Source organism: Oncorhynchus masou, chromosome 20, assembly GCF_036934945.1.
Source record: "Oncorhynchus masou masou isolate Uvic2021 chromosome 20, UVic_Omas_1.1, whole genome shotgun sequence".
NCBI lineage: Eukaryota > Metazoa > Chordata > Actinopteri > Salmoniformes > Salmonidae > Oncorhynchus > Oncorhynchus masou.
The window spans coordinates 7,774,365-7,918,543 of NC_088231.1; the positions used below are offsets into that span (position 1 = coordinate 7,774,365).

At 44.5% G+C, this 144,179-nt stretch overlaps 5 protein-coding genes across 6 annotated transcripts; 3 read left to right on the forward strand and 2 right to left on the reverse strand.

Annotated features, from left to right (window-relative positions):
• Nucleotides 1–7,717: 7,717 nt before the first annotated feature.
• Nucleotides 7,718–10,995, forward strand: LOC135506804 (E3 ubiquitin-protein ligase TRIM39-like). The gene is made up of 2 exons (XM_064926183.1): nt 7,718–7,913; nt 8,315–10,995. The coding sequence occupies exons 1-2, from the start codon at nt 7,910–7,912 to the stop codon at nt 9,946–9,948; spliced, it is 1,638 nt and encodes a 545-aa protein (XP_064782255.1). The 5' UTR covers nt 7,718–7,909; the 3' UTR covers nt 9,949–10,995.
• A 10,650-nt stretch (nt 10,996–21,645) lies between these two features.
• Nucleotides 21,646–46,261, reverse strand: LOC135506805 (choline transporter-like protein 1). Its single transcript, XM_064926184.1, has 16 exons — nt 45,969–46,261; nt 45,466–45,555; nt 44,386–44,528; nt 42,836–42,972; nt 42,628–42,721; nt 42,351–42,520; nt 41,542–41,631; nt 40,918–41,066; nt 34,698–34,884; nt 32,238–32,406; nt 31,840–31,996; nt 24,171–24,254; nt 23,879–24,016; nt 23,442–23,678; nt 22,560–22,640; nt 21,646–22,429 (listed from the first exon to the last, which is right to left on the reverse strand). The coding sequence occupies exons 1-16, from the start codon at nt 45,990–45,992 to the stop codon at nt 22,403–22,405; spliced, it is 1,977 nt and encodes a 658-aa protein (XP_064782256.1). The 5' UTR covers nt 45,993–46,261; the 3' UTR covers nt 21,646–22,402.
• LOC135507268 (E3 ubiquitin/ISG15 ligase TRIM25-like) lies at nt 24,340–25,633 on the forward strand. The gene is made up of 2 exons (XM_064926869.1): nt 24,340–24,365; nt 25,096–25,633. The coding sequence occupies exons 1-2, from the start codon at nt 24,340–24,342 to the stop codon at nt 25,631–25,633; spliced, it is 564 nt and encodes a 187-aa protein (XP_064782941.1).
• A 10,060-nt stretch (nt 46,262–56,321) lies between the features above and the next one.
• On the forward strand, nt 56,322–105,005 carry LOC135506806 (palmitoyltransferase ZDHHC5-A-like). Of its 2 annotated transcripts, XM_064926185.1 has the most exons (12): nt 56,322–56,686; nt 68,495–71,241; nt 77,462–77,583; nt 88,543–88,700; nt 89,645–89,817; nt 90,110–90,212; nt 93,150–93,241; nt 93,901–94,027; nt 94,256–94,376; nt 94,651–94,763; nt 100,752–101,734; nt 102,603–105,005. In XM_064926185.1, exons 2-12 carry the CDS (start codon nt 71,087–71,089, stop codon nt 102,829–102,831), a joined length of 2,376 nt encoding a protein of 791 aa, XP_064782257.1. In that variant the 5' UTR covers nt 56,322–56,686; nt 68,495–71,086; the 3' UTR covers nt 102,832–105,005. The 2 variants fall into 2 exon arrangements, with proteins under 2 accessions (XP_064782257.1, XP_064782258.1); XM_064926186.1 differs by lacking the exon at nt 68,495–71,241.
• Nucleotides 105,006–105,640: 635 nt separating this feature from the next.
• On the reverse strand, nt 105,641–115,799 carry LOC135506807 (thioredoxin-related transmembrane protein 2-B-like). The gene is made up of 8 exons (XM_064926187.1): nt 115,485–115,799; nt 114,894–114,954; nt 113,143–113,256; nt 112,881–112,957; nt 112,514–112,620; nt 112,244–112,309; nt 111,953–112,082; nt 105,641–107,867 (listed from the first exon to the last, which is right to left on the reverse strand). Exons 1-8 carry the CDS (start codon nt 115,671–115,673, stop codon nt 107,688–107,690), a joined length of 924 nt encoding a protein of 307 aa, XP_064782259.1. The 5' UTR covers nt 115,674–115,799; the 3' UTR covers nt 105,641–107,687.
• Between the last annotated feature and the right edge of the window lie 28,380 nt (nt 115,800–144,179).

Here is a 144,179-nt window from a genome sequence, read left to right on the forward strand (position 1 = left end):
CTCGGAGTCTTCTCTGCCAGTTGAGGACTTGTGAAGTGTCTGTTTCTCAAACGAGACACTCTAAAGTACTTGTCCTCTTGCTCAGTTGTGCACCGGGGCCTCCAACTCCTCTTTCCATTCAGGTTAGAGCCAGTTTGCTCTGTTCTGTGAAGGGGAAGTACACACTGTTACACGAGAGCTTCAGTTTCTTGGCAATTTCTCACATGGAATAGCCTTCATTTCTCAGAACAAGAACAGACTGACGAGTTTCAGAAGAAAGGTCTTTGTTTCTGGCCATTTTGAGCCTGTAATCGAAACCACAAATGCTGATGCTCCAGATACTCAACTAGTCTCAAGAAGGCCAGTTTTATTGCTTCTTTAATCAGGACAACAGTTTTCAGCTGCGCTAACATAATTGCAAAAATGTTTTCTAATGATCAATTTACCTTTTAAAATGATAAACTTGGATTAGCTAACACAATGTGTCATTGGAACACAAGAGTGATGGTTGCTGATAATGGGCCCTCTGTACGCCTATGTGGATATTCCATTAACAAAATCTGCTGTTTCCATCTACAATAGTCATTTACAACATTAACAATGTCTACACACTGTAGTTCTGATCAAGTTGATGTTATTTTAATGGACAAAAATGTGCTTTTCTTTCAAAAACAAGGACATTTCTATGTGACCTCAAACCTTTGAACGGTAGTGTATATAAGGCTGCGTCACGATTTTCCACCCTTCCTCAAAGTGAGCACAACATTAACCTAACAATGGTAGAAACTCCCTCTAGAAAATGATTACACCAATCCATTGCTTTTAAGTCCATGACAGGTGGAGAATCGCACCTATAGCCTCCCATGAAGCCTCGCCTCCCTTCCCCTCACCATGAGGGACTTGTCCATGTAGAACTCTCGGCCGGGGCTGCTGTCGTTGTGCTTGGTGTCCATGGCGAAGCAGAGGAAGAGCATGTCAACCACAATCTCAAAGATAGACAGGAAGCAGTGGGTCACCAGCCAGGGGAACAGGCAGACGATGAGCAGGGGCAGCACCCACACCATGTTGTCCCGCTGGTAGTTGAGCGCCAACACACCGGCGAACACCGTGCAGCAGACGGTCAGTACCTGGATACACACATACGAAGGAAAAGACGGAGAGAAAGGGGGGTGGGAAAGGGAAAGAGAGGAGAGACAAAGAGAGAGAAAAAGAGTGAGACAGTGATAGATTGAATAGTAATATTATGCTTGTAAAATACACACAAATGACGAACTGACAATAAACAAATACAAAATGGCGCAGTGTGGTGGAAATTACCAACAGGGACTGAAATTCAAACTTAAATGAATCATTCTTTATTATCAGCAAGGTGTGGAGGTTCCAACAAACTCTCATGTCAGGTCCGTTTTGGAGAAGCTGATAGCATCACCTATACGCCAAGGCGGAGAAGTGCCTTTTCTTCCAGCAGGCGGACTCGTTCCTGGGATATCGGATATCCACCGCGGGAGTGGAGATGGAAGAGCAGATAGTCAGTGCAGTACGGTCGTGGCCTGTTCCATCCAACACAAAGGCGGTGCAGTGCTTCCTAGGTTTTCTGTTTCAGGCACTTCATTAGGGGTTTTCAGCACAGTGGTCGACCCTCTCACCTCCCTCCTGAAGAGAGGTCCTCGACAGCTTTGCTGGACTGAGGAGGCCGTTGGAGTCTTCCGTGCGCTCAAGGAACGTTTTACGAATGCACCTGTTCTGGCTCATCCTGACCCGCCTCTGCCTTTCATCGTAGAAGTGGATGCCTCCGAGGTTGGAGTAGGGGCTGTTCTCTCCCAACGCACTGGATCGCCACCTAAACTCCAACCATGCGCCTTCTACTCATGGAAGCTGTCTCCCACGGGGCAGAATTACGACGTGGTAGATTGTGAGTTGCTGGCCGTCAAGAAGGCGCTGAAAACATGGCGGCACTGGCTGGATTCATTCCTGGTTTGGACAGACCACCAGAACCTAGAGTATATACGAGCAGTGAAGAGGCTGAACCCGCTTCAGGCCATGTGGACCCTATTCTTCACCAGGTTTGACTTTACCCTTTCCTACTGGCCGGGACCTACGTTGTCTCAGGTTCATGACCCAGAGGTTTGGAGGGAGAAAGTGACACCCATTATCCCCCTGTCCCTCATTGTGGCTCCTGTCGTGTTCTTATGTGGACATGGACATCCATCGAGCTCTGCGACAGGAGCCCTCAACTGCCCACTGTACTGAGGGGCGTGCCCTCTGATGTGCGAGACCAGAATCTGTGTTGGGGCACCCGGGTATAGCCGTACTATCGTCTGTCTCTCCACCAAGTACTGGTGGCCCACCATGGCCCAGGATGTCTGAATTTATGTCTCTTCCTGTTCCACCTGCACACAGAGCAAGACATCTAGACACCTCCCTTATGGCAAACTTATGGCAAAGGCTCACTTCTTCTCTCACGTCTTCCGGCACTATGGGATCCCGGAGTACATGTCTGACTGTGGTTCTCAGTTCACTTCCCGTGTCTGGAAGGCCTTCATGGAACAACTGGGGGTCACGGTCAGCCTCACCTCCGGAAACCATCCTCAATCAAATGGGCAGGTGAAAAGGGTAAATCAGGAACTGGGTAGGTACCTTCGTAGTTACTGTCAGGACCGGCCAGGGTGTGGGCTGCGTTTCTGCCTTGGGCAGAATATGCACAAAATTCCCTCCGTCCCTCTTCCTCTAACCTCACACCCTTTCAGTGTGTTCTAGGCTATCAGTCGGCCTTCGCACTGGAGTCAAATCGAGGACGATTGCTTCCGGCGCTGAGGAGTTATGGAACACAGCGCACACCCTTCTCCAGCTCGTCGTCCTCCAGCAGAAGGTCTTTCACCCTGGTGACAGGATCGAGCTGTCTATGAAGGACCTGCCCCTCTGCCTGCCCTGCCGGAAGCTGAGCCCACATTTTGTTAGGCCGTTCAAAGTCCTGAGGAGAGTCAATGAGGTGACGTACAGATTACATCTCCACGTCAATTACCGTATCTCACCCTCATTTCATGTATCTCTCCTTAGGTCGGTGGCATCTGGTCCCTTGGCTAGTGCTGTACACAACAATAAACCTCCCCTCCCATGGGGTTCGAGGAGGCCCCGGCGTACTCCGTCTGCAGGCTGTTTGCATCGTGGGGAGTCTCTCCAGTACCTGGTTTACTGGGAAGGGTACAGTCCCGAAGAGCAGCGATGGGTTCCGGCGCGGGACGTCCTGGACCGTTCTCTCATTCGGGACTTCCACAGGCGTCGTCCCGCCGACACGCACTGTGTCTCCGGGGTGTGTGTGTGTGTGTGGGGGGGTACTGTCACACCAGCCCTCGTTTAGGCTCCCCCTCCTTTTTTAGCTCAGGCGTTCTGCGTTGCCGGCATTCGAGCTGCTGCCAGACCTGCTGCTGGCAAATGCCCTTCACTCATCAACCCCGGACTTGTCTCGGCATCATTACACACACCTGGTTCCAATACCCACTCTATCACTATATACAGTCGTGGCCAAAAGTTTTGAGAATGACACAAATTTTAATTTCCATAAAGTTTGCTGCTTCAGTCAGTGTCTTTAGATATTTTTGTCAGATGTTACTATGGAATACTGAAGTATAATTACAAGCATTTCATGAGTGTCAAAGGCTTTTTTTGACAATTACATGACGTTGATGCAAAGAGTCAATATTTGCAGTGTTGACCCTTTTTCAAGACCTCTGCAATCTGCCCTGGCATGCTGTCAATTAACTTCTGGGCCACATCTTGACTGATGGCAGCCCATTCTTGCATAATCAATGCTTAGAGTTTGGAGATACCTGGCCATGGACCCAAAATATCGATGTTTTTTTCCCCGAGCCACTTAGTTATCACTTTTGCCTTATGGCAAGGTGCTCCATCATGCTGGCAAAGGCATTGTTCATCATCAAACTGTTCATGGATGGTTGGGAGAAGTTGCTCTCGGAGGATGTGTTGGTACCATTCTTTATTCATGGCTGTGTTCTCAGGCAAAATTGTGAGTGAGCCCACTCCCTTGGCTGAGAAGCAACCCCACACATGAATGGTCTCAGGATGCTTTACTGTTTTTTTTGTTTTGTTTTTATTTTTACCCCTTTTTCTCCCCAATTTCGTGGTATCCAATTGTTGTAGTAGCTACTATCTTGTCTCATCGCTACAACTCCCGTACGGGCTCGTGAGAGACGAAGGTTGAAAGTCATGCGTCCTCCGATACACAACCCAACCAGCCGCAGTGCTTCTTAACGCAGCGCACATCCAACCCGGAAGCCAGCCGCACCAATGTGCCCGTGTACCTGGCAACCTTGGTTAGCGCGCACTGCGCCCGTCCCGCCACAGGAGTCGCTTGTGCGCGATGAGACAAGGACATCCCTACCGACCAAGCCCTCCCTAACCCGGACGACGCTAGGCCAATTGTGCGTCGCCCCACGGACCTCCCGGTTACGACAGAGCCTGGGCGCGAACCCAGAGTCTCTGATGGCACAGCTGGCGCTGCAGTACAGCGCCCTTAACCACTGCGCCACCCGGGAGGCCCAGGATGCTTTACTGTTGGCATGACACAGGACTGATGGTAGCGCTCACCATGTCTTCTCCGGACAAGCTTTTTTCTGAATGCCCGAAATAATCGGAAAGGGGATTCATCAAAGAAAATGACTTTACCTCAGTCCTCAGCAGTCCAATCCCTGTACCTTTTGCAGAATATCAGTCTGTCCCTGATGTTTGTCCTGGAGTGGCTTCTTTGCTACCCTTCTTGACACCAGGCCATCCTCCAAAAGTCTTCGCCTCAATGTGCGTGCAGATGCACTCACATCTGCCTGCTGCCATTCCTGAGCAAGCTCTGTATTGGTGGTGCCCCGATCCAGAAGCTGAATCAACATTAGGAGACGGTCCTAGCGCTTGGTGGGCTTTCTTGGGCGCCCTGAAGCATTCTTCACAACAATTGAACCTCTCTCCTTGAAGTTCTTGATGATCCCATAAATGGTTGATTTAGGTGCAATCTTACTGGCAGCAATATCCTTGCCTCTGAAGCCCTTTTGTGTGAAGCAATGATGACGGCACGTGTTTCCTTGCAGGTAACCATTGTTGACAGAGGAAGATCAATTATTCCAAGCAACACCCTCCTTTTGAAGCTTCCAATCTGTTATTCAAACTCAATCAGCATGACAGAGTGATCTCCAACCTTGTCCTCGTCAACACTCACACCTTCGTTAAAACCTCTCTGGGATATGTGGGACGCTAGCGTCCCTTCTGGCCAAGTGCCAGGGAAAATGCAGAGGGCCAAATTCAAATAAATTACTTTAAAAATCTAACTTTCATTAAATCACACATGGAAGATAGCAAATTAAAGCTACACTTGTTGTGAATCCAGCCAACATGGCAAACTTCAGACGGGCCTGGACATGCACTGGCTTGAGCAGGGGGACCTTGCATGCGCTGCAGGATTTTAATCCATGACTGCATAGTGTGTTACTAATGGTTTTCTTTGAGACTGTGGTCCCAGTTTTCTTCAGGTCATTGACCAGGTCATGCCGTGTAGTTCTGGGCTGATCCCTCACCTTCCTCATGATCATTGATGCCCCACGAGGTGAGATCTTGCATGGAGCCTCAAACCGAGGGTGATTGACCGTCATCTTGAACTTCTTCCATTTTCTAATAATTGCACCAACAGTTGTTGCCTTCTCACCAAGCTGCTTGCCTATTGTCCTGTCGCCAATCCCAGCCTTGTGCGTGCAGGTCTTCAATTTTATCCCTGATGTCCTAACACAGTTCTCTGGTCTTGGCCATTGTGGAGAGGTTGGAGTCTGTTTGATTGAGTGTGTGGACAAGTGTCTTTTGTACAGGTAACGAGTTCAAAACAGGTGCAGTTAATACAGGTAATGAGTGGAGAACAGGAGGGCTTCTGAAAGAAAAACTAACAGGTCTGTGAGAGCCGGAATTCTTACTGGTTGATAGGTGATCAAATACTTATGTCATGCAATAAAATGCAAATTAATTACTTAAAGATCATACAATGCGATTTTCTGGATTTTTGTTTTAGATTCCGTCTCTCACAGTTGAAGTGTACCTATGATAAAAATGACAGACCACTACATGCTTTGTAAGTAGGAAAACCTCCACTCCCCAAAGTTGATTTATTGTGGAATGTTTGGCTAGTCTTATCTCCTCCACTCCCCTGCAGAGCTCCTTCTCCACAGTCACACATTACTCATCCTCCACTCCCCTGCAGAGATCCTTCTCCACAGTCACACATTACTCATCCTCCACTCCCCTGCAGAGCTCCTTCTCCACAGTCACACATTACTCATCCTCCACTCACCTGTAGATCTCCTTCTCCACAGTCACACATTACTCATCCTCCACTCCCCTGCAGAGCTCCTTCTCCACAGTCACACATTACTCATCCTCCACTCCCCTGCAGAGCTTCTTCTCCACAGTCACACATTACTCATCCTCCACTCCCCTGCAGAGCTCCTTCTCCACAGTCACACATTACTCATCCTCCACTCCCCTGCAGAGCTCCTTCTCCACAGTCACACATTATCAGAGAGGCCACTTTATAAGAAAGAGAGAGAGAACTAAAAAAACAACTGTGGAATACTAAACCTCTACAACGAATAGATACTGATAATCTGTAGTCTAGGACCCTATAAATGTAAGGAGGGAGGGATCGTATAACCCTCCCCTTCTATTAATACAACATAAGAATAATCAATTATTCTAATACATCAAACATTTTGGTACAACCCTTTTCATGACCCCTCGGTGAACCCGACACATGTTGACTGATGATGGTAATGTGGTAGGGGGAATTTGTAGTATGTAGTTTAGACATCCCTTTTTCTTTGAATACAGAATGACCAACTCAATAAGCAGTAATGACCCAACGGTGCCACGATTTAGGGATTTACATCCTGTACAGGTCCAGAACGATGTACCTATTTGATTGTATTTTAACCCAAGCTCAAGATCACAGTCTGGGCATCGTAAAGGACCATAACTGTATTACCATTATTGCTCTTTGTTTTTGTTGTCAATTGTCTGTCAGTGTTGTTTTATCTGTTGTTGTTTATGGATGATGTGTGGGTTGTCTGCCACCAAGTGGTGTGTTTTGTCATGTCCTGCATTTATGTTTTATAAACTCCAATAAAATATATGAAAGAGACAAACTCAATAAACAGTAATGATCCAATATTGCCACAATTTAGGGATTGTCAGTTAACATAAAACAACTTCAATATTTGTAGGACCTGCATTTCATTAAAAACCACAAGCAGCAGATGCAGGCTTTCAGCGTACAGCGAACACAGGCATTTTCCTACAAACAGTAATGGAGTTCTGCATTTTCTTCTTTCACCCATTGTCTGGCTTGACTTGATAAACTGGTAGTTGGTATATGTCAAAGTGAGTATGTTTAAAGACACAATCTGGGACATTTCTTGCTTCATAGTTAATTGTGAAATCTGCCAAGACAGCAATTACTTTTTCATCCCAATGTGGAATTAGAATTATGTTGTTGTTGATGTCAGAAAACCTTCCATACACCTGAAATAGGTCCTTGTTTCACATTTCTGATTCACACTCATTCTGTCTAGATCAGTAAAACAATTACAATCCTCTTGTTTAACTCTTCAACCTTGTTTGAATTGAGAAGGTTAAACATTGTGTCAGCAATGTGAAGGGTTAATTCTGTTCCAGAGCACAGAGCAGCACTGGGTGGGGAGGAGCATGTTGATGTCACTTTGCTGAAGTGAGACTGAAGTTGCTTGACGTGCTGTATGTTGCACACATGAGTAAACTCTAAAACACTTCAGACATCTCTCTTAAACCGCTACACAGTCTTCTGTGGTTAATCACAGTACATACTAGAGAAAAATCTGAGGACGCGCCCACACTATTTTACACAGACATGGGTGAGTAGAGATTCACAAGGATCGGTGAATAAATATGACTGTGTACATTTATTTGATGGTAATCTCCTGCTTGTATCTACAGTACCCATGTTTAACTATGTTTCGTAAATTGACTAATTTGCTCTGTATGTAGTACGGTTAAACAACTTTTATCAAGATTGCTTAATTTCCCTTAATGCCGTGTTGACAACGGCACTGAAACTATCGAGAGCTGACTCATTCCAGGAAATGGAATAGGCTCATTTGAAAAAACATATATATTGTATTAATGACTGATTGATTATAATCTAGAGCTGGAGTCTATTATTATTTTGATCGGAAGGTTTTCTGCAATTTGCTAAATAAAAATGTTGAACTTTAACTATGCTTTACAGTTTCGACTTTGCTCTCTCTCTCTCTAGATATAGCTTCCTCCAGCATTCTACTTTCTGAAGACCATTTCCTGTGCTCTATCTGTCTTGATGTGTTCACTGAGCCAGTCACCACTTCATGTGGACACAGCTTCTGCATCACATGTCTCACAAAGTACTGGGATAAAATGGACCTGTGTCAATGTCCACTGTGTCAGGAGAAATTCTACAGACAACCTGAGCTTCGTGTCAACACAACGTTTAGAGAGGTTGTAGAGAATTTTAAAAAGATGAGAGACAGAGGTAAAGATGAATCTCCTCCTAAACTCGGAAAAGTAACTTGTGACATCTGCACTGGGACAAAGCTCAGTGCCATGAAGTCCTGCCTGCTCTGTCTAACCTCTTACTGCAAGATTCACCTGGAGCCTCATCAGATCGCCCCAGCCTTAAAGAGACACAAACTGGTCGATCCTGTGGAGAACCTGGAAGACAGGATCTGTAGGAAGCATGACAGACTCCTGGAGCTTTTCTGTAGGACTGATCAGACTTGTGTGTGTCAGTTCTGCACTGAGGCAGACCACAAGACTCATGACACTGTCCCTATAGAGGAAGAGTGTGGAGAGAGGAAGGTTCAGCTGGTGAAAACTGAGGCAGAAGTGCAGCAGATTATCCAGGAGCGACTGAAGAAGGTTAAAGACATCAAACTCTCAGTCGATCTCAGCAAGAGAGATGCAGAGAGGGAGATAGCAGACAGCATACAGGTCTTCACTGCTCTGGTTCGCTCCATTGAGAAAAGCCAGGCTGAGCTGGTTGAGGTGATTGAGGAGAAGCAGAAAGCAGTAGAGAGGCAGGCTGAAGGGCTCATTAAAGATCTGGAGCAGGAAATCACTGAGCTAAAGAGGAGAAGCATTGATCTGAAGCAGCTCTCACAGACTGAGGACCACCTCCAACTTCTCCAGAACTTCCCATCACTAGTGTACAAACCTCCACCCACCAAGAACTGGTCTGAGATCAGTGTTCACAGTGATCTGTGTGTGGGGACTGTGAGGAGAGCTGTGTCTCAGCTGGAAGAGACACTGAATAAAGAGATGGAGAAGCTTCCTGAAGTCAAACTGAAGAGGATTCAGCAGTATGCAGTGGATGTGACTCTGGACCCTGATACAGCACATCACAAACTCATCCTGTCTGAAGACGGGAAACAAGTAAGACGTGGAGACATACCACAGAATCTTCCTGACAATCCAAAAAGGTTTGACCGTTTTGCCATTGTCCTTGCAAAGGATGGCTTCTCCTCAGGGAGATTTTACTATGAGGTGACGGTTAACGGTAAGACTCGGTGGATTTTAGGAGTGGCCAGAGAGTCCATAGACAGGAATGGGTCTGTATCACCGAGCCCTGAATATGGACTCTGGACTGTGGTCTTAATGGATGGGAATCAATACACAGCCTGTGCCTCCCCCCAAGTCATCCTCTCCCTGAAAGAGAAGCCCCAGAAGGTGGGGGTGTTTGTGGACTATGAGGAGGGTCAGGTCTCCTTTTATGATGTGGAGGCCAGGTCTCATATCTACTCTTTCACTGGCTGCACCTTTAAAGATAAACTCTTTCCCTTCTTCTTCCCCAGTAATCATGATGATGGAAAAAACTCAGCTCCTCTCATCATCTCTCCTGTCAATCACACAGGCTGATAAAACAATGGAGAGAGAGAGTCATTTTTCAGTTATTGCCCTAAATTGTCATTTGTGTTGAAAAAATGTTTGAGCTTGTAATGTACCATAATGCATCTTTGAACATTTATACAAAGGTATACTTAATGAATACAACCAAGCTTTGGTGTCACCCTGTCTCAAAAACAGATGGTTTTCACTGCTTGGAACTATTGGAAATGAAGCTTTTCCTCCTTACTGTGCATGTAGTTTAATGTGAGAAAGTACTTGCGTTTGAGCTGGTTTTTGGTTTGTGACAGTGAATGTAATAGAGGACGTACTTTTCCTTTGAGCTGGTTGTGGATGTAGGTGAGGATGAGGCCAGGGATCTCCACCAGGGGGATGATGAAGGAGTCTTTGGCCACGTTGCCCAGGTTTTAGTGGGACAGTTGCATCATAGAGGATGGGGGTCAGGGCCAGCTGAGATGTATTCCTGATGTCCACCACAGGGGACAGGTAAAGAGGAGTTTGAAATAGTATAAGTGGTACACTACATACCTGGGTTCAAATAGTATTTGTTTTCTTTCACATACTTTTGCCGTTTGATTGAGCCGGTATGGAGTGCCAGATGGGCAGGGTCTGTACTTTAGGGACTATTCCATTGGTTCAACCGCATCAGGCGAGATCAATGAAGTCCACTGCATAAACATGTTACACAACATATTCTGGGTTGAACTCTGCTTTCATTTATGAATACATACACACTTCTAGGCAATTCCTTTTTCTACAAACTCAAGCTTCATTTTGGGATTGTCAGTTATGATCATCCATTGCCTTTGACATAAGACAAACCAAGGACTTGCAGGACCTGCATTTAATATGTTCAACGACTATAAATATTTAATCAGAGTAAATGCCTCTTTCATATTTGATCCACTGTAGTAATGAGTAAAACGATCATGTTAAACCAATTGCACATGGATTCAAGAAAGCTTCTGCAATGCCTTTGGTTTCCATCTTCTGGTTTGGTTTTTCAAGTAAAAGTCCCTCCTCCATGAGTCTACAACAATAAACAAATGTTAATCTTTACTATTGTCTTCAGCACCATCATTTTGGGTGTATGACTCTAGATTATGGAGGTAAATGAATGTATTCTCTGTTGGAAAAGCTTTGTTAACTCACCATGAGCTTCATCTCAGCACAGACTCCATCTGCATCGGACCGATCCCGTCACTCCATATTCTTACTGTTCTCGACACGCTCCGAAAGAGAGAGAGAAAGAAAGAAAAGATAACGTGAAAAGCGTGTTGGGTGATGAGATAACAAGGTGAGCTCTGTTTAAAATGTGCAAAAACCGTTATTCGCCATATATAAATTGATTGGTATTCTGCAAAACATCTGTCTCAACGTCAACAGTGAAGATGCGACTCCGGGATGCTGGCCTTCTAGGCAGAGTTGCAAAGAAAAAGCCATATCTCAGACTGGCCAATAGAAAATATAAAAAATTAACACTGGATAGAGGAACTCTGCCAAGAAGGCCAGCATCTCGGAGTCTTCTCTGCCAGTTGAGGACTTGTGAAGTGTCTGTTTCTCAAACGAGACACTCTAAAGTACTTGTCCTCTTGCTCAGTTGTGCACCGGGGCCTCCAACTCCTCTTTCCATTCAGGTTAGAGCCAGTTTGCTCTGTTCTGTGAAGGGGGAAGTACACACTGTTACACGAGATCTTCAGTTTCTTGGCAACTTCTCACATGGAATAGCCTTCATTTCTCAGAACAAGAACAAACTGACGAGTTTCAGAAGAAAAGTCTTTGTTTCTGGCCATTTTGAACCTGTAATCGAACCCACAAATGTAGATGCTCCAGATACTCAACTAGTCTCAAGAAGGCCAGTTTTATTGCTTCTTTAATCAGGACAACAGTTTTCAGCTGTGCTAACATAATTGCAAAAGGGTTTTTCTAATGATCAATTTGCCTTTTAAAATGATAAACTTGGATTAGCTAACACAACGTGTGTCATGGCTTTCTTCCGTCGAAGGAGAGGAGGACCAAAATGCAGCGTGGTTAGAGTTCAACATGTTTAATCAAGAACATACATGACAACACTAAAAAATACAAAAGAACAAAAGTGAAAACCGAAACAGTCCTATCTGGTGCAATGACTCAAAGACAGAAGACAATCACCCACAAAATACACAAAGAACATGGCTGCCTAAATATGGTTCCCAATCAGAGACAACGATAAAAACCTGCCTCTAATTGAGAACCAATCGAGGCAACCATAGACTTACATAAACACCTAGACTAGATAACACCCCATAAACATACAAAACCCCTAGACCTAACCAAAATAATAAAGAAAACAAAGATAACAAAGGCCAGGGCGTGACAACGTGCCATTGGAACACAAGAGTGATGGTTGCTGATAATGGGCCTCTGTACGCCTATGTAGATATTCCATTTAAAAAATCAGCCTTTTCCATCTACAATAGTCATTTACAACATTAACAATGTCTACACTGTATTTCTGATCAAGATGATGTTATTTTAATGGACAAAAATGTGCTTTTCTTTCAAAAACAAGAACATTTCAAAGTGACCTCAAACTTTTGAACGGTAGTGTGTCACGATTTTCCACCCTTCCTCAAAGTGAGCACAACATTAACTTAACAATGGTGGAAACTCCCTCTAGAAAATGATTACACCAATCCATTGCTTTTAAGTCCATGACAGGTGGAGAATCGGGACGCACCTATAGCCTCCCATGAAGCCTCGCCCCCCTTCTCCTCACCATGAGGGACTTGTCCATGTAGAACTCTCGGCCGGGGATGCTGTCGTTGTGCTTTGTGTCCACGGCGAAGCAGAGGAAGAGCATGTCAACCACAATCTCAAAGATAGACAGGAAGCAGTGGGTCACCAGCCAGGAGAACAGGTAGACGATGAGCAGGGGCAGCACCCACACCATGTTGTCCCACTGGTAGTTGAGCGCCAACACACCGGCGAACACCGTGCAGAAGACGGTCAGTACCTGGATACACACATACAAAGGAAAAGACGGAGAGAAAGGGGGTTGGGAAAGGGAAAAAAGAGGAAAGAGACAGAGAGAAAAAGAGTGAGACATTGATAGATTGAATAGTAATATTATGCTTGTAAAATACACACAAATGACGAACTGACAATAAACAATTGTTCTGGCTCATCCTGACCCGCCTCTGCCATTCATCGTAGAAGTGGATGCCTCCGAGGTTGGAGTAGGGGCTGTTCTCTCCCAACGCACTGGATCGCCACCTAAACACCAACCATGCGCCTTCTACTCACGGAAGCTCTCTCCCACGGAGCAGAATTACGTTGTGGTAGATTGTGAGTTGTTGGCCGTCAAGAAGGCGCCGAAAACATGGCGGCACTGGCTGGATTCATTCCTGGTTTGGACAGACCACCGGAACCTAGAGTATATACGAGCAGCGAAGAGGCTGAACTCGCATCAGGCCAGGTGGGCCCTATTCTTCACCAAGTTTGACTTTACCCTTTCCTACTGGCTGGGACCTACGAACGTCATGGCCGATGCGTTGTCTCAGGTGCATGACTCAGAGGTTTGGAGGGAGAAAGTGACACCCATTATTCCCCTGTCCCTCATTGTGGCTCCTGTCGTGTTCTTATGTGGACATGGACATCCATCGAGCCCTGCGACAGGAGCCCTCAACTGCCCACTGTACTGAGGGGCGTGCCCTCTGATGTGATGGGCATGCCCTCTGATGTGCGAAACCGTCTCTTCGCCTGGGCACACACAGCATTTGTGTTGGGGCACCCGGGTGTAGCCGTACTATCGTCTGTCTCTCCACCAAGTACTGGTGGCCCACCATGGCCCAGGATGTCCGGGTTTATGTCTCTTCCTGTTCCACCTGTGCACAGAGCAAGACATCTAGACACCTCCCTCATGGCAAACTTATGGCAAAGGCTCTCTTCTCTCACATCTTCCGGCACTATGGGATCCCGGGGTACATGTCTGACTGTGGTTATCAGTTCACTTCCTGTGTCTGGAAGACCTTCATGGAACGACTGGGGGTCACGGTCAGCCTCACCTCCGGAAACCATCCCCAATCAAATGGGCAGGTGAAAAGGCTAAATCAGGAAATGGGTAGGTGCCTTCGTAGTTACTATCTAGAAGAAAAAGAAACGCACACATTCGGTGGGGCAAAAAGGTATTTAGTCAGCCACCAATTGTGCAAGTTCTCCCACTTAAAAAAGATGAGAGAGGCCTGTAAATTTCATCATAGGTACAAAATGAGATTTTTCTTCTCCAGAAAATCACATTGCAAGATTTTTTATGAATTTATTTGCAAATTATGGTGGAAAATAAGTATTTGGTCACCTACCAACAAGCAAGATTTCTGGCTCTCACAGACCTGTAACTTCTTCTTTAAGAGGCTCCTCTGTCCTCCACTCGATACCTGTATTAATGGCACCTGTTTGAACTTGTTATCAGTATAAAAGACACCTGTCCACAACTTCAAACAGTCACATTCCAAACTCCACAATGGCCAAGACCAAAGAGCAATTATTAGGAAATGGAAGACATACAAGATCACTGATAATCTCCCTCGATCTGGGGCTCCACGCAAGATCTCACCCCGTGGGGTCAAAATGATCACAAGAACGGTGAGCAGAAATCCGAGAACCACACGGGGGGACCTAGTGAATGACCTGCAGAGAGCTGGGACCAAAGTAACAAAGCCTACCATCAGTAACACACTACGCCGCCAGGTACTCAAATCCTGCAGTGCCAGACGTGTCCCTCTGCTTAAGCCAGTACATGTCTAGGCCCGTCTGAAGTTTGCTAGAGAGCATTTGGATGGTCCAAAAGAAGATTGGGAGAATGTCATATGGTCAGATGAAACCAAAATATAACTTTTTGGTAAAAACTCAACTCGTCGTGTTTGGAGGACAAAGAATGCTGAGTTGCATCCAAAGAACACTATACCTACTGTGAAGCATGGGGGTGGAAACATCATGCTTTGTGGCTGTTTTTTGCAAAGGGACCAGGACGACTGATCCGTGTAAAGGAAAGAATGAATGGGGCCATGTATCGTGAGATTTTGAGTGAACACCTCCTTCCCATCAGCAAGGGCATTGATGAAACGTGGCTGGGAATTTCAGCATGACAATGATCCCAAACACACCGCCCGGGCAACGAAGGTGTGGCTTCGTAAGAAGCATTTCAAGGTCCTGGAGTGGCCTATCCCATAGAAAATCTTTGGAGGGAGTTGAAAGTCCACGTTGCCCAGCAACAGCCCCAAAACATCACTGCTCTAGAGGAGATCTGCATGGAGGAATGGGCCAAAATACCAGCAACAGTGTGTGAAAACCTTGTGAAGACTTACAGAAAACGTTTGACCTCTTGTCATTGCCAACAAAGGGTATATGACAAAGTATTGAGATAAACTTTTGTTATTGACCAAATACTTATTTTCAACCATAATTTGCAAATAAAATCAGTAAAAATCCTACAATGTGATTTTCTGGATTTTTTTTCTCATTTTGTGTCATAGTTGAAGTGTACCTATGATGATAATTACAGGCCTCATCTTTTTAAGTGGGAGAACTTGCACAATTAGTGGCTGACTAAATACTTTTTTGCCCCACTGTATGTCAAAGTGCTGTACAGAAACACAGCCTAAAACCCCAAACAGCAAGCAATGCAGGTGTAGAAGCACGGTGGCTAGGAAAAACTCCATAGAAAGGCCAAAACCTAGGAAGAAACCTAGAGAGGCACCAGGCTATGAGGGGTGGCCAGTCCTCTTCTGGCTGTGCCAGGTGGAGAATATAACAGAACATGGCCAAGGTGTTCAAATGTTCATAAATGACCAGCATTGTCAAATAATAGTAATCACGGTGAACAGGTCAGGGTTCCATAGCCGCAGGCAGAACAGTTGAAACTGGAGCAGCAGCACGGCCAGGTGGACTGGGGACAACAAGGAGTCATCATGCCAGGTAGTCCTGAGGCATGGTCCGAGGGCTCAGGTCCTCCGAGAGAGAGAAAGATAGAAAGAAAGAGAGAATTAGAGAGAGCATACTTAAATTCACACAGGACACCTGATAAGACAGAAGAAATACTCCAGATATAACAGACTGACCCTAGCCACCCGACACATAAACTACTGCAGCATAAATACTGGAGGCTGAGAAGGAGGGGTCAGGAGACACAGTGTCCCCATCCGATGATACCCCCAGACAGGGCCAAAGTGGCAGGATATAACCCCACCCACTTTGCCAAAGCACAGCCCCCACACCACTAGAGGGATATCTTCAACCACCAAGACAAGGCCGAGTATAGCCCACAAAGATCTCCTCCACGGCACAACCCAAGGGGGGGCGCCAACCCAGACAGGAAGACCACGTCAGTGACTCAACCCACTCAAGTGACGCACCCCTCACAGGGACGGCATGGAAGAGCACCAGTAAGCCAGTGACTCAACCCCTGTAATAGGGTTAGAGGCAGAGAATCCCAGTGGAGAGAGGGGAACCGGCTAGGCAGAGACAGCAATGGCGGTTCGTTGTTTCAGTGCCTTCCGTTCACCTTCACACTCCTGGGCCAGTCTACACTCAATAATAGGACCTACTGAAGAGATGAGTCTTCAATAAAGACTTAAAGGTTGAGACCGAGTCTGCGTCTCTCACATGGGTAGGCAGACCATTCCATAAAAATGGAGCTCTATAGGAGAAAGCCCTGCCTCCAGCTGTTTGCATAGAAATTCTAGGGACAATTAGGAGGCCTGCGTCTTGTGACCGTAGCGTACGTGTAGGTATGTACGGCAGGACCAAATCAGAAAGATGGATAGGAGCTAGCCCATGTAATGCTTTGTAGGTTAGCAGTAAAACATTGACGTCAACCCTCACCATAACAGGAAGTCAGTGTAGGGAGGCTAGCACCTGAGTAAAATTATAACAATTTTGGCTTCTCTTCAGGATTCTAGCAGCTGTATTTAGCACTAACTGAAGTTTATTCAGTGCTTTATCCGGGTAGCCGGAAAGTAGAGCATTGCAGTTGTCTAACCTAGAAGTAACAAAAGCAAGGATACATTTTTCTGCATCAATTTTGGACAGAACATTTCTGAATATTTTGCAATGTTACGTAGAAGGAAAAAAAGCTGTCCTTGAAACAATCTTGATATGTTCGTCAAAAGAGTGATCAGGGTCCAGAGTAACGCCGAGGTCCTTCACAGTTTTATTTGAGACAACTGTACAGCCATCAAGATTAATTGTCAGATTCAACAGATCTCTTTGTTTCTTGGGACCTAAACAAGCATCTCTGTTTTGTCCGAGTTTAAAAGTAAAAAGTTTGCAGCTATCCACTTCCTTATGTCTGAAACACATGCTTCTAGCAAGGGCAATTTTGGGGCTTCACCATGTTTCATTGAAATGTACAGCTGTGTGTCATCCGCATAGCAGTGAAAGTTAACATTATGTTTTCGAATGACATCCCCAAGAGGTAAAATATATAGTGAAAACAATAGTGGTCCTAAAATGGAACATGGAGGATCACCAAAATGTGCAGTTGATTTGTCAGAGGACAAACCATTCACAGAGAAAAACTGATATCTTTCCGACAGATAAGATCTAAACCAGGCCAGAACTTGTCCGTGTAGACCAATTTGGGTTTCCAATCTCTCCAAAAGAATGTGGTGATTGATGGTATCAAAAGCAGCACTAAGATCTTGGAGCACGAGGACAGATGCAGAGCCTCGGTCTGATGCCATTAAAAGTTAATTTACCACCTTCACAAGTGCAGTCTCAGTGCTATGATGGGGTCTAAAACCAGACTGAAGCATTTTGTATACATTGTTTGTCTTCAGGAAGGCAGTGAGTAGCTGCGCAACAGCTTTTTCAATTTGTTTTGAGAGGAATGGGAGATTCGATATAGGCAGATAGTGTTTTATATTTTCTGGGTCAAGGTTTGGCAATTTCAAGAGAGGCTTTATTACTGCCACTTTTAGTAAGTTTGGTACATATCCGGTGGATAGAGAGACATTTATTATGTTCAACATAGGAGGGCCAAGCACAGGAAGCAGCTCTTTCAGTAGTTTAGTTGGAATAGGGACCAGTATGCAGCTTGAAGGTTTAGAGGCCATGATTATTTTCATCATTGTGTCAAGAGATATAGTACTAAAACACTTGAATGTCGCCCTTGATCCTAGGTCCTGGCAGAGTTGTGCAGACTCAGGACCACTGAGCTTTGGAGGAATGCACCGATTTAAAGAGGAGTCTGTAATTTGCTTTCTATTGATCACCAAAATGTACAGTTGATTTGTCAGAGGACAAACCATTCACAGAGAAAAACTGATATCTTTCCCGACAGATAAGATCTAAACCAGGCCAGAACTTGTCCGTGTAGACCAATTTGGGTTTCCAATCTCTCCAAAAGAATGTGGTGATCGATGGTATCAAAAGCAGCACTAAGATCTTGGAGCACGAGGACAGATGCAGAGCCTCGTGCCTTTTGCACACATTGTATATAGACTCCCCTTTTTTTCTACTGTGTTATTGACTTGTTAATTGTTTACTCCATGTGTAACTCTGTGTTGTCTGTACACACTGCTATGCCTTATCTTGGCCAGGTTGCAGTTGCAAATGAGAACTTGTTCTCAACTTGCCTACCTGGTTAAATAAAGGTGAAAAAAATATATATATTTTCCTCAAAGAAGTTCATGAATTTATTACTGCTGAAGTGAAAGCCATCCTCTCTTGGGGAATGCTGCTTATTAGTTAGCTTTGCGACAGTATCAAATATACATTTTGGATTGTTCTTATTTTCCTCAATTAGGTTACGAAAAAAGGATGATCGAGCAGCAGTGAGGGCTTTTCGATACCGCACGGTACTGTCTTTCCAAGCTAGTCGGAAGACTTCCAGTTTGGTGTGGCGCCATTTTCGTTCCAATTTTCTGGAAGCTTGCTTCAGAGCTCGGGTTTTTTCTGTATACCAGGGAGCTAGTTTCTTATGACAAATGTTTTTAGGGGTGCAACTGCATCTAGGGTATTGCCCAAGGTTAAATTGAGTTCCTCAGTTAGGTGGTTAACAAATGTTTGTCCTCTGACGTCCTTGGGTAGGCGGAGGGAGTCTGGAAGGGCATCTGGGAATCTTTGGGTTGTCTGAGAATTTATAGCATGACTTTTGATGCTCCTTGGTTGGGGTCTGAGCAGATTATTTGTTGCGATTGCAAACGTAATAAAATGGTGGTCCGATAGTCCTGCATTATGAGGAAAAACATTAAGATCCACAACATTTATTCCATGGGACAAAACTAGGTCCAGAGTATGACTGTGGCAGTGAGTAGATCCGGAGACATGTTGGACAAAACCCACTGAGTCGACGATGGCTCCGAATGCCTTTTGGAGTGTGTCTGTGGACTTTTCCATGTGAATATTAAAGTCACCAAAAATTAGAATATTATCTGCTATGACTACATGGCCCGATAGGAATTCAGGGAACTCAGTGAGGAACGCTGTATATGGCCTAGCAGGCCTATAAACAGTAGCTATAAAATGTGATTGAGTAGGCTGCATAGATTTCATGATTAGCAGCTCAAAAGACGAAAAAAGAAATGTATATATCTTTGCAGGATGCGCGGGGGATATGGTCACTAGTGTAACCAGGAGGTGAGGCTCATTTAACACAGTAAATTCATCAGGCTTAAGCCATGTTTCAGTCAGGCCAATCACATCAAGATTATGATCAGTAATTAGTTCATTGACTAGAACTGCCTTGGAGGTGAGAGATCTAACATTAAGTAGCCCTATTTTGAGATGGAGGTCTTTATTCTAGTGAGATTGCTTAGACGAACAACGCCATGTTTAGTTTGCCCAACCTACGTCGAGGCACAGACCTGGTCTCAATGGGGATAGCTGAGCTGGCTTCACTGACTTCACAAAATAGATAGCATCATGAGGGAGGAAAATGATGCGGATATATTGAAGCAACATCTCTAAAGCTTAGTCGCAAACGGGTCTTCCAAATGGACAATGACCCCAAGCATACATTCAAAGTTGTGGCAAAACAGCCGAAGGACAACAAAGTCAAGGTATTGGAGTGGCCATCACAAAGCCCTGACCTCAATCCTATAGAACATTTGTGGGCAGAACTGAAAAAGCGTGTGCGATCAAGGAAGCCTACAAACCTGATTCAGTTACACCAGTTCTGTCAGGTGAAAAATTGACCCAACTTATTGTGGGAAGCTTGTGGAAGGCGACCCAAAACATTTGATCCAAGTCAAACAATTCAAAGGCAATGCTACCATACACTCAATTAGTGTATGTAAACTTCTGGCCCACTGGGAATGTGATGAAATAATTAAACGCTGAAATAAATCGTTCTACAATTATTCTGACATTTTACATTCTTAAAATAAAAGTGGTGATCCTAACTGACCTAATACAGGGAATTTATACTAGGATTAAATGTCAGGAATTGTGAAAAAACTACATTTAAATATATTTGGCTAAGGTGTATGTAAACCTACTTTTCCTTTGATCTGGTCGTGGATGTAATTGTGGAAAAGGACTTAAGCTGATTGTTGCTACTGCTTAGGTGAATATGGTAAAGGACATACTTTTTCTTTTAGCTGGCTGTTGATCCAAGACTGTGTGTGAAATAGGGAGTAATGTGCCTATTAGCAGGTTTTTCGATTTAGGATAGTGACTGAATATGATAAAATACATACTTTTATTTTGAGCTGCTTGTACAGTGCCTTCAGAAAATACTCACACCCCTTGACTAATTCCACATTTTATTGTTACACCCCGAATTCAAAATATATATTTTTCACCAATCTACACACAATACCCGATAAAGTAATATATATAATAAAGTTATATATACATACACACACACACACAGTGGGGAGAACAAGTATTTGATACATTGCCGATTTTGCAGGTTTTCCTACTTACAAAGCATGTAGAGGTCTAATTTTTATCATAGGTACACTTCAACTTTGAGAGACGGAATCTAAAACAAAAATCCAGAACATCACATGAACGGAGGAGCTCTGCATGTGTGGTTCCCACCATGAAGCATGGAGGTGTGATGGTACTTTGCTGGTGACACTCAGTGATTTATTTAGAACTCAAGGCATACTGAACCAGCATGGCTACAGCATTCTGCAGTGATACACCATCCCATCTGGTTTGCACTTAGTGGGACCATCATTTGTTTTTAAACACGACAATGACCCAACCTACCTCCAGGCTGTGTAAGGGCTATTTGACCAAGAACGAGAATTATGGAATGCTGCATCAGATGACTAGCCTCCACAAATTGGACCGCAGAGTGAAGGAAAAGCAGCCACCAACTGCTCATCATACGTGGGAACCCGATCAAGACTGTTGGAAAAGCATTCCAGGTGAAGCCGGTTGAGAGAATCCCAAAGAGTGTGCAAAGGTGTCATCAAGGCAAAGGGAGGCCATTTTGAAGAATATATCCTCTATTTTAATTTGTTTAACACATAATTACATAGGTGCTATTTCATTGTTTTTGATGTATTCACTATTATTCTACAATGTAGAAAATAGTACAAATAAAGAAACTCTTGAATGAGTAGGTGTGTTCAAACTTTTGACTGGCACTGTGTGTGTACATGTATGGGTATTTTGTTTGAATGTTTCTCCCTGTGTGGATATCTTAATGACATTCAGACACAAACCCACGTCCCTATTCGAACTGATCATCGCTTGCTCTCACAATCACAGATGGACATTTTTGTTGTTGTTTTATTTCTCTGCATAAAAACATTATCCAAAACATCCTGGGTTAAAACTCTGTTCGCATTCATGAATAGAGATACAGTTATAGGGAATCACTTTTTCTGGATACAGTATTACAAACTCAAATCAGGAGTAATGACTCAATATTGCCACAACATTGGGACTTTCAGTTATGGTATAAATTGGAAGATGGCATTTGATTTCTCCAAAATGCAAACTTTTTGAAAATGTCTTCTATTCCATAAAGGAAATCTTTCAACAAGGTCAAAATACATTGAGGGGGTAGAGTTCTCCCACAGAGAAAAGTGCCTGTTGATCATCTGTTATGCAAGTTAGTCGTCACAATTGTATTAGATGTACCAACGCAGCATTAGAAGAGACCATGATCCTCATTACCACAACCTAAAAAGACATTGATACACAAAAACACTTGTGGTGTACAATATTAGTAGTGTTAAAAAACCCCAGTGATGACATGATGCATTTGAATCTCTCACACAACTTCCACACACAAGAAGCTAAACTACAGAACACCAACTCTACAGCATGTACAATAGCACAAAACTACATTAACAATATCCTTGATGGATGTGTAACAAAAAGATATTGTGCTTAAAAAAAAAGCTTTCATGTTAAAATGTGCCATAAATTAACAAACAGGTTATCAGAAATATTGTAGTCGTGGGACTAGAGTAATATCATGGAAACGTTAGGAATGCCTTTTGGTTTCCGTCTTCTGGTTTGGTCAAGCAAAAGTCCCTCCTCCATGAGTCTACAACAATAAACAAATGGAGTGTTAATCTTTACTATTGTCTTCATCAGCACCATCATTTTGGGTGTATGACTCTAGATTATGGAGGTAAATGAATGTATTCTCTGTTGGAAAAGTTTGGTTAACTCACCATAGGCTTCATCTCACGACCGTCTCCATCTGCCTCGGGCCGATCCCGTCCCGCCATATTCTTACTGTTCTCTACAAACTCCTAAAGAGGGAGAAGAGAGAGAGAGAGTGACTGTTGGGTGTCGAGATAACAAGGCGAGTCTGGTGTAATACGTGCATAATCACTATTCACCATGTAGCAAAAGTAGCACAGGGTAAAAACAAAGGCCATGTTCCATTAGCCACATTAGCATACCAGTTAGAATGTACGGTGTGATACATTGGAATGTTAGTGTGGATAATGGAACAGAGACAGATACGTACCGATTCTCCACCTTCTACCAAAGGCACAGTATGAATTTAACAATGGTGGAAACTCCCTCTAGCCAACAATTACAGCAGAGAGGAAAAGGCGACGTGAGATGCATAACTGGGCCCAACATTTGTCTTCTCCAGCAGATGGTGTTTTTCGTTTCAAGCTAAGAGTTTTACGAGGTCAAGGAGGGTAGAATTCAAGAAAATGAACAACTTATTTACTACGTGAGGATTATTTGATCAAATAGAAGTTTTGTAACGCTTAGGTTGTTACGATTGTACTGATTTAAGTGGGACACGTGACATCATGACAACTTCAAGAAAAAAAAACATTTTATATCGGAGTTGTGCCTGTTGTTCACGCGCGTATCTGCTACCTCATTGGCTAGTATGGCCCCACCTGATCTTGCTATGTCCCGGCTGCTTTTTGAACACATTTATTTTCATTGTTAGAGCGGCCACTTGAGTATCTGATCAATATAATGGATTATCTGTGATCCATTCCAGTCCATTCCTTATAAATCCATGACAGGTGGAAAATCATGACGCAGCCATAATCTCCCACCCACCCAGCCTCCCTTCTCCTCACCATGAGGGCCTTGTCCATGTAGAACTCTCGGCCGGGGCTGCCGTCATTGTGCTTGGTGTCCACGGCGAAGCAGAGGAAGAGCACGTCCACCACAATCTCAAAGACGGACAGGAAGCAGTGGGCCACCAGCCAGGAGAACAGGCAGACAATGAGCAGGGGCAGCACCCACACCGTGTAGTCCCGCTGGTAGTTGAGCGACAATACGCCGACGAACGCAGTGCAGGAGACGATCAGTACCTGGACACACACACACACACACACGCACACACCACACACACACGGATGAAGAGAAAGATGGAGAAAAAGGAGTGAGGGAAAGAGAGAAAGAGACAAAGCCAGAGAAAGAGACAGATTGAATCATATTAGTATGCTTGTAAAATACACACAAAATGAACTGACAAACAATCCTAAAATTGGCGTCGCTGTGCGGCCGTTACCTTTCCCAGGAAGAGGACAAAGTCCCCCACGGTGTTGATGGTGGCCACTCTGAGGGCATTCTCTACCAGGATGACGAAGGCGTCACGCGCCGACGTACAGAAACTGGTGCTGTTGATCGCTGTCGCCGTGTACGCGTTCTAAAGCAGACAAACACGAGACAGAAGTATCATAGCAAATGTGTGAATGCTGTCCTCTTGGAACGAGTCTCCCTTGTCAAATAGATTGCCGTCAATGATGTGACCTAATCAACATCTCAGATGACAATCAATCAGATTCTGATCGAACACTTACTTGATTCAGGTACATTAGACACTTCTTCAGGCACCACAAGCAGCAGATGCAGGATTTCAACATACAGCGAGCACAGGCATTTTCCTACAAACAGAAAATACACTGAGCTTTAGTTCTCCACCCATTGTCTGGCTTGACAAACTGGTGGTTGGTATAAGTGAAAGCGAGAATGTTTAAAAACGGCACATCAGCCACGTGAAGAGTTCATTCTGTTCCAGAGCAGCACTGGGTGGGATATACCTTAGTGCGCACGAGGAAACGCCCTCAAACTCTTCAGAAAAGTCTCCTGAAAGACCAACTCTCCGGTGGTTTTCTGATACTTCAGCACAGGAAAAGAAAATCTGAGAACACGCCCACAGTCTTTTACACAGACGAGTAGAGATTGGTGGGATGGGTGAAGAAATGTTACTGGTGTACAGTTTATGGCAATATATTTAGTATATTTACTCATTTCTACTGTATTTTGTAGGGTTAAACAATGTGAATAAAGATTGGTTAGTATTCCTTAATGCCCTGTTGACAATGGCACTAAAACTACTGAGATCCAAGTCATTACAGAAAATGCACTGTTAATATATATATTTTAATAAAAAAAAATAAAAAAATGTACCTTTATTTAACTAGGCAAGTCAGCAAAGAACAAATTCTCATTTACAATGACGGCCTACAAGGCCAAACCCGGACGACGCTGGGCCAATCACGGCCGGTTGTGATACAGCTTGGAATCGAATCAGGGTGTCTGTAGTGACGCCTCTTGCACTGAGATGCAGTGCCTTAGACCGCTGCACCACATGGGAGCCTTAATATTTAATGAATTATTGATTATAATCTGGAGCCTATTAGTATTTTGATCGGAAGCATTTCAGAGTGTGTTTGCAGTAAAAAACAAAACTATTCTTTACAGTTTTGACTTTGCGCTCTCTAGATATGGCTTCCTCAAGCAGTCTGAAGAGCAGTTCCTGTGCTCTGAGCCAAACACCACTTCATGTGGAAACAACTTTTGCATGGTTTGTATCACAAAGTACTGGGATAGCAAGGACCTGTGTCTATGTCCACTGAGTCAGGAGAACTTCTACAGACGACCTAAGCTTTGTGTCAACACAACCTACAAAGAGGTTGTAGAGAATTTTAAAAGGACGAGAGACAAAGGTAAAGATGAGTCCCCTTCCAAACCCGGAAAAGTGCCTTGTGACGTCTGCACTGGGACGAAGCGCAAGGCCTTAAAGTCCTGCCTGGTGTGTTTGGCTTCTTACTGTAAGACTCACCTGGAGCCTCATCAGATTGCCTCACCCTTAAAGAGACACAAACTGATCAACCCTGTGGAAAACCTGGTAGACAGGATCTGTCAGAAGCACGACAGACTCCTGGAGCTTTTCTGTAGGACTGACCAGACATGTGTGTGTCAGTTCTGCACTGAGGCAGACCACAAGACTCATGACACTGTCCCTATAGAGGAAGAGTGACACAGAGAGAGGGACTGCAGAGTGTGTGCAGTTCTTCAGTACCCTGGTGCGCTCCATTGAGAAAAACCAGGCTGAGCTTGTTGAGGTGATTGAGGAGAAGCAGAAAGCAGTAGAGAGGCAGGCTGAAGGGTTCATTAAAAGAGCTGGAGCAGGAAATCCCTGAGCTCAGTGTTTACAGCGATCTGTGTGTGGGGACTGTGAGCTGGAGAAGACACCGAATAAAGAGATGAAGAAGCTGCCTGAGGTCAAACTGAAGAGGATTCAGCAGTATGCAGTGGATGTGACTCTGGACCCTGATACAGCACATCCAATACTCATCCTGTCTGAAGATGGGAAACAAGTAAGACGTGGAAACACACCACAGAAACTTCCAGACAATCCAAAAAAGGTTTGATTGTTATGCCATGACCCTTGAAAAGGACGGTTAGGGGGAAGACTGACTGGGATGTAGGAGTGGCCAGAGTCCTTTGACAGGAAGGGGAAATTCACACTGAGCCCTGAGAATGGACTCTGGACTGTGTTCCACAGTCCTCCTCTCCCTGAGAAAGACACCCCAGAAGGTGGGGGTGTTTGTGGACTATGAGGAGGGTCTCCTTTTATGATGTGGAGGCCAGGTCTCATATCTACTCTTCCACTCTCTGCACCTTTAAAGAGAAACTATTTCCATTCCTTGAATCCTGTAATAATACTGATGGTGAAAACTCAGCCCCTCATCATCTCATGTCAATCACCCAGACTGATTAAACGATGAGGTAACTGCTTTTTTTGCAACAGACCATTTACAAATCATCAAATGAGCGTATTTTGTCAGATTGATTAGAATATCCACATTGTCCTCTGAAATGTTCTGTATACCCTAACATCAATAATACATGCTTGTATTTACTGAAAATCAAGACTCAACTGGAATTAAATTCAATAAGAAATATGAAAAGTTGTTGCTTTGATTATTCATATCTACATAGTGCACCTTCAGAAAAGATTCACACCTTTGACTTACTCCACATTTTGTTGTTACAGCCTGAATTCAAATGGATTAAATATATAATTTATTTCACCCATCTGTACACAATTCCCCATAATGACAAATTCTAACTTGTGCTCTGATATCTGCTTCACCGATTTCTGCTCTCGTAAAAGCCTTGGTTTTCTGCACGTTAACACTATAAGCTTATTACCCAAAATGGATCAATTGAAAGTGTGGGTCCAGGTGTGTTGGTAATTACTGAGACGTGGTTAAGGAAGAGTGTTGTGAATACTGATGTTAACCTTTCTGGTTGTAACCTTTTTCGGCAAGACAGATCGTCCAAAGGTGGGGGAGTGGCAATCTTTACCAAGGATCACCTTCAGTGCTCAGTTGTCTCCACCAAGTCTGTCCCCAAACAATTTGATTTGCTGGTTTTAAGCATGAAACTTTCAAATAGCTCTTTGTTGACTGTTGCTGGGTGCCATCATCCTCCATCAGCACCGGCCTGTACCCTAAGCTCTCTCCTGGCCCCATACACTAAGTCTGAATTTGTCCTGCTCGGTGACAAACTGGGACATGCTTAAACCACCTGACCAGGTCCTAAAGCAACGGGACCCTTTAAATCTTTCTCAGATTAAATCACCAGTACCACAAGGTGGGCCTCGAAACACCCAGAAAAGGCTACTCTCCTCAATGTTATCCTCACAAATAATCCTGATAGGTCATTACAGAAAACACCAGACTGATACCTTAGTGATAACTGTTTTACAGCCTGTGTTCGTAATGTCTGCTCAGTGAAACCACCTGTCCTGATTTGTCATAGACACTCGCTAAAAAAAACAAATGATCAAGCCTTCCTTCATGAACTGGCCTCTGTAAAATGGTATAGAATCAGCTCTGTCGCGCTTTTCAATGGTATTGAAAACAAACACGCCCCCATAAAGAAAATGAGAATTAAAAAACAGGTTCAGCCCCTGGTTCGACCGTGATCTTGCAGAGTTACTCCACCTTGCATTTGGCAAAAGGCTAGGCACACGCATATTCAGGCTGACTGGCTCTCGATCAGGCAAAGGAGAAATAAGTGCACTCAGGCTATCCGGAAGGCCAACGTTAGTTACTTTAAGGAGCAGGTCTCTCTCTGTGGGTCTAACCCCAAGAAGTTCTGGAAAACGGTTAAAGACCTGGAGAATAAACCCTCCTCCTCACAGCTGCCCATGTCCCTTAATGTTGATGTGGTTGTTACTGGCAAGAAGCACATGGCTGAGCTCTTTAAATCACCACTTCATTAAGTCAGGATTCCTATTTGACTCAGCCATGCCTCCCTGCCCATCCAACATTTCCTCATCTCTTACTCCTTCTAATGAGACAAGCCCCGATGTTTCTCCCTATTTTCCCCCTGCCCCGCTACAATGTTTCTCCCTGCAGGCAGTCACTGAGTCCGAGGTGCTAAAGGAGCTCCTTAAACTTGACCCCAAAAAAACATCTGGGTCAGATGGTTTAGACCCTTTCTTCTTTAAGGCTGCTGCCCCTATCACCGCCAAGCCGATCTCCATTCTGGGGAGGTTCCCATTGCTTGGAAGAAAGCCACAGTCCGTCCTTTATTTAAAAGAGGGAGATCAAGCTGATCCTAACTGTTATAGGCCCATTTCTATTTTGCCCTGTTTATCAAAAGTGTTGGAAAAACTTGTAAATAATCAACTGACTTTCTTGATGTCTATAGTATTCTCTCGGTATGCAATCTGGTTTTCGCTCAGGTTTTGGATGTGTCACTGCAACCTTAAAAGGTCCTCCATGATGTCACCATTGCCCTTGATTCTAAGCAATATTGTGCTGCTATTTTTATTGACTTGGTCAAAGCTTTTGATACGGTAGACCCTTCCATTCTTGTGGGCCGGCTAAGGAATATTGGTGTCTCTGAGGCGTCTTTGGCCTGGTTTGCTAATTACCGCTCTCAAAGAGTGCAGTGTATAAAGTCAGAAAATCTGCTGTCTCAGACACTACCTGTCACCAAGGGAGTACCCCAAGGCTCAATCCTAGGCCCCACGCTCTTCTCAATTTACATCAACAACATAGCTCATGCAGGAAACTCTCTCATCTGTGTATATGCAGATGATAGTCTTCTACTCAGCTGGCCACTCCCGGGATTTTGTGTTAAATTCTCTATAACAAAGCTTTCTTAATATCCAACAAGCTTTCTCTACCCTTAACCTTGTTCTGAACAACTCCAAAACAAAAGCTCAAGTGGTTTGGTAAGAAGAATGCCCCTCTTCCCACAGGTGTGATTACTACCTCTGAACGTTTAGAGCTTGAGGTAGTCAGCTCATTCAAGTACTTGGGAGTATGGCTAGACTGTACACTGTCCTTCTCTCAGCACATAAAGCTGCAGGCTAAAGTTAAATCTAGACTTGGTTTACTCTAGAATAATGGCTCCTCTTTCACCCCAGCTGCCAAACTAACCCTGATTTAGAGGACCATCCTACCCATGCTTGATTACTGAGACATTTTTATAGATCAGCAGGTAAGGGTCTCAGATTTGCCACCAATGCCCCTAATAGGACACATCACTGCACTCTATACTCCTCTTTAAACTGGTCACCTCTGTATATCTGTCGCAAGACCCACTGGTTGGTGCTTATTTATAAAACCCTCTTAGTCCCCCCCTTCTGAGATATCTACTGCAGCCCTCATCCTCTACATACAACATCCGTTCTACCAGTCACATTCTGTTAAAGGTCCCCAATGCACACACATCCCTGGGTCGCTCCTCTTTTCAGTTCGCTGCAGCTAGCGACTGGAACAAGCTGCAACAAACACTCAAACAGATGAATGATAAAAGGACATACAGCGCCTTCAGAAAGTACTCACACCCCTCTACTTCGTCCACATTGTGTTACAAAATGGGATTAAAATAGATTTGTCATTCTTTTTGATAAACAATATACACAAAATACTCTAATGTCAAAGTGGAAGAAAAATGAACAACTAATACAATAAATGAGATTAAGACATGGTCAGTCAAAGTAAGACTGACGTTTCTATTTGCTTAGTCTTTTACCAAATAAGGCCATCTTCTGTATACCACCCCTACCTTGTCACAACACAACTGCTTGGCTCAAACACATTAAGAAGGAAAAAAATTCCACAAATTAACTTTTCACAAGGCACACCTGTTAAAACTTCATTGGGATAGGGGGCAGCATTTTCACTTTTGGATGAAAAGCGTCCCCAGAGTAAACTGCCTGCTACTCAGACCCAGATGCTAATATATGCATATTATTAGTAGTTTTGGAAAGACAAACACTCTGAAGTTTCTAAAACTGTTTAAATGATGTCTGTGAGTATAACAGAACTCATATGGCAGGCAAAAACCTGAGAAAAAATCCAACCAGGAAGTGGGAAATCTGAGGTTGGTCATTTTTCAACTCAGCCCCTATTGAAGCTAGTGGGATATTGGTCAAGTTGCACATCCTAAGGCTTCTACTATGAAGGGGGGCTGAAAGAGGGGAATGAGTCAGGTGTCTACCAGAGAGCCACGCGCTTGTGACGCTCGTTCACGAGAGAAGTACCTCTCGTTCCATTGCTTTTCTACATACAAAGAAATTCTCCGTTTGGAATATTATTAAAGATTTATGATAAAAACACCCTAAAGATTGATTCTATACGTCGTTTGACATGTTTCTATGGACTGTAACGGAACTTTTTGACATTTTGTCTCCTCGTCCTAGTGAACGTGCTTCGTGAGTTTTGATTTGTTTACCAAACACTCTAGCAAAAAAACCTATTTGGACACAAATGGTGGACATTATCGAACAAAACAAACATTTATTGTGGAACAGGGATTCCTGGGAGTGCATTCTGATAAAGATCAAAGGTAAGTGAATATTTATAATGCTATTTCTGACTAATGTTGACTAACCACCATGGCGGATATTTCTTTGGCTGGTTTGGGCTCTGAGCTCCGTACTCAGGTTATTGCATGGTTTGTTTTTCCGTAAAGTTTTTTTGAAACCCCAAAAATGATTAATTACCAGCAGCGTCTAGACCTTACCTTGAAATGCTTACTTACAAGTCCTTAACCAACTGTGCAGTCCAAGAACAGTATACAGGGGGTAACGTTATCGAGGCAATGTGCGGGGATACAGGTTAGTTGAGGTAATTTGTTCATGTGGGTAGGGGTGAAGTGACTATGCATAGATAAACAACGAGTAGCAGCAGTGTACAAAACAAATGTACTGTGGTTGTCAATGTAAATAGTCTGGTGGCCATTTGATTAATTGTTCAGCAGTCTTATTGCTTGGGGGTAGAAGCTGTTAAGGAGCCTTTTGGTCCTAGATTTGGCGCTCCGGTACCACTTGTCGAGCGGGATCAGAGAAAGTCTGGAGTCTGACAATTTTATGGCCTTTCCTCTGACAGGTATATTACTGGTCATGGTTCTAGAACTCACCATTGTGTTTTGTATCAAAAAGTGGGTTGGGCCTCGTATGTAAGGAGAGAGCAGCATTTTCCTATGTTTATCTACAAAGCACTCATGCAGAAACTTCCTATGTATTGATAATCATGCTTGTATGACACTTTTGAACGTGGGTCAAAAAGTCATTTCCAAATGTCCGAACCCGGTCCCAGGCTTGGATAACCCTGGAGGCCCATCGGTCTCCACAGAGATGGGTAAAGCTGATTTTAGTTTTTTTGTGCCCTTTATGTGGAACAACTTCCAGAGCTCTCTGAAATGAGATGTTCCGGTCCCCTTTGGTTAGTTCAGAGTAATAAAGGTCTCCCGACTGTAGTTGACAAATGTTTCTCTTCATATGTTTTGTAATGTTGTATATGTTTGACGTATTTATGCAGGAATCATCTGTAAAAGAGACCCTAGTCTCAGTACGAAAAAAAAAAAAATATATATATTAAGGTTATAAGGTAGAGAACAATGTAATGATTCATTCTATGTGATTTATAATGACATAGTGCAAAGAAAACTACGTTTTGACATTCATTTAGTTGAACCCTTTTGAACTGCCCCGTTTTTCTCAACACTCTAGAGCAGTACGCGGACACCCTCCATACTCTGCCTTTTGAACTGATTGTGGACGTAGGTGACTGGGCTGAACGAGATAAAGGACATACTTTTCCTTTGAACTGATTGTGGACGTAGGTGACTGGGCTGAACGAGATAAAGGACATACTTTTCCTTTGAACTGATTGTGGACGTAGGTGACTGGGCTGAACGAGATAAAGGACATACTTTTCCTTTCAGCTGATTGTGGATGTAGGTGAGGATGAGGCGAGGGATCTCCACCAAGGTGATGATGAAGGAGCCTTTGGCCACAGTGCCCAGGTGGTAGCGGGTCAGACACAGCATAGATGACACGATGGGGGTCATGGGCAGCTCAGATTTATTCCTGATGTCCACCGTGGGACAGAGGAAAAGAAGAGTTGGAAATAGTCAAATTATACTTTGCACTTTTGGGACAATTCCATTGGTTCAAATGCACCAGGCAAGCTCAATTAAGTGCAGCTAATGTATGACAGATTTAAAAATATATATTTTGGACTCAGGTCTGATACGGGATATTTCCAAGTGAACACATCACAAGCATGCCGTTACATCTACTACATTTCATCACAACACTCTCTCCTGACCTTGTGAAGTAGTAGGTGACCACAGCTCCAGCCACGGTCATCTGCTGGCAGGCCAGGATGAACTGACTGATCCAGATGAGGCCCACAGCGTGGTACCACACCATGTACTGGAGTGGGCCTGATATACGATACTCCACCAGCCCTGCCTCTTCACTCTGCACTGGGCTACCTGTAAGGGGCACACAGCTAAGGTCAGGGGTCAACCTTCTCGTTCTTTACAGGGTTCCCTACAGCCAGGTTTAGGGGTAGGCTGATCTCCTCTGATGTGCCAGGCATTCACAGATCATGATTTTGTTCCTGGAAAGCTCCTGGTAGATTTTTTGGGGGAAAAATATTTTAACTCATAAATTGGAATCAAATTTAAGACAGCAAGATGACACCATTTTGCAACAACAAACACTGCAGCACTGATGACTTTGATGGACCCTATTTTTTTTAAAAATGTGATCTAGTTTGTCGAACTCTAATCTGAATAACATCCAGGAGCAGATAAAAAGGGCAGGCAGAGGGAAATAGTAGGCAGACAAATTTGACAAAAACATGACGCTTTGTTGTAATTGAGGCTTCTCTGGTGGTGGTCTTGTTGATGAGGGAGATTGTGAATGTAGTGGGTATATTTCATAGACTTGGTCTGTGTGCCCGAGCTGCCACCCACAGCACCAGACTGACCCAAGAATCTAAATAAGAGTGGGCGTTGAGTCACGCCACTTCTAGCCATGCGCCTTCAGTTCCAAAATGTCCCATGAGTGTGCTAATCACATAGAATTAGGATGGACATAAACCTTATGTTGGTCAACCATGGTTTGCCAGCACTGTGATAAGATAGTGTGTAAAAAAAAATGCATGTGAGGAATTTATCTGCACTGTATGTGTTAGCTAGCCAGACAGTAGGTAGAGGAATGTTTCCAGAAATGTTTCTAATTAACTGACAATATGCCAACATTCCATTCAAACAATGATGTCAATCCACAGTCCTACACTGGCTCAAATCAGTTGATGATGGGCCTTAGACAAGTTGTAAACGCAACAAGTACTGATATTGAGCATGGTTACAGGCACACAATAAGATGATTATGGTGGACAGATTAATACAGTGAACACAAATATAAGCGCAACAATTAAAATGATTTTACCGAGTTACAGTTCAAATAAGGAAATCAGGCAATTTAAGTAAATTCATTAGGCCCCAATGTATGGCTTTCACATGACTGGGCAGGCTGGCGTGGTTACACGTGGTCTGCGGTTGTGAAGCCGGTTGGAAGTACTGCCAAATTCTCTAAAACGACATTGGTGGCGGGTTATGGTAGAGAAATTAAACATTAAATTCTCTGACAACAGCTCTGGTGGACAGCTCCATCAAAACTTGAGACATCTGTGGAATTGTATATAGTGACAAAACTGCACATTTTAGAGTGGCCTTTTATTGTCCCCCAGCACAAGGTGCACCTGTGTAATAATCATGCTGTTTAATCAGCATCTTGATATACCACACCTGTCATGTGGATGGATTATCTTGGCAAAGTTGAAATGCTCACTAACAGGGATGTAAACAAATTTGTGCACAACATTTTTGAGAAATAAGCATTTTGTGCGTATGGAGAATCAAGATCGTCATGTAAACATGGGGCGGCAGGGTAGCCTAGTGGTTAGGGCATTGGACTAGAAACCGGAAGGCTGCAAGTTCAAATCCCTGAGCTGACAAGGTACAAATCTGTTGTTCTGCCCCTGAACAGGCAGTTAACCAACTGTTCCTAGGCCGTCATTGAAAATAAGAATTTGTTAACTGAGATGCCTAGTTAAATAAAAGGTAAAAAAATAAAAAATTTAAACACCTTACTCTGCCTACTGCCGTAATCTGTTTAATATTCAATTATTTAGTGTGCATGTAAATGCACTCATAATAGCACATTTATGGTCTGTTTACATATATTTGAGAGGCTATTTGAACAGATTGTGTATAAAACACTAAGAAATTGTATTTATATGACAATATTGTTGGTTGACGATAATTACACAATATCTGATGCATCACATACCTTACTTTCCTAAGTAAGTAAAAGTCAGGAAATGCATCAAGTGCCTCTACTGCCATTAAACTGGTTTTGGATTTCTCCCTGACCAAGTTGGCTGCCATTTTCACCCCATTATGGAACTTTGAGGGTTCATGACATAGCCCATTAAGTAATTGAATAGGATCTACATGGTTAATCACCACATCACTAGCAGGATGAAGTGAACCAAACACTCCATACGTACAGTATCCAAACTTTCAATAGTGACGCAAGTCCACTACCTTAATCTTTCACAGGGCATAAAATAATTGAAACTAATCTGAAAAAAGAAATCTGGTATCCTCACCAAAACGGTCTATTTAGACGTAAATATCTTGTTGAAAGGCGAAAATAAAGACATCAACAAAATGTTCCTTCACAACGTGACAAAGTTGTATTCCATTCTGACCTGCGGTTCCGAGGAAGAGGAGCACACCGAGCCAGGACACCCAGAAGAGCATGAGGCTGAGGAAGGTCCAGAAGGGCTGCAGGGCCAGCAGAGGCAGGTGGGTGAACACCTTGCCCGCTACGTGGAACAGGGTGATGGTTAGTGCCACGCGCTTCCTCATGAAGAACAGCAGCAGCAGCAGGATCACCTGAAAATCGGATACAGGATATGAAGTATTCGGAAAGTATTCAGACCCCTTCACTTTTTCCACGTTTTGTTATGTTTACAGCCCTACTCTAAAACGGATTAAATAAATAAAACATCCTCAATCTACACACAATCCCCCATGGTGACAAAGCAAAAACCGGTTTTTAGAAATGTTTAAAAATAAATAAAAACAGAAATACCTTATTTACAGAATTATTCAGACCCTTTGCTATGAGCTTCAATATTTAGCTCCGGTGCATCCTGTTTCCATTGGTCAGCCTTGAGATGTTTCTTCAACTCGATTGTAGACGATTTGGAAAGGCACACACACACACCTGTCTACATAAGGTCCCACACTTGCAAAAACCAAGCCATGAGGTCAAAGACATTGTCTGTAGAGCTCAGAGATAGGATTATGTTGAGGCACAGAACTAGGGAAGGGTACCAAAACATTTCTGCAACATTGAAAGTCCCCAAGAACACAGTCGCTTCCATCATTCTTAAATGGAAGAAGTTTGGAACCACCAAGACTCTTCCTAGAGCTGGCCAACCAACCATCTCTGCAGCACTCCAGCAATCAGGCCTTAGTAGTGGCCAGACGGAAGAAACTCCTCAGTAAAAAGGTACATGACAACCCGTTTGGAGTTTGCCAAAAGGCACCTAAAGAGTCTCAGACCATGAGAAACAAGATGTTCTGGTCTGATGAAACCAAGACTGAACTCTTTGGACTGAATGCCAAGCATTCTGGCAGAAACCTGGCATCATCCCTCTGAAGAATCATGGTTGTGGCAGCATCATGCTGTGGGGATGTTTTTCAGCGGCAGGGACTGGGAGACTAGTCAGAATCAAAGGAAAGATAAACGAAGCAAAGGACAGAGAGCTCCTTGATGAAAACCTGCTCCAGAGCAGACAACGACCCTAAGCACACAGTCAAGAAAACCCAGGAGTGGCGTCGGGACAATTTCCCTGAGTTTCCCAGCCAGAGCCCAGACTTGAACCCAATCAAACATCTCTGGAGAGACCTGAAAATAGCTGTGCAACGATGCTCCCCATCCAACCTGACAGAGTTTGAGAAGATCTGCAGAGAAGAATGGGAGTAACTCCCCAAATACAGGTGTGCCAGGCTTGTAGCCTCGTACCTAAAAAGACTCAAGGCAGTAATCCCTGCCAAAGGTGCTTCAACAAAGTACTGAGTAAAGGGTCTGAATACTTATGTAAATGCAGTGCATCATTTGATCCGGATTTGGCACATCTCCGTTTTGGACTATTTTGTTCTCTCGACTTTTTGCAATGTAAAGACCATAACAAAAAGCAATCTAAGTTAAATATTTGTTAATTCTCCTGCCCCCACATAAACTAAATGCGAAAAAGTTAATTTTCAGCCCGGGCCTAATATTCTAAGAGTTGATTCAGGTTGGGCAGATCCGGGTTTATGGTTTGCGCAACACTGTAACCTGTTTGAGACCAACGCGTGGCCGTGTGAGAAGCGCACCAGTATCCCTCACATAACTACAATGAAATTAACATTTTATGATCCCTCTCACTCTCGCTGTTCTGATAGACACGAGCCTGCAACTCATCTCTCCATTGTTGCACTTCATCATTTCAGCACCCATGATAAATTGAAATAAATTAGCCAAAAGTTATAGAATTACTGCAGTCTGTTAGAAATAAAGGAAATCATTCAGAATAGCCTACTACACCATGAAAAGGCCTCGAATTTAGCCACAGAGGATCAATAACTTATTTTTTTTTTTTTAATTGTCTAGCTGTGGATTGAAGCCCAATAACAAGGAATAGCCTACTGTCGGGAACACGCAGCAAATCTGTCAGTGAAAAAACAGCATGCCAGACAAAACAGGCCTATCGCAGTATTTCAAATACAATCGAGGGAAAACGCAGGTTGGAAAGCAAATGGCTCCTGCTGAAAAGAGAAGACTATCCTGAAGGCTACCAAAGTATTGGGTAACTTCCAAATATTGTTTTAGAAAAGAGAGAGAGGCTTTTGTCACAAGCGCATATCTGCCATCACGAGTGAGGGAGCTGTGCATCATGGGGCAAGTCAGTGAAACTGGAAAGCATTTTTAGGACTATAATTTCTTCCTCACCTTATAGCCTACAATGTCTCCACACTGCTAGGCCTAGGCTAATGATGGATTCAATACAATATTCTACCAAAGTCTCCAGTCATGTAAAATGAAGTAGAATTGCATGAAATGAGTTTATGAAAAGGCAGATTTTTAGTAGCCTAGGGTTTGGGAAAAATGTTCCCAATGTATGCACCTTCTGCAAGTACCGCTACTCTACTGCTCTATGCCTTTACGCAAATGCGATAAGCATGCAATGCTTTATTGAAAAGCAAAATAGTACCTCAGAGCTCCCCAGGTCACCCCCCTTGTGCTCACTTTTTGTTCCGGCACCTTCCGATTTACAAATTAAGACCTGTGTACATTTACATTTACATTTACATTTAAGTCATTTAGCAGACGCTCTTATCCAGAGCGACTTACAAGTTAATTTTTACCTTTATTTAACCAGGCAAGTCAGTTAAGAACACATTCTTATTTTCAATGACGGCCTGGGAACAGTGGGTTAACTGCCTGTTCAGGGGCAGAACGACAGATTTGTACCTTGTCGGCTCGGGGGATTGAACTCACAACCTTCCGGTTACTAGTCCAACGCTCTAACCACTAGGCTACCCTGTGTAAATGTGATATTTGTGATATTTCATTTTTTATATATATTTTTTATGTGCAAAAATGTCTAAAAACCTGTTTTTGCTTTGTTATTGTGGGTAGATTGATGAGGGACCATTTAAAAAAAAATCCATTTTAGAATAAAGGCTGTAACGTATCAAAATGTGGAAAAAGTCAAGCAGTCTGAATACCTTCAGAATGCACGGTATGCTGGTTATCAGCTATAGGATAGGGTTGTGAATACATTTCAAATGAAGATAGGAGTATGTAGGAATGCAGTGTTTTCCACTAGTGCCGACCGTCTGCTAAACATCAGATTACAGACTCTTTTTCAGCCGGCTACTTGTTTGCAGTCAAATTCCTTTACATGGAGGATGGGGAGAGGGTGATGCTTCTTTATAGTCTGCGAGTTCATTTCGGGGCTCTAGAGTGTGACCATTTTACTCGCATGTGCACCTATAAATAGATGAGGGAACTGAAAAAGTAAAGCATGAGCACATTCGTGCTGTAGCTACACTCAAGATTATTGTCATTTTGTTTCATAGCTGGCAACTAATCACACAAAGAATCATAGATCTTATTCCTATGTAAAGAACTACATTCAGCGCCTTGCAAAATTAATCATCCCCCTTGGCATTTCCTATTTTGTTGCATTACAACCTGTAACTTAAATGGATTTGTATTTGAATTTCATGTAATAAACAAACGAAATAGTCCCAATTGGTGAAGTAAAAAACACACAAAAAACAACAACACTTGTTTCAAATAATAAAAAATAAAAATATGGAAAAGTGGTATGCATATTTAAGCTAAGTGTCACATGATCTCAGTGTGTGTACATACATACATACATACATACATAAGTTCTGAAAGAATCTCCAACACCACTAAGCAAGGGGCACCATGAAGACCAAGGAATTCTCCAAACAGGTCAGGGATAAAGTTGTGGAGAAGTATAGATCAGGGTTATAAAAAAATATCAGAAACTTTGAACATCCCACAGAGCACTATTAAATCCATTATAAAATAAATGGAAAGAATAAGGCCCCACAACAAACCTGCCAAGAGAGGGCCGCCCACCAAAACTCACAGACCAGACAAGGAGGGCATTAATCAGAGGGAACAAAGACACCAAAGACAACCCTGAATGAGCTGCAAAGCTCCACAGCGGAGATTGGAGTATCTGTCCACAGGACCACTTTAAGCCATACACTCCACAGAGCTGGGCTTTAAGGAAGAATGACCAGAGAAAGGCCATTGCTTAAAGAAAAAAATAAGCAAACACATTTGGTGTTCACCAAAAGGCATGTGGGAGACTCCCCAAACATATGGAAGAAAGTACTCTGGACAGATGAGACTAAAATTGGCCATCAAGGAAAACGCTGTCTGGCGCAAACGCAACACTTCTCATCACCCCGAGAACACCATCCCTGTGGGGAAGTTTTTCCATCGGCAGGGACTGGGAAACTGGTCAGAAGTTCTTGAGGGAAACCTGTTGTTTCAGTCTTCCAGAGATTTGACACTGGGACGGAGGTTCACCTTCCAGAAGGACAATGACCCTAAGCATACTGCTAAAGCAACACTCAAGTGGTTTATGGGGAAACATTTAAATGTCTTGGAATGGCCTAGTCAAAGACCAAAAATCCAATTGAGAATCTGTGCTATGACTTAAAGATTGCTGTACACCAGCGGAACCCATCCAACTTGAAGGAACTGGAGCAGTTTTGCCTTGAAGAATGGCAAAAATCCCAGTGGCTAGATGTGCCAAACTTATAGAGACATACCCCAAGAGACTAGCAGCTGTAATTGCTGCAAAAGGTGACTCTACAAAGTATTGACTTTGGGAGGGGGGGGGTGAACAGTTATGCTCCATCAAGTTCTGTTTGGTCTTATTTGTTTCACAATAACAAATATTTTGCATCTTCAAAGTGGTAGGCATGTTGTGTAAATCAAATGATACAAACCGCCCCAAAAAAATCAATTTAAATTCCAAGTTGTAAGGCAACAAAATAAGAAAAATGCCAAGGGGGTGAATACTTTCACATGCCACTGTAGAATCCTATATATCCCACCTCGCCCACAGTAACAGTGCCTGGACCAACATCAACAATGCCTGGAGTGCTGTGCACACTGAGTGAAGTTCTGAAATATGCATTTTTAGAAGTGCACAGACACAGATGTTGGTTGAATTTACCCAAAAAAATGTACTAGTGTGACTTTGTCCTCGTGTTTTTGGGCTATTTACATTGTTTTGTTCACATACACTAGGTTGTTCAACTGCTACTAGAAAAAGGATGTTGGAGAATCTTAGCTCTCAGACAAACAGAAATGTGAATCCCAACATTACCACGGTAAAAGCCCGCCCCTTAAAGTGCCAGTTGAAAATGTGTCTCAGATGTGAGTCATATATTAGAGGGTACATTGAGCATGGAACACCCCAAAAACCTTCTATTCATAAACTTTAGAGTCATTTTTTATCATAAAACACTTCTTCAAATAATTTAATTGTGGGCTCCTTGTAAAACATGTCAGCGTAGAGGTGTGAATTTGCACACCCCAGGTAATGTAGCCTAAGTGTTAACGAGGAGTCAAAATCAACTTAGCCTTAGTGTTCATATACTGTGTAACAGCCACCTTTCATTTATTTTTCAAGATAACGTGGGCATTGGGCTATTTGAATTTTTCTGTGTGAATAAAATACATCATTTGACAAACAAACATTGTGGCATTTCATAGCTGGCAGTAAAACTGTCAATAAGACCTCAATCTCAAGAGGAAACAGGTTAAATGTTAAAAAAATATATATATAATGGTATTTTACTTAGAAAATAGTACTGATCATATAGGCTTAGGCCTAGACAATATCCAAATATCCTGTATGGGTACATTTTCTATTTGTCTGGCTACTTCAGGTACTTGTGGAAAACACTGATTCGGAATGGTGGGGCGGCAGGTAGCCGCGCGGTTAAGAGCATTGGGCCAGTAACCGAATGGTCGTTGGTTCAATATCCCGAGCCGACTATGTGAAGAATCTGTAAGAGTGTCTGCCAAATGTCTAAAAATTTAAATGTGGGTCAGGTCATTTCTGTCTGTATTACAGAAGAAACTATGGCTTTTATAGTTGAAGAATCAAGACACATTTTTGCAAAAGCGTTGGTCATGTTTCCCAGTTTTCCAGACTTGAAGCTTGCCTGTCTGTCAACATCAGGCTTTTTCTTGTTACTGAAAGAGCAAATACTTGATAACACAGTAGATTTATAAACCCTCCATGCACTCTCACAACACACCGTACCCGTATAAAACAGGAATCACACATGGCAACAAGCACACACACGTACCGTGAAGGCAGTGGCAAAGATGGCGTAGACCAGCAGAGCTTGGACGTTGTCTGTGGCCACCTGCTGTTGGGGTGTTGGGGAGGTACCAGTCTGGTCGGTCAGATTCGTCCTGTGGTCCACGTAGAGCCACCACAGAACCCCGGTCCCACCTGAAAACACACAGTTCATTTGGCTCCCTGATTTTCATACTGCTACTACTTCTTATTGAGCTCCCTACAATGATTATCCGGAGAGCAGTTGAAAATACACATTATTTGGGGCGCAATTGAAAAAACACATTATCCGGAGAGCAGTTGAAAAAACACATTATCCGGAGAGCAGTTGAAAAAACACATTATCCGGAGAGCAGTTGAAACACATTATCCGGAGATGGTAATTCCTCACTGCAGAGACAATGGATTGTGAGGAGAGAGGCTCATTCTGGTCCATGCTCAGTTTTTGCAAGCAATCTAATTTCGTGATGTAAAATTTATTTGAACTCACATGTCACAATTTGACCTAATGGTTGGTGACCTTTTAGGCTTTACAATAGAAATGTGCTATAATACATGTTTCTTCATACATTTGTAAGCACTACAGAATGAGGGAAGAGACGTTTGAGAGCCAAATGAATGGGAAGCTTACCTATAGAGCCCAGAACCACGAGGGCGGTGAGGATCCAGACCAGCACGACAGAGATGTAGCGAATCACCACCATCAGGATTATGGAGAGGACTACAGACAGAGGAGGATATAAATAAAAGAAATGAAACGATGCCATTGTCATGACAAAAAATGCCTTATTATTGTATAACGGCTAAATTTATTGAAACACAAGGCATAATCGTGTGATGTTTCATGTACATTTAAGGGGGGAGGCAGGGTGGCACGACTACTACTTTTGGATGCCAGCGCTCTACAGTGCAATCTTCTTACTCATATATGCACTTAAATATTTTCCTGTGACCTGGTATTTTCATTTAGGAGCACCAGTGCGCCGAGAATGAAAATCACCCAGGTGATAATTGTTGCAATAATTAGGCTACTTCAAAGCACTGCAGCCCAAGTGCAGATTCATGACTGTCATGCTTGCACTATTACTACAAAGAAAACAGCTTGTTACCTCAAATATTCTCCATTGTGCTCCTACATTTCTACGTGTGCTCCTAAATCTTTCTCCTAAATTGCCGTGTGCTCCTAAATCTTTCTACTTTTTAAAACAAAGGTCAGCGTAGAGCCCTGGATGCCGGCAGCTCTCCTGGAGACATTTCCTGTTATCATTTCCTGACCCTGTCCCAGGAAACACAACTTTCTAGGTGGAGAGCAGAGGCCTCTTTGGCACAATTAAATCAGGCAGTATACAGAGAGAAGTCATTTAGGATATACACTATAATGCTTCACGAGGCTACACAGACAGCTAGAACATAAAATGCCACTTTAAGGATGTACAGTACCTAGAGCCAGCACGCACAGGCCCATGATGATCTCCTTGCTGGCCATCACCCCGGCGATGACCCTGTGCAGCATGCTGTTGTCACTGACGAAGGTGACGAAGGCCTCAGCGAACTGGGCATAGCAGGAGATGTCCACAGGAGTGCAGCGGTGGAACACCGGGAGAGAATTACTGCACAAGGGCAGAGGATGAGGAAATGATATCGTCAGCATAGTCTCGCTAGTGCCATTATATTTACTCGCTGTCGACTTGACACTGGTTAAAAAAAAGGACTGTACCTTGGTGGCACGGGGAGTTTGGGGCACTTTTTGGATCTCTCTCCGTGGCTTGGATACTTGGAGACTGGGATGTCGTACGAGCAGAGCTCCGACCCTATGTAAAGAGGAGAAATGGGAAATAAACATTGTGTAATTCATTCATCCACACAGTGGAAATGACCAATGAATACATGCATAAAGTACAGATTAGAGCAGGAGGAACGCTCACCATTTTGCAGTGCAAACTTTTTGACGTCAGTGTACGTCTTGAGCTCTATGTCTGGACACCTGGACACACAGAGAGCCATGGACTTGATCTTCCTGTTCAGAATGTCAATGTTGCAAGGGTCTAGGAAGAAGACATACCTGGATAAGGACAAAGAACAGGACTTCAATAAGGATGGAGGGAAGTAGAGAAACATCCTGAAAAGAGAGCGAGATGGAGTGCATTTGTCAATGGCACATGCTCCTTGAAGGAAGCCAAGGGCCCAAGTCAAGTCAGACAGAACTAAACATCTACACATTTGAGAAACATCCTTGAATGTTCTCTTCCATCTTGCAATACAATAAATTGCACAGTTTCCTAAGTATATTTTCATAGTAGACTTTGTGATGTATGTTGCGGTAAAATGTGATGTGGGACACAGCTTATCAAACAGTCAAATCTCTGTAGCCAAAACGCCCCTGCTGCCCCTCACTCAAAACGTCAATGGGCATACCAGCCCAGCTTATGAAACAAAGCCCATTGTCTCATTGAAACTGCTCCTAGAGACTGCTAGAATGGAAACTTACTGGACTAGCAGCTCAAAAAAAAGGTTAATCATGTTTGAATAATTTATTCGAATATATTCCAAAAAAAGAACACGGGCGTGAATTAATGCAAAACACTGCTGCACTCAGGCTGCATGTGAAATGGCACCCTATAGCCCAGTGCACTATTATTGACACCAGCTCTGGTCAAAAAGAGTGCACTATATAGAGAATAGGGTGCCATTTTAGACCCACATCAGTCTTTTCTGACCACAGGTAACAAGAAGTGAGTATAGTAAAATTTTGAGTAAAGTGTCTTACAGTCACACCCTGTGCTAGCAAGCTAATTAAGCAATAAGGCACGAGGGGGTGTGGTATATGGCCAATATACCACGGCTAAGGGCTGTTCTATCACACGACAACACAGAGTGCCTGGATACAACCCGTAGCAATGGTATATTGGCCATATACCACAAACCCCCGAGGTGCTTTATTGCTATTATAAACTGATTACCAATGTAATTAGAGCAGTAAAAATTTAATGTTTTGTCATACCCGTGGTAAATCAGCATTCAGGGCTCAAACCCCCCAGTTTATAATCCTCTGTAACCCACTGATCTCACTGGTTAACCCATCAACAAAACAAATGAGCATCCAGGCTTTAACAGGCCTAGCATCAGATGAGCAAGAAAGTATAAGTGGCAAACTGGATTACCAAATTATGAAATCCGTGTTTGTGCACCGGTAATGTTAAATGGCGCCTGTTAAACTACCACAAAAAAAGGCTTGTCGATTGTGGGGAGGAAGGGGGAGAGAGTTAGCCTGGTTAAATCACACTGAACAATGGCGAAGGCCACATTCTGTCTGGTTTAACCAGGCTAGGAGAGAGGAGTCATAACCTGCTGAGCCTACATTGTCATGAGAGTGGACAGCTCAACCAAAACATTGTTATTACTTTGCAATTACATGATAGGCTAATAACTGGTAAGCATCCAACTCGAGATGTTCCACATTTCCAACGCAACTTACTTGTTGTCGGTCTGATCCCGGCCACTGAGCTCGACCCCCTCGATCTTGCTATTCTTCTGACCGCAGGTGTTACCGTAGCTGTCGTAGCCAGAGATGAGCCTGGATGCAGCTCCCGTGGAAATGGAGAAACCAGCGATACAGACCTAAAGGGGAAGCAGCTTCCATTAATAACGATATCATCACCATCATGACAATGCACAAAAAAAATATTGGGGTAGCACTGAACTATGCTGGTAAATACAATCAGTATGTAGTGCCTTCTGCTTTAAAAAACAGAAGGTTGTCTCCCACAATGCTTTGGTTCCGAATTCAAGTTGCAGTTGGTGAGGACAGAGAGGAAGAGGCGAAGCGAGGGGGACCCAAAGTCTGTAACTTGTGTCAAATGTCATTAACAAAACATTTTCTGGCTTATTTGCTACATGTGGCTTATTTGCTCGAATATACGTTTTGTAATAATTAGGTTGTTATGAATGTACTTCTATAATGAGGCCACGTTACATCCCAGCAACTATTAAGAGTATTGTCTGGTCGTCTCTAATTAACACAGACACAAAGTCATAAACCCTGCCCATTTCTACAATTTATCTTCTTCAAAATGTGATTTTAAACCTCACCCACACTGCTAACCTTATGCCCAACCCTAATCCTTAAATTAAGACCAAAATACAAATGTTTGTTTTCATGAATTTTTACGATACACTTTGTGGCTGTGGTAACTTGTGCCCATTCATACGCGTATCTGCCCCCCCCATTGGCTAGAATGTTCCCACCTGATCTTGCCTCCTCTTGACTGCTTTCCATTTTTGAAGACATGTATTTTCATTAGAGCCGTCACTGGAGTATCTGATCAATATAATGGATAATCTGTGGTGAGGAGCAACTGAAAAAATGTCCAGTCGACTGCCGTCGAAAGATCATGACCTTTGATGACATGGTTGTTGTAAAAGCCATGCAGTCTACATGCAGTCCCAAATCGGACACTTTTATAATAACGTGACCAGGGTTAGTTAACGTCTTGACAAAAGCGATCCGCTCAAACGCGCCCATGGTCATCTACAAAGAAATCACAGTCAAACTCACCATTCCGATACAGAACAATGCGAATATGATGAGCCATGGAATATCCGTGCAGCTTCGATCCTCCAATGGTTTCCACTCGCGCTGCTTTTGCTAACAAATAAAAATGACAAACAATCAAAAATGGTCAACTGTGAACACCTGGTGCATGCGCGAAACTGTTTTAACCTGGCGTGCTTTCTAAAAAAACAAAACAACAACCTCAAATCAGTTTCACACACAGCAACTACTGTACTGTAATTGAGTAAATAATTTACTTTCACCCAAATTAACACCCAAGCGTCTTTTTACACACGGAAGTAGCCCGTTGTTTAAAACGTAAGCAACTATGGCTAACTACATATAGTACAGACAACGCCTCGAAAGATCTGCAGTCGACAACAACGTGTACACGTTCGTAGCTAAATGGATATCCCAAACAGATAATGTTAGCAACTTATCTGGCAAATCCAAAAATGTCTAGCTAGTTAGTTAGTTTTGGCTTAAATATCCCGAACCCCGATTACCTCTGAACTGCCACAGCATCCCATTGTTAACAGGCGATTTATGGAGTGACTGGAACTCCCAAAACACAACAATCGTTTAAGTTTCAAGTGCCCGCCTCACTTCCTTGCCTGTATTTTACACTGCGCTTCTAAACAGATTAGTTGTTTAGCAAACTCTTCCCCTCAACTGCATCCATGGCCTCTATTGGTAATATGGAATACTTCGCAAGGATGTATATGCATATCCTACTTTTTTATTGCAGGTAAAAAAAAAAAGCAGGAAGAGTTCAACTTTCCTTGTGACCGAGGCGGAAGTGTCGCTGCAATCACACGTTTTTTATAATATTATTTTGTGGCACTGGATACTCTTTCACTGTAGGCTATACGTTGGACGCAATGGTACCCCCACTGAAAACCCATAGTCATTAAAACCGTGAAAACCCCAAACAGCTTATTGCAGACTTTCACCTTATGGAAATAAATGTTTCTATTGAAATTCATGTTGTTTTGACATGAATACAAGTTGCAGAATTTGCTAACGGCTTTAAATAAAACATGATTTTTTTTTTTATGTTAGGGTGTTGGTGGACACAGACTTTTGTTATCCAAGAAACAAATGTGCTTTTGTTTATTTTGGCAAATAACATCTTTCAGCTACTACAGGGCATACCAAAAGCACCATAAACTTCCACCAGAACCTCAGTGACAATGGCACTGACCATCCAGAGCCATTTGTAATGAGCATATCAAAGTCAACTGACAATTCAATGTGAAAGGGAATTCTATTCCCACTGCCCTGAGTGATGACAGCATCTCATGATTTCATTCTGAAGCATAACAAAAATAATCGCTGATGATTCACACAGAAACATCGCCTGGTTGCTGTCTCCGTTCTGCTATTAGATAGAATGTTCATATTTGAAGATTTCCGAAAGGCCAGTCTCTTTGGCAAATGGCAGGAATGTCAAGGAGTGGAATGTTAGCTAAAAAGACTGGTATCCAGACTAAAACAAACATGGTGACATTTTTTTTTTAAATTTACAACTGCGACCTGGCCAAGATAAAGCAACGCAGTGCAACACAAACAACAACACATGGAATAAACAAACGTACAGTCAATGACACAATAGAAAAAAAATGATATACAGCGTGTGCAAATGAGGTAAGATAAGGGAGGTAAGGCAATAAATAGGCCGTAGTGGCGAAGTAATTCCAATTTAGCAATTAAACACTGGAGTGATAGATGTGCATCAGATTAATGTGCAAGTATAGATACTGGGGTGCAAAGGAGCAAAAAATAAATAACAATATGAGGTAGTTGGATAGGCTATTTACCGATGGGCTATGTACAGGTGCAATGATCTGTGAGCTGCTCTGAAAGCTGATGCTTGAAGTTAGTGAGGGAGATATGAGTCTCCAGCTTTAGTGATTTTTGCAATGGTGGGTAGTATATGGGGCTTTGGTGACAAAACCGATGGCACTGTGATAGACTGCATCCAATTTGCTGAGTAGAGTGTTGGAGACTATTTTGTAAATGACATCACCGAAGTCAAGAATCGGTAGGACAGTCCGTTTTATGAGGGTAAGTTAAGCAGTATGAGTGAAGAACGCTTTGCTTTGTCACCAAATAGAATACAAACTAACACTCAATCTACTTGCTCAATTTATCAACCTCTTATTCACAGATCTAGAACAGCATATCATATTTTGCAATGACCTGTAGGCTAGTGGCAAGGCCTGCAAAATGTTTCGATTGTTTAGAAAAAAACAAAACACAACCACGTTTTTTCACATCTATAACGTCTCTCATTTATGAAATGGATGGTTGTGTAAAAATATTATACTGCAAGTTGTTAAATTGATAGACACTGTGAGACAGCCCCTAAACTCAAAAAGTGCAGAAAATGCATTCCTGGGGGGGAATGGGCCACATAAACTGATGTAATCTAATATTGCAACAAAAATTTGGAATACAAGTAGTCAGTTGTCTGCCCTACACACACAAACAAATATCATTAGGATATCTTAATGCATCTTGGAGACAGGGATAATATGGGCGTGACTAAATACCATGAATATCTATGATAAATGTAAGTACTTTCCTGGCCATAATAATGCTTTTGATGTATATAATTTGAGTAATACCTCCCCCGAGTGGTTAATTTGGAGAGCACCCTGACACCAGATAAGAGTTGGCTACATTTATGAGATTGTGGGTGTTTCCCACCCAGATCAAGCCCACTCAGTAGTTTGTGTCCGGGAAACCAGAAGAAAGTAAGACTTACTCTTGACGTAAAGTCGCAGTTTAGCTGATGTTTTAAGTTTTAGTGAACTTTAAAACGCATTTTGCAACTGTCATCTGAATACAAAAAAATGTAATAAAAAAAGTACTTTTTATCCTACATGATAGTGTTGTGTAGTTGTTTCTTTCTGTTGTGTAGTTGTTCCTGCTTGGAGAGCTCTTCCCGTTGTATGGTTATATACAGTAGTGTTGTGTAGCTGTACCTGTTGGTTCTATGGCTTTCTCTGTTTTTGTTGTGGCAGCTGTTTAGCTCCTGTTAACACCCCCCCCCCCCCAACTCCCTCCAAAGATTTTCTATGGGGTTGAGATCTGGAGACTGGCTAGGCCACTCCAGGACCTTGAAATGCTTCTTACAAAGCCACTCCTTCGTTGCCCGGGCGGTGTGTTTGGGATCATTGTCATGCTGAAATTCCCAGCCACGTTTCATCTTCAATGCCCTTGCTGATGGAAGGAGGTTTTCACTCAAAATCTCACGATACATGGCCCCATTCATTGTTTCCTTTACACGGATCAGTCGTCCTGGTCCCTTTCCATAAAAACAGCCCCAAAGCATGATGTTTCCACCCCCATGCTTCACAGTAGGTATGGTGTTCTTTGGATGCAACTCAGCATTCTTTGTCCTCCAAACACGACGAGTTGAGTTTTTACCAAAAAGTTCTATTTTGGTTTCATCTGACCATATGACATTCTCCCGATCTTCTTCTGGATCATCCAAATGCTCTCTAGCAAACTTCAGACGGGACTGGACATGTACTGGCTTAAGCAGGGGGACACGTCTGGCATTGCGAGATTTGAGTCCCTGGCGGCGTAGTGTTACTGATGGTAGACTTTTGTTACTTTGGTCCCAGCTCTCTGCAGGTCATTCACTAGGTCCCCCCGTGTGGTTCTGGGATTTTTGCTCACCGTTCTTGTGATCATTTTGACCCCACGGGGTGAGATCTAGCTTGGAGCCCCATAGTGAGGGAGATTATCAGTGGTCTTGTATGTCTTTCAATTCCTAATAATTGCTCCCACAGTTGATTTCTTCAAACCAAGCTGCTTACCTATTGTAGATTCAGTCTTCCAAGCCTGGTGCAGTTCTACAATTTTGTTTCTGGTGTCCTTTGACAGCTCTTTGGACTTGGCCATAGTGGAGTTTGGAGTGTGACTGTTTGAGGTTGTGGACAGTTGTCTTTTATACTGATAACAAGTTCAAACAGGTGCCATTAATACAGGTAACGAGTGGAGGACAGAGGAGCCTCTTAAAGAATAAGTTACAGGTCTGTGAGAGACAGAAATCTTGCTTGTTTGTAGGTGACCAAAATAATTTGCAAATAAATTCATTTAAAATCCTACAATGTGATTTTCTGGATTTTCTTTCCTAATTTTGTCTGTCATAGTTGAAGTGTACCTATGATGAAAATTACAGGTCTCTCTCATCTTTTTAAGTGGGAGAACTTGCACAATTGGTGGCTGACTAAATACTTTTTTGCCCCACTGTATGCAAGAACACATACACAGTTTTGACCTTCACAAAACCTCACCATTCCATTGTACAATGAGTCCGTCCTCCTATAGCTCCAGTCACCACCATCCTCCTATGACGTACACACACGCACATACAGTATATACATACACATACGACTTTAATCAAGACATGATCAATCCAAAAAGTAATATACATTTGAGTGAATTTAGGATTCTTATTGGTATGTTTATTCTCATAAACTGTACACTGTAAAGTTATTCTGAGAGAGAAAAATTGACAGGTTGTATAGCAAAGTATAGCGCTTTTCCAGATGCTCAAATCACTTAGTAAAATGGCAAAAGTAGTGCACTGTATAGGGAATAGGGTGCCTTTTGGGAGCCTACTCTGACTACAGTGACTTTTATACAGGTAGGCCTAAAGAGGTAGGCCTAAACACTATAATGCATCCCAAATGGCCCTATTCCCATAGGGCTCTGGCCAAAAGTAGTACACTATATAGGGAATATGGTACCATTTGGGATGCGATTGACTGAGTGTACAAAACATTATGAACACCTGCTCTTTCCATGACATACACTGACCAGGTGAAGCCAGGTGAAAGCTCTGATCCTGTCACTTGTTAAATCCACTTAAATCAGTGTTGATGAATGGGAGGAGACAAGTTATATAATGATTTTTAATGGAGACAGTTGAGACATGGATTGTGTATGCGTTCCATTCAGAGGGTGAATAGGCAAGACAAAAGATTTAAGTGCCTTTGAACAGTGTATGGTAGGTAGTAGGTGCCTGGCGCACTGGATTGAGTGTATCAAGAACTGCAATGCTGCTGGGTTTTTCATTCTCAACAGTTTCCTGTGTGTATCAATGGTCCACTCCCCAAAGGACATCCAGCTAACTTGACAGAACTGTGGGAAGCATTGGAGTCAACATGGGCCAGCATACCTGTGGAATACTTTCCACACCTTGGGGGGGGGGGGGTGTATATCCAGTCACTGTACTTGAAAACTCACGGTCTTTTATATGAAATACTAATTCAATAGCCTAATGTATTCAAGCGGGTCGAGGCCCAGGGTGGGACATTTACACTCGGAAGCAGCATTGGCTCTGTGAAACATCGGAAGCAATTCATATTCAATGGAGGGAAAGTGAGAGAAGTGGAATGGGCCGCTGCGAGCATGGGTAAGGGAGCAGAACAGGGCGGGGCTAAAGTTGGGGAAAGCTGAACTTTATTTGAATCCTCTGTGATTTTGCGACACGAGTGACAAATCGAAGCTCACCATAGCAGAAGACAGAGGACATAAAACATGTCATTGAAAAATACTGTCGGCTGCAACTGTGTTAAAACCCGGTTTCAAAAAGTGTACAGTAAGTGTATATTTTGCATTTGTGAAATGATTTTGATGTGATGTGAAAGTAGAGGGCTTTATGTTTGGCTTTTTTTTGACTTCCGGAGCCAATTCACCTCAAAAACAGAACATGCAAGGTCCTTGGACTATAAAGATTAACGTTAGGTTCCCTGAGTCCATTATTGGGCTAACGTACTCCCGGTATGAGCCGTAATAAAATGTACCTCTGCCCCATGATGGTTGTTATGTCAGCCACGGTTCTTAGTGAATAATCAGAAAAGCTGTCTATGAACTGTTTATAATCATCTCTAAGGATAATGACAACATCAAATCAAATCATGAGCACAGGCTACTTTATGAAGGCTATCCGTAATTCCCTTTTGTGTCCCCACACAGTCAGATATCTTTCGAAAAAGCTGAGATGACATTAACTTGATGAGTTCCCTGAAACTGCACAGTGCTACAATTACATAGCAATGTTGTGACATTGCAGTAGAAAGCCTTCTGTAGCGGTCGTAGCCACGATTCTGTTTTGAACCACAAGATTGCAGCAAACATCTCTGAAACGGGAATCCAACGCTCGAGCAGGCACCTGCACTGACACCGTGATCCAAACCACGGGTCTGTGTTTCTTCAAAAGGGGAATAGATAACAGATATTGTAGCATTTTCACATGCATGTCTTCTTCATGCATATTGTTTATCTTCTAATATAAAGTTATGTATTGGAGCCATTGGTTAACACACCTACTATTTTCTTTTCTTTGTATGCCCTACTCGTGTGTGTCTGTGTGTGAGTGTATTAAGTAGTTTACTTACACACACGTGTGGAAGCATTGCTTAGGCATGTTCATCCATTTTGTTATCCGTTTTCTCCCCTCTTTTGTATTTACTCTCAGTGCCAACTACCAAAGGGTTTACGACACACTCTCTCTCTCTCCTCTCTCTCTCTCACACACTCTCACTCCCTCTCCTTTTCTCTCACTAATGCACACCATTAGAAATCACTTGTCAGCCACCTATCCTAGTGTTTCTCCTATATTCAATTAGCAGTATTTTTTTTTTACATATATAATTTTGGTGATCGTAAAACGTATTCTGTGTCAACTTAAATGACTAATGTCAGATATAAATGACGTAGAAAAGATAAAGGAGCTATATACAGTGGATGTTGGAAGTTTACATACACCGTAGCCAAATACATTTCAACTCGGTTCTTCACAATTCCTGACATCTAATCCTAGTAAATATTCCCTGTTTTAGGTCAGTTAGGTTCACAACTTTATTTTAAGAATGTGAAATGTCAGAATAATAGTAGAGAGATTGATTTATGTCAGCTTTTGTTTCTTTCATCACATTCCCAATGGGTCAGAAGTTTACATTACATTTACACTCAATTAGTATTTGGTAGCATTGCCTTTAAATTGCTTAACTTGGGTCAAACGTTTTGGGTAGACTTCCACAAGCTTCCCACAATAAGTTGGGTGAATGTTGGCCCATTCCTCCTGACAGAGCTGGTGTAATCGAGTCTGTTATGTAGGCCTCCTTGCTCGCACACACATTTTCAGTTCTGCCCACAAATTTTCGATAGGATTGAGGTCAGAGCTTTGTGATGGTCACTTCCAATACCTTGACTTTGTTGTCCTCAAGCCATTTTGCCACAACTTTGGAAGTGTGCTTGGGGACATTGTCCATTTGGAAGATCCATTTGTGACCAAGCTTTAACTTCCTTACTGATGTCTTGAGATGTTGCTTCAATATATCCACATCATTTTCCTCCCTCATAATGCCATCTATTTTGTGAAGTGCACCAGTCCCTCCTGCAGCAAAGCACCCCCACAACATGATGCTGCCACCCCCGTGCTTTACGGTTGGGATTGGTGTTCTTCAGCTTGCAAGCCTCCCTCTTTTTCCTTCAAACATAACGATGGTCATTATGGTCAAACAGTTCTATTTTTGTTTCATCAGACTAGAGGACATTTCTCCAAAAAGTACGATCTTTGTCCCCATGTGCAGTTGCAAACCGTAGTCTGGCTTTTTTATGGCGGCTTTTGAGCAGTGGCTTCTTCCTTGCTGAGCGGCCTTTCAGGATATGTTGATATAGGATTTGTTTTACTGTGGATATAGATACTTTTGTACCCGTTTCCTCCAGCATCTTCACAAGGTCCTTTGCTGTTGTTCTGGGATTGATTTGCACTTTTCGCACCAAAGTACGTTAATATCTAGGAGACAGAATGCGTCTCCTTCCTGAGCAGTGTGACGGCTGCGTGGCCGCATGGTGTTTATACTTGCCTACTATTGTTTGTACAGATGAACATGGTACCTTCAGGTGCTTGGAAATTGCTCCCAGGGATGAACCAGACTTGTGGAGGTCTGCAATTTTTTTCTGAGGTCTTGGCTTATTTCTTTTGATTTTCCCAGTTTATCTAGCAAAGAGGCGCTGAGTTTGAAGGTAGGCCTTGAAATACATCCACAGGTACACCTCCAATTGAAGCTTCTAAAGCCATGACATCATTTTCTGGAATTTTCCAAGTTGTTTAAAGGCACAGTCAACTTAGTGTATGTAAACTTCCAACCTACATGGAATTGTGGTACAGTCTGTAAACAAATGTTGGAAAAAATATCTGTGTCATGCACAAAGTAGATGTCCTAACCGACTTTCCAAAACTATAGTTTGTAACAAGAAATTTGTGGAGTTGTTGAAAAACCAATTTTAATGACTCCAACCTAAGTGTATGTAAACTTCTGACTTCAACGGTATGTTTTAATAAGATAATATTTGATAACTGACATCCACCAAAATAAAAACTAGACAGTCAGGGAGAATCTAAAATTCCAAAAATGTCATGGCATGGGGTCCCCGTTGATTTTGCTAAAGTTTGAGTCACTCAGATGGCTTATGTGATGTTCTTATGCTATTGCAAAATGTGTAGAATTGCAGGAAATCAGCTTTAAAACTGCAAATGTTTTCTCTCAGTCCCATTAACAAAATGTATAGAATTGCAGGAAACTAGGTTTGAAAGTAACTGTAAAGTGAAAATCCCACTTTTAAAAGTTAATATTCTGTTAACTCATACAAAAATGTTGTTGACTAGTCCTATACTTGTTTTGTGGCCAAAGCATGCATTTGAGAAAAATTACTTCAAAAACCTCACATCAAACTTTTTTTAAAAGTTTGCTATTTCTTCAGAGTATGATGTAATACCCCTTGACATTTAAACCAGTTGCTAGTGACAGCGCTGACATCATCCACATATTCCTATGGAAAACTCCCGATGGCGCGTGAAGGTGGAAGTATTTTAATTTGAAGCGTGCCATATTGCTGAATGGGGCTGAACGGCACCAAAGCATCACTAAGGATCATGGTGAAAGTGTCCGTAACTAGCAAAGTATCATAGCTGATGTAGTCGTTTTCGTCCTGCTTGAGACAGTCAACCCAATGCCGCTAGATGACATCCGTGTGAATACCAAGTGCAAAGAGCGTGCATGAGGGTGCGAGCCTCCTCGAAGCCTGCCCATCCGTGATTGGTCTGTGCCAGCACGTGGCCCTGTAGTCGTCAGAATGATCACTATTTAATAAATTATCTCGGTTTGTAGCAAACTTATAAATAACTCATCATGGTGATCGAATAAACACATATTAGAGCCCAAAACAGCTGTCTAAAAAAATGTTTGGGCCGTTCTGACGATCATAATTACATAGGCTTTCTAGGGCAAACCAGGGCTTTTGGCACCTCAGGTTGTACGCATTTGCTGACCACCGAAGCTCGTGACTTCAAACTCCAGACCAGACACTGGGGGCCTGGTAATCAGCGGTATAGAGGAGGATGAGCTAGCCAATCAGCATTCTACTTGCATTAATATTTTTTTATGACCGGTATAGTCCACACCATTCTGTTGTTGGGATATGCCCACACCATTCCAACACAGAAAAGCTGCTTTTTAACTTAGTTTTCATTCCAAAAAAATTGGAATTATTTCACTCTTATTGTAAGAAATTATAGGTCATATTTCATAGAAATCTGAAAACACTGGGAAGTTACTTTAAAAAAGCAATATTTTGTCTCTAAGGCAAAGAGGAGGGACCCCCCCCCCCACACACACACTAACCATGCCACCGCTGCATACAAAATCCTACGGGAAACACTGTATGCCATTGTGTGTGATTTCATTAGTGCAATTCAGATTTGTTTTATTATGTCTGGTGGTGCTGCAGCAGATGTTGGTCAACTTAGTGTATGTATGTATGTATGTGAGCTTTGTGGGAATATGTGTGTGTGGAGAGGAGGGGTAGGGTGGGCTTATCCAAAACTCCTGCTGTTGCTTTAATCCCCCTGGCGTGTGTGTGTTTACGGGCCCACACACACGCTGAGACAGTACACACACGCAAAACACACAGTATTTAGTATGTCAGTGTGTCAGAGGGTTTTAACCCCCCCCCCCTCCCTTTTCAGTCCAGGCCTACCTGTCAATCATGGAGTAGGAATAGCCAGGCTAAAACCACTTACCCAATACATACCTGATTGTATTCGAGTGTTGGGAGTCAAAGTACGGTTATTTATTTTGGAAGAGTATCTTGTATGGACATTGACTGACCATCATGATCAACAAAGTAAAAGCACATAACATGATGTATTGGTCTTGATCTCTACTGATGAGTGGGCAAGTTCATTTTGCATGGCCCGGTGTCCCCTGTGTGGAGATTTAATTTAAGGATCAATGAAATGGTCTAATCAATCAATCATTTTAGGAGGTGTGGTATTTGGCCAATATGCCACTAGTGCCTGGATACAGCCCTTAGACGTGGTACATTGGCAATATACCGCAAACACCTGAGGTGCCTTACTGCTGTTACAAACTAGTTACCAACGTAATTAGAGCAGTAAAAATACATGTTTTGTCATACCATGGTATAGGGTCCGTTATAAACTGGGTGGTTCGAGCTCTGCATGCTGATTGGCACACAGCCATGGTATATCAGACCGTTTACCACGGGTGTGACAAAACATTTATTTTTACTGCTCTATTTACATTGGTAACTAGTTTAAAATAGCAATAAGGCACCTCGGGGGTTTGTGGTATGGCTAATAAACCACGGCTAAGGGCTGCGTCGTGCGTAAGAACAGCCCTAGCTGTATGTCGTATATTGGCCACATACCACATAATGTACACGAGAAACTCCACTTCTTGGTTGACAGATAAACTTTCCAATAGCAAGGAAGGAGGCGGGACTTCAATATCTTCTCGGAGAGACGTTCGTGGACATCTGCGCTTGGTTGGTCCTGAAAATATGTATCGGCTTCGGGCATCTCAGTACAATCTACCTGCTGCAATCGTTCGTGTCTTCGATTAAAAAAGCCTAGTCGTTATGTAAACACATGTACCGAAGCCATCGACCAGTGATAACGAACAGCTTTAGATACTTATCTTTTAGGCGTATACTGTACCGTAATGGAGAAGGAAAATGTAGCTATCTAGCCAAATTGCTAACACAGAGGACCCAACACCAAACCTTCGTATGGAGATTAAAACGGTTATCATCAATCTAATCTATCAACGGGGGACATTCAACCGTTTTGGGATTTATTCACTCAAGGAGACGGTGTGAATCCACACAACTACAGGTAAATGGTTAGCCAGGTTTGTCAAAATGCTGTTGTGAAAATGAAACCTAGAAGCTAACTTAATGTTACTGTAGCTTTGCAGGCTAAAGGTGGTATCCAAACGTTAGCTGGCTAGGTAGCTCAAACGCTCAGGTGTTGCCACCAAGCTAGCACAGTTTCCAAGCTAGCTAGCTAGAAGTTAGCCACCAGAAATGGCTAACTGGCTTGCAAAATATCTACTCCATTCCGTACCACTGAAGCGAGCTACATTTTTACAGGGGGGCTTTAGCTAGTCATAGACTAGTAACGTTAGTCAATTCATAGTTCGCTAATGTTCCCATAACCGACTCTCACCTAGCCAGTGCTGACAGTAACGTTAATGTCTGTATTATTTTCGGGGCAAAGTTGTTGAATCGGAGTCAACGTCCATACAGCCAACCATGCCTCGCTCGATATGAGTCGAACTCATATTTATTACGCTAACCTGTAACGAGTGTGGTTTAGTGTGTCATCTCGATTCGAGCAAGGCCGGGCCGTCAGAACACATCGGGCTGTGCCGCTGCGTCGACCCCAGTTTTGAAGGTATCTTTTCTCAACCTAGACAAGAGAGTGAGTTCGGGGATGAGTTTTGAGGCCTATACAGAAGAGTGACAGAGTGGAACCGCAGCGATACACACCCAAAAATATTACAGGCGGAATGGGGTTTGTCAAAGAGAATGAGAAAGGGTTCAAATCATAACGCTTTTTTTTTCACTGAACGTGACCGCAAACTAACCTATTCGATCGATTGACGATGCTTCGGCATTACAGATTTAGTATAAAGGTAGAATTGTATATAGCCTAACAGACCATTTTAGATTATCCAACCATTTGTCAGACTACATGAATGATGTCCCCCCCATAATGTCAAATCACATGCTGCACTAAGGCCTATCCCTTGGCAGACGAGACACCAACCTGTAGTTTTGGGTGAGGGTGTTGACTAGCCCTTGCAGCACATGCCTGCATAGCTTGTGTGGTAACACTTGACAGGTGATCCTGTTGAGGACTGAACACATGATTGTCATCTCTGCTTCAGCTATTTAGATGGTGTGTTCCTGCAGGCAGGGTCCACCTTGAAACCTGTGAAGTTTGCAGGATGAAGAGTGGGTGGTGAATAAGATGCAAATGAGCAGTGAGGTCACATTAAGATCCTCCCTGTAAGGGAAGGAAAGATAATTCAGAGAGGGAATATAGAAGGTACATGAATCAAACAAAAGGAGATGATGAGAGGAAGCTATTCAGGAGTATTTGGTTTCCACTAGCAGTCAGATTCCACAGCCACAACATCAAAATTGGCTACACAAATGTGTCTTATTTTAAGGTTGGGGTTAAGCATAATGTTAGCAGTGGGGTTAGGTTTAAAATATAATTTGAAGAAGATAAATTGTAGGAATGGGTGGGGTTTATGACTATGGATATAGAAGCTAATGACTTCCCTACAGCTCTGCCCATGTGTCGAACAAAAGGAAAATGGGACACATCTGATCCTCACCTCCGTTCTGATGAATGGGGACTGAATGATACACTCTCAGGGAGAGACCTCTCTGCCACCTCATCGATCATGATATGCACGCAGAGTCCATGCAGAGTCCATTTTAATGCAAATGTATGCACTCCTCCTCAGCTGTCCCCTGGTCCAGGAGAAGTTGTTAGTGGTGGTGATTTGACTGTATTACGGTAACCAGGTTTTCATCCAACCTTTTTATGCAAGTGAAGTACATGTTGGATAAAACATGTTACTACAGGCCTGATGGGAACAGCAAATTTGTCTGTAAACTTTCCAAATGCCGACCAAAACAAAATATAATTTTGTGTAGGTAAAGTTAATTATGTACGAAATGGCAGTGGAAATGCATTTATGCAGAACTATTCATATATCCATCATATGGAAGTAAATTTGGAGTCACGTGATGATATTTTGTTTGATCCTCCTGCTAGGACTCGGGGAAGAATGCAGTTTATTAGGTTACAGATGAAATGAGTTATGAACTTCACAGGGTGTTGCACGTGATGAGCTTGATGCTCCTTTCCAAACTATCTTTTTTGCTGTCTTATTCTGCTGACTTGATTGATGCTTCACTACCGTTGGAAAAATATCAATAATCTCACTATTTTGTCCATAATAATCTCATGTAGACCAAGTGGTTCCCAAACTTTTTATAGTCACGTACCCCTTCAAACATTTGAACTCCAGCTGCTTACCCCCTCTAGCACCAGGGTCAGCGCCCTCTCTAATGTTTTTTTTTTTGCCATCATTGTAAGCCTGCCACACACACACACACGATACAATACATTCATTAAACATAAGAATGAGTGTGAGGTTTTGTCACTCACAACCCAGATCGAGGGAAGTGACAAAGAGCTCTTATAGGAACAGGGCACAAGTAATAATACAATAATAATAATCAAATCATTTTGGTCTTTATTGGTCCATCTTACATATTAGTTTCTCAAAAATGGTGAATACCTCACCACAGGTTAATGAGAAGGGTGTGCTTGAAAGAATGCACATAACTCTGCATTGTTTGGGTTGTATTGGAGAGAGTCTCCATCTGAAATCATTTCCCACACAGTCTGTGCCTATATTCAGCTTTCATGTTTGTGAGGGCCGAGAATCCACTCTCACAAAGCTACGTGGTTGCAAAGAGAATCAGTATCTTAACAGCACGATTTGCCAAGGCAAGAAACTGAGCCCAGCCCAATCCAGAAATTTGGCAGTGGCTTCTGATTAAATTCAATGTTCACAGAACCGCTTGCCTTGTTGCGATTTCGATGAGGCTCTCTTGTCTTGTAAGTGGACTGGAGGCAGGGCATGAAAGGGATAATGAATCCAGTTGTTTGTTTTGTCCGTTTCGGGAAAGTACCTGTGTAATTGCGCACCCAACTCACTCGGGTGCTTCGTTATATCACATTTGACATGGTCTGTAAGCTTGAGTTCATTTGCACACAACAAAAATCATTAAATGACGGAAAGACCTGTGTGTTGTCCTTGTTAATGCAGACAGAGAAGAGCTCCAACTTCTTAATCATAGCCTCAATTTTTGTCCCGCACATTGAATATACATTGAATACCTCACCCAAATGCATAGCCCCGTTGGAAAATATAAATGGACTGTTTGAAAATGTGAAGGGGAAAATAAAAAAATATTAACCACATTTTTATTTAGCGTACCCCCGACGGCATTGCGCGTACCCCCGACGGCATTGCGCGTACCCCCGACGGCATTGCGCGTACCCCCGACGGCATTGCACATACCCCAGTTTGGGAATACATGGGCTAGAGCGTATGTGACAAAACCACGAGTAGATTGGAAACCCGTTTCACTTGTACTTTTTGTTCAGTACATGAGAATTTGACCAAAAAGTTATTTTAATGTGCACTATGGCTGGTGGGGGAAAATACGCATGTTGTTGCATATTTTTGAATATTCACATCGGTTGCCAATTGGATGGAAACCTAGCTAGTGAAGAGAGTAGCCTGTACCAATGGTCGTGGCCAGCCTGGCGCTACTGTGGCTGATGAGGGAAGGAGGACACACTCATTGTGTTCATGAGTGTACTCAACTGCCTTCTTTATTAGGTCTGTGTGGGATACAATACACATTATACACTCATTCTTTCCACCTAACCTCAGTGTTTTGTTTGTCATCGGTCAACTTTTGTGTCGAGGCCCCCTTTCTACAGCATCCGGGACAGCTGAGGGCAGACCTCTCCATGGAAACCAATTGAAGCCAAGTTCTTTTGGGCAGGGTGGTGATCTCACTCACACCTAAGAAGTGATAGGGGAAGTAATACCTTTCTGAATGTGTTGTAGATGCAGGATAATCTCACCGTAAAATAAATAAATAAATATATTTTTTTAACGAACAGCTGACTGGAGACGAGATGGCCGGGTGGCCGTGCGACTGTCCTTTTCCTGCGGGTCACATGGACTCTTAACAACATGATGAATCTTTGTTGCTCCTTGCTGAAACATGCAAGAGCTGTTGTAGAAAAGGAGTACACGTGTGAAGGCGCAGCAGCACACAGCAATATAACCTACGACAGTGCATGCAGTCAGGAGGAGAGAGGAAAATGTGCGTCCAAAATAATAGACATTTTAATTGTGTTATTATTTGCTATTGGAACAGTTTTACAGAGACTGCGGTCATTTGGCTGGCCAATTACCACCATGCAAAATTCCATCACAGCCCCACTCCAATCATAAGCCTATTCTATTGCAGGAAGGAACTGTAAGGACTTTGGTTTGTCAGTTTGTGTAGATGGTTTTAAGCGCCAGATGTAGTGTGAGTGTCGGTGGTGTTTTCTGAATGAATGAACTTTATTGATCCCCATGGAGGGGGGGGGTCATGTAAATGGTAAGGAATGATGGCTGAAAATGTACAGACGGAGAGAGAGGGAGTTCAATGCCTTTGAGCAATTGGGGCATGTAGCCCAGAGACAGACGCACAGCCGTTGTGCACAAACACATACGCAATTTCCCTTGCGAGGTGACCACACACACCGCCATGGCATCCAGTTACGTTGTTCCCCGTTGAGTGTGACGTAGGTGAGCATGCCCGACGTGGTAGGTGTCCGCTTGTTTTACCCAGCAGCCTACTGAAAAGAAGAGGAAGTGATGATGATCATCAGCTAATCCTCGTGGAGTTTGACTGTGTCAGAATAGGCTCTCTCTCGCTTTCTCCCACTCAGCTGTCATCTGTGTCTGTCTTCAGCGCATGGGATTGTCCCTCCCAGGCTCTTCCCCCAACTCGTGTTGTGTCCTCTCTCCTCAAAAAGCATTGGCGGAGAAGGCCTGAGGGGGCGGTACCTTGGATCTTCTCCCCTCCAATGTGATTTGAGAAAGGTGAGGGAAGACTAATTTGAGGAAAAAATTACCAGATCAAGCAGCTAGTTTGTTGGTTGAGTCGGTGGGAGGTCAATGGTCCAGAAGTCAAGACTTCTGCTGGACAGTGGAAACCAAAGAGGGTGACTAGAGACTTGAACACAGGCCCAGTGAGGATACTACTTGTAAAATGCATCCTTCCTTCCTCCCTTGAAGTTTAATTATGACAGGTTTAACACGATTACGGTAGAAAGATAGACAGGTGTACGCCAAGGTGTGTGTGTATGTGTATATATATATTAGTGAAGACATCAAAACGATTATAATTACACATGGAATCATGTACTAACCAAAAAAAGTGTTCAACAAATCAAAATAATTTTACATTTGAGATTCTTCAAAGTAGCCACCCTTTGCCTTGATAACAGCTTTGCACACTCTTGGTTCAACCAGCTTCATGAGGAATGCTTTTCCAACAGTCAAAGGACTTTCCACATACTGTATGCTGAGTACTTGTTGGCTGCTTTTCCTTCACTTTGAGGTCCAACTCATCCCAAACCATCTCAATTGGGTTGAGGTCGGGTGATTGTGGAGGCCAGGTCATCTGATGCATCACTCCATCACTCTCCTTCTTGGTCAAATAGCCCTTGAGGTGTGTTTGGGATCATTGTCCTGTTGAAAAACAAATGATAGTCCCACTAAGCCCAAACCAGATGGGATGGCGTATCGCTGCAGAATGCTGTGGTAGCCATGCCGGTTAAGTGTGCCTTGAATTCTAAATATCACTGACAGTGTCACCAGCAATGCACCATCACCATGATCTGAAATTTGGGCTCATCATACCAAAGGACAGATTTCCACCGGTCTAATGTCCATTGCTCGTGTTTCTTGGCCCAAACAAGTCTCGTCTTCTTATTGCTGTTCTTTAGTAGTGGTTTCTTTGTAGCAGTTTGACCATGAAGGCCTGATTCACCCAGTCTCCTCTGAACAGTTGTTGTTGAGATATGTCTGTTACTTGAACTCTGTGAATCATTTATTTGGGCTGCAATCTGAGGTGCAGTTAACTCTAATGAACTTATCCACTGCAGCAGAAGTTACTCTGGGTCTTCCTTTTCCTGTTGTGGTCCTCAACCAGTTTCATCATAGGTATTTGCGGAAATTTTCCATATTGACTGACCTTCATGTCTTAAAGTAATACCACCCCTACCTTGTCAACACATGATTGGCTCAAATGCATTAAGTAGGAAGAAATTCCACAAATTAACTTTAACAAGGCACACCTGTTAATTGAAATGCATTTCAGGTGACTACCTCATGAAGCTGGTTGAGAGAACGCCAAGAGTGTGCAAAGGTGTCATCAAGGCAAAGGGTGGCTACTTTGAATAATTTCAGATATCAAATATATTTTGATTTGTTTAATGCTTTTTTTGGTTACTACATGATTCCATATGTGTTATTTCATAGCTCAGATTTTTCCACTATTTTTCTACAATGTAGAAAATAGTAAAAAGAAAGAAAAGCCATGGAATGAGAAGGTGTGTACTAACGTTTGACTGGTACTGTATGTATGTGTGTGTATATATATATATATATGATTACTCTAAGTCCATCTGTGGTCACCTTTTGAGTATCTAATCATCTCTCAGTACCTGGTACCCGCTAGTCCTTTTCAGATGATCACATACCTTTAGGCTGTAGAGGGGGAGGAGACGGATACGTATTGTTGGTCATACGTGAATGGTTGTGATTGCATATCTCCTCGACAACCCTAAAAATGAGGTGGACGCAGGGAGGGCGTAGCACTGCGGTGAGTCATATTGTGTGTCTGTGCTTCTGTTTCCTCCCCACGGCAGTAAGACGTACTCCACTGATTAGGCAATCATCCGCACTGATGTTACACACACACACCGTGAGTGAGTGTGTGTGTGTGTGTGTGTGACCCCGTCCATTTAGCTCTATGTGTAATCTCTATCTCGATCTCAGTACTATGACAGCCTAGGCAGAGACACCCTTTTCCTGGCAAGATTCTACTGCTGCAGGCTAACCATCTATTTTGCATCCCAAATGGCTCCCTATGTAGTGCACTGCTTTTGACCAGGGCCCATAGGGTAGTGCACTTTCTAGGGAATAGGTTTGCCATTTGGGACACAAGCCTATATCAGTATCATGCTGTGTCCCAATACTCTTAGATAGCATCTGTTTCACTCCGATAGCCATTGGTCTGAGTGATACAAGCCAGTCTTCTCTCTTACAAGTAAACCCAGAAGTGTTCCCAACCATGTGAACTGACTAGGAAAAACGCTGGGCCTCTTTTTACATGGCTATAACTAGCTAGCACTGTAGGTTTTCCTTGGTCTGGTCGGGGGGAAACTCCTGGTCTGCCTAGCTACCTCCATTAGGATGAAGGAAAGGAGATGAGGATACTAGGAGGTTGACAAATCTGATTGGGACGTAGCCCAGAGCAGAGGTCTATGTATTTCACACTTTCGATTGGAACTTAGCCCAGAGGAGAAGTTTATATGTTCCAGACATACCAGGGATTGTTCTATTGTTACTATTCTGTCTTTCCCTTTCCCTTATGCTGGAGATGTAGATTCCAGAAGGAAAGGGAGAGAGGGGTCAGTCATAGGTGATAGTCGAAGACTCAAAGTCCAAAATGACCATTTTTGGGTTAGGCCAAGGAGACGGATCGGGGCTGAGGCCTTGCGACAGACCAGCGTCCTGTCTAGGGGGGTGTCCTTATACCTCCAAGCTGCCTCCCACTACAGAGACAGGAGACAGGCCTAGGTACTATCGCCGTTCTGGCTCGGGAAGAGGCTTACTTGGGCTGTGTCCCAAATTACACCCTAGTTCCTTTTATAGTACACTACCTTGGACCAGGGCCCTATAGTAAATGGTGTGGGCCCAGGTCAAAGGTAGTGCAGGAAAAAGCAAGCGGGGTGCCAGTTGGGACGTAGACTTAGAAGAACATGGGAGATCATGTTACAAATCAAATGTTATTGGTCACTTACACGTGTTTAGCAGATGTTATTGCGCGTGTAGCGAAAATGCTTGTGCTCCTCGCTCCGACAGCGCAGTAACATCTAACAATGAATATCTAAACAGTTTCACAACATATACCCAAAATACAGGGAAATCTAAGTAAGGGTTGGATTAAGAATATATACATACCCATGAAAGCGGCATTGGTCTAAGGTGCAGTGGCGTGGTATGGAGTACAGTATATACATATGAGGTGGGTGATGCGATATTTACAAACAATTGAAGTGACTAAGACACCGTGGAATGTGAGACGCTAAATGCGGATCTATTACTAAAGTGGCCAGTGGTTCCTAATCTATGTCTGTAGGCAGCCGCCACTGATGTGCTCCATGCTCTATTAGTGTTTGAATGATTCCGGTCACCGGTCTGACTGTCACCGTCACTTCCAGTCTCTGCATAGCTGAGCCTGATACCTATAGGCATGTCCCCTGTTCCTCAGCTCGTTTAGAACTACATCACCCTAATTACGGACCTGTCCGGCGTAAGAGGCGGGACATGGGAGAAACACTTTTTTAAAAATTTTTTTAAGCGTTGTGCTTTAGAAACATTTTTTTTATTGGACTAGCTCAGCTAGCCCCTCCCTCCCCTGTCTGTCTGTATTTCTTCTGCTTGGTGAAGAGAGGGACCGGTGTTTGAGTTGACTACTTCAACTGTCGAAGGGGAGATGGCGCCTAATTGGTTGAGGAGCGGACAATTCAACCCAATACAATTTTAAAGCACTTTGAGATTGAGGCAAAAGCACTAAGCCACTATATTAAATGCAGATTCCGTTCACGAATCATAATGATAACTTGCTGATGTTTGCACTCTAGTAAAGGCCTTAGGAGTGAAATTCCTGTTTCTGAATGGAGTGGGACCTCAGGTGCTGCCTCTTATCGCTGTCCTCTTATCGCTGTCTTCTTATCGCTGTCTTCTTATCGCTGTCCTCTTATCGCTGTCCTCTTATCGCTGTCCTCTTATCGCTGTCCTCTTATCGCTGTCCTCTTATCGCTGTCCTCTTATCGCTGTCTTCTTATCGCTGTCTTCTTATCGCTGTCCTCTTATCGCTGTCCTCTTATCGCTGTCCTCTTATCGCTGTCCTCTTATCGCTGTCCTCTTATCGCTGTCCTCTTATCGCTGTCTTCTTATCGCTGTCTTCTTATCGCTGTCCTCTTATCGCTGTCCTCTTATCGCTGTCCTCTTATCGCTGTCCTCTTATCGCTGTCTTCTTATCGCTGTCTTCTTATCGCTGTCTTCTTATCGCTGTCTTCTTATCGCTGTCTTCTTATCGCTGTCTTCTTATCGCTGTCCTCTTATCGCTGTCCTCTTATCGCTGTCCTCTTATCGCTGTCCTCTTATCGCTGTCTTCTTATCGCTGTCCTCTTATCGCTGTCCTCTTATCGCTGTCCTCTTATCGCTGTCCTCTTATCGCTGTCCTCTTATCGCTGTCCTCTTATCGCTGTCTTCTTATCGCTGTCCTCTTATCGCTGTATCGCTGTCCTCTTATCTGTCCTCTTATGTCCTCTTATCGCTGTCCTCTTATCGCTGTCCTCTTATCGCTGTCTTCTTATCGCTGTCTTCTTATCGCTGTCTTCTTATCGCTGTCTTCTTATCGCTGTCCTCTTATCGCTGTCCTCTTATCGCTGTCTTCTTATCGCTGTCTTCTTATCGCTGTCCTCTTATCGCTGTCTTCTTATCGCTGTCCTCTTATCGCTGTCTTCTTATCGCTGTATTCTTATCGCTGTCCTCTTATCGCTGTCCTCTTATCGCTGTCCTCTTATCGCTGTCCTCTTATCGCTGTCCTCTTATCGCTGTCCTCTTATCGCTGTCCTCTTATCGCTGTCCTCTTATCGCTGTCTTCTTATCGCTGTCCTCTTATCGCTGTCCTCTTATCGCTGTCTTCTTATCGCTGTCCTCTTATCGCTGTCCTCTTATCGCTGTCCTCTTATCGCTGTCCTCTTATCGCTGTCCTCTTATCGCTGTCCTCTTATCGCTGTCTTCTTATCGCTGTCTTCTTATCGCTGTCTTCTTATCGCTGTCTTCTTATCGCTGTCCTCTTTTTTTGCTGTCTTCTTATCGCTGTCTTCTTATCGCTGTCCTCTTATCGCTGTCTTCTTATCGCTGTCCTCTTATCGCTGTCCTCTTATCGCTGTCTTCTTATCGCTGTCTTCTTATCGCTGTCTTCTTATCGCTGTCTTCTTATCGCTGTCCTCTTTTTTCGCTGTCCTCTTTTATCGCTGTCCTCTCATCGCTGTCCTCTCATCGCTGTCTTCTCATCGCTGTCTTCTCATCGCTGTCTTCTCATCGCTGTCTTCTCATCGCTGTCTTCTCATCGCTGTCTTCTCATCGCTGTCTTCTCATCGCTGTCCTCTCATCGCTGTCCTCTCATCGCTGTCCTCTTATCGCTGTCCTCTTATCGCTGTCCTCTTATCGCTGTCCTCTTATCGCTGTCCTCTTATCGCTGTCCTCTTATCGCTGTCCTCTTTTTTCGCTGTCCTCTTATCGCTGTCTTCTTATCGCTGTCCTCTTATCGCTGTCCTCTTATCGCTGTCCTCTTATCGCTGTCTTCTTATCGCTGTCTTCTTATCGCTGTCTTCTTATCGCTGTCCTCTTTTTTCGCTGTCTTCTTATCGCTGTCCTCTCATCGCTGTCCTCTTATCGCTGTCCTCTCATCGCTGTCCTCTCATCGCTGTCTTCTCATCGCTGTCCTCTCATCGCTGTCTTCTCATCGCTGTCTTCTCATCGCTGTCCTCTCATCGCTGTCCTCTCATCGCTGTCCTCTCATCGCTGTCCTCTCATCGCTCTTCTCATCGCTGTCTTCTCATCGCTGTCTTCTCATCGCTGTCTTCTCATCGCTGTCTTCTCATCGCTGTCTTCTCATCGCTGTCCTCTCATCGCTGTCCTCTCATCGCTGTCCTCTCATCGCTGTCTTCTCATCGCTGTCTTCTCATCGCTGTCTTCTCATCGCTGTCTTCTCATCGCTGTCTTCTCATCGCTGTCTTCTCATCGCTGTCTTCTCATCGCTGTCCTCTCATCGCTGTCCTCTCATCGCTGTCTTCTCACCTCATGTGACGAACAATGGGCCGTGTTCTGGACAATACCTCCTTCGACAGAGGATGTAGGCCTCCTGGGGAAAAACGGCAAAATGAGCCTCGTTATTGTGCAAGTTCAGGTTGTAACCTCGGTCCCGACGAGCGCGCTCTCATTTCGTGCCAACCGTGGCGTCCTTCGCAGGCCCAGACACACAGTCACTCGCATTCACTCAGTCTCACTCGTACGTTCACGGTTCACGGTTCACGCACTCTAGCATTGGTTGTGTCTGGATGGCACATGGGGCCCTGGTTATAGGGCCCAACTCCCATTTTTGAGTTGGCTAATTATGAAAAGCGTCATCTCTCAACACCTTGTCATTCACTGTTTGGAGACGAGGGATAGGACACTTTTATTTGTCTTCTTTTGTTGTTGTTCTCACACTCTTTCAGATGAATCCCTGGAGGGCTAACGGAATATCTGCCAGACCCAATCACACCTTTGTTTTTATGGATTCGTTTTTTAGGAACCAGAATGATTGCTGGCTGAGATAAAAAAAATATATATATATATATATATTGCCCGCAGACACACTCCCGGTTGAAGGACTCACTCGCGCGCGCACACACACACACACACACACACACACAGTGACAACAGCAGATCACTTCCACAGCAGAAGCAAGGTGAACAACCGACGCTTTCCTGCTAGACTAGTTGGTGCTCGACATTGAATGCTGTTTTGTTTACGATGAAGTCCCATACATAGAGTTGGCTGTGGTTCATGATGGAGCTAAAGACGTGTATCTCTCTCCCACGCTTTTCCTCTCCCTCGCTTTCCCCTCTCTCTTATTCCCACCCTCCCCTTTCTCTATCCCATCTATCTCTCCCCACTCTCCTCCCCCCTATAGGAGCTGTGTCCCAGCAGACGTCTAGAGGCCGTGCCAGACGTATCTGACTACAGAGAGGACGATCACCAGTGACACGCCAGTGGGGGTGGAGAGGGAGACAGTGCCTGTTGGAAAACCTGTTGGATCTTTTATTACAGATTATCACACTGCTCTCCTAACTGCCACTCTCCCCCTATACACACACAGACACACACACACACACACACACACTCCTCTAGAAGTAGCCCTAGAGAGTCACATAAACGTCTCGCAGTCACTCAGACACGCCCTCCGAGACCCAGAGTTGCTTCCCAGGGGTCGTAGTGGGAGGGTGTGTCCCCCCCTCTCGGTGCACTCCGCTGGGGGACGGAAGTAGAGGAATGGCCCTGGGGGAATGGGAATGGCTGGCTGGCTGCCTCGCTCAGTGAGACGGCGGCTTATGTAACTAACGGCCCTCCTCATCGTCCTCTCCTTGGCTAGCTAACGCAGCTGGGCCTTGGATGTCCACATGTACTGGGGAGGAGCTCTTCATCAATCTCCACTAGGGAGATCCAGCTTCTAATTTTCAGGCCCTTCCTCTCTGGGTTCAACTTCACATAGTTTTTTTTTTTAATCCTTTTTTTGTTTGTTTTTCTTTAACCATTTTCCTGGAGGATCTTTCAGGGTGTTTCGGATATGTGCCCCCTCATGGACTCCTACAGGTTACAGGGACACACACAATTTGACCTGTGTACACGTCTTCTTCCACCCACACCTGTAGCAGGTGGGATCGACCTCTGAGACCTCCCGCTTGTCTCCCGTTGGCTCAGGGATGCCCCGACCAGGAAGACCAACGTCTGAGCGTCCGCCTACGAGCACATTGGCGTTTTGAAAATGCTGTTTGGACTGAAGGGACAGCCATTTTTATTTAGTGAGGAAACGAGCTGACTTCCAGAGCCACTACAGGACTGCCTGATATTAGTCTCCGCTGATTTTACGCTCTTGTTTTGATGTGGTTTTGTTTTCCCCGTCTCATCTGAGGATTGAGCCAACCAGGGAGCAAAATACACAAGAGACAAGAGTCCCACTTGGACACAATCAAAGACCATTTTGCTCTCCTTTTCTCTCCTCTCTCTCTTTCTCTCTCTCTCAGTTTACACAGTAGACCAGCTACAGTGATACCTTTCTATCGAGGCAGAAAATAAACTGCTATGTTGCGATCTTTTTACGTCTTGACCCGCATCGAATCAAAAAACCTTGCAATCAATCTCTACCTCTCGATCGCTCCATCCGCCTTTTTAAAACATCTGTGTCAGAGCCACATTCATACTCAGTCGGTCACAGACAAGAGTAGCGGACAGACGGAACAGGCTACAGACTGAACCGTACAATCTGCAGACGGAAGCAATCTGTCATCTTCGTCTGGAAGGGGAGAAGGTTATTGGGTCTGAATGTCATTGAACTGAGCCAGAGGTCGTTAAAATATGAAGTTATTGATCCGGGCGTTCATTGAACAGGGAATGTATAGCAGGTCAACCAAAGTGATCTGCCTCATCCTCTGTACCTAACTGACCTTTTGACCCCTCAAAGTTGAGTTGTTGTTGAATTTTTTTTTTCTGAAGGACTAGATGAGAGTGAGCTTGTAATGAATAAAGAGGAAATGTACGTTTTTAAAACAGCTTCACCAAATCATATACATGATGCTTTACTGAGACATCCTACTTCTTCTTTTCTTTAGAAAAAGGAGGGTCCAAGATTTTTCTAAACCCCACCGAAACAATCAAGCCATATCACAGCTCTTTTTTTATTTTTTTATTTTACAATTTTATTTTTGTATCGTACAATCACTAAGCCTTCAATTAAGTTATTTACCTCTCGCACGCGCACATTTCTTGATATTCCTTTTAAAAACGTCAAGATATTCACCCAAATCCACTGTAAGGAACCATTTTTAAAGACTAAAGAGAAGAAACCAAGCAATTGAAAAGAATCAGCCTTAAGATTGACCCACAATTGAGCAGAGCTTGTCGTTGTCGTCCTCCTGTATAAAGCCAGTACTTCAAGCATAGAGCGGCAACGCCTCAATCTTACGAGAACACGTCTTTTTTAAATAGCGGCTCTTGTTTAGCTTCATGTCCTAGTCTACTTTTATGTTGACCTGTGTGTTGAAACAAAAGGCCTTCTAGTGGAGTTTCTTTAAGCCTTTAGCTGTCAGAGTCCAACTCAATCAAACCCCCCCCCATCTATCTCTGTCTTATCTCCCCCCTTTCAAATACCCTCTGTCTTATCTTACCCCCTCCTCTCAGACGAGGCCGAAGGTCAAGTTGAATAGACGCCCGACAACTTTAAGCAAAGGGATAGAGTTGTTTTATGAGCACGCGGTTTAGGGAGGGCTCTTCATCCCCCTCTTTCCGGTGAACATGCAGAGACGGGGGTCTTCTCTCGTCCTGGTCCGATTGAGAAGGGGACTCCTCTACCTCCCTCTCTAACCCCGTCACTCCCTCTCTCTCTCTGTGCCCTTTCTCTTAATCTCTCCCTCCCTCTTTATCTATACTCCATCCCTCTGTCCACACACCCCAGACAAATCCCCCTCCCTCCTCTCCCTCCCTGGGTATTCCCCTCTCCCCCTGTGTGATGCCGGGCAGCAGTAAGAGTGGAGGTGTGGGTGGCCTCCCCTCACCCCCCCACACCGCCTCCCCGTCCCGGCCACTTCGCCCGTCCCGCTACGTGCCCGTGTCGGCGGCGACAGCCTTCCTGGTGGGATCCACCACACTCTTCTTCTGCTTCACGTGAGTACGACCAAACCACACACTCATACACACGTCATACACAGACGCTTAAACGCACAGCGTGTACACGTCCTACACAAGTCTGACGCGCACACACACACACACACACAAGACCGTCTCCTCAAACACACCCACACCTTTACATAAACACTGCTATCACAACACACACCCTCACTTGGTTTGTTCTCTGCCTTTCTAGAAAGACACTCGCATGCACATCAGTCCTCACACACCAGTCCCCTACGGCCTGTAGTGTGACAGTTATTGAGTAGTGCACCATCAGTCAACCCCTGACAATGGGACAGAGCAGAGCAACGTCAGACATAAAGACACGTACTCAACATGCTCCTCAGCTCTCTCTCTCTACTCAACATGCTCCTCAGCTCTCTCTCTCTCTACTCAACATGCTCCTCAGTTCTCTCTTTCTCTTTCTACTCAACATGCTCCTCAGCTCTCTCTCTCTCTACTCAACATGCTCCTCAGCTCTCTCTCTCTCTACTCAACATGCTCCTCAGCTCTCTCTCTCTCTACTCAACATGCTCCTCAGCTCTCTCTCTCTACTCAACATGCTCCTCAACTTGCTCTCTCTCTCTCTACTCAACATGCTCCTCAGCTTGCTCTCTCTCTCTCTACTCGACATGCTCCTCAGCTCTCTCTCTCTACTCGACATGCTCCTCAGCTCTCTCTCTCTACTCAACATGCTCCTCAGCTCTCTCTCTCTCTACTCAACATGCTCCTCAGTTCTCTCTCTCTCTCTCTACTCAACATGCTCCTCAGCTCTCTCTCTCTCTACTCAACATGCTCCTCAGCTCTCTCTCTACTCAACATGCTCCTCAGCTCTCTCTCTCTCTCTCCTCAACTTGCTCTCTCTCTCTCTACTCAGCATGCTCCTCAGCTCTCTCTCTACTCAGCATGCTCCTCAGCTCTCTCTCTCTACTCAACATGCTCCTCAGCTCTCTCTCTCTACTCAACATGCTCCTCAGCTCTCTCTCTACTCAACATGCTCCTCAGCTCTCTCTCTACTCAACATGCTCCTCAGCTCTCTCTCTCTCTCTACTCAGCATGCTCCTCAGCTCTCTCTCTACTCAGCATGCTCCTCAGCTCTCTCTCTACTCAACATGCTCCTCAGCTCTCTCTCTACTCAACATGCTCCTCAGCTCTCTCTCTCTCTACTCAACATGCTCCTCAGCTCTCTCTCTCTACTCAGCATGCTCCTCAGCTCTCTCTACTCAACATGCTCCTCAGCTCTCTACTCAACATGCTCCTCATGCTCTCTCTCTCTCTCTACTCAACATGCTCCTCAGCTCTCTCTCTCTACTCAACATGCTCCTCCTCTCTACTCAACATGCTCCTCAGCTCTCTCTCTACTCAACATGCTCCTCAGCTCTCTCTCTCTACTCAACATGCTCCTCAGCTCTCTCTCTCTACTCAACATGCTCCTCAGCTCTCTCTCTCTACTCAACATGCTCCTCAGCTCTCTCTCTCTACTCAACATGCTCCTCAGCTCTCTCTCTCTACTCAACATGCATGCTCCTCAGCTCTCTCTCTCTACTCAACATGCTCCTCAGCTCTCTCTCTCTACTCAACATGCTCCTCAGCTCTCGCTCTCTACTCAACATGCTCCTCAGCTCTCGCTCTCTACTCAACATGCTCCTCAGCTCTCGCTCTCTACTCAACATGCTCCTCAGCTCTCGCTCTCTACTCAACATGCTCCTCAACTTGCTCTCTCTCTCTCTCTACTCAACATGCTCCTCAGCTCTCTCTCTCTACTCAACATGCCCCTCAGCTCTCTCTCTCTACTCAACATGCTCCTCAGCTCTCTCTCTCTACTCAACATGCTCCTCAGCTCTCTCTCTCTACTCAACATGCTCCTACTCAACATGCTCCTCAGCTCTCTACTCAACATGCTCCTCAGCTACTCAACATGCTCCTCTCTACTCAACATGCTCCTCAACAGCTCCTCTCTCTCTACTCAACATGCTCCTCAGCTCTCTCTCTCTACTCAACATGCTCCTCAGCTCTCTCTCTACTCAACATGCTCCTCAGCTCTCTCTCTCTCTACTCAACATGCTCCTCAGCTCTCTCTCTCTACTCAACATGCTCCTCAGCTCTCTCTCTCTACTCAACATGCTCCTCAGCTCTCTCTCTCTACTCAACATGCTCCTCAGCTCTCTCTCTACTCAACATGCTCCTCAGCTCTCTCTCTCTACTCAACATGCTCTCCTCAGCTCCTCAGCTCTCTCTCTACTCAACATGCTCCTCAACATGCTCCTCAGCTCTCTCTACTCAACATGCTCCTCAGCTCTCTCTCTCTACTCAACATGCTCCTCAGCTCTCTCTCTCTCTACTCAACATGCTCCTCAGCTCTCTCTCTCTACTCAACATGCTCCTCAGCTCTCTCTCTCTACTCAACATGCTCCTCAGCTCTCTCTCTACTCAACATGCTCCTCAGCTCTCTCTCTCTACTCAACATGCTCCTCAGCTCTCTCTCTCTACTCAACATGCTCCTCAGCTCTCTCTCTCTACTCAACATGCTCCTCAACATGCTCCTCAGCTCTCTCTCTCTCTACTCAACATGCTCCTCAACAGCTCCTCAGCTCTCTCTCTCTACTCAACATGCTCCTCAGCTCTCGCTCTCTACTCAACATGCTCCTCAGCTCTCGCTCTCTACTCAACATGCTCCTCAGCTCTCGCTCTCTACTCAACATGCCCCTCAGCGCTCTCTCTACTCAACATGCCCCTCAGCGCTCTCTCTCTACTCAACATGCTCCTCAGCTCTCTCTCTCTACTCAACATGCTTCTCAGCTCTCTCTCTCTACTCAACATGCTCCTCAGCTCGCTCTCTACTCAACATGCTCCTCAACATGCTCCTCTGCTCTCTCTCTCTACTCAACATGCTCTTCTGCTCTCTCTCTCTCTCTCTCTCTCTCTACTCAACATGCCTCTCTCTCTCTCTTTACTCAACATGCTCCTCAGCTCTCTCTCTCTCTCTCTCTCTCTCTCTCTCTCTCTCTCTCTCTCTCAATACAATTCAATTTGCTTTATTGGCATGATGTAACAATGTACATATTGCCAAAGCTTATTTAGGATATTTACAATATAAAATAAAAATGAGAATCAAAATTGTCAACGGGACAACAGTAACAACAATAACTAAGTGTCAAAATAACCATACATTCAACAATAACAATAAGCATACAGTAGAATACATGTGCAGGTTGATTGGTCTGTCAGACACTGTGGCTCAACTTATGGCAGGCAGCGATGTAGTGTGCTGCCAACCCACAGCTCTCTGCCTCCTCCCCCAACAGGACGGGTAGCCTACTCTCATCAGAGAGGTCTTTGAAACCGCAAGTAAGGGTTTCAAATTTGGAAATGACACTCTCTAATTGTTTTATATATTTTTTTACATTTTGTCAGGAAATGCAGCTCCGTCTCAGGTTCTGCTGTTGTACAGTGGTTACACAGCCTTTCCTCTACAGGGAGCCAGGTTCTGCTGTGGTGCAGTGGTTACACAGCCTTTCCTCTACAGGGAGCCAGGTTCTCCTGTGTCTACCCTTCTCAATGGCAAGGCTGTGCTTACTGAGCCTGTACTTTGTCAAGGTTTTTCTAAGGTTTTGATCAGTAACCATGGTCAAATATTTAGCCACAGTGTACTGTCGATTTAGGGCCAGATAGCACTGCATTTTGCTTTGTGTTTGTGCTTGTGATTCCCAATAAGCAATATAGTTTTGTTTTGACTGTGTTGTAATTTGGTTTATCTTGATTGATTAGATGTTCTGGTCCTGAGACTTCAGTGTGTTAGTAGAACAGGTTTGTGAACTCAGCCCCAGGACCAGCTGGATGAGGGGACTCTTTGCTCAGCTCTTGGCATTGCAGGGCTTCGTAGTGATATGAGAGGGGGTTACTGTATTTTAGATGTTTCCAAAACTTAATTTCTCTGTTTTTAGTTTTTATTATTAGTGGATATTTGCCTAATTCTGCCCTGCATGCATTGTTTGTAGTTTTCCTCTGGACATATAGGAGAATCTTACAGAACTCTGCATGCTGGGTTTCAATGGAGTATTTGTCTGTCCCATTTGATGAAATCTTGTTTTGCAAGTGGACCCCACACCTCGCTGCCATAGAGTGCAATTGGTTCAATGACATATTCAATTAGTTTTAGCCAAATTTTAATAGGTATTTAAATTTGAATGCGCTTATTAATGGCGTAGATTGCCCTGCGTACTTTCTCTCTCAGTTCATTCACAGCCCGGAAGTTTCTTAGAGCTCCTGGTTAGTAATTGGGGAGTCCAATGGATTTTGATTGTCCTTTCATTCAACTTCTCATGAATTTGGCATTGTTCTGCATTTGTGTCAATTTGAACGGTGTTGTAGAGTGTTTGAATATGGGTTGTCCATATGTCACCATTTTGTATCGCTAATTCCTGACAGAAGTTGTTTGTGTTTATGGACTCCTCAATTAGTGTCAGCTGCTTGCTGTTGTACTGTGCTTTTTTTTGGTTCTGAGTGTACGTTTTATAGAGTTTTAAAGTCTCATAGTAATGAAGGTGTAATTCACCATTATTCGGGTCTCTGTGCTTTTGGTTGGATAGTGTTCTAAGTTTTTTTCCTTATAATTTTACAATCTGCATCAAACCAGTTGTCATCTGTGATCTTTTATGTTTTGTTTTTTTATCCGTTTCAATTGTGCTTCTGTTGCCGTTTGCCTGAATATATAGTTGATGTTTTGTACTGCCAGATTGATGCCTTCTTCACTGTGAGTGAATGTGGTATCCAGAAGGTTATCTAAGAGTGTTTGGATATTTTGGTTCCAGGTTGCTTTCTGGTATTATTCTGTGCTGTTTTGGGCCCATCTGTATGAATTTCTGATGTTGTACAGCGTACTGGGCTGTGAATGTCTGGTTGTTTCCATGTCTGTTCTTTTGAGGAACAATGTAATTTGGCTGTGATCAGACCAAGGTGTTAGCGGCTTGACAGTGAATGAGCTGAGAGAGAAAGGGTCAATGTCTGTGATCATATAGTCTACTGTACTGTGGCCAAGAGGTGAGCAGGAATCTCCCCAAAGATTCCCCCCGTAACCTACCATTGACAAAGTACAGACCCAGGCTTCTACAGAGCTGCAACAGATCCCTTCCGTTGTTGTTGACGGTGTTGTCACTGTTGTTTCTATGGAGGAGATGAAGACAGTTAGAGACACTATGGCCTGTGATAAAGCTGTCCCCTCGTGTGCTCGTTAGATCAGGTAGTGTTCCTGTGCGTGCATTTGTGTCCCCACAGATGAGCACATTTCTATCTCTGTCTACTCAACATGTTCCTCAGCGCTCTCTCTCTCTCTCTCTCTCACACTCTCACACTCTCACACTCTCACACTCACTCACTCACTCACTCACTCACACACACACACACACACACACACACACACACACACACACACACACACACACACACACACACACACACACACATATATATATATATATTGAGTGTGTGACAGTAGTAGTGCAGAGTAGGATAGACAGGACAGATCAACGTCAGGGTGTGTGTGTGTGGAGGTCGTCTCCTGTCAGTTCATAGCTCTACTCCAGACAACAACAACAACAACCACCACCACCACCACCATGCTGTAACAGAGGGAAATAGGCCAGCATCTGTCACCCTTAATAAAGAGCTGTCCCTCTCTCTCTCTCTCTCTCTCTGTCCCTGTCCTTCTATATCTATCTCATCCTCTCGCTCTTTTTTTCCCTATCCGTCTCCCTCTGAATTTGCTCAACTCGGTTTAATCCAAAAGTGCTTTATTCACTAGACAAATGCAGTCTTTGCTAAACCTAGCATGAACTCTCTCTCTCTCTCTTTCAGGGTGTTGTCCCGTTGTCCATGCGACATGTGGGTCACCCCATTCCCATGGCAATGAGACAAGCTGTCCTGTAGTGCCACTGCCCTCCCTGTCAAAAACACTGCTTTTAAGGGCCCACTCCTTCATTAAAACATTTCCAAAAGGGCAGCCCTGCCACTTGGCTACGACGCTGAAAGATGGGGCAGGACAAATGTAACCCCTCTGAAATTCATAGATGGGAGCTTACTGTCAACAATGCTACCGTGATATTCCTTCCTTTTTATTGAGGTGTTCAGAGGCAGCGGGGGCATTGCTGTGGTTCTTGTTATGAATAACGACAGTTGATCTTCTTTAAACCCTCTCCTCACTCCCTCTCTCTTTCAGGTGTCCATGGCTGTCGGAGCAGTTCTCGGTTGCCGTGCCGATCTACAACGGCGTCATCTTCCTGTTCGTCCTTGCCAACTTCTGCATGGCCACCTTCATGGACCCGGGCATCTTCCCCAGAGGTGTGTGTGTGTTGCACAGATGTATAACAACACCAGCCTCTTCCATCTCATGCTCTCTGCAAACTCTCTGTATGACTGTCTCCCGCCAATGCAGTGTAGTATAGTATTGGGGGGTGTGTTCATGCTGGTCTAGTAAGGGTGTGTGTGTTTTATGCTGGTCTAGTAAGGGGATGTGTGTGTGTGTTGCACAGATGTATAACAACACCAGCCTCTTCCATCTCATGCTCTCTGCAAACTCTCTGTATGACTGTCTCCTGCCAATGCAGTGTAGTATAGTATTGGGGGGTGTGTTCATGCTGATCTAGTAAGGGTGTGTGTTCATGCTGATCTAGTAAGGGTGTGTGTGTTCATGCTGGTCTAGTAAGGGTGTGTGTGTTTATGCTGATCTAGTAATGGTGTGTGTGTGTTCATGCTGGTCTAGTAAGGGTGTGTGTGTTTATGCTGATCTAGTAATGGTGTGTGTGTGTTCATGCTGGTCTAGTAAGGGTGTGTGTGTTTATGCTGATCTAGTAATGGTGTGTGGGTGTTCATGCTGGTCTAGTAAGGGGATGTGTGGGTGTTCATGCTGGTCTAGTAAGGGGATGTGTGGGTATTCATGCTGGTCTAGTAAGGGTGTGTGTTCATGCTGGTCTAGTAAGGGTGTGTGTGTTTATGCTGATCTAGTAATGGTGTGTGTGTGTTCATGCTGGTCTAGTAAGGGTGTGTGTGTTTATGCTGATCTAGTAATGGTGTGGGTGTTCATGCTGATCTAGTAATGGTGTGGGTGTTCATGCTGGTCTAGTAAGGGGATGTGTGGGTGTTCATGCTGGTCTAATAAGGGGATGTGTGGGTGTTCATGCTGGTCTAGTAAGGGGATGTGTGGGTGTTCATGCTGGTCTAGTAAGGGGATGTGTGGGTGTTCATGCTGGTCTAGTAAGGGGATGTGTGGGTGTTCATGCTGGTCTAGTAAGGGGATGTGTGGGTGTTCATGCTGGTCTAGTAATGGTGTGGGTGTTCATGCTGATCTAGTAAGGGTGTGGGTGTTCATGCTGGTCTAGTAAGGGGATGTGTGGGTGTTCATGCTGGTCTAGTAAGGGGATGTGTGGGTGTTCATGCTGGTCTAGTAAGGGGATGTGTGGGTGTTCATGCTGGTCTAGTAAGGGTGTGTGTGTGTGTTCATGCTGGTCTAGTAAGGGTGTGTGTGTGTTCATGCTGGTCTAGTAAGGGTGTGTGTGTTTATGCTGATCTAGTAAGGGCATGTGTGTGTTCATGCTGGTCTAGTAAGGTTGTGTGTGTGTTTATGCTGATCTAGTAAGGGCATGTGTGTGTGTGTTCATGCTGGTCTAGTAAGGTTGTGTGTGTGTTCATGCTGGTCTAGTAAGGGTGTGTGTGTTTATGCTGATCTAGTAAGGGGATGTGTGTGTTCATGCTGGTCTAGTAAGGTTGTGTGTGTGTTTATGCTGATCTAGTAAGGGCATGTGTGTGTGTGTTCATGCTGGTCTAGTAAGGTTGTGTGTGTGTTCATGCTGGTCTAGTAAGGGTGTGTGTGTTTATGCTGATCTAGTAAGGGGATGTGTGTGTTCATGCTGGTCTAGTAAGGTTGTGTGTGTGTTTATGCTAATCTAGTAAGGGCATGTGTGTGTGTGTTCATGCTGGTCTAGTAAGGTTGTGTGTGTGTTCATGCTGGTCTAGTAAGGTTGTGTGTGTGTTTATGCTGATCTAGTAAGGGGATGTGTGTGTTCATGCTGGTCTAGTAAGGTTGTGTGTGTGTTCATGCTGGTCTAGTAAGGGTGTGTGTGTTTATGCTGATCTAGTAAGGGGATGTGTGTGTTCATGCTGGTCTAGTAAGGGTGTGTGTGTGTTTATGCTGATCTAGTAAGGGGATGTGTGTGTGTGTGTTCATGCTGGTCTAGTAAGGTTGTGTGTGTGTGTGTTCATGCTGGTCTAGTAAGGTTGTGTGTGTGTTCATGCTGGTCTAGTAAGGTTGTGTGTGTGTGTTCATGCTGGTCTAGTAAGGTTGTGTGTGTGTGTTCATGCTGGTCTAGTAAGGGTGTGTGTGTGTTCATGCTGGTCTAGTAAGGTTGTGTGTGTGTGTTCATGCTGGTCTAGTAAGGTTGTGTGTGTGTGTTCATGCTGGTCTAGTAAGGTTGTGTGTGTGTGTTCATGCTGGTCTAGTAAGGGTGTGTGTGTGTGTGTTCATGCTGGTCTAGTAAGGGTGTGTGTGTGTGTGTTCATGCTGGTCTAGTAAGGGTGTGTGTGTGTGTTCATGCTGGTCTAGTAAGGTTGTGTGTGTGTGTTCATGCTGGTCTAGTAAGGGTGTGTGTGTGTGTTCATGCTGGTCTAGTAAGGGTGTGTGTGTGTGTTCATGCTGGTCTAGTAAGGTTGTGTGTGTGTGTTCATGCTGGTCTAGTAAGGGTGTGTGTGTGTTCATGCTGGTCTAGTAAGGGGATGTGTGTGTTCATGCTGGTCTAGTAAGGGTGTGTGTGTGTGTTCATGCTGGTCTAGTAAGGTTGTGTGTGTGTGTTCATGCTGGTCTAGTAAGGGGGTGTGTGTGTGTTCATGCTGGTCTAGTAAGGTTGTGTGTGTGTTCATGCTGGTCTAGTAAGGTTGTGTGTGTGTGTTCATGCTGGTCTAGTAAGGGTGTGTGTGTGTGTTCATGCTGGTCTAGTAAGGTTGTGTGTGTGTGTTCATGCTGGTCTAGTAAGGTTGTGTGTGTGTGTTCATGCTGGTCTAGTAAGGTTGTGTGTGTGTGTTCATGCTGGTCTAGTAAGGGTGTGTGTGTGTGTGTTCATGCTGGTCTAGTAAGGGTGTGTGTGTGTGTGTGTTCATGCTGGTCTAGTAAGGGTGTGTGTGTGTGTGTTCATGCTGGTCTAGTAAGGGTGTGTGTGTGTGTGTTCATGCTGGTCTAGTAAGGTTGTGTGTGTGTGTTCATGCTGGTCTAGTAAGGGTGTGTGTGTGTTCATGCTGGTCTAGTAAGGGTGTGTGTGTGTGTGTTCATGCTGGTCTAGTAAGGGTGTGTGTGTGTGTGTTCATGCTGGTCTAGTAAGGGTGTGTGTGTGTGTGTTCATGCTGGTCTAGTAAGGGTGTGTGTGTGTGTTCATTCTGGTCTAGTAAGGGTGTGTGTGTGTTTATGCTGATCTAGTAAGGGGGCGTGTGTGTGTGTGTGTGTGTGTGTGTTTATACTGGTCTAGTAAGGGGATATGTGTGTGTGTTTATGCTGGTCTAGTAAGGGGATGTGTGGGTGTGTGTGTTTATGCTGGTCTAGTAAGGGGATGTGTGGATGTTCATGCTGGTCTAGTAAGGGGATGTGTGTTTATGCTGGTCTAGTAAGGTATGTGTGTGTGTTCATGCTGATCTAGTAATTGGATGTGTGGGTGTTTATGCTGATCTAGTAAGGGGATGTGTGTGTGTTCATGCTGATCTAGTAAGGGGATGTGTGTGTGTTTATGCTGGTCTAGTAAGGGGATGTGTGTGTGTTCATGCTGATCTAGTAAGGGGATGTGTGTGTGTTTATGCTGATCTAGTAAGGGGATGTGTGGGTGTTTATGCTGGTCTAGTAAGGGGATGTGTGTGTGTTCATGCTGATCTAGTAAGGGGATGTGTGTGTGTTCATGCTGGTCTAGTAAGGGGATGTGTGTGTGTTCATGCTGATCTAGTAAGGGGATGTGTGGGTGTTTATGCTGGTCTAGTAAGGGGATGTGTGGGTGTTCATGCTGATCTAGTAAGTGGATGTGTGTGTGTTCATGCTGATCTAGTAAGGGGATGTGTGTGTGTTCATGCTGATCTAGTAAGGGGATGTGTGGGTGTTTATGCTGATCTAGTAAGGGGATGTGTGTGTGTTCATGCTGATCTAGTAAGGGGATATGTGGGTGTTTATGCTGGTCTAGTAAGGGGATGTGTGTGTGTCCATGCTGGTCTAGTAAGGGGATGTGTGCGTGTTTATGCTGGTCTAGTAAGGGGATGTGTGTGTTCATGCTGGTCTAGTAATGGAGTGTGTGTTCATGCTGGTCTAGTAAGGTTGTGTGTGGGTGTTCATGCTGGTCTAGTAAGGGTGTGTGTGTGTGTTCATGCTGGTCTAGTAAGGTTGTGTGTGAGTGTTCATGCTGGTCTAGTAAGGGTGTGTGTGTGTGTTCATGCTGGTCTAGTAAGGTTGTGTGTGGGTGTTCATGCTGGTCTAGTAAGGGTGTGTGTGTGTTTATGCTGATCTAGTAAGGGGGCGTGTGGGTGTTTATGCTGATCTAGTAAGGGGATGTGTGTTCATGCTGGTCTAGTAAGGGGATGTGTGTGTGTTCATGCTGGTCTAGTAAGGGGATGTGTGTGTGTGTTCATGCTGGTCTAGTCTGGGGATGTGTGTGTGTGTGTTCATGCTGGTCTAGTAAGGGGATGTGTGTGTGTTCATGCTGGTCTAGTAAGGGGATGTGTGTGTGTTCATGCTGATCTAGTAAGGGGATGTGTGTGTGTTCATGCTGGTCTAGTAAGGGGATGTGTGTGTGTGTGTGTGTTTATGCTGGTCTAGTAAGGGGATGTGTGTGTGTTCATGCTGGTCTAGTAAGGGGATGTGTGTGTGTGTGTTCATGCTGGTCTAGTAAGGGTGTGTGTGTGTGTTCATGCTGGTCTAGGAAGGGGATGTGTGTGTGTTCATGCTGGTCTAGTAAGGGGATGTGTGGGTGTTCATGCTGGTCTAGTAAGGGTGTGGGTGTTCATGCTGGTCTAGTAAGGGTGTGGGTGTTCATGCTGGTCTAGTAAGGGTGTGGGTGTTCATGCTGGTCTAGTAAGGGTGTGGGTGTTCATGCTGGTCTAGTAAGGGTGTGGGTGTTCATGCTGGTCTAGTAAGGGTGTGGGTGTTCATGCTGGTCTAGTAAGGGGATGTGTGGGTGTTCATGCTGGTCTAGTAAGGGGATGTGTGGGTGTTCATGCTGGTCTAGTAAGGGGATGTGTGGGTGTTCATGCTGGTCTAGTAAGGGTGTGTGTGTGTGTTCATGCTGGTCTAGTAAGGGTGTGTGTGTGTTCATGCTGGTCTAGTAAGGGTGTGTGTGTTTATGCTGATCTAGTAAGGGCATGTGTGTGTGTGTTCATGCTGGTCTAGTAAGGGTGTGTGTGTTTATGCTGATCTAGTAAGGGCATGTGTGTGTTCATGCTGGTCTAGTAAGGTTGTGTGTGTGTTTATGCTGATCTAGTAAGGGCATGTGTGTGTGTGTTCATGCTGGTCTAGTAAGGTTGTGTGTGTGTTCATGCTGGTCTAGTAAGGGTGTGTGTGTTTATGCTGATCTAGTAAGGGGATGTGTGTGTTCATGCTGGTCTAGTAAGGGTGTGTGTGTGTTTATGCTGATCTAGTAAGGGCATGTGTGTGTGTGTTCATGCTGGTCTAGTAAGGTTGTGTGTGTGTTCATGCTGTTCTAGTAAGGGTGTGTGTGTTTATGCTGATCTAGTAAGGGGATGTGTGTGTTCATGCTGGTCTAGTAAGGTTGTGTGTGTGTGTGTTCATGCTGGTCTAGTAAGGTTGTGTGTGTGTGTCTTCATGCTGGTCTAGTAAGGTTGTGTGTGTGTGTCTTCATGCTGGTCTAGTAAGGTTGTGTGTGTGTGTTCATGCTGGTCTAGTAAGGTTGTGTGTGTGTGTTCATGCTGGTCTAGTAAGGTTGTGTGTGTGTGTTCATGCTGGTCTAGTAAGGTTGTGTGTGTGTGTTCATGCTGGTCTAGTAAGGTTGTGTGTGTGTGTTCATGCTGGTCTAGTAAGGTTGTGTGTGTGTGTTCATGCTGGTCTAGTAAGGTTGTGTGTGTGTGTTCATGCTGGTCTAGTAAGGGTGTGTGTGTGTGTGTTCATGCTGGTCTAGTAAGGGTGTGTGTGTGTGTGTGTTCATGCTGGTCTAGTAAGGGTGTGTGTGTGTGTTCATGCTGGTCTAGTAAGGTTGTGTGTGTGTGTTCATGCTGGTCTAGTAAGGGTGTGTGTGTGTGTTCATGCTGGTCTAGTAAGGGTGTGTGTGTGTGTTCATGCTGGTCTAGTAAGGTTGTGTGTGTGTGTTCATGCTTGTCTAGTAAGGGTGTGTGTGTGTTCATGCTGGTCTAGTAAGGGGATGTGTGTGTTCATGCTGGTCTAGTAAGGGTGTGTGTGTGTGTTCATGCTGGTCTAGTAAGGTTGTGTGTGTGTGTTCATGCTGGTCTAGTAAGGGGTGTGTGTGTGTTCATGCTGGTCTAGTAAGGTTGTGTGTGTGTTCATGCTGGTCTAGTAAGGTTGTGTGTGTGTGTTCATGCTGGTCTAGTAAGGGTGTGTGTGTGTGTTCATGCTGGTCTAGTAGGGTTGTGTGTGTGTGTTCATGCTGGTCTAGTAAGGTTGTGTGTGTGTGTTCATGCTGGTCTAGTAAGGGTGTGTGTGTGTGTGTTCATGCTGGTCTAGTAAGGGTGTGTGTGTGTGTGTTCATGCTGGTCTAGTAAGGGTGTGTGTGTGTGTGTTCATGCTGGTCTAGTAAGGTTGTGTGTGTGTGTTCATGCTGGTCTAGTAAGGTTGTGTGTGGGTGTTCATGCTGGTCTAGTAAGGGTGTGTGTGTGTGTGTTCATGCTGGTCTAGTAAGGGTGTGTGTGTGTGTGTTCATGCTGGTCTAGTAAGGGTGTGTGTGTGTGTGTTCATGCTGGTCTAGTAAGGTTGTGTGTGTGTGTTCATTCTGGTCTAGTAAGGGTGTGTGTGTGTTCATGCTGGTCTAGTAAGGGTGTGTGTGTGTTTATGCTGATCTAGTAAGGGGGCGTGTGTGTGTGTGTGTGTGTTTATACTGGTCTAGTAAGGGGATATGTGTGTGTGTTTATGCTGGTCTAGTAAGGGGATGTGTGGGTGTGTGTGTTTATGCTGGTCTAGTAAGGGGATGTGTGGATGTTCATGCTGGTCTAGTAAGGGGATGTGTGTTCATGCTGGTCTAGTTAGGTATGTGTGTGTGTTCATGCTGATCTAGTAATTGGATGTGTGGGTGTTTATGCTGATCTAGTAAGGGGATGTGTGGGTGTTTATGCTGGTCTAGTAAGGGGATGTGTGTGTGTTCATGCTGATCTAGTAAGGGGATGTGTGAGTGTTTATGCTGATCTAGTAAGGGGATGTGTGGGTGTTTATGCTGGTCTAGTAAGGGGATGTGTGTGTGTTCATGCTGGTCTAGTAAGGGGATGTGTGGGTGTTTATGCTGGTCTAGTAAGGGGATGTGTGGGTGTTCATGCTGGTCTAGTAAGGGGATGTGTGGGTGTTCATGCTGATCTAGTAAGGGGATGTGTGTGTGTTCATGCTGGTCTAGTAAGGGGATGTGTGGGTGTTCATGCTGGTCTAGTAAGGGGATGTGTGGGTGTTTATGCTGGTCTAGTAAGGGGATGTGTGTGTGTTCATGCTGATCTAGTAAGGGGATGTGTGGGTGTTCATGCTGGTCTAGTAAGGGGATGTGTGTGTGTTCATGCTGATCTAGTAAGGGGATGTGTGGGTGTTCATGCTGGTCTAGTAAGGGGATGTGTGTGTGTTCATGCTGGTCTAGTAAGGGGATGTGTGTGTGTTCATGCTGATCTAGTAAGGGGATGTGTGTGTGTTCATGCTGATCTAGTAAGGGGATGTGTGTGTGTCCATGCTGGTCTAGTAAGGGGATGTGTGTGTGTTCATGCTGATCTAGTAAGGGGATGTGTGGGTGTTCATGCTGGTCTAGTAATGGTGTGTGTGTGTTCATGCTGGTCTAGTAAGGTTGTGTGTGGGTGTTCATGCTGGTCTAGTAAGGGTGTGTGTGTGTGTTCATGCTGGTCTAGTAAGGTTGTGTGTGAGTGTTCATGCTGGTCTAGTAAGGGTGTGTGTGTGTGTTCATGCTGGTCTAGTAAGGTTGTGTGTGGGTGTTCATGCTGGTCTAGTAAGGGTGTGTGTGTGTTTATGCTGATCTAGTAAGGGGGCGTGTGGGTGTTTATGCTGATCTAGTACGGGGATGTGTGTTCATGCTGGTCTAGTAAGGGGATGTGTGTGTGTTCATGCTGGTCTAGTAAGGGGATGTGTGTGTGTGTTCATGCTGGTCTAGTCTGGGGATGTGTGTGTGTGTGTTCATGCTGGTCTAGTAAGGGGATGTGTGTGTGTTCATGCTGGTCTAGTAAGGGGATGTGTGTGTGTTCATGCTGATCTAGTAAGGGGATGTGTGTGTGTTCATGCTGGTCTAGTAAGGGGATGTGTGTGTGTGTGTTTATGCTGGTCTAGTAAGGGGATGTGTGTGTGTTCATGCTGGTCTAGTAAGGGGATGTGTGTGTGTGTGTTCATGCTGGTCTAGGAAGGGGATGTGTGGGTGTTCATGCTGGTCTAGTAAGGGTGTGGGTGTTCATGCTGGTCTAGTAAGGGTGTGTGTGTGTGTGTGTTCATGCTGGTCTAGGAAGGGTGTGTGTGTGTGTTCATGCTGGTCTAGGAAGGGGATGTGTGGGTGTTCATGCTGGTCTAGTAAGGGGATGTGTGGGTGTTCATGCAGGTCTAGTAATTGGATGTGTGGGTGTTCATGCTGGTCTAGTAAGGGGATGTGTGGGTGTTCATGCTGGTCTAGTAAGGGGATGTGTGGGTGTTCATGCAGGTCTAGTAATTGGATGTGTGGGTGTTCATGCTGGTCTAGTAAGGGGATGTGTGGGTGTTCATGCTGGTCTAGTAAGGGGATGTGTGGGTGTTCATGCTGGTCTAGTAAGGGGATGTGTGGGTGTTCATGCTGGTCTAGTAAGGGGATGTGTGGGTGTTCATGCTGGTCTAGTAAGGGGATGTGTGGGTGTTCATGCAGGTCTAGTAATTGGATGTGTGGGTGTTCATGCTGGTCTAGTAAGGGGATGTGTGGGTGTTCATGCTGGTCTAGTAAGGGGATGTGTGGGTGTTCATGCTGGTCTAGTAAGGGGATGTGTGGGTGTTCATGCTGGTCTAGTAAGGGGATGTGTGGGTGTTCATGCAGGTCTAGTAATTGGATGTGTGGGTGTTCATGCTGGTCTAGTAAGGGGATGTGTGGGTGTTCATGCTGGTCTAGTAAGGGGATGTGTGGGTGTTTATGCTGATCTAGTAAGGGGATGTGTGTGTGTTCATGCTGATCTAGTAAGGGGATGTGTGTGTGTTCATGCTGATCTAGTAATTGGATGTGTGGGTGTTCATGCTGGTCTAGTAAGGGGATGTGTGGGTGTTCATGCTGGTCTAGTAAGGGGATGTGTGGGTGTTCATGCTGGTCTAGTAAGGGGATGTGTGGGTGTTCATGCTGGTCTAGTAAGGGTGTGGGTGTTCATGCTGGTCTAGTAAGGGGATGTGTGTGTGTTCATGCTGGTCTAGTAAGGGTGTGGGTGTTCATGCTGGTCTAGTAATTGGATGTGTGGGTGTTCATGCTGGTCTAGTAAGGGGATGTGTGGGTGTTCATGCTGGTCTAGTAAGGGTGTGGGTGTTCATGCAGGTCTAGTAATTGGATGTGTGGGTGTTCATGCTGGTCTAGTAAGGGTGTGGGTGTTCATGCAGGTCTAGTAATTGGATGTGTGGGTGTTCATGCTGGTCTAGTAAGGGGATGTGTGGGTGTTCATGCTGGTCTAGTAAGGGTGTGGGTGTTCATGCTGGTCTAGTAAGGGGATGTGTGTGTGTTCATGCTGGTCTAGTAAGGGGATGTGTGGGTGTTCATGCTGGTCTAGTAAGGGTGTGGGTGTTCATGCTGGTCTAGTAAGGGGATGTGTGTGTGTTCATGCTGGTCTAGTAAGGGGATGTGTGGGTGTTCATGCTGGTCTAGTAAGGGTGTGGGTGTTCATGCTGGTCTAGTAAGGGGATGTGTGGGTGTTCATGCTGGTCTGGTAAGGGGGGGATGTTTATGCTGATCTGGGAAGGGGGGGATGTTTATGCTGTTCTGGTAAGGGGGGATGTTTATGCTGATCTGGTAAGGGGGGGGATGTTTATGCTGATCTAGTAAGGGGGGATGTTTATGCTGATCTGGTAAAGGGGGGATGTTTATGCTGATCTGGTAAGGGGGGGATGTTTATGCTGATCTGGTAAGGGGGGATGTTTATGCTGATCTAGTAAGGGGGGGGATGTTTATGCTGATCTGGTAAGGGGGGATGTTTATGCTGATCTGGTAAGGGGGGATGTTTATGCTGATCTGGTAAGGGGGGATGTTTATGCTGATCTGGTAAGGGGGGATGTTTATGCTGATCTGGTAAGGGGGGATGTTTATGCTGTTCTGGTAAGGGGGGATGTTTATGCTGATCTGGTAAGGGGGGATGTTTATGCTGATCTAGTAAGGGGGGATGTTTATGCTGATCTGGTAAGGGGGGATGTTTATGCTGATCTGGTAAGGGGGGATGTTTATGCTGATCTGGTAAGGGGGGATGTTTATGCTGATCTGGTAAGGGGGGATGTTTATGCTGTTCTGGTAAGGGGGGATGTTTATGCTGTTCTGGTAAGGGGGGATGTTTATGCTGATCTAGTAAGGGGGGATGTTTATGCTGATCTAGTAAGGGGGGATGTTTATGCTGATCTGGTAAGGGGGGATGTTTATGCTGATCTAGTAAGGGGGGATGTTTATGCTGATCTAGTAAGGGGGGGATGTTTATGCTGATCTAGTAAGGGGGGATGTTTATGCCGATCTAGTAAGGGGGGATGTTTATGCCGATCTAGTAAGGGGGGATGTTTATGCCGATCTAGTAAGGGGGGTTGTTTATGCCGATCTAGTAAGGGGGGATGTTCTTGCCGATCTAGTAAGGGGGGTCGATGTTTATGCCGATCTAGTAAGGGGGGGATGTTTATGCCGATCTAGTAAGGGGGGATGTTTATGCCGATCTAGTAGGGGGGTGTTCGTGCCGATCTAGTAGGGGGGTGTCCGTGCCGATTTAGTAAGGGGGATGTTCATGCCGATCTAGTAGGGGGGTGTTCATGCCGATCTAGTAGGGGGGGTGTCCATGCCGATCTAGTAGGGGGGGTGTCCATGCCGATTTAGTAGGGGGAATGTTCATGCTAGTGTACTAACCGTGTGTGTGTGTGGGTTGCTCCAGCGGATGAGGATGAGGACAAGGAGGATGATTTCCGCGCTCCGCTCTATAAGACAGTGGAGATCCGAGGCATCCAGGTCAGGATGAAATGGTGTTCCACCTGCCGCTTCTACAGACCGCCCCGCTGCTCACACTGCTCTGTGTGTGACAACTGTGTGGAGGTACGCACACACACATTAACCTACAGGGTAGTTCTCCAGGAACAGGTTTGGAGTTAAACCTACAGGAGGGTAGTTCTCCAGGAACAGGGTTGGAGTTAAACCTACAGGAGGGTAGTTCTTCAGGAGCAGGGTTGGAGTTAAACCTACAGGAAGGTAGTTCTCCAGGAACAGGGTTGGAGTAAACCTACAGAAGGGTAGTTCTCCAGGGACAGGGTTGGAGTTAAACCTACAGGAAGGCAGTTCTCCAGGAACAGGGTTGGAGTTAAACCTACAGGAGGGTAGTTCTCCAGGAACAGGGTTGGAGTAAACCTACAGGAGGGTAGTTAACCTACAGGAGGGTAGTTCTCCAGGGACAGGGTTGGAGTTAAACCTACAGGAAGGCAGTTCTCCAGGGACAGGGTTGGAGTTAAACCTACAGGAGGGTAGTTCTCCAGGAACAGGGTTGGAGTTAACCTACAGGAGGGTAGTTCTCCAGGAACAGGGTTGGAGTTAAACCTACAGGAAGGTAGTTCTCCAGGAACAGGGTTGGAGTTAAACCTACAGGAGGGTAGTTAACCTACAGGTAGGCAGTTCTCTAGGGACAGGGTTGGAGTAAACCTACAGGAAGGTAGTTAACCTACAGGAGGGCAGTTCTCTAGGAACAGGGTTGGAGTAAACCTACAGGAGGGTAGTTAACCTACAGGAGGGTAGTTCTCCAGGAACAGGGTTGGAGTAAACCTACAGGAGGGTAGTTCTCCAGGAACAGGGTTGGAGTAAACCTACAGGAAGGTAGTTCTCCAGGAACAGGGTTGGAGAGATGCCTTTGAACAAACCTCTGTTGGAATGAGCCCTCAGCTCAATTCTCCTGTCAGTGTCACACACAAACATACACCAGCACCAAATCTCCCACTGTCCCTTTAACTTTGTACAAACGGCTCAAACTCGCCCTTTACTCCCCCCCCCAGGACTTTGACCACCACTGCCCGTGGGTGAACAACTGTATCGGCCGGAGGAACTACCGCTACTTCTTCCTGTTCCTGCTGTCCCTGACGGTCCACATCATGGGAGTGTTTGGCTTCGGCCTGCTCTACGTCCTCTACCACACACAGCAGCTGGACAGGGTCCACTCTGCCGTCACGTATCCTCTACTTAGGTGTTGGAATGTCCTGAAAGCCAGGAGTCTGGGTTCTTGGGGGGTTTAGTGAGTGTGTGTGTTTTGGGAGGGGGTAGGGTGTGTGTGTGTGTGTTTTGGGGCAGTAGATGACTGTGTTTCCATCTGTCGGGCGGCGTGCTTCTATAGGTGTTTAATTTTCAACACATTTGGGAAGTGTTAGCCTGGTGCACTATGTAAGGAATAGGGTGCCATTTGGCACGCAGCCCCTAAGTGTTAGTTGGTGTCTCTGTTCTCTCCTCAACCGCTGGTCTCTCAGTATGGCAGTGATGTGTGTGGCTGGTCTCTTCTTCATCCCGGTAGCTGGTCTCACTGGCTTCCACATGGTACTGGTGGCCCGGGGACGGACCACCAACGAACAGGTAACATACACACACACACACTAGGAATGAACCACCAACTAACAGGTTCAACACACACACACACCAGGAATGAACCACCAGCTAACAGGTACAAACACACACACACACACACACACACACACACTAGGAATGAACCACCAACTAATAGGTACAACTGTAGTTTTCAAAGTGCTTTTACCTCTGTCAGAAATGTCCTAATGGCCAAGATGCTGGAACAAAAGCTGGCAGAAATTGCTTAATTTGAGCCGGGTTCCTGCCGGGAAACGGGATCCAACACCTCTCTGTTTTGGACTGTTTCGTTCCAGGAACCTATTTGGCCGGATCCGGTATCTCTTTGTGGCTCAAAAAAACAAGTAACTTTTTTTTCAATCTAAAAATGTGAATACAAGCAGCCAAAGTGTAATTTCGAGTTGCCTCTTGGTGAATTGTCCTCCTGTAACCCGCGTTTAAGACCCAACGCTTGGCCGTGGCTGTATGAGTAGCACGCTTGTAACTCTCACAGAACTAGAATGACATTCCCCTTTCCAAGATCTCTCTCTGCTCTGCTAGAGGTGAGCCTGCAACTCTCGTCCCTCCAGAGTTGCACTTCATCATTTATTTATAGAACCATAGCAAAGGGTCCTGGAGGAGCTGCGACACCCTTCATAGATTGAAATACATTAGCCAAAGTTATAGTGTTACTGCTGTCTGTCCGAAATCAATGAAATCATTCAGTATAGCCTACCTACTACATCATGATTAGGCCTAGAAATTAGCCACTGAGGGTCAGTAGCTTCTTTGAAACAATTACCTAGCTGTTGATTGTGTGTATCCCAATAACAAGACGCAGCCTACAGTCGGGAACGCGCGGCAAAACGGTCGGTGAGCAGCATGCCAGACAAATCGGTCGGTGAGCAGCATGCCAGACAAATCGGTCGGTGAGCAGCATGCCAGACAAAACGGTCAGTGAGCAGCATGCCAGACAAAACGGTCGGTGAGCAGCATGCCAGACAAAACGGTCGGTGAGCAGCATGCCAGACAAAACGGTCGGTGAGCAGCATGCCAGACAAAACGGTCGGTGAGCAGCATGCCAGACAAATCGGTCGGTGAGCAGCATGCCAGACAAATCGGTCGGTGAGCAGCATGCCAGACAAATCGGTCGGTGAGCAGCATGCCAGACAAACGGTCGGTGAGCAGCATGCCAGACAAAACGGTCGGTGAGCAGCATGCCAGACAAAACGGTCGGTGAGCAGCATGCCAGACAAACGGTCGGTGAGCAGCATGCCAGACAAAACGGTCGGTGAGCAGCATGCCAGACAAAACGGTCGGTGAGCAGCATGCCAGACAAAACGGTCGGTGAGCAGCATGCCAGACAAAACGGTCGGTGAGCAGCATGCCAGACAAAACGGGTTGGAAAGCAAATGGTTCCTGCTGAAAAGACAATACTCTTGATCTGTCTGTTCTAGGCGAACAAAAATGTTTGATCGGCTTCCAAATATTGTTTTACAAAGCAAAACGAGTGAGATATAGGCTTTTGGCACCAACGCATCGGCCGTCGCTGGCGAGCGAGCTGCTCGTCATCGGGTGACACTGGAAAGCATTTTTAGGAAGGTAATTTCCTCCTACAATATGCGTCTCCACACACCTAGACCTCTAGGCTATTGATGGATTCAAGACCAGGTGGTTTTTTATTGATCTATAAGAGTGTCAGTTTGTGAGTGTCAAAGTAAGCCTGACGTTTCATTTGAGCGGAGTTAAAACAAATTCTGCCGGTCTCCAGTCATGTCGTTTTTACAAAAGGCCATATTTTCCCCCGGACCCTAGGCTACTAAATAAATGTACCCCAATGTGGTGCACCTTCTGTAAGTGCCTCTACTCTACTGCTCTGTGCCACTGCGCAAATCAAATCACATTTTATTGGTCACATACACGTGTCTAGCAGATGTTATCGCGAGTTTAGCGAAATGCTTCTGTTTCAAGCTCCAACGGCGCAGTAATATCTAACGAGTAATGTCGTAACAATTTCGCAACAATGCGACGATATGTAGATTCATTTTGCTGTCATGCAATCCTGTAGCTGAGCTCCCCAGGTCGTCACCCCCCCCCCCCCCCCTCTCTCTCTCGCTCGCTTTTTGTTTTGGCACCTCTCGATTTACAAATTGAAGCACGGCTGGCAGCCTCCTGGACTAGAATTTGCCCTGCAATTGCAAAGATCAGCTGTCATCACGTAAATAATGAGAGAGATGCTTACCACAAAAAAAATACTGCACACCCCTTGAGAACAGAGACGGAGCTCAACGTTAAATCAAATCAAAGTCTATTTGTGAAGTACGCAGGATACAGCGGGCGTAAGCAGTGCAATGACATGCCTACAGAAAAGGAGTTGTCTCCTTATTCCTGTCCATTCTTCTCCCTGGAGAGCCATGTAGACCCCTTGCTAGCATCAGATCCAACACTCCTCCCAACCCATCCCAAACAATCACACCCTCTTATCTGAAGTTGTTGTTGTTGTTGTCAGATCTAAACTGTTGGCTTGTGTTGACGTCGTTCTTAAAGGCCCAAAACATTTTATCTCAACAACAGCCCCATGATAATCCTCGAAAATGTGACACCCCCCCCCAATCCCCCTTCGTCCCCGGTCTCCCTTCATCCCTCCCCGGAATGAAAACATACAGGTCATAATCTCATCACGGAGAGAGAATAATCCTCTGTCGTCCTCTCCCTCATCCCTCCCTCCATTTATCTCCCTCTTTTATATGACTCTCCATGTCTGATGTTTTCACTTTAAATCTGTTGTGTTGATGAATGGAGGATGTCTTGAGGGGAATGAATAACCTACTATTCTTTTTTTCTTTTATCTCCTCTATCGTTCTCTCTTGCTCTTTCTTTCTCCATTTGTGCTCTTTCTCTCTCCTGTCTCTCTCTCTCTCTCTCTCTCTCTCTCTCTCTCTCCCCCAGGTGACTGGGAAGTTTAGGGGAGGAGTGAACCCTTTCACTAATGGCTGTTGGAAGAACGTTTCTCACGTGCTCTGCAGCTCCCAAGCGCCCAGGTCTCTCTCTCTTTCTCTCTCTCTCTCTCTCTCTCATCATTGTCTATGGTTTTACAGTATGTAGTGTTGCATTACTATCAGTTCAAACAGTGTTTTGAGCTGCCTTCATCCCTACATGCTATTAGGGGTTTGATTGATGACCGAGACTAGGTCCTCTTAGAGCTGGATAGAGGACTCTAGATTGATACAACCCGTTTTTAGCCTGGACATTTCCATTGAGGGCTTCTGCCTTTTTTTAAAGTAGTCAACTGGGTGGGATTTGCTATGGGTTGGGAGCAATCAGCCAATGACCAGAGCGGTGTTTTCTTCATATTGGGTTGCCTTTGGTTGAAAATGGAGTTAAAGATAGAACACTGCCATCTAGTGGCCACAATAACTGATTTTCTTATTCAAATCACTAATTAAGAAAAGTGACTACTTTTAAATGGAGATGCTGTCACAGGTGCCATAATGGCACTGATCCAAAGATGAGTCCTCAAACTCAATGGGTCCTCTTCATCCTCCTCATCTTCTTCTTCTTGCTCTCCCTCATCCGTTCCTTTGCTTACTACTCTTTCTCCCTCCTGTCCCTCCCCCTCTCCATCAGCTACCCTCTTCTCACCCTCCTCCTCTTCCTCCTTGTGCTTTTAAATAACACGATTTGATTTGGTCTTCATCAGGTACCTGGGGAGGAAGAGGAAGCCTCACAGTGTGGTTGTCCAGCCTCCGTTCCTCCGGCCACAGCTCACTGACACCCAGCTGGCCGCCAAGGTCCTCGACAACGGTATCCACGGAGACCTCCACCGGGTATGACGCGACAAAAACCCATGTACATGCTCGTTTACGTGCATGACAGACACATTTACACATGCGCACACACACACACACACGATCTGTATGTTCATGGCTCCTTCTTGCTCTCAGCATTGTGTATAGTTAATACTCTCCAGTTTCCACTCTGCCACTACACTGGGTTGTATAGACTTTGACATTTATTCTATTTAATGTCATTAATTTTCTCTGTTTGCCTCTCAGTCTAAGAGTAGTCTGGAGATGATGGAGAGTCAGTCGTGCGATGCGGAGCCCCCTCCTCCTCCCAAACCGGAGCTCAGGTACCCCGCCCTGTCCAGAGGCCACCAGGGACAACACACAGAGGGTACGTTCACCAGAGTTGTACTCATTACTACACACTGTAGGAAAACGTTTTGCAATGGAAAAAGGTAAGCAAGCGGTTTGCTGTTGGACATGGTCATGTTGTCCCTCCCTGTTTGTTTCCTTCCGTTTGGTACCTAATGAACATGACCCAGGTTGTGGCTGTGAATAAGTGTGTTATCAGTCAACTTAGCTGATAAAAGAAAATAAAGTTTTACCTATGATAACAATTATGTACCTGAGTTAATTTATTTGTCCCTCTCCCTCTCTCCACACAGAGAGTAGTCTTCTGAACAAAGCCCCGCCCACACCCACCATGTATAAATACAGGCCGACCTATAGCAGTCCAGGAAAGAACCACACTGCCCTTACCCATGCCTACGCCAACCAGGTAACAAACACACACTGTCCTTGATGCCAACCAACCAGCTTGCGTAAAGTGACCGTGGAAGACTGTGTGTCTCTGTGTGAAAGACTGTGTAAATGCTCTGCGAGGTAGGATGCATATCAAACTACTTCGGTAGCACACACATTGTTCTCTCTGACTCAGATTTATATTTTACATCTCCGTTGGCTGCTTGCCTGTCTGTCCTTAATCGTTTGATTTGTTATGATTTGTTAATGCATCTCTGTTTTTACTTGTGGCTTCTTTTCCTACCATTTGATTGGTTATTCAGTGGCTTTCAGTTGAACAGTATCAGTAAGTGAATGTTGGACTATTTTTCTTTAATTTCTTTAGTTTGAGTGTCTGTGTTTTTTTTCTTGTTACCCAACCTGTGTCGTCTTTTAGCCGAACGCTTTCCCCACAGTGTTGTGTCAAAGATTCTCCCCTAGCAATTTCTTGTTGTAGAAAGGTTTTGTGGAAGTTAATTAACATATTATTATGTTTTTATTTGACCTATTTTACATGTACGGTATGCTTCCTATATGTCTCACAATCTGATCATAATTCACTTAAATCAATTCTGGAATCACACAGTGGACCGTCAATGGCCCAGCTGCTGTTTGATGTTTTCTCCACAAGAGGGCATCAAGGTGCACAGTGGAACAGGCAGGGTCGCACGAGCCTTCTTTGGGCTCAATACAACCAAAACTGTGCTTGTGTCAAGAAATGGCACCCTAACCCCTATAATGGGAAAGAGCAACTGGCAGCCGCAGGCCTTTTGAAGGGAACAATAAAATACATATTTGTATTTCTTGTTTTGGGGAACTCTGTCTGGGTCTCAACTTACTGTTGAGAGTTACAATAGTAAACTCAGCAAAAAAAGAAATGTCCTCTCACTGTAAACTGTGTTTATTTTCAGCAAACTTAATGTGTAAATATTTGTATGAACATAACAAGATTCAACACCTGAGACATAAACTGAACAAGTTCCACAGACGTGTGACTAACATAAATGGAATAATGTGTCCCTGAACAAAGGGGAGGTCAAAATCTAAAGTAACAGTCAGTATCTGGTGTGGCCACCAGCTGCATTAAGTACTAGAGTGTCTCTCCTCCTCCTCATGGACTGCACCAGATTTGCCAGTTCTTGCTGTGAGATGTTGCCCCACTCTTCCACCAAGGCACCTGCAAGTTCCCAGAATTTTCACCCTCTGATCCAACAGGTCCCAGACGTTCTCAATGGGATTGAGATCCGGGCTCTTCGCTGGCCATGGCAGAACACTGACATTCCTGTCTTGCAGGAAATCACGCACAAAACGAACAGTACTGCTGGTGGCATTGTCATGCTGGAGGGTCATGTCAGGATGAGCCTGCAGGAAGGGTACCACATGAGGGACAACAAGCTCAGTCCAATGATGCTGTTACACACCACCCCAGACCATGACGGACCCTCCACCTCCAAATCAATCCCGCTCCAGAGTACGGGCCTCGGTGTAAAGCTCATTCCTTCGTCAGTGAAGAGCACTTTTTGACAGTCCTGTCTGGTCCAGCGATGGTGGGTTTGTGCCCATAGGTGACAGTGTTACCGGGGATGTCTGGTGAGGACCTGCCTTACAACAGGCCTACAAGCCCTCTGTCCGCAATAGGCTGAGAGAGGCTGTACTGTCTGAGGGATTGTGTGTTCCTTGTGTAACTCGGGCAGTTGTTGTTGCCATCCTGTACAGGTGTTGTTACACGTGGTCTGCCACTGCGAGGACGATCAGCTGTCCATTCTGTCTCCCTGTAGCGCTGTCTTAGGTGTCTCACAGTACGGATATTGCAATTTATTGCCCTGGCCACATCTGCAGTCCTCATGCCTCCTTGCGGCATGCATAGGGCACGTTCACGCAGATGAGCAGGGACCATGGGCTTCTTTCTTTTGGTGTTTTTCAGAGTCAGTAGAAAGGCCTCTTTAGTGTCCTAAGTTTTTATAACTGTGACATTAATTGCCGTCTGTAAACTGTTGGTGTCTCAACGACTGTTCCACAGGTGCATGTTCATTATTTGTCTGTGGTTCATTGAACAAGCATGGGAAATGGTGTTTAAATCCTTTACCATGAAGATCTGTGAAGTTATTTTTTATTTTTATGATAGGGTCCTGAAAAAGGGACGTTTCTTTTTTTTTGTTGCTGAGTTTAGAATGCACAAGGTTTTTAAATGTGATTGTGCATCATCAGTTTCTCTTGTTAAAAGTCGGTCACAGAGTCAGTCAATTAGCCCAACAAAAATGTTTTAGATTGCTACGTTAGTCAAGCGGCCAGGTATCTAAACTTGTTATCATAGTTGAATTACCGACCGGGGGGCCCCATTGCTTTTTGTTACTCAGATATCATAATAATAATAAATATATCCCATTTAGCAGACGCTTTTGTCCAAAGCGACTTACAAGTCGGCTGGGGCCACTACTTTTGCATATGGGTGGCCCCAGTGGGAAATCATATTTTAAATTGCAAAAGCCTCTCTCTGCCCCATGGCAAAATAAGTAGAGTTCAGTGGAGGCTGCTGAGGGGAGGACGGGCTCATGATAATGACTGGAATGGAGCAAACGGGATGGCATCAACCACATGGAAACCATGTATACCGTTCCACTGATTCTGCACCAGTCATTACCAGGAGCCCGTCCTCCCCAATTAAGGTACCACCAGCCTCCTTTAAAACACGGGGGGGGGGGGTACTAAAATGTTTTGCTCGCAGTGTGGGGGGGATACGCAGACCCGCAAGCCCTTGTGATGAGTTCAGATTTTCTTGTGGCCCCCTCCCCCATCAAAGTTGCCCATCCCAGCCTTTTTATATAGTGCACTACTTTTGATCAGGTCCCAATATGGCTCTGGTCAAAAGCAGTGCACCATATAGGGAATAGGGTGCCATTTGGGACACGGCCCATGTGTTAGAAGAGCTCTGTCAGGAGCAGGGAGAGAAGATGGTTGTTTTGCTCTATAAACTTAACTGTGTTATCTGTTTGCCCAAACAACATCCATTTCATTAACTCTCATGCTGAGTCCCAAATGGCACTCTATTCCCTATATAGAGCCCTGTGGGTCCAAAAGTAGTGCACTAAATGCGTACTAGGGTGCCATTTTGAGACACAAGCTTATTGTTTCACTGGGCACACATGTTGCCCCCCTCCCCTATCCCACAGCCATCTGGCTATATATACTGTGTGTGTGTTTATTTGTTTTATTAAAGGTGCGGGACTCTTCTGTCCTATGTGTTGTGAAGATAACATACGTCTACAGAAGCCATGTGGGCATTGTAAAAGTTGTAGGCCTGTATATTCTTCCCCCTGCAGCAGACCCCTTGTGTATAGTGGAGCCCATGCATCTGGCCTGAAAGAGTTGATCCCTTCCCCTATGTCTCGCCTTGTTCTTCCCACTGTGGATTTATTGGTGCTGGTCTAGTGCTTTGTCTGTACATTTGGACATTCAATTCTCATTCCTGGTTAGAGTTAACATGACTTTATCTTCTCTCCCTCTTTCTTTCTCTACCTCTGGCTCTGCTCTTCTTTTTCTCTCTCTACCCCACTCTCTCTCTCTCTCTACCCCACTCTCTCTCTCTCTCTCTCTCTACCCCACTCTCTCTCTCTCTCTCTCTACCCCACTCTCTCTCTCTCTCTCTTCCCCCGTCTCTCTCTCTCTCTCTACCCCACTCTCTCTCTCTCTCTTTCTACCCCACTCTCTCTCCCACTCTCTCTCTCTCTACCCCACTCTCTCTCTCTCTCTACCCCTCTCTCTCTACCCCACTCTCTCTCTCTCTCTCTCTCTCTCTACCCCACTCTCTCTCTCTACCCCCTCTCTCTACCCCACTCTCTCTCTCTACCCCACTCTCTCTCTCTCTTTCTACCCCACTCTCTCTCCCACTCTCTCTCTCTCTACCCCACTCTCTCTCTCTCTACCCCTCTCTCTCTACCCCACTCTCTCTCTCTCTCTACCCCTCTCTCTACCCCCTCTCTCTACCTCTCTCTCTCTACCCCTCTCTCTACCTCACTCTCTCTCTCTACCCCTCTCTCTCTCTCTACCCCTCTCTCTCTCTCTACCCCACTCTCTCTCTCTACCCCACTCTCTCTACTCCACTCTCTCTCTCTCTCTCTCTCTCTCTCTCTCTCTCTCTCTCTCTCTCTACCCCACTCTCTCTCTCTCTACCCCACTCTCTCTCTCTCTCTCTCTACCTCACTCTCTCTACCCCACTCTCTCTCTCTCTCTCTACCCCCCTCTCTCTCTCTCTCTACCCCTCTCTCTCTCTCTACCCCACTCTCTCTCTCTACCCCACTCTCTCTCTCTCTCTCTCTACCACTCTCTCTCTCGAACCTCTCTCTCTACCACTCTCTCTCTCTCTCTACCACTCTCTCTCTCTACCCCTCTCTCTCTCTCTCTCTCTACCTCTCTCTCTACCTCTCTCTCTCTCTCTCTCTCTCTCTACCCCTCTCTCTCTCTACCCCTCTCTCTCTCTACCCCTCTCTCTCTCTCTACCCCTCTCTCTCTCTACCCCACTCTCTCTCTCTCTACCCCACTCTCTCTACCCCTCTCTCTCTACCCCACTCTCTCTCTCTCTACCCCTCTCTCTCTACCCCACTCTCTCTCTCTCTACCCCACTCTCTCTCTCTCTCTCTACCCCACTCTCTCTCTCTACCCCACTCTCTCTACTCCACTCTCTCTCTCTCTCTCTCTCTCTCTCTCTACCCCACTCTCTCTCTCTCTACCCCACTCTCTCTCTCTACCCCTCTCTCTCTCTCTCTCTCTCTGTCTCTACCTCACTCTCTCTACCCCTCTCTCTCTCTCTCTCTCTACCCCTCTCTCTCTCTCTACCCCACTCTCTCTCTCTACCCCCTCTCTCTCTCTACCCCACTCTCTCTCTCTACCCCACTCTCTCTCTACCCCTCTCTCTCTCTCTACCCCTCTCTCTCTCTCTCTCTCTCTCTACCTCTCTCTCTCTACCACTCTCTCTCTCTCTCTCTCTACCCCTCTCTCTCTCTCTCTACCCCACTCTCTCTCTCTCTCTACCCCTCTCTCTCTACCCCACTCTCTCTCTGTCTCTACCTCACTCTCTCTACCCCACTCTCTCTCTCTCTCTCTCTACCCCTCTCTCTCTCTCTCTACCCCACTCTCTCTCTCTACCCCACTCTCTCTCTCTACCCCACTCTCTCTCTCTACCCCACTCTCTCTCTCTACCCCTCTCTCTCTCTCTACCCCTCTCTCTCTCTCTCTCTCTCTCTCTCTCTCTCTACCTCTCTCTCTACCACTCTCTCTCTCGAACCTCTCTCTCTACCACTCTCTCTCTCTCTCTCTCTCTCTACCACTCTCTCTCTCTACCCCACTCTCTCTCTCTCTCTCTACCTCTCTCTCTCTCTCTACCCCTCTCTCTCTCTCTCTCTACCCCTCTCTCTCTCTCTCTACCCCTCTCTCTCTCTACCCCTCTCTCTCTCTCTACCCCACTCTCTCTCTCTCTACCCCACTCTCTCTACCCCACTCTCTCTACTCCACTCTCTCTCTCTCTCTCTCTACCCCCTCTCTCTCTCTCTACCCCACTCTCTCTCTCTCTACCCCACTCTCTCTCTCTCTCTCTCTCTACCTCACTCTCTACCCCACTCTCTCTCTCTCTACCCCTCTCTCTCTCTCTACCCCTCTCTCTCTCTCTACCCCACTCTCTCTCTCTCTCTCTCTCTCTACCCCTCTCTCTCTCTCTCTCTACCACTCTCTCTCTCGAACCTCTCTCTCTACCACTCTCTCTCTCTCTACCACTCTCTCTCTCTACCCCACTCTCTCCCTCTCTCTCTACCCCACCCTCTCTCACTCTCTCTCTCTCTCTACCCCACTCTCACTCTCTCTCTCTACCCCACTCTCTCTCTCTCTACCCCACCCCCTCTCTCTCTACCCCACCCTCTCTCTCTCTCGAACCTCTCTCTACCCCACCCTCTCTCTCTCTCTCTCTACCCAACCCTCTCTCTCTCCCCCCCACCAGATGAGTCGAGGGGACAGTCTGAAGGAGTCGTCCTCTCTGCTCCAGTCCAGCCAGCAGCCTGGCTTCCGCTCTGAACCCAGCCTGGATGGGAGAGAGGCCCCAGGGGAGAGAGGGGGAGGAGGATTGGGAGGAGGTGGAGACAGACCTGGAGGAGGGGGGGCACCAGGGTCAGGGGGTGGCGGTATCCCCGGTTACTCCCTAGGGGGACGTTCCTACCCCTCCTTTTCAGACCCAACGGTTCTATCTTCCGGTGGAGGGGGAGGTGCTTCCCATTCTTCCAGCGTGCGTTCTGGCTCTGCCCACAACGCGGCCCATGTCTCCGAGGCAACGACCTCCACGAGCTACAAGAGCCTGGCCAATCAGACGCCCCCTCCGCGCAACGGCAGCCTATCTTACGACAGCCTGCTCACGCCCTCCGAGAGCCCCGACTTTGAGTCGGCCGCACCCGACATGTCGCCCGGGCACCACCGTACCCCGGCACCACCCCCCATACTGGGGTACTCCTCCCCCTACCTGTCGGCCCAGCTCAGCCAGCAGAGAGACGCAGAGCTCCACCAGCCCTCCGCCTCCTCCGTAGCCCTCCTCTCCTCCCCACACCGCGCCCACTATCTCCAGGAATCGCATCCCCACTCCCACCACTCTCAGCCCCCTCCCTCCTCCGCGGCCCCCCAGCCCCCCCACCCACACCACCACCATCATCACCACCACCACCACAGCAGCCACAGCTCCAGACCCCCCCGCTTTTCCCGGCCCCCGCTCCTGTCCGACTCGGCCGCCCCCCACCACTACCCGTACCGCACCCGGTCCACGGACACCCCACTGGCCCCCTCCACGCACCCCCCGCGTTCCCCCCACCCCCCGCCGCTGGGGAAGTCTCTGTCGTACTCTTCGGCGGCGGCGGCGGAGATGCAGTACCGGATGGTGCGCAAGGCGTCGGCCTCGGCCGGAGGGGGAGGGGCGGGAGGGGGGATCCAGGCACCTAAGTGAGTAACGGCTCTGCTCTTCACCGACTGACTGCAGCCCGCTGCCTCCTTCTTCTCCTCCTTCTCTTCCTCCTCTTCTTCTTCCTCCTCCTCCCAGGCTCCTGTGAGTTCCTTTACCTCCCCCCCGTTGTGTGTTTTCCACTCGTCTGTAGAGTCGGTGCTTCTCCTCATCACTGCTTCTGTTGGTTCAGCCCCGACTGTCACCCTTTTCCCTATAGAGTGCCCTACTGTTGACCACTGCTCTGGTGAAAAGTAGCGCACTGTATAGGGAATAGGGTGCCATTTGGTACGTACCCGTTGTCTGTTTTCGCCTGCTGTAGTTGTTCCATTCAGTCTTTCTCTGTCCCGAACTGTCTCTCTGTCGCCTGTCCTGGTTCCCTTCACTATGTGATGGTGTTGTTACTGTACGTGTAGGTCTTTGTTATGAGACATCACAATACATTAATGTAATGGCATGCCATTCCCTATGTAGTGTACTACTGTTGACCATCTCAAAATGCATTTTGTCCACCATAGACCGTGGTTGTGTTATCGATGTAGTTGTGGATGTGTGTTGTCCTGTTGCCCTCTGCGTGTGTCACCGTTCTCCAGCATGACGTCCCTCTGTTTGACTATAGGATTACCGTAGAAGATATCTGTATGTAACAGCCCTTGGTCACCCCTGCATGATATATCCCATCGATTGATTATGAATGCTTCCACAAAGGCACACTATTCCCTAAAGTGAATAGGAGCTCTTTTGGGCCCTGGTGAAAAGTAGTACACTATAGAGGGGATAGGGTGCCATTTAGTATATACGAGTGTGCGCTCTTCCTCTCCAATTTCTTAACTAATCCTTCTTTCCCTCCCTCTCGTTCTCTCTATCCAGGGACGAGATTCAGATGAAGTTGTTCAGCCGGACGAACGGGCAGCCCAGGTCCTCCGTTTCCTCCTCAGGCTCCACCCCTTCCTCCCCCTCTCACCCAATCAGCATGTCCACTCGCCCCGGACAGGCCTATCCCAGCCCTGGAAACACCCAGAGCCCTGCCCACAAGCCGGGGGGCGGGGTGAAGAAAGTGACTGGCGTCGGCGGGACCACCTATGAGATTTCAGTCTGAGTTTGACGGGCGGCTACTCCGACTAATGGCGTCAGGGGTTGAAGGTGAAGGAGGGGTCAGAGATTGACTGATGATATTTCTGCCTCTCGGACCCTTTCAGGAGAGGAAAGCTTTTAATAAACAGACGTTTTAAAAGTTGGGTGATGAGGAAGAGTGAAATTACAGACTTTTCTTGCTCTTCTTCCAAATGCGATGGACTCCGGACTTCCTCTCTCATTCAGAGACCTCCAGTCAAGGAACTACAGAACTATTCGGGAGGAAGTTGTTTAACCAATCACATTCAAGAACACAATACACCATTATGAGATGGTGGGCTTACGGGCCCAGGGAGCCAATCATAAGAGGTGGGACTCTTTGACAATCCACCAATTTCTGGTCAGATTGAACTCTGTGGGAATGATTGACTGACAGTTACAACTGGGTTTGCCTTTTATTGGATAAAACAAGGAAGATCAACATGGCTGCGTATACACAGGCAGCTCAATTCTGATTATTTTTTTGACCAATCAGATCAGCTCTGAGAAAGTAAAAGGGGAAAAATACATCTGGATTGGGCTGCTTGTAAAAACAGCCAATATTTTAAAGAGAAAAACAAAAATGTTCATTCATTCATAAATATGTAATGATTCATTCTCTGTACAGAATTATATGGTTTTGAATTTATGGTGATTTCCTCCAATCAGTGGCATTTAAAGGTGACTGTGGCATGCACCGGCCACTATGGGCCACTGTGATTGGCTAGTGATCACGCTGCCATTCTCTCGCGACCAATCAGAAATGGAAATGCTAAACTGTAGTAGACAGCAGGATCATTGGTAGAGTTAGTTTTTGGCCTGGCCTGGTTCCCTGGGTGGGCGGAGATTTCACTTAAGGACCAATGGAATGATAAAAAATAAGAAACTCGACCAGTGACACAATCATCGGGTCTGTACTAAAGATGGAGCAGCCTTTTCTAAACAAACTTTGGAGCAATGGCCTTGATAATCAAGGTGTTTTATTTTTTATTTTACTTATTTAATTTCAAAATGTTATTTTATATGAATTTATATATAGCTGTTGATAAGATTTTTTTTTTAAGGGGCTGATATAGGGTTTTTCTGGTTTGAGTTAATTTCAAAATTATAACCAAACAGGAAAGAAACTGTTGCCGTGTTCAAGTGCTAGTCGGAACTTGGGACATTTGACTTATTAACTGGTTTTAGTTAAACACGTGCCACGTTCAACCAGTTAGCAAGTCGAAAATGTCAGTTTCCTAGTTCCGACTAGCACTGGAATGCAGCTAATTTGGATTGATGGCTGCACTAGCCAATCAGAGGCTGAGTTTTGAGTATTCAGCCAAAGAGAGGAGCTGGACAATGATATGGTTCAGCCAATGGGAAACAATGTATTTGATAAAAGAAGGCGATGTAGCATTTTTAAAGTCCTTTGATACACAGTAACCACTCGACTTCTCTTGGGGCATATTTCAGAAATACCCTGCTGTACTTTCTGATTGTTTACTTCTGAGCTTTGTAATGGGTGTGTCTGAAATGGAACCCTATTCACTATATAGTGCACTACTTTTTGACCAGGGCCTAAAAGACTCTGGTCAAAAGCAGTGCACTATGTAGGGAATAGAATGCCATAACACACACCCAATGTTTTGTTTTATTGGTCCGGATACTGACATCTCTGGTTGCAGTCCACCAGCTGACCTATTGAGAAACTAGAGAGGATCACGTGCTTTGGCGCGACCAATCCCAAGAGAGCAAGAGATTCATATCAACCTACTCTTTTATTCGTTAATGGTTTAAACCAATGATGAGCAGCTGAAAGTCAGTAACATCCTTTTATATTTAATTTGTACTTTTCTCTTTTTTTTGCAAGATTTTAAGACAATTTACAGGGCATTGCTTTAGACTGACAAGTTTGTTTGACCAGTCAGGAGCGTAGAATGAAACAAAATGGTCTCGGACAAAAAAAAAAGCACGTCGCCCAATTTGTTTGACTGCCATCAGGAACAACCAATGCCCTTACAGATGATGTTTAGACAAGTACAGGCCCTGGACTTGGGTGTTTTGAAATAAATAAAAAGAATTTAAAAAGTACTGTATAGTTCTGTATGTGTGTGGGCGTGTGCATGTGTGTATGTGCGTGTGTGTTTGAGCATTGGTAATAAAGTATTTAAAACCAAAGGCAGTGTTCTTTTTGTTTGCAGTTGAGGTCTGCCAATGCAACACATGAGAAGGGCAGAAAGGGGAGGGGAAGCTTGGCTTCATGTCTCGCCTCCCTCCATAACTCTTAAATGCCGTCACTACCAGAAGGCGGTGCCAAAATGTAGGTTCAACATCCGGCGCCGACAAAGATGGCCGCCTCGCTTCTTTCATAGGAAACTATGCAGTATTTGTTTGTTTTTTTACGTTATGCCACCAAAACGTACATGTTGCTAAAAATGCTTAAATTCCCATTTATCTTTAATTGTAAACCTGGTGGGACGAGCCCTGAATACTGATTTGCTGACAGTGGTATATCAAAACATAAATATTTACTGCTCTAATGACATTGGTAACCAGTTTATAATAGCAATAAGGCATCTTGGGTTTATGGCCAATATACCATGGCTAAGGGCTGTGTCCAGGCACTGATGATTTGTGCCTAAGAACAGCCCTTAGTGGTATATTGGCCATATACCACACCCCCCCCCGTGCATGATTTCTTATAGTATATTGCAACTTGACATTTAATGTTCCTGTGGTCGGGAACATTGCCAGACTCAATATATTCATGTACACATTTTTATTTTATAAAAAAACATGTCAGACACCTCACGCATTCACAGAATCAATCTACACATTCTGAACGGAAGGTTGAGACAGAATTCTACAGTAACCAAGGGAATGTCAAACAGGTAGTCAAATGTTCTGTTACATCGCCTAGAGATGCTGGTGTCAAAATATTAATCGTTTAGATGGGAGCGTTTGAAAGTAAACATGTAATTCTACCTATTCTGTCATGGAGGGGAGTGAGGGATATTCTGTCAGGGTGGAGAGGAGTGGGATATTCTGTCATGGAGGGGAGTGAGGGATATTCTGTCAGGGTGGAGAGAGGGATATTCTGTCAGGGTGGAGGGGAGTGAGGGATATTCTGTCAGGGTGGAGAGAGGGATATTCTGTCAGGGTGGAGGGGAGTGAGGGATATTCTGTCAGGGTGGAGAGAGGGATATTCTGTCAGGGTGGAGAGGAGAGAGGGATATTCTGTCAGGGTGGAGGGGAGTGAGGGATATTCTGTCAGGGTGGAGGGGAGTGAGGGATATTCTGTCAGGGTGGAGGGGAGTGAGGGATATTCTGTCAGGGTGGAGGGGAGTGAGGGATATTCTGTCAGGGTGGAGGGGAGTGAGGGATATTCTGTCAGGGTGGAGAGAGGGATATTCTGTCAGGGTGGAGGGGAGTGAGGGATATTCTGTCAGGGTGGAGAGAGGGATATTCTGTCAGGGTGGAGAGGAGAGAGGGATATTCTGTCAGGGTGGAGGGGAGTGAGGGATATTCTGTCAGGGTGGAGGGGAGTGAGGGATATTCTGTCAGGGTGGAGGGGAGTGAGGGATATTCTGTCAGGGTGGAGGGGAGTGAGGGATATTCTGTCAGGGTGGAGGGGAGTGAGGGATATTCTGTCAGGGTGGAGGGGAGTGAGGGATATTCTGTCATGGAGGGGAGTGAGGGATATTCTGTCAGGGTGGAGAGAGGGATATTCTGTCAGGGTGGAGAGGAGAGAGGGATATTCTGTCAGGGTGGAGGGGAGTGAGGGATATTCTGTCAGGGTGGAGAGGAGAGAGGGATATTCTGTCAGGGTGGAGGGGAGTGAGGGATATTCTGTCAGGGTGGAGGGGAGTGAGGGATATTCTGTCATGGAGGGGAGTGAGGGATATTCTGTCAGGGTGGAGGGGAGTGAGGGATATTCTGTCATGGAGGGGAGTGAGGGATATTCTGTCAGGGTGGAGGGGAGTGAGGGATATTCTGTCAGGGTGGAGGGGAGTGAGGGATATTCTGTCAGGGTGGAGGGGAGTGAGGGATAGAGACTACCAGTGCCTCCCTCAACCATCTCTGATATGACTATTTTGTAGATGACAAAATAACAGGTCTAGTTCTCACATGGACTTAAGTGTTATTAGCCAAATGCTCTGTTCACTCCAGCATCATCTTGAACTGAAAACTATTCGGTGACAACCACTTAAAAATAAAAAGTTTCCTCACAAAGACCTTTTGGGACAGAGGTCGTGGCTCATACACATTATCATTAACCCAGTTGAAGGTAGGTAGCTGGCGTAAAATACTTGACCATGTCTGAACCGTGAAGCCATTTCAGACGAAGCCAATGGAACTTCAGTTCGATGGGTAAATGCAATTTGTCTCACCAAGCATGGACTGGACGGAGTGTAAATTCACACTTATATCCCAAATGGGACAAGTTTTAAATCAAGTGAAACACTAGGAATGGAGTGTGTAATTGTAGTGTGCCAATATTAAAGCCTAAATAAAATGCATTCAATTGTTAAGTCATAAGTCACACGCCCTTTCCCTAGTGCACTATATTAGGTAATATAATACCATTTGGGACACAACCAATGATGAGCATAGAATTTCTCCAGGGAAGATCGATGCAACTCATAAGTATGACGGAGACGTACAAATCTAACTGTACAGTTGAGATATTAGTTAATATTGAGTTAATCATAATCACATTTTGCAACTCAAATCGTGTTGTACATAGCAAAATAAAAAAGGATTCGTAACAATCATGTTTGTTCCCTCGATAGAACATAACACCAGCTAGTCCCATTGTGATGTCCCAGCATTCTTCTGAGGCCACTACCCCTGACAATTCTATTTGTCCTTCTTGGTCTCCGTCTCCTCCCCCTGGGCGTCGACCTCGGGCTCCTCCTCTTCGTGCAACGGCGGGAACTGTGATTCGTTGATCTTGTCGTTCCAGTCTCCCTTGGACTTATTGAGTTTCTTGGACTTCTGGTAGAGCTCGTTCAGGTTGAACTCCCGGATGATGTTCTCCTGTTGAGAGTGAGATTGAATGTGTGTGTGCATGTCTGGGTTTACAGACATTTGTGAAATTAACTGGAAGTATATGCATATCCCCATGCATCCCGCAAAGGCGGAGGTGTTGCTAACATTTACCATAGCAAATTTCAATTTACAAAAAAAAGATGTTTTCGTCTTTTGAGCTTCTAGTCATGAAATCTATGCAGCCTACTCAATCACTTTTTATAGATACTGTTTACAGGCCTCCTGGGCCATATACCGCGTTCCTCATTGAGTTCCCTGAATTCCTAGCGGACCTTGTAGTCATAACAGATAATATTCTAATCTTTGGTGACTTTAATATTCACATGGAAAAGTCCACAGACCCACTCCAAAAGGCTTTCGGAGCCATCATCGACTCAGTGGGTTTTGTCCAACATGTCTCTGGACCCACTCACTGTCACAGTCATACTCTGGACCTAGTTTTGTCCCATGGAATAAATATTGTGGATCTTAATGTTTTTCCTCATAATCCTGGACTATCGGACCACCATTTTATTACGTTTGCAATTGCTCAGACCCCAACCAAGGAACATCAAAAGTTGTGCTATAAACTCACAGACAACAAAGATTCCTTGATGTCCTTCCAGATTCCCTCTGTCTACCCAAGGACGCCAGAGGACAAAAATCAGTTAACCACCTAACTGAGGAACTCAATTTAACCTTGTGCAATACCCTAGATGCAGTTGCACCCCTAAAAACATTTCTCATAAGAAACTAGCTCCCTGGTACACAGAAAATACCCGAGCTCTGAAGTAAGCTTCCAGAAAATTGGAACGGAAATGGCGCCACACCAAACTGGAAGTCTTCCGACTAGCTTGGAAAGACAGTACCGAAGAGCCCTTATTGCTGCTTGATCATCCTATTTTTCCACCTTAATTGAGGAAAATGAGAACAATCCGAAATTCCTTTTTGATACTGTCGCAAAGCTAACTAAAAAGCAGCATTCCCCAAGAGAGGATGGCTTTCACTTCAGCAGTGATAAATTCATGAACTTCTTTGAGGAAAAGATCATGATTATTAAAAAGCAAATTACGGACTCCTCTTTAAATCTGCGTATTCCTTCAAAGCTCAGTTGTCCTGAGTCTGCACAACTCTGCCAGGACCTAGGATCAAGAGAGACACTCAAGTGTTTTAGTACTATATCTCTTGACACAATGATGAAAATAATCATGTTTTTCTCTGTGAATGGTTTGTCCTCTGACAAATCAACTGTAAATTTCGGTGTTCCTCAAGGTTCCGTTTTAGGACCACTATTGTTTTCACTATATATTTTACCTCTTGGGGATGTCAGTCAAAAACATAAATGTTAACTTTCACTGTTATGCGGATGACACATAGCTGTACATTTCAATGAAACATGGTGAAGCCCCAAAATTGCCCTCGCTAGAAGCATGCGTTTCTGACATAAGGAAGTGGATTGCTGCAAACTTTCTACTTTTAAACTTGGACAAAACAGAGATGCTTGTTCTAGGTCCCAAGAAACAAAGACGAGATCTTCTGTTGAATCGGACAATTAATCTTAATGGTTGTACAATCGTCTCAAATAAAACTGAAGGACCTCGGGGTTACTCTGGACCCTGATCTCTCTTTTGAAGAACATATCAAGACCATTTCAAGGACAGCTTTTTTCAATCTACGTAACATTGCAAAATCAGAAACTTTCTGTCCAAAAATGATGCAGAAAAATTAATCCATGCTTTTGTCACTTCTAGGTTAGACTACTGCAATGCTCTACTTTCCGGCTACCCGGATAAAGCACTAAATAAACTTCAGTTAGTGCTAAATACGGCTGCTAGAATCATGACTTGAACCAAAAAATTTGATCATATTACTCCAGTGCTAGCCTCCCTACACTGGCTTCCTGTCAAGGCAAGGACTGATTTCAAGGTTTTTACTGCTAACCTACAAAGCATTACATGGGCTTGCGCCTATCTCTCTGATTTTGTCCTGCCGTACATACCTACACGTACGCTACGGTCACAAGACGCAGGCCTCCTAATTGTCCCTAGAATTTCTAAGCAAACAGCTGGAGGCAGGGCTTTCTCATATAGAGCTCCATTTTTATGGAATGGTCTGCCTACCCATGTAAGAGACGCAAACTCGGTCTCAGCCTTTAAGTCTTTACTGAAGACTCATCTCTTCAGTGGGTCAAATGATTGAGTGTAGTCTGGCCCAGGAGTGGGAATGTGAACGGAAAGGCTCTGGAGCAACGAACCGCCCTTGCTGTCTCTGCCTGGCCGGTTCCACTCTTTCTCCTGGGATTCTCTGCCTCTAACCCTATTACAGGGGCTGAGTCACTGGCTTACTGGGGCTCTTTCATACCGTCCCTAGGAGGGGTGCGTCACTTGAGTGGGTTGAGTCACCGATGTGATCTTCCTGTCTGGGTTGGCGCCCCCCCTTGGGTTGTGCTGTGGCGGAGATCTTTGTGGGCTATACTCGGCCTTGTCTCAGGATGGTAAGTTGGTGGTTGAAGATATCCCTCTAGTGGTGTGGGGGTTGTGTTTTGGCAAAGTGGGTGGGGTTATATCCTTCCTGTTTGGCCCTGTCCGGGGGTGTCCTCGGATGGGGCCACAGTGTCTCCTGACCCCGCCTGTCTCAGCCTCCAGTATTTATGCTGCAGTAGTTTGTGTCGGGGGGCTAGGGTCAGTTTGTTATATCTGGAGTACTTCTCCTGTCCTATTCAGTGTCCTGTGTGAATTTAAGTGTCCTCTCCCTAATTCTCTCTTTCTCTCGGAGGACCTGAGCCCTAGGACCATGCCTCAGGACTACCTGACATGATGACTCCTTGCTGTCCCCAGTCCACCTGGCTGTGCTGCTGCTCCAGTTTCAACTGTTCTGCCTCATTATTATTTGACTATGCTGGTCATTTATGAACATTTGAACATCTTGGCCAAGTTCTGTTATAATCTCCACCCGGCACAGCCAGAAGAGGACTGGACACCCCACATAGCCTGGTTCCTCTCTAGGTTTCTTCCTAGGTTTTGGCCTTTCTGGGGAGTTTTTCCTAGCCACCGTGCTTCTACACCTGCATTGCTTGCTGTTTGGGGTTTTAGGCTGGGTTTCTGTACAGCACTTTGAGATATATAAATAAATTTGATTTGATTGGGTGTGTAACCGGATTAGGGCGTCCACACACGGAGCTCAGAATGACAAATCAAATTTAGATGGTAATTCATTAACAGAAGTCAAGGACACAACAATGTGAGGAACTTCTTACCTAATTCTGATGTGCACTTTGAGGATGTTAGAATGACTGTCCACATTTACTTTTCCTCAGCCAAGACGAGTAACAAACAGCAAAATCACTTAGCCTATGCTAATCTACTGTCCCGCATAGCAGAAAAGGTTCACCTATTCTATTAAATCAGCTTGTCAAGAAAGAAATGGCCTATTCCAAACAGACTCCAGAACAGTTGGGGGAAGTTAGATCCCAAATTCATACAACCAGTACTGGGCTTTATAAAAAAATAAAGGTAACGCAATGAGTCTGATGCAACAGATCAGAACGTTTAACATAAAATGTTGATAAACTCCTTCCATAATGACATTAGCGGGGGGGGAAATACCCCGCTAATTACCCGCCTCCAAAGATGGTCTGATTTTGGCTCGGCTACTTTGAAGCAAGGTAAGACATGCCTCAATATGTATTATTAAAGCGTTCAGGTTTTCGAAAAGTTAAGTATATATTTTCAAAAAGCATACAGCCTCCAGTTCATTGCAAAGTGGTGTGTGACGTGCTGAAGAGCATGCCTTCCATTGCCCATGTATGCATTTTCTGTTTGAGATGCTGTAGCAGCTCTCACGGTGTCTGACAGATTTTCCGCTCAATGGCGCTGTATCCTATACGAGTGTAAGAAAATACATAGCGAATATACTGTACACTAAATGATGCTAATTAACTTAGACCGATAACTACGATTTTCCCCTCTCCCAGTCAATGGGCTGGTGCAAATTCACACACACACACACACACACTAAAAGTCAGCTATTATCAGCTAACGGAAACCCTGGTGTGTGCGCATTTTTATGTTCTGCTTTGAAACCACTCCTCTCACCTCAGTGAAGCTCCAGGATACGGCCCTACACTTCTTGTCCACCTGGGGGCGTCTCATCACCTCCTTGCCTCCCTGGAACAGCAGCAGCGAGGGCAGCTGCTTGGAGAGGGGAGAAGTACTCACCTTGTACCTGGAGAAGAGCGATGGAGGATGGGAAGCGATTACAATGTTTGAAAATCAGACGTCCAATCAGAAATCTACTTCACTTAAATATATAGTCCAATCTGCAGAGAGAAAGAGAGAGAGAGCGAGAGAAAGGAGGGAAGAGAGTGAATGAGAAAAGGGACCTACTTCTTAGACACGTCTCCATACCGGCCGATGTCCACCTTCCCAAACTTGAGCCCAGCACAGTTATACCTGTAACCATGAGAGAGAAAACGTCAATTTCCCAACAAACTCGCAGCAATAGCAGTACCACTTCAGTCGCACCACAAACTGACAGGTGATACTAATAGGGAACACAATCCAGGAGAGGATGTTGATTGACGCTATGGGTTTATGGTGCAATGCATTAAAATGGAGACTTTTGTCGTGTATAGTGAAGATTAGTCGCCGTCTTACTTGAGGGAGAGGTCTGCGTAGACGGCGGCAAAGGACTGACACTCCGGGGACCAGTTAGCGAAGAACTCTACAATCCACGTCACCCTGTTGTCCCTCTCCAACTCGTCCTGCAACAGAGTCACAAGTCAGCCATCAGTTTCACTAAAGGTCCAATTTCAATCAATAAAATCATCCTCTGCGTGGATCGGCTTTGAAATCACCTGATAAAAATACTTTCAACTGAAATGTCAAAAACAACCTAACTGGTGTCACCTTCGGCGATCCTGTGAAAGTAGAATTTTTGATACACGCATCTGTGTTATTTTCAAACTAACATGGCAATATTGTCAGTCACAGTAGAGCCTTAGAGGTAATCTATGGTACTCACGTCTATGGTCTTGTCACTGAAGTACTTGATGTACTCTGGGCCCATGTAGAGAGGAGGCTTACAGGTCATCAGGAACACTGGAACACACAATCAGCCAATCAGAGAGCCGAATGAGGGGTCATCAGGTTATAGGTCACGTCATCTAACTAGGCATTTACCGGTATAATTAATTACCACAACAGTCGAGGAGTGCGTGTCTGTGTGTATCCATGTATGTGTATGTATGAACAAAGTGTGTATGCATGCAAGTGTGCGTACTGACCGATGCAGAGGGTGAGGTAGAGCAGGCCAATGCGGATGTCCAGTCTGAAGAAGAGGATAACGTTGGCAACCTTACTGAACAGAATTATGTTCCCCACATGCTGTTCCACCGTTACTGAGACAACGAGAAATGGAGAGAAGGGGTTAAATCAAGTAAAAACTTTTTTTCATCTTTAAAAAAAACAAAAAAACTATGGCATAAAAATAAGGACAATTTGCAGGTAGAAGACGAGTGAACTTGGGGAGGAAACACAAAGAACAATAACATTTAGAGCGACAGAGAAAGAAACGACGTGAATAGAAGACGGGAACAAACTGTTTTGTAAAACGACGGGTAAAGGAGCGACACGAAGGACTATATGAAAAAAAAGTGTAAAAACTGTTTGAGCCTGAGAAAGAGGGACAGTTTACAGTTGAGGCCTAACAAGTGAGGGATTCACTTTAGGGAGGAGGGAGAGACAGGCCGATGAAAGACGAAGGGAGCGCCAACGACCAACAACAGAGCTACAATAACGTAAACATCACAATGACACCCACAAGGTCGACAAGACAACACAGCCGTATTTCTTCCTATGAACGATCTAGTAAAACAGTCTGTTTACAACACTAAAGTATTCATTTAAATAGGGCTGTGCGGACAAGACATTTGCCATAGCAGATTGGATGAATAATGAGAACAATATCATGAATATACAGCAGTAACCAAGAACAACAAAAATATTTGGCTTTACACCAAACGAGTTGCTCGGACAAAGTTTAAGTGTCTGAAATGTTAGCCTTGTGGATACAAAATTGAAACTTTGCTAGCAATGTGTGTGGGTACCAATTGTTAGCGGAAATGGTAACCATGTGTTGAATGTCATATAAAACAAACATGTCTGCCTGCTGAAGGGGACCCCTAGCTCAAACTGAGGGTGTTTCCCCTAGATACAACAGCCTCAAAATTGGTTTTATCATAAACATTCATCAAAACAAGTGTTTTTTTGTCTTCATTTAAGGTTAGGCATATGGTTGGCAGCATGGTTAAGGTTAAAATCGGACTTTTGTGTATTTATTTAACCAGGCAAGTCAGTTAATAAATTCTTATTTACAATGACGGCCTACCCCGGCCAAAACCCTAACGACGCTGGGCCAATTGTGCGCCGCCCCATGGGACTCCCAATCACAGCCCGTTGTGATATAGCCTGGAATCGAACCAGGGTCTGTAGTGCATTAGACCACTGCGAAGATCAATAGAAATAGGCGGGTTTTATGACCTCAGCCACCCAAGCCACAGCCTGTTCTCCCCGCTTCCAACACGTAGTCAGTACAGGACAGTCATGGCAAAAACTGACGACTGGCCAATAGCATTTACCCACAGACCACTAAGCTGCTGAATAGCCACCACCGGTCAGCTGTACCCTGCAATCATATGTGTGACCCTGTGCATGTGACTAATAAACTCTAAAATGCTATGTGGTTGTGGTAACTTGTGATGATGGGGGGTCAGTTTCATAGTGTCTAAACGCAGACGGGTACAACTCCGCTGATGATTAACCTTTGAATTTAGCTCTGTATGAAACATTTACATGGAGTGAATTAGTGATAGTGAGCTGCTGTATTGGTCAAGGATTTTTGTATAACGATGTGTGCGCCTCTGTGTCAGTCTGTTTTTAAGTAAGTAAACAGATGAGAATGGGTCATAAAAGTATGGGTACGCTAGCTAGATCTCTGATGATGATGACAGGGCTCTAGTTCAGGGCTGACACTTACTAGCTCTTCTGTTTTTCATCATGACGATGGCACTGAGGAACATAAGAATCTCCACTTCTCTCTGTGGAACATGAGAATAGAATTAAACATACAGGTCAGGTCATTTCAGTCTTTTGACGTTTCATCTACTGCTTTACATTACAGGGTCGGGGCAGGCGTGCAACTAACTCCAGTTTTTACCCGTGTACTTTTTTGGGTGGTTTTGGTGCGTGCACTCATGGTGGTAGTGGCACTTTCAGCCCGATATAAAAAAACAAGGTCCTGGTAGCCTAGTATGAGAGGGGGACACGCACCTGCAAACTCCCCAGTACACCCACCCTTTGCACGGCTCAGTCTCACATCACCTGACTGTTACTTTCCGATTTAGTTTAGGGTTACAGTCTACATAGCATCTTTCAGTGTCGAACCCAGGCCAGCTCCCACCGAATATCAGAATGGCCATTCATGTAGCGAACTAAACTCCCACTCTGTCATCACATTTAGCATGGGATAGCTAACGTTAGCAATCTAACCAGTCTTTATCTCGGCCTAATCACGTGTATCCTTCCTACCATTTTTCAATCCCCATTTGTTACACCATTCAATACTGACCCAGTCAAAGTCGCAGGGGTTGCCATCCTCTCGTTGTGTCGAAAGATGCTCGCAGATGCCTGGCGTCTTGCGGATCATGAGAAACGCGACTGACATGAACAGAGACGCGACATAGTATGGCTTTAGCAGCCACTTGTACACCTGCGGCAAGTGGTAGAGGAATGCAAGTAGAGGTGTTAGCAACGCCATTTTCTAATGTAGATATACAAGTAAAATAAAACTCGCTGGATAAATTTCCAGTCTGCCAATGTGTAAATTGCGAATTAAAGGGCACGAAGGATGTGGCCGAGGTCAATGCGGACGAATCCTTGGAAATAGTCCCGCCTCTTTTGTGAAATGGTGGTGATTGGCCAGTTGAAAACATATAAGGAACAACGATTGGTTACATTTTCCGAAAAAGGAAGGGCAAAAGAAAAAACAGATTCCTCCCTTTCCTTCATTTGGGGAAAAAAAGTGGCGTTTTTGGACTACTTTTTAAATGCAGGGCTTGTTCGACATTGCAGCCGACAGTGCAGGCAAATCACCAGTGGTGGGGAAAATACCCAATTATCATAAAAGTATAGATACCTTTATAGAAAGTCTCTCAAATAAAAGTCAGACAGTAAAATACTACTTGAGTAGAAATATTTGATTTTAAATATACTTAAAGTATCAAAAGTAAAACAATAAATAATTTCAAATTCCTTATATTAAGCAAAGCAGAAGGCACCATTTTCTTGTTTTTAAAATGTATGAATGACCAGGGTCAAACTTCAACACTCAGACATTATTTACAAAATATGCATTTGTGTTTAGTGAGTCTGCCAGGCCAGATGCAGTAGGGATGACGACATGTTTTCTTGATAAGTGCGTGCATTTGACAATTGCCCTGTTCTTCTAAGGAGTACTTTTGGTTGTCAGGGAAAATGTATGGTGTAAAAAGTACAATATTTTCTTTAGGAATGTAGTGAAGTAAAAGTAGTCAAAAATATAAATAGTAAAGTACAGATACTCAAAAAAAAAAAAACTTAAGCAGTACTTTAAAGTATTTTTACTTAAGTAATTTACACCACTGGTGGAAAGACTTCCCAAAAGAGTGGAGGCTGTTATAGCAGCAAAGGGGGAACTCCACATTAATGCCCATGGTGTAGTTTATGCACCAGTTTCAGCATACGCTACCTATAAAATCAATGTTTTCAGTGTACATGTTTACCTCCGCTTTGAGATTGTGAAACACTGCAAGCACAATGCTGCCACCAATTGGGCAACTGTGATAGTTTAAAGATGGTTTCTTCCCTGTTTGTGTAAGGAAATTCCAAAGGCCGTCATTGTAAATAAGATTTTTTTCTTAACTTAATTTCCTAGTTAAATAAAGGTTAAATAAAAATAAATAAACGTCTTCTTATTCTACTCAGCAGTTTATGTAGAAGAGCAATTATGGAGTAACAGAGACATCTGCTGGGAGGTTTTTCTGTGGAGCTTTGGCAAGAAAACGCTAAAATGAAGTGTGAAAATTGGGAAATTAAGGAAGAATAAAACACATTGGATAATTCTGAAGAGGGGTGTTATCGGTGAGAAATATAATCTTAAAACGAATCCATATTTCAATAAATGTGTATTTATTTAACCAGGCAGGTCAGTTAAGAACAAATAATTATTTACAATGACTACCAAACCTGGACGACGCTGGGCCAATTGTGTGCTATCCTATGGGATAGCTCACAATTGGATATGATACAGCCTGGATTCAAACCAGGGACTGCAGTGACACCTCTTGCACTGAAATGCAGTGCCATAGACCGCTGCATCACTCATTTTTCCTATTTATTGTCAATTGAAGTCAATATACCCTGTATACCCTGTATATCGCCTGTTAAAATAATGGTTTTCCTTTTATTAAAGCATACTCATCTGAAAAATATGTTGTCAGTGTCAATTGCAATGAATGCACCCATAACATATGTACACTTTCTTATTAATTGCGCTACACTGATTAAATGCCAGTGAGTTAGTTTATTTTTCCAATTCTACTTTCAGTTCAGTTCTCTTTCCAAACATAAAAAGATAAGGGATTTGTAAAAAATACTTTAAAGGCGCCCACCAGAAGGCATATTATCTGTCCCTATTTCGACATAATTCCGGCCCTAGAGGGGAAGTGCTTGTTTAGGTTCAACATCCAAAGAAGGATATGTAACAACACCCTGAGTGCATCACACATGAAACACCAATACAAATGTAAACAACAGCACAACAAAATATATTAACAAGTTGCTGTTCATTATAGGATAGACACTTGTGGTTTTGCTGCACCAATCAAAGTAGTGAAGTGTGTAGTGAAGCAAGACTGTAGTGGCCAAAACCATTACTCTTGGGGCGACGGGAAGCGCAGGGTTACAACATTTATACACATTAATACACATTAGCAATATTTTGTTGTTAAATTATTTCTGCAAATATGTAAACACCACAGGAGTCATCCTACAATTGGGAACTTCACAGTCCTATTCATCAAACAACAATTAATAGGTATGCTCTATCTCCCTCAGTTATGCACATCAACAACAAGAAGATCAACTAATGCTAGCCAGAGAAAGATGAGCTAAAATCTAACGAAGGAACATTAGATAAACCCTCTCAAACGTTTTCAGGTAGTTGGCCGTCAAAAATTGCACTGGGGAATTGTAGCCTCCTCGTCCTTCTGCAGCTTGCCTACCCAAGCTAACTGTCTAAAGTTGACTAGCTTGCTAGCTAGCTACTTCCAGACACAAATGAGAGAACACCTCACGGACCTTTTTACTCGCTGTAGCTGAGCTGGTTAGGCTATTTACATGTTATCTAGATCGTTGTTGACTAATGTACTTTTTTTGCCTGTGTTTACTGACACTGGTCATATTCAGCGGGTGTTGCACGTTCGTAAATTCAACAGTTGTTCTGCGCTCTGGCACACTTAGATGAGAGTTCTCTGAAATCGGAGTAGATAGCCAGAGTGAATTTGCAAACACAAGAAATATGCTAACTGGATAACAGTGGTTCAAGTTCTTGCTAGCTAACCAAATGACATCTGCATCACTAGCTGTGTATAGCCACCGAAAAATGATATGAGGGGGAAAAGTCAGTCACTCACCCACTCCTCCAATGGCATGACATGACATCCTCCTAGCTAGCTAGCTAACATTAGGCTCCGTGTTTTTAGCATGCTACATAATTAGATATGCTCGCCATGTTATGATTGACTTGTGATCATTCCCTTGCTAGTTTGATTGTATTGACATTCCCAGCCTTCGTTACATTCGTCCAATTTTTATTTTGTAAAGAATATTGAGTCATTGAAATGAAAGTGCTTTCCGAATGGAGGCAGAAAACGATGTACCAGGCCAGCTGTGATTTAGAACCTGTTAGCAATATTTTTTGGGACTGCCAAGAAATGTATTTGTGAATTATATTAGTCATGCATTGAACTGCATCCATCTATACGGCCAGCCCAGCAAAAGAAAGGTACCCTGTGTGAAAAAAATCCTGTTTTCCTATGTTTTTGTTACTGGGGCACCTCCTTTGATTGGGGATGGGGGGGTCATGTCTGAAATTGCATTTTTTTACTCCCTAGTTTTAATCATTTGAATGTGATACAAAACGAGGCTCGGTGTGCTTTAGGACCACGCCTCCGAGCGGTCGGGTAGGCTTTTTGGAGTGTTTATCTGACTGGATAAAATATATATATATATATATATATATATATATATATATATATATATTGATATACACACAGTAACAGTAAAAAGTTTGGACACACCTACTCATTGAAGGGGGTTTTCTTTATTTTTACTATTTTATACATTGTAAAATAATAGTGAAGACATCAAAACTATGAGATAACACATATGGAATCATGTTGATCCTCGAAAAAGAGTTCCCATATATGTTGAGCACTTGTTGGCTGCTTTTCCTTCATTCTACTGTCCAACTCATCCGAAACCATCTCAATTGGGTTTAGGTCATCTGATGCAGCACTCCATCACTCTTCTTCTTGGTCCTCCATGCTTCACGGTGGGAACCACTCACGCAGAGATCATTCGTCCATTGCTCGTGTTTCTTGTTCCAAGCAAGTCTCTTCTTATTTTGGTGTTCTTTTATTAGTGGTTTCTTTGCAGCAATTCGACCATGAAGGCCTGATTCATGCAGTCTCCTCTGAACAGTTGATGATGAGATGTGCCTGTTACTTGAACTCTGTGAAGCATTTATTTGGGCTGCAATTTCTGAGGCTGTTAACCCTAACAAACTTATCCTCTGCAACAGTGGTAACTCTGGATCTTCCTTTCCTGTAGTGGTCCTCATGAGAGCCAGTTGCATTATAGCGCTTGATGGTTTTTGTGACTGCACTTTAATTTTTTTTCTAAGTTCTTGAAATGTTGGACTGTCGTTTCTCTTTGCTTATTTGAGCTGTTGTTGCCATAATATGGACTTGGTCTTCTACCAAATAGGGCAATCTTCGTTATACCACCCCTAACTTGTCACAACACAACTGATTGGCTCAAACACATTAATTAAGAAGGAAAGAAATTCCACTATTTAACTTTAACAAGGCACACCTGTTAATTGAAATGTATTCCAAGTGACTACCTCAGGAATCTGGTTGAGAGAATTCCAAGAGTATCCATATCAGGACTCAGGCTAAGACCTGAGCTAGTCGTCTCCAGGTCCTGATTGGCACACCAAGAATGGCTGTTCTGCCCCTTCTAACCAGTGCATCTACTCCTCCAATGCAATGTCATCTTGACAGCAAGTCATTCTCGATTTCCAACGTCATAGTTCCTCTTAGTGGAGTTAAGACAATGGGAAAGGAAGGCGCAGCGATGCAGCTCCTGGTCCTGGGCAGAATGCTGGGACAGGACAACCCCCACTCTGACATCCGAGGCATCAACCTCCACCACAAACTGACGGGACAGGTCCAGATGGATTAAGTTTGGGGCCGTAGGGAATTGCTGCTTGAGGTCTGAGAACGCCCAGTCAGCTGCTGGAGACCATATGAACGGAACCTTGGGTGAGGTGAGTTCAGAGAGGGGGGAAGCAAGGGTGCTGTAACCCTGGACAAAACAACAGTAGAAATTGGTAAACCCCAGGGAATGTTACAGCTGCACTCTGGATGTCGGTTGAGGCCAATCGCACCTTGTCAGGGTCCATCTGAATATTCCCTGCAGCGATGACGCATCCTAGGAAGGAGATGGTGGAGCGATGGAACTCCCATTTCTCCGCCTTCATAAAAAGATGGTTCTCCAGAAGATTAATAAATGAGGATGTCATCGAGGTAGACAAACACAAGTTGGTTCAACATGTCTCGTACCACATCATTGAACAGGGCCTGGAACACTGCGAGAGCATTGGTCAGTCCGAAAGGCATCACCAGGTACTCTTAGTGCCCGCTAGCCATGTTAAAGGCAGACTTCCACTCATCTCCTTTCCGAATCAGATAGTAGGCGTTCCGAAGGTCCAACTTGGAGAAGATGATTGCCCCCAAGAGAGACTCAAAAGCTGAGGAGATGAGTGGTAGCAGGTAACGTTTTTTAACTGTAATGTCATTGAGACCCCGGTAGTTGATACATGGACACAGGATCAGGTCCTTCTTCTCCACAAAGAAGAACCCTGCATCAGTGGGGGAGAAAGATAGACGCACAATTCCTGCAGCGAGTGAGTCCTATACCCTTCAATATTCCCTTCCATTGCTTTGGTCTCCGGACCCGATAGGGAATAAAACCCGATAGCCAGGGACCCGATAGCCATGAAAACCCCAAAACCATGGGTACATGAGGAAACTCCTGGAGCAGATACTGCATTATTCACTGTGGCTGCCTGACACTTGCAGGTGGATAGGAACCGTACTGTGGTTGACTCTGTCAATAGAGCGCCCATCCAGTGCTCTGATGTCCATCGGAATGGAAAGGGGTTGACTGGAGATACCCAGCTCCGACACCAGGGTAGTGTCCATAAATCTCTCATCAGCCCTGGAGTCAATGAGCATCCGGATGGATTTGAACTGGCTTCCCCACAATAGGGAAGCATAGAGGGGTTTACGAGTAGTAAGGGATTGGAAACTCCCCGTATATCTCACCAGTGTACTTGTACCTACTGATGAGCCTGGTCTTTTAATGAGCAGGTAGATAAGAAATGTCCCGTAGCTCCACAATACAGACAGCTCTTGGTGTTTAGTCTGCGTAAGTGCTCAGCAGGAGACAATCTAGCCCTGCCCAGTTGCATGGGCTCCTGAGGAGGTGAGTTGGCAGCCCTCTGTGATTCCCGAGAGAACTCTGGTGACATCGGATTCAAGGAAATGTAGACTTCAGGGATTTCCGGGATTTCTCTGAGGTGAGGTGGAAATCGAGAGTGACAGGGAATAGACTCCCTCTCCCTCCTACGTCCCAGTAGCCGCCCGTCGATCTGGATGGTCAAGGCTATGAGGGAGTCCAGGTCCATGGGCAGCTCCCGGGCTGCAAACTTGTCTTCAATCACCTCAGATAATCTGTGAATGCACATGTCAAACAAGGCTTCTGGGTTCCAGGCACTATCAGCCGCCAACGTGCGAAAATCCACCACGTAGTCTGCCACACTACGGGAGTATTGATGTAGCTGGAGCAGCTTATGAGCAGCCTCTCTCCCGGACAGCGGAGAATCAAACACATTACGTACCTCCGCCATGAACTCCCCCTGACTGAGGTAAACGTTATGAGGTACACTGTCTTTGAGTGGTCAGAGGGGAACGAAGAAGGCTGTAGCTCGAAGATGAGGGAGCACTGGGAGAGAAAAGTCCGGCAGGTTCCAGAATATCCTGCGTAGCGCTCCGGAGGAGGTAAGCAAGGTTCTTGGGACACCGAGGTAGGTTAGGAAGAAGCACCACTGGTGGCAGGGTTGCTGAGTGTCTGGGGATTACAGTTGTGGCTTGCTGCCTATTAGAGAATCGACAGAATTGCTCCAGCAATGTATCGAAAGCAGGGTATGGAGTTCCTCCATTAGGCATTGAAGGAACTCCTCGTGTCTTCCAATGGTGGCTCTTTGCTGGGAGACAGCATTGTGGAGCTGGTCTGAGACTGCTGGGTCAGTGATGGCCAGTTTGTACTATCAGGACCCAGGCTAATACCCAGATTTAGACACAGGAGTCAGATAGTACTAGTCTCAGAGTCTAATATAGTTCAAGGGGCAGGCAAAAGGGTCATAATCTGAATTAGAATCAGGCAGGTATAGGACAGCGGGCAGGATCAGGGTCCGGACAGGTAGAAAGGTCAGAACTAGGAAGATTAAGAAAAACAAGCGCACAGGAAACACGGTAACACACTGGTAGGACTTGATGGGATAAGGCAAACTGGCAACAGACAAACAGAAAACGCAGGTATAAATACACAGGAGATAATGGGGACAAATGGGAGACACCTGGTGGGGGGTGGAGACAAGCACAAGACAGTTGAAACAGATCAGGGTGTGAGAGTCCAAGCTGATATTGAGGCAAAGGGTGGCAACTTTAAAGAATCTCAAATATAAAATATAGTGCCCCACCTGTTTTGAGCCCCACAATTTGGCATTAAGACGTGTCACATATCAGTTTGCAAACAATGTAAAAAAATAATAATATATATATATATAATTCTGGTAATAAATCTGCATACGCCTCCCGGGTGGCGCAGTGGTTAAGGGCGCTGTACTGCAGCGCCAGCTGTGCCACCAGAGACTCTGGGTTTGCGCCCAGGCTCTGTCGCAACCGGCTGCGACCGGGAGGTCCGTGGGTTGACGCACAATTGGCCCAGCGTCGTCCGGGTTAGGGTGGGCTTGGCCGGTAGGGATATCCTTGACTCATCGCGCACCAGCGACTCCTGTGGTGGGCTGGGCGCCAGACACATTGGTGCGTCTGGCTTCCGGGTTGGATGCGCGCTGTGTTAAGAAGCAGTGCGGCTTGGTTGGGTAGTGTATCGGAGGATGCATGAATTTCAACCTTCATCTCTCCCGAGCCCATACGGGAGTTGTAGCGATGAGACAAGATAGTAGCTACTAAACAATTGGATACCACGAAATTGGGGAGAAAAAGGGGTAAAATTAGAAAATATTTAAAAAACAAAGCTGCATACACACAAAATGCAGGTGTTTCATCGGTGGTGGGGCGAGCCAGACAAAAATACGGAGTATTGCCCCGTGATTTGCTCAGTGTTCTGTCACTCTTGGGGACAGTACGTCATTGCCAAGTTTTAAGGGCTTGGTAAGGGTAGACATTAAACATTTTAGCCCTTTGGGTCCTGACATGGTTATATAACAAGTGCCCTTCCAAGAAGGCTCAAGGTCATTGGCCACAGATAAAATGACGTCAAACCACGTTAGATGTACAGTAGCTTTGATTGGATTGATCATGTCAACATCTTACTTTCAAAGTCTTAGCTAGCAGTTGTCATGACGTTGGCCTGGGGGTAGGTTTATGACAGTCATAAATACCTCTCCCCCCTTTTTCCTCTCTCTACCCTACTGATGTCACATTTGAAAACCCCTTGGTTAACATAGAGATTCTGGGAACATCAGAAGGTGGTGGGAAATTAACTATATTTTGGTAATCTGATCAATTGAACATATGCAGTAGTACTTAATGAATATGATGTCAGTTCGGTTGTCATCTGAGACATTCTCATCAATAATAAGATGACATAAACTCTATAGTGTAAAGTCTACACATCAGAGTTATCGGATTCACATGGAATTGTTGTTCAATTTAAATGTTTGAATATGAAATTATTCGTGATGGGATGAAATGTGATTTTAGGTTCTAAAATGTGAGAATTGGGTTTTCGTGAGTGAAAAGAGACATAGGTTGTAAACTATGAAACACACCCATTTTCTCCCTCCACTATATAAGCCCTTCACAAAAATATAACCTCCGGTTCCGAGGATGTGAGGACGACGGTCCGATGTCAGAATGGTTCAGATAATAACTACAGAACGAAGCCAACACCAGCATGAGCTTTGGTTGCGAATGGTATGAACTTTGAACTCTTATTCACTGCAGAAGTGATACCTCCTAGCCGTTGAGTTAGCCACAGCAGCTGCAAACACGGGCTAGTAAAGGACAGACAGAGTATCCCGTCTACCACACAACGACGTTACTACATCATATCCAATTGAACACCAGAGACATTCTTCAAATGACAAAGACTCGGGTTTGGCAACACGGCCTTCCATCTACCACCAACCTACATAAGCGCAGCTCAGAGTAAATATTTATTGCATTTTCCCTTTTCCATATGGGCGGTAATTAAGAATGCATAAGATACTGTATTTACAATAGCACAGCTTCTTCCTTTGTCCCTCAGTCTTCCCGCTCTTTCACTCAAACCCAGCCCTTTTCTTTTGTGTAACCAGCCGTCATATCTGTTCCGCCCGTCAGGGACGTTTTCCTTTATGACGTAATTTGTAATCAAGGTATAATTCATTCTTTGTATATGTAATTCTGTGTGATTAGTTAGGTATTTAGTAAATAAGTAATTAAACCCAATTTTGTATTGCTGATTCAACTTGTTAGCCAGGGTCCGTGAAGATAACCAAGAATTTACAACTTTCAGATGAGATTAAATTAAGTTGACGATTAATATTGACTGCTATTGATGTAAAATATTACTAGGTCTTTAAGAGATTATTCGGAAGATGCAGGTGTTAAATATTATTTTGTGGTGCCCCGACTCTCTAGTTAATTACATTTACATGATTAGCTCAATCAGGAAATATTAATTACGTAGAAATTGTTTTATAGAATAGCATGTCATATCACTTAATCCGGCATAGCCAAAGACACGACACAGTCATCATAATGAATCAAATCGACAATCTACTGGCAAATCCTTTTTAATCCTTGTCATATGAAGATAAATAGTGAAGAGAAATAATAGATACAACGTATCGGTGCTCATCGGCCATTGGACATAAAGGTTACACAACAAGTTGGAAATCGCAAATTCAACAATGAGTCGTTTGGAAGGAATCAGTGGCTAACTGCAAGTGCTGCAAAGAAACCACTAACGTTAGCCTGCTAGTCAATGGGAGTGGCTGTGTGTTATTTTTCTTGAGTTTCCATCATAAATCCAGAGAATTCTAGACTTTTGATGACAAAGATTGATCAAATTTACCCACCAAGGACCGCTGCACCACCTTCACAGGGGAGTTCAAAAATGTATTGTATGCTGCTGCATAATTGATGTAATATGCAAGGGAGATATGTATCCTGTAACAATGAATGTAATGCACTCTAAAAAGTAAAGTTTCCTGGAGTATCCTTTAGGGGTTCTTCAAATTGAAAACGGGGAAACGCTATAAGAGCTTTGAAGAACCATTGAAAAAGGTTATTCGAAGAACCCCTTAATGGTTCCTTGAAGAACCTTTTGGGGTTCATTTTTTTAAACTCTCTTTCCGCCCTCCCTCCATTATAAAAATAATATTTTAATAACAATATTGACGATATTGATTTAAGTAATTCATTGTTTATTTAATGGCACCACAAATAATGAATTAATATTTACAAAACAATTTACCAACCAAAACGTATTACAAAATTGCAACATTTCTGCAAACATGTTAGACCATAATAAATAATACATTTACTTTGTATGGTGCTTTTCATTACAATTAAAACAAATATAAAATAATGATGTACAATAAATACAATATACATTAAAAATGAATCATAGGTAAACTAACAATATTGTAGACTTGATGCTAAATACAGATTTGTTTTCTGTAGTATGTGTGTGTGTGTGTCCAACAACCACTTATGTTAGGAAGTTTGCCATCTTTATGACCGGCCCTGCTAACTTCACCCCAACTTTTATTAACCCCAGAACACAGGAACTTAAAACTTTTTGGGGATCGTTGTCCTGTCCACGGGATGGTTGAGCTAATGTAGGCTAATGTGATTAGCATGAGGTTGTAAGTAACAAGAACATTTCCCAGGACATAGACATATCTGATATTGGCAGAAAGCTTAAATTCTTGTTAATATAACTGCACTGTCCAATTTACAGTAACTATTACAATGAAAGAATACCTTGAAATTGTTTGAGAGAGCAGCATTTTGTACTTGAAGTTATTAATAAACAAATTAGGCACATTTGGGCAGTCTTGACACAACATTTGAACAGAAATACAATGATTCATTGGATCAGTCTAAAACGTTGCACGTACACTGCTGCCATCTATTGGCCAAAATCTAAATTGCACCTGTGCTGGAATAATACATTATGGCCTTTCTCTTGCATTTCAAAGATGATGGTACAAAAAAATACAAAAGAACAGTTGTTTCTTTGTATTATCTATTTTGTTATATTCTCCTACATTTCTTTCACATTTCCACAAACTTCAAAGTGTTTTCTTTCAAATGGTGCCAAAAAATATGCTTATCCTTGCTTCAGGGCCTGAGCTACAGGCAGTTAGATTTGGGTATGTCATTTTAGGCGAAAATTGAAAAAATAGGGGCAGAGTTTTTAAGAACAAGTGTTTTTCTGACATTTTGGGGAAATTTAACTGAAAATAAAAATACAGCCCTAGCAGAGCCCCAAGTCTCATGGGGACATCCTCCAGGGTGTGGATGCTCTCCCCATAAAGGCCAGCATGATTTCACTGTCATGGTGAAATGGATTTCCGCCGATGTGCAGTAAAGGAGTGGGGAGCGGTGAAATCTGTGTCAACAAAAGTAAGAAAAGATTAATACACATACAATTTAACAAAGAACATAACAAATGTTTAGCAGTAGTTTTAAATAAGCATGCACACCTATGTTTATGAAGAATTAGATTATTTGTGCATAGGCAGACCTTGTCACAGACATAAAGGCCACTCATGTCCTCATTGAAGAGGTAGGGCAAGAGCAGGATTGCTGCTGTGGTCTCGAGTCCTAATAAAATAAAGCAATGACCTTACTACAATTGCAAATTTTATTGCAAGATACATTAGAGAAAGAGAAGGAAATAAGAGCAAATACCCCTTTGTGCCTCATCTGCATTGTCCTTCAGGAACTGTCAAAATAGCAAGATGATGTCCTAACCCCTGCCTCGCCTCTCTACCTTTGTTAGTCCTTGAATAATATTTTTGTCTATATCCATTCCATGGACTTGATTAATTTCTGAGAAGATCTGAACATATCCTTTGCACACATTTGTTTGCTAATAGATTTCAGTTTGTATTGACTGCTATGTATGGTTAAATGTACACTTAAATGTACACCCAGTTAGGGGGAGTGATGAGAACTACAGCAGAGTCTCACAACTCAATCGCTGGTTGAAAACTGTTTTCTGCCCGTCCCAAAAGATAGAAAGAATGTGTAGATAATTGACCCTCTTTCTGGGACTCACCCACATACAGTACCAAACCTGGCCTGTTGAAGAGTGACGGACTCTATCCTAACTGGAGGGGTGCTCTCATCTTATCTACAAACATAGACAGGGCTTTAACTCCCCTAGCTCCACAATGAGATAGCCAGCCTGCCAGCTTAGTGGAGTCTGCCACTAGCACAGTCAGTGTAGTCAGCTCAGCTATCCCCATTGAGACCTGGTCTGTGCCTCAACCCAGGTTGGGCAAAACTAAACATGGCGGTGTTCGCCTTAGCAATATCACTGGAATAAAGACCTCCTCCATTCCTGCCATTATTGAAAGAGATTGTGATACCTCACATCTCAAAATATGGCTACTTAATGTTAGCTCCCTCACTTCCAAGGTAGTTGTAGTCAATGAACTCACTGATCATAATCTTGATATGATTGGCCTGACTGAAACATGGCTTATGCCTGATGAACGTACTGTGTTAATTGAGGCCTCATATCCCCCGTGCATCCCGCAAAGGCGGAGGTGTTGCTAACGTTTATGATAGCAAATTTCAATTTACAAAAAAAAAGGTTTTGTCTTTTGAGTCATGAAATCCATGCAGCCTACTCAATCACTTTTTATAGCTACTGTTTACAGGCCTCCTGGGCCATATACAGTGTTTCTCACTGAGTTCCCTGAATTCATATCTGTTGGAGGAAATTATAGTTGAAATTATTAATTATGTATACATTATTATTAGAACCATTAAGTTTCAATACTATTATGTTATGGTATGAAATGTATGGGTTTTTGGTTAAACTAGGACTGAAAATGTAGGTAAAACAAATTAATTGTCTGTAACTTGCAGGTTTAAGGGAGAAGGAGGGCATATCTCTTTAGACAGATAAGAATGTTCTTTGATGTTCCATTAGTGGAGGAGAAAATGTCTTTTAGACAGATTGGAATGTTTGCTTTATGAGGGGAGTAGGAGACAATCTCCAGACCTGAAGACACTGCGCTATTGTGTGGATCGGAGAGAGTGTGAGAACTGAAGACGTCATTTTTATCCTTTATTCAAAATGTAATGTTCTTTGTATTTTGGGTCAGTACTCTCTTGAATTAAACGCTGTTACCTGACTTTTAAGACCGGGGCTCTGTCCATTCTTATAAAAATATTGGGTCTTACAATCCCTTAGAATGCATTGACAAGAGTATTAAATTCTGATTGGGAAACAATACAGAGGAATTTAGAATTCCTTTAACACTATCTGACCTTGTAATCATGGCCGATAATATTACAATTTTTGGAGAGTACTTTAATATTCACATGGAAAAGTCCACAGACTCACTCCAAAAGGCTTTCGGGGCCATCATCGACTCAATGGGTTTTGTCCAACATGTCTCCGGACCTTCTCACTGCCACAGTCATCCTCTGGACCAAGTTTTATCCTGTAGAATAAATGTTGTGGATCTTAATGTTTTTCCTCATAATCTTGGACTATCAGACCACCATTTTATTATATTTGCAATCGCAACAAATAATCTGCTCAGACCCCAACCAAAGATCATCAAAAGCCATGCTATAAATTCTCGGACAACCCAAAGATTCCTAGATGCCCTTCCAGACTCCCTCCGCCTACCCAAGGACGTACAAAAATCAGTTAACCACCTAACTGAGGAACTCAATTTAACCTTGCTCAATACCCTAGATGCAGTCACATCCCTAAAAACTAAAAACATTTGTCATAAGAAACTATCTCCCTGGTATACAGAAAATACATGAGCTCTGAAGCAAGCTTCCAGAAAATTGGAACGGAAATGGCGCCACACCAAACTGGAAGTCTTCCGACTAGCTTGGAAAGACAGTACAGTGCAGTATCGAAGAACCCTCACTGCTGCTCGATCATCCTATTTTTAACTTAATTTAGGAAAATAAGAATGATCCTAAATGTATTTTTGATACTGTCGCAAAGCTAAAAATAAGCATTTCCCAAGAGAGGATGGCTTTCACTTCAGCAGTAATAAATTCATAAACTTTTTTGAGGAAAAGATCATGATCATTAGAAAGCAAATTACTCCTCTTTAAATCTGCGTATTCCTCCAAAGCTCAGTTGTCCTGAGTCTGCACAACTCTGCCAGGACCTAGGATCAAGAGAGACACGCAAGTGTTTTAGTACTATATCTCTTGACACAATGATGAACATAATCATGCCCTCTAAACCTTCAAGCTGCATACTGGACCCTATTCCAACTAAACTACTGAAAGAGCTGCTACCTGTGCTTGGCCCTCCTATGTTGAACATAATAAACGGCATTCTATTCAACAGATGTGTACCAAACTCACTAAAAGTGGCAGTAATAAATCCTCTCTTGAAAAGCCAAACCTTAACCCAGAAAATATTTAAAAAACAATCGGCCTGCATCGTTACTCTGGACCCTGATCTCTCTTTTGACAAACATATCAAGACTGTTTCAAGAACATATTTTTTCCATCTACGTAACATAGCAAAAATCTGAAACTTTCTGTCCAAAAATGATGCAGAAAAATTAATCCATGCTTTTGTCACTTCTAGGTTAGACTACTGCAATACCCTACTTTCCGGCTACCCGGATAAAGCACAAAATAAACTTCAGTTATTGCTAAACACAGCTGCTAGAATCTTGACTAGAACCAAGAAATGTGATCATATTACTCCAGTGCTAGCCTCTCTACACTGGCTTCCTGTTAAGGTAAGGGCTGATTTCAAGGTTTTACTGCTAACCTACAAAGCATTCCATGGGCTTGCTCTTAACTATCTTTACGATTTGGTCCTGCCGTACATACCTACACGTACATTACGGACACAAGACGCAGGCCTCCTTACTGTCCCTAGAATTTCTAAGCAAACAGCTGGAGGCAGGGCTTTCTCCTAGAGCTCCATTTTTATGGAATGGTCTGCCTACCCATTTGAGAGACGCAGACTCGGTCTCAACCGAAGACTCATCTCTTCAGTAGGTCTTATGATTGAGTGTAGTCTGGCCCAAGACTGTGAAGGTGAACGGAAAGGCACTGGAGCAACAAACCACCCTTGCGGTCTCTGCCTGGCCGGTTCCCCTCTCTCCACTGGGATTCTCTGCCTCAAACCCTATTACAAGGGCTGAGTCACTGGCTTACTGGTGCTCTTCCATGCCGTCCCTCGTTGTATTACAACCTGTTGCGTCACTTGAGTGGGTTGAGTCACTGACGTGATCTTCCTGTTTGGGTTGGTGCCCCACCTTGGGTTGTGCCGTGGCGGAGATCTTTGTGAGCTATACTCGGCCTCGTCTCAGGATGGTAAGTTGGTGGTTGAAGATATCCCTCCAGTGGTGTGGGGGATGTGTTTTGGCAAGGTGGGTTGGGTTATAGCCTGCCTGTTTTGCCCTGTCTGGGGGTATCGTCGGATTGGGCCACAGTGTCTCCCGACCCCTCTTGTCTCAGCCTCCAGTATTTATGCTACAGTTGATTATGTGTTGGGGAGTTAGGGTCAGCCTGTTGTATCTAGAGTATTTCTCCTGTCTTATCCGGTGTCCTGTGTGAATTTAAGTATGCTCTCTCTTATTCTCTTTCTCTCTTTTCTTTCTTTTTTTCTCTCTCTCAGAGGACCTCAACCTCAGGACTACCTGGCCTGATGACTCCTTGTTGTCCCCAGTCCACCTGTCCGTGCTGCTGCTCCAGTTTCAACTGTTCTGCCTGCAGCTATGGAACCCTAACCTTTTCACCGGACATGCTACCCGTCCCCAGACCTGCTGTTTTCAACTCTCTAGAGACAGCAGGAGCGGTAGAGATACTCTGAATGATCGGCTATGAAAAGCCAACTGACATTTACTCCTGAGGTGCTGACTTGTTGCTCCCTCGACAACCACTGTGATTATTATTATTTGACCCTGCTGGTCATCTATGAACATTAGAACATCTTGGCCATGTTCTGTTATAACCTTCACCCGGCACAGCCAGAAGAGGACTGGCCACCCCTCATAGCCTGGTTTCTTCCTAGGTTCTGGCCTTTCTAGGGAGTTTTTCCTAGCCACCGTGCTTCTACACCTGCATTGCTTGCTGTTTGGGGTTTTAGGCTGGGTTTCTGTACAGCACTTTGATATATCAGCTGATGTAAGAAGGGCTTTACAAATTTGATTTGATACATTTCCAATGCAGCTGTCCTACAACATATCCTTTCCTTCTTGATCCCAATTTCATTGTGTCCATGTTCTGTCCTATAAGAATTTCAAAGTAAGAGAAAATGTGTCAAAGAACAGTCATACAAGCATTAATAAATATGTATATATATATATATATATATATATATATAAAATAAATATTGAAAGATAAATGGCATCGACATACAATTTAATGCAAAATTAAAGAACATATTGGAGAAAGCACTAGCCAATACAGTACTGCCATACTAAAAAAGCACTGCCATTCAGGCCTAATATCACATTTCAAGCTATGTACACAAATTGTTCAATATTTTATCAGGCTGACATGAAAGATTATACGCAACATTTTGTTGCGTGGCAATACTGTGTTTGGATTCTGAAGCGCATGCATTTATACAAAAGAGGTAAAGTATTAATACCATTATGCATTTGAATCCCATCTATAGCTACCATCTAAGCTATTCATTACCCTCTACAAACCGGAATGCTTGTACAGTGCCTTTCAAAAGTATTCATCCCCCCTCACTTTTTTACTATTTTGTTGTATTACAACCTGTCATTTAAATTCATTGTTATTTGGATTTCATATGATGGACACACAAAATTGTCCAAATTGGTGAAATGAAACAAATAAGTCGTCAAGAAATTCCCAAAAAATTAAATGGAAAATTGGTGCATACATATGTATTCACCCCCTTTGCTATGAAGCCCCTAAATAAGATCAGGTGCAACCAATTACCTTCAGTAGTTAGTTAGATTTCACACAGGTGGACTTTCTTTAAGTGTCACATAATATATACACCTGTTCCGAAGAGTCTGCAACACCACTAAGCAAGTGGCACCATGGAGACCAAGGAGTTCTCTAAACAGGTCAGGAACAAAGTTGTGGAGAAGTAGAAATCAGGGTTGGGTTATAAAAACAAATCTGAAACTTTGAACATCCCACTGAGCACCATTAAATCCATTATTAAAAAATGGAAATAATATGGCAGCTGACAGTGCCTGGAACATGGAAGTGCTGTTCAACATGTTCCTGCACGGAGTATTGAAGGAAGTAAAGGACGAGCTTGCAGCCCGGAACTACCGATAGATCTCGACTCACTCATCTCCTTGACCATTCGGATCGATGGATGACTGTGGGAACGAAGGAAGGAGAGGAGAGTCAATTCCACCTCGCCTCCGAGGCATCCTGGAAATCACAGACGGCTCCATTGTGGAGAGAACACGAGGCTACCCGAGTTCCTCCGAAGGCTGCTGATTCACCTCTTCCCAAGCCTATGCAACTAAGCAGAGCTAGGCTGTTTCCAGCTGAACGGCTTTACAGGCTTCACACTAAGAGTTGCTTGTTTAGTGGGACTACTGTTCATTTCGTCTACACCTGTCCACTAAAAGACCAGGCCCACCGGTAGGAACGAGGACTCTGGTGGGCCACACGGAGATATTTTCCTCTCCCCTGTCTCGCACCCCTTATCATGCAATTTTGCTGTGGAGGAACCGGTCGAAATCTCTCCCGGGACTCATCAACTCTGGGGCCGATGAGAGCTTATGGACGCTACCCTGGCTTCCGTGCTGGACATCCCCACTCAGCCCCTCTCCATTCCCATGGATATTAGAGCGCTGGACGGGCGCTCTATAGGCCGGGCAACCTCTATACCACCGTATACCACTATACCACCGTGTTCTCCAAGCTGGACCTACGGAACGCCTACCACCTGGTGCGGATGCAGGAAGAGGTCGAGTGGAAGACTGCCTTCAACACGGCCAGAGGTCACTACGAGTATCTGGTCATGCCATTTGGCCTTACCAACGCCCCTGCTGTGTCAGGCAATAAATAGGCCATAGGAACAAATAATTACAATAAATAAATAAATGAGCAGATGGTGGTGTGCAAAAGAGCAGAAAAGTAAATAAAAACAGTATGGGGATGAGGTAGGTAGATTGGGTGGGCTATTTACAGATGGACTATGTACAGCTGCAGCGATAGCTGATGTTTAAAGTTGGTGAGGGAAATAAAAGTCTCCATCTTCAGCGATTTTTGCAATTCGTTCCAGTCACTGGCAGCAGAGAACTGGAAGGAAAGGCGGCCAAATGAGGTGTTGGCTTTGGGGATGATCAGTGAGATATACCTGCTGAAACGTGTGCTACGGGTGGGTGTTGTTATCGTGACCATTGAACTGAGATAAGGCGGAGCTTTACCTAGCATAGACTTCAAATCAAATCAAATCAAATTTTATTTGTCACATACACATGGTTAGCAGATATTAATGCGAGTGTAGCGAAATGCTTGTGCTTCTAGTTCCGACAATGCAGTAATAACCAACAAGTAATCTAACTAACAATTCCTAATCTACTGTCTTATACACAGTGTAAGGGGATAAAGAATATGTACATAAGGATATATGAATGAGTGATGGTACAGAGCAGCATAGGCAAGATACAGTAGATGGTATCGAGTACAGTATATACATGTGAGATGAGTATGTAAACAAAGTGGCATAGTTAAAGTGGCTAGTGATACATGTATTACATAAGGATGCAGTCGATGATATAGAGTACAGTATGTAGGTATGCATATGAGATGAATAATGTAGGGTAAGTAACATTATATAAGGTAGCATTGTTTAAAGTGGCTAGTGATATATTTACAACATTTCCCATCAATTCCCATTATTAAAGTGGCTGGAGTTAAGTCAGTGTCAGTGTGTAGGCAGCAGCCACTCAATGTTAGTGGTGGCTGTTTAACAGTCTGATGGCCTTGAGATAGAAGCTGTTTTTCAGTCTCTCGGTCCCAGCTTTGATGCACCTGTACTGACCTCGCCTTCTGGATGATAGCGGGGTGATCTTTATGGCCTTCCTGTAACATCGGGTGGTGTAGGTGTCCTGGAGGGCAGGTAGTTTGCCCCCGATGATGCGTTGTGCAGACCTCACTACCCTCTGGAGAGCCTTACGGTTGAGGGGGGAGCAGTTGCCGTACCAGGCGGTGATACAGCCCGCCAGGATGCTCTCGATTGTGCCTCTGTAGAAGGTTGTGAGTGCTTTTGGTGACAAGCCGAATTTCTTCAGCCTCCTGAGGTTGAAGAGGCGCTGCTGCGCCTTCTTCACGATGCTGTCTGTGTGAGTGGACCAATTCAGTTTGTCTGTGATGTGTATGCCGAGGAACTTAAAACTTGCTACTCTCTCCACTACTGTTCCATCGATGTGGATAGGGGGTGTTCCCTCTGCTGTTTCCTGAAGTCCACAATCATCTCCTTAGTTTTGTTGACGTTGAGTGTGAGGTTATTTTCCTGACACCACACTCCGAGGGCCCTCACCTCCTCCCTGTAGGCCGTCTCGTCGTTGTTGGTAATCAAGCCTACCACTGTTGTGTCGTCCTCAAACTTGATGATTGAGTTGGAGGCGTGCGTGGCCACGCAGTCGTGGGTGAACAGGGAGTACAGGAGAGGGCTCAGAACGCACCCTTGTGGGGCCCCAGTGTTGAGGATCAGCGGGGAGGAGATGTTGTTACCTACCCTCACCACCTGGGGGCGGCCCGTCAGGAAGTCCAGTACCCAGTTGCACAGGGCGGGGTCGAGACCCAGGGTCTCGAGCTTGATGACGAGCTTGGAGGGTACTATGGTGTTGAATGCCGAGCTGTAGTCGATGAACAGCATTCTCACATAGGTATTCCTCTTGTCCAGATGGGTTAGGGCAGTGTGCAGTGTGGTTGAGATTGCATCGTCTGTGGACCTATTTGAGTAAGCAAATTGGACTGGGTCTAGGGAGTCAGGTAGGGTGGAGGTGATATGGTCCTTGACTAGTCTCTCAAAGCAATTCATGATGACGGAAGTGAGTGCTACGGGGCGGTAGTCGTTTAGCTCAGTTACCTTAGCTTTCTTGGGAACAGGAACGATGGTGGCCCTCTTGAAGCATGTGGGAACAGCAGACTGGTATAGGGATTGATTGAATATGTCCGTAAACACACCAGCCAGCTGGTCTGCGCATGCTCTGAGGGCGCGGCTGGGGATGCCGTCTGGTCCTGCAGCCTTGCGAGGGTTAACACGTTTAAATGTTTTACTCACCTCGGCTGCAGTGAAGGAGAGACCACATTTTTCCGTTGCAGGCAGTGTCAGTGGCACTGTATTGTCCTCAAAGCGGGCAAAAAAGTTATTTAGTCTGCCTGGGAGCAAGACATCCTGGTCCGTGACTGGGCTGGATTTCTTCCTGTAGTCCGTGATTGACTGTAGACCCTGCCACATGCCTCTTGTGTCTGAGCCGTTGAATTGGGATTCTACTTTGTCTCTGTACTGACGCTTAGCTTGTTTGATAGCCTTACGGAGGGAATAGCTGCATTGTTTGTATTCAGTCATGTTACCAGACACCTTGCCCTGATTGAAAGCAGTGGTTCGTGCTTTCAGTTTCACACGAATGCTGCCATCAATCCAAGGTTTCTGGTTAGGGAATGTTTTAATCGTTGCTATGGGAACGACATCTTCAACGCACGTTCTAATGAACTCGCACACCGAATCAGCGTATTCGTCAATGTTGTTATTTGACGCAATACGAAACATGTCCCAGTCCACGTGATGGAAGCAGTCTTGGAGTGTGGAATCAGCTTGGTCGGACCAGCGTTGGACAGACCTCAGCGTGGGAGCTTCTTTTTTAGCTTTTGTCTGTAGGCAGGTATCAGCAAAATGGAGTTGTGGTCAGCTTTTCCGAAAGGGGGCGGGGCAGGGCCTTATATGCGTCGCGGAAGTTAGAGTAACAGTGATCCAAGGTTTTTCCGCCCCTGGTTGCGCAATCGATATGCTGATAAAATTTAGGGAGTCTTGTTTTCAGATTAGCCTTGTTAAAATCCCCAACAACGATGAATGCAGCCTCCGGATAAATGGTTTCCAGTTTGCAAAGAGTTAAATAAAGTTCGTTCAGAGCCATCGATGTGTCTGCTTGGGGGGATATATATGGCTGTGATTATAATCGAAGAGAATTCTCTTGGTAGGTAATGCGGTCTACATTTGATTGTGAGGAATTCTAAATCAGGTGAACAGAAGGATTTGAGTTCCTGTATGTTTCTTTCATCGCACCATGCCTCGTTAGCCATAAGGCATACACCCCCACCCCTCTTCTTACCAGAAAGGTGTTTGTTTCTGTCGGCGCGATGCGTGGAGAAACCCGTTGGCTGCACCGCATCGGATAGCGTCTCTCCAGTGAGCCATGTTTCTGTGAAGCACAGAACGTTACAGTCTCTGATGTCCCTCTGGAATGCTACCCTTGCTCGGATTTCATCAACCTTGTTGTCAAGAGACTGGACATTGGCAAGAAGAATGCTAGGAAGTGGGGCACGATGTGCCCGTCTCCGTAGTCTGACCAGAAGACCGCTCCGTTTCCCTCTTTTTCGGAGTCGTTTTTGGGGTCGCTGCATGCGATCCATTCCGTTGTCCTGTTTGTAAGGCAGAACACAGGATCCGCGTCGCGAAAAACATATTCTTGGTCGTACTGATGGTGAGTTGACGCTGATCTTATATACAGTAGTTCTTCTCGGCTGTATGTAATGAAACCTAAGATGACCTGAGGTACTAATGTAAGAAATAACACGTAAAAAAAACAAAAAACTGCATAGTTTCCTAGGAACGCGAAGCGAGGCGGCCATCTCTGTCGGCGCCGGAAGTATACTTATAGATGACCTGGAGCCAGTGGGTCTGGTGACGAATATGTTGCAAGGGCCAGCCCTCTAGAGAATACAGGTCGCAGTGTTGGGTGGTATAAGGTGATTTGGTAACAAAACGGATGGCACTGTGATAAACTGCATCCAGTTTGCTGAGTAGAGTATTGGAAGCTATTTTGTAGATGACATCGCCGAAGTTGAGGATTGGCAGGATAGTCAGTTTTACTAGGGTTAGTTTGGCGGCGTGAGTGAAGGAGGCTTTGTTGCGAAATAGAAAGCCGATTCTAGATTTGATTTTGGATTGGTGATGTTTAATATAGGGGCGGCAGGGTAGTCTAGTGGTTAGAGCGATGGACTAGTAATCGAAAGGTTGCAAGTTCGAATCCCCGAGCTGACAAGGTACAAATCTGTCATTCTGCCCCTGAACAGGCAGTTAACCCACTGTTCCTAGGCCGTCATTGAAAATAAGAATTTGTTCTTAACTGACTTGCCTAGTAAAATAAGGGTACAATTAAAAATTTAAATAGGAGTCTGGAAGGAGAGTTTACAGTCTAACCAGACACCTGGGTATTTATAGTTGTCCACATATTCTAGGTCAGAACCATCCAGGGTGGTGATTCTCGTTGGGCAAGGCGGGTGCGGGCAGCGAATGGTTGAAAAGCATGCATTTGGTTTTACTGGCGTTGAAGAGCAGTTGGAGGCCACGGAAGGAGTGTTGTATGGCATTGAAGCTCATTTGGAGGTTAGTTAGCACAGTGTCCAAGGAAGGGCAAGAAGTATACAGAATGGTGTCTTCTGTGTAGAGGTGGATCAGGGAATCGCCCACAGTAAGAGCAACATCATTGATATATACAAAACAAAGAGTCGGCCCGAGAATTGAACCCTGTGGTACCCCCATAGAGACTGCCAGAGGTCCGGACAACATGCCCTCCGATTTGACACACTGAACTTTGTCTGCAAAGTAGTTGGTGAACCAGGCGAGGCAGTCATTAGAAAAACCAAGGCTATTGAGTCTGCCGATAAGAATACTGTGATATACAAGAGTCGAAAGCCTTGGCCAGGTCGATGAAGACGGCTGCACAGAACTGTCTTTTATCGATGGCGGTTATGATATCGTTCAGTATCTTGAGAGTGGCTGAGGTGCACCCGTGACCGGCTCGGAAACCGGATTGCACAGCGGAGAAGGTACGGTGGGATTCAAAATGGTCAGTGATCTGTTTATTAATGTGGCTTTAGAAGACTTTAGATAGGCAGGGCAGGATGGATATAGGTCTGTAACAGTTAGGTCTAGGGAGTCACCCCCTTTGAAGAGGGGGATGACCGTTCCAGCTTTCCAATCTTTAGGGATCTCGGACGATACAAAAGAAAGGTTGAACAGGCTGGTAATAGGGGTTGCAACAATGGCGGCGGATAGTTTTAAAAAGAGAAGGTCCAGATTGTCGAGCGCAGCTTAATTGTAAGGGTCCAGGTTTTGCAGCCCTTTCAGAACATCTGCTACCTGGATTTGGGTGAAAGAGAAGCTGGGGCGAGTAGCTGCGGGGGGGAGGGGGGGGGGTGTTGGCCGGGGTTGGAGTAGACACAGGATGCAAATTCTGCTTTCCTGACTGACTGCGTGTATTGGTTCCTGACTTCCCTGGACAGTTTCATATCGCGGGGACTATTCGATGCTATTGCAGTCCGCCACAGGATGTTTTTGTGCTGGTCAAGGGCAGTCAGGTCTAGAGTGAACCAAGGCTATATCTGTTCTTAGTTCTGCATTTTTTGAACGGGGTATGCTTATCTAAGATGGTGAGGAAATTACTTTAAAAAAATGACTAGGCATCCTTGACTGATGGGATGAGGTCAATATCCTTCCAGGATGTCCGGGCCAGGTCTATTAGAAAGAACTGATCACAGAAGCGTTTTAGGGAGCGTTTGACAGTGATGAGGGGTGGTTGTTTGATAGCGGATACAGACTGAGGCAGTGATCACTGAGATCCTGATTGAAAACAGCGGAGGTGTATTTGGAGGGACAAGTTGGTCAGGATAATGTCTATGAGGGTGCCCATGTTTACAGATTTAGGGTTGTACCTGGTGGGTTCCTTGATGATTTGTGTGAGATTGAGGGCATCTAGCTTAGATTGTAGGACTGCCGGGGTGTTAAGCATATCCCAGTTTAGGTCACCAAACAGAATGAACTCTGAAGCTAGATGGGGGCGATCAATTCACAAATAGTGTCCAGGGCACAGCTGGGAGTGGAGGGGGGTCGATAGCAGGTTACTACGCTAGCACACGGGTGACACAGCGTTTAAAGTTAGTAGCCTGGGGCTAGTAGAAGTGTCTGCTCCGACGTCCGATGAAGGCCGGTTGAAGGCACAGCGGATGGAGTATTCTTTGGCAGACCAGTCGTGGTGGTGCGGCGGGGCGCCGTGTCGACAAAGGATCCAAGCTAGATGGCGAAAGAGGTATTGTAGTAGTAATTTAGTTTGCTAGCCGGGAGATGCGCCTGGCTCACAGCTAACTGGTGCTAGCTTCGGGGCAGGGTAACTCGGTGGGTGCTAGCTAGCTGTGAAGATCAGGAGTAATGGTCCAGGGATTCCGGCAGGATTCCGTTGTAATGGAGAGACAGTCCGATACTGGTAGGCTAGCGAGTATTATCCAGACTAAAAATAAAGGGCTGGTATCTGTGTAGGAGGTAAAGGCCGCTAGCTGTCGCCTTGACATCCTTAGTAATGAAATGCCTTGTGAAAAGTTATATTTTCAGTGTCACCCAGAAGCTTCTCGACCCATTTCAGTTTGCCTATGAGCCTAGCAGAGTTGATGATGCCATTCTGACCCTCCTTAATTAACATGGTCTATAGACATTTAGAGGGTGCCAAATCCCATGTAAGGGATTTCACCCCCGTAGTGGACAAAAATGAATGGCAAGTTATTGGCATAGGCCAAACCATGCACACATTGGCCAATACCACCCAAAGCGGCGTTGATTCATGCAAAGTTTACTGCTATTGCCATATGGGTATTGCCAGTTGTAACACTTCAAAAATCCAACAGGTGGCGATTGCACTCCACCATGGTTTTTCATATTGGTATTGGACTCCAAGTCAACATCCAAAAGCCAAATTTTGAAAAAACGAATTTTTTGAAAAAAACGTATCACCCCTTAAAAAAGTGCTTTCTGGACCGTTTTTCGAAATTCTTTCGCTTTTTTTGACAATTACACATGTATAAGAACTGTATGAAAATACTTTTGTCCAATTTTATTAACATAATTTTTTTTATTTTTTTACTTGCGCATATTGCATATGTTTTGTCCATTTGCAATATGATTTCATAGGAAGTCAGAAGTCAAAAGTCAAAAATTCTTAAATTTCATAAAAAACTTCACACACCCCTAAAAAAGTGCTTTCTGGACCGTTTTTCGAAATTTTTTCGCATTTTGTGTCAGTTACACACGTATAAGAACTGTATCAACATACTTTAGTCATATTTTATTATCATAATTTTTTTTTTTTTTTTTTTACTTGCGCATATTGCATGTGTTTTGTCCATCTGCAATATGATTTCATAGGAAGTCAGAAGTCAAAAGTCAAAAATTATTAAATTTCATAAAAAACTTCACACACCCCTAAAAAAGTGCTTTCTGGACCGTTTTTCGAAATTTTTTCGAATTTTGTGTCAGTTACACACGTATAAGAACTGTATCAACATACTTTAGTCATATTTTATTATTATAATGTTTTTGTTTTTTTTTGCTTGTGCATAAGGCATATGTTTTGTGGGGGCCAAATGTCATAAGAAATTTGACATGCTCAAAAATCCTTCAGAAATGCAAAATTGACTGGCCTGATGAACTCGGGATGGCCGGGCAGTGATTGTTGTTCCTTTCAATCACTCGTGGTGTTGATTTCATCATGTCCATTTGTTTATGTTTTCTCACTTTTGCAAAGTCACTGTGCATTTGCCATATGGTTAACTGGGCATTCACCATCACCAATTTGTCATGCCATAAAAATCATGCAGGAATGCCAAATTGACTGGCCCGATGAACTCGGGATGGCTGGGCAGTGATTCTGGTACCTCTCCATCGCTCGTTTGGGTTGATTTCAGAATGTCGCTTTTGGTGATGGTACCTCACTGTTAAAACATATTGCAAATGTTCCTTACTTTTGCAAAGTCACTGAAAATTTTTGCAGGAATGCCAAATTGACTGGCCCGATGAAGTCGGGATGGCTTGGCAGTGATTCTGGTACCTCTCCATCGCTCGTTAGGGTTGATTCCAGAATGTCCATTTGGTGATTTTTCTCACTCTTTCAAAGTCACTGTGCATTTGCCATATGGTTAACTGGGCAGTCACCATCACCAATTTGTCATGCTATAAAAATCATGCAGGAATGCCAAATTGACTGGCCCGATGACCTCGGGATGGCTGGGCAGTGATACTGGTACCTCTCCATGGCTCGTTTGGGTTGATTTCAGAATGTCGCTTTTGGTGATGGTACCTCACTGTTAAAACATATTGCAAATGTTCCTTACTTTTGCAAAGTCACTGAAAATTTTTGCAGGAATGCCAAATTGACTGGCCCGATGACCTCGGGATGGCTGGGCAGTGATACTGGTACCTCTCCATGGCTCGTTTGGGTTGATTTCAGAATGTCGCTTTTGGTGATGGTACCTCACTGTTAAAACATATTGCAAATGTTCCTTACTTTTGCAAAGTCACTGAAAATTTGTGCAGGAATGCCAAATTGACTGGCCCGATGAACTCGGGATGGCTTGGCAGTGATTCTGGTACCTCTCCATCACTCGTTAGGGTCGATTCCAGAATGTCCATTTGGTGATTTTTCTCACTTTTGCAAAGTCACTGTGCATTTGCCATATGGTTAACTGGGCAGTCACCATCACCAATTTGTCATGCCATAAAAATCATGCAGGAATGCCAAATTGACTGGCCCGATGACATAGGGATGTCTGGGCAGTGATACTGGTACCTCTCCATGGCTCGTTTGGGTTGATTTCAGAATGTCGCTTTTGGTGATGGTACCTCACTGTTAAAACATATTGCAAATGTTCCTTACTTTTGCAAAGTCACTGAAAATTTTTGCAGGAATGCCAAATTGACTGGCCCGATGACCTCGGGATGGCTGGGCAGTGATACTGGTACCTCTCCATGGCTCGTTTGGGTTGATTTCAGAATGTCGCTTTTGGTGATGGTACCTCACTGTTAAAACATATTGCAAATGTTCCTTACTTTTGCAAAGTCACTGAAAATTTTTGCAGGAATGCCAAATTGACTGGCCCGATGAAGTCGGGATGGCTTGGCAGTGATTCTGGTACCTCTCCATCGCTCGTTAGGGTTGATTTCAGAATGTCCATTTGGTCATGTTTTCTCACTCTTTCAAAGTCACTGTGCATTTGCCATATGGTTAACTGGGCAGTCACCATCACCAATTTGTCATGCCATAAAAATCATGCAGGAATGCCAAATTGATTGGCCCGATGACCTCGGGATGTCTGGGCAGTGATACTGGTACCTCTCCATCGCTCGTTTGGGTTGATTTCAGAATGTCGCTTTTGGTGATGGTACCTCACCGCTTAAACATATTGCTAATGGACAAGAGTCACCTGCAAGTCACTGTCCATCAGTCAATTTGATATCATTCAAAGCTAACTATTGGAGGCACTGTCAGTCTCTACGCACCCCAATGATACGTCCCTCCATCCATGTTGTGTATCTGTGTGATTTAGTTTTCCTTTGAATTTTTATGGGAAAAATGACTGATTTACAGTTCATGGGGGTTGCCTAATCATATATATGAAGTTTTGGAAAGATCTGATATTTTTAACCCCTCCAAACAGCCCATGAGAGACCAATTATGGCACTTCCGGTTGTCACAGGAAGCTGTAACTCAACATACATCCTCATTGGGGTATTCCATTAGAGAATCCTGAGTTTTAAGTCTTTACCATGAAAACTGACTGATTCACACAGGGTTCAATGCACTATGTCCATCAAATTGCAGGCAGTGTATGGGTATACACTTTTAGGGCGATTTGGACCACTTCCGGTTGGTCCAGGAAGCTTAGAATCGACACAGGTAGACCTTATAGTGGTCTGATGGACTGGTACCAAAGACAGGTTCATACAACATTCATAACCCATATAGACTCCAGGTTGTATTTAGTGGAGCAGCCAATATATTCCTATGGGGAGAGAAGTCAATGAACACTGTTTTTATGTAAACACCTTCTTTTGACTGTGAAGGGTTAATGTCACATGGTCAAGGATAGGCTTGGACAGATCAGGAGGACCTTAGGAACAGTCCTGTGGTTGAATTGTCTTTCTAAACCTAACGGTTCCGCCGCTGTCACCCAAAATCAAATGACGTACTGGTGAAGGCTTCATATTGGGCCTATTTTTCTCATGGTCGCTGCGCTCAGACCGAGCGAGCTACGGTCAAGCGGGGCACCTCGTTGGACTCGGCACAGTCTGGACACTATGGTCATGCCATTGTTTGTGTTGATTTCAGAATGTCCATTTGGTCATGTTTTCTCACTTTTGCAAAGTCACTGTGCATTTGCCATATGGTTAACTGGGCATTCACCATCAC

Excerpts from the sequence above, each read along its gene's own strand:
- LOC135507268 (XM_064926869.1), top strand. The coding sequence starts at position 24,340 with ATGTTTAAAAACGGCACATCAGCCAC. Across the intron at positions 24,366-25,095 it reads AAAAACGGCACATCAGCCAC|ATATGGCTTCCTCAAGCAGT; the intron begins GTGAAGAGTTCA and ends TGCGCTCTCTAG.
- LOC135506806 (XM_064926185.1), top strand. The coding sequence starts at position 71,087 with ATGCCGGGCAGCAGTAAGAGTGGAGGTGTGGGTGGCCTCCCCTCACCC. Across the intron at positions 89,818-90,109 it reads AGGGTCCACTCTGCCGTCAC|TATGGCAGTGATGTGTGTGG; the intron begins GTATCCTCTACT and ends CTGGTCTCTCAG. Across the intron at positions 94,764-100,751 it reads CCCATGCCTACGCCAACCAG|ATGAGTCGAGGGGACAGTCT; the intron begins GTAACAAACACA and ends CCCCCCCACCAG.
- LOC135506807 (XM_064926187.1), bottom strand. The coding sequence starts at position 115,673 with ATGGCGTTGCTAACACCTCTACTTGCATTCCTCTACCACTTGCCGCAG. Across the intron at positions 113,257-114,893 it reads GATGAAAAACAGAAGAGCTA|TAACGGTGGAACAGCATGTG; the intron begins GTAAGTGTCAGC and ends TCGTTGTCTCAG. Across the intron at positions 112,083-112,243 it reads TATGGAGACGTGTCTAAGAA|GTACAAGGTGAGTACTTCTC; the intron begins GTAGGTCCCTTT and ends GCTCTTCTCCAG.
- LOC135506805 (XM_064926184.1), bottom strand. The coding sequence starts at position 45,992 with ATGGGATGCTGTGGCAGTTCAGAG. Across the intron at positions 42,521-42,627 it reads AAACTCCCCGTGCCACCAAG|TAATTCTCTCCCGGTGTTCC; the intron begins GTACAGTCCTTT and ends GCCCTTGTGCAG. Across the intron at positions 24,017-24,170 it reads GTCTAATGTACCTGAATCAA|AACGCGTACACGGCGACAGC; the intron begins GTAAGTGTTCGA and ends TGTCTGCTTTAG.